This window comes from Pelecanus crispus, chromosome Z, assembly GCF_030463565.1.
Source record: "Pelecanus crispus isolate bPelCri1 chromosome Z, bPelCri1.pri, whole genome shotgun sequence".
Lineage (NCBI taxonomy): Eukaryota > Metazoa > Chordata > Aves > Pelecaniformes > Pelecanidae > Pelecanus > Pelecanus crispus.
In genome coordinates this window covers 24,190,354-24,334,532 of record NC_134676.1, presented here as the reverse complement: position 1 = coordinate 24,334,532, position 144,179 = coordinate 24,190,354, and the positions used below count along the sequence as shown (strand labels likewise).

General features: G+C 39.7%; 1 protein-coding gene across 1 annotated transcript; it reads right to left on the bottom strand.

Annotated features, from left to right (window-relative positions):
- Positions 1 to 37,020: 37,020 nt before the first annotated feature.
- RNF180 (ring finger protein 180) lies at positions 37,021 to 126,614 on the bottom strand. The gene is made up of 7 exons (XM_075727045.1): positions 126,532 to 126,614; positions 121,370 to 121,501; positions 118,994 to 119,089; positions 114,477 to 115,427; positions 62,812 to 63,037; positions 57,169 to 57,294; positions 37,021 to 37,223 (listed from the first exon to the last, which is right to left on the bottom strand). The coding sequence occupies exons 2-7, from the start codon at positions 121,469 to 121,471 to the stop codon at positions 37,021 to 37,023; spliced, it is 1,704 nt and encodes a 567-aa protein (XP_075583160.1). The 5' UTR covers positions 121,472 to 121,501; positions 126,532 to 126,614.
- Positions 126,615 to 144,179: the final 17,565 nt, after the last annotated feature.

The following is a 144,179-nucleotide window of genomic DNA, read 5'->3' as shown; positions in this document are numbered from 1 at the left end:
AGGAAATCTAAGAAAATGACCCATACAACCAGATATTTTTTGCTTTCACCTCTATAATTTTGTTTAAACATAATATCACTACTAAAATAATGGTAATGCCATCATCACTTTTGTTATTATGAGAAAAAAGCAAATGCCCACTTTAAAAAAATAAACATTAGCATAACAAATTTTCATACTGCAGAATTAAGAATTATTTCTGAAAAGAACAAGGCTAACATCAGTTTCTCACTATGAAAGTATCAATGGAATAATTTACCTTTAGCTCTAGTGTAGTCAATAGAATACAGAATGATTGCAATAAATAAATATAAACTTGCCTTAACATTATCTTTTTTGTGACAGAAAATCTGGCATAAAAACAAAGTCATGAAATGAATGGAAGATAAAAAAGGCCACTGATAAGTCTTCCTGTAAATGTCTGCAAAAAGCCAAGACAAATTATCTTTAAGGTCACAAAGCACATAAAACTAAATAATTTAAAAACACTTGTAAGAACTAACAATTACAAGTTAGGTTTTATGATACTTTTTAAATTCTTATGAATAACAAGTCCCATGACAAATTTCATAAATGACTGACTAGTAAAATATTAGAAGAAAGTCTTACACATAAGAAATCTGTACATTATTTATGGAATGGTGAAGATTAAACTCCTAAAGTAAAACATTACTATTATTAAAAGTAGAATAGGGACAACTATGGAAAAGAAAACACCATGGATTTGTGAGGAGCTGTAAGGCAAGGGAGTGAGAGAATACAACTCTAGCCAAATGGATGTTTAAGAAATTAATGTCTATAGACGTATCAGGGCTTTGCTACTCAGAAAATGCAATGTTTGGCCTATAGTGGTTTGGAGACTGCTTTTTGGATGCATAGGAGAAATACGTGGGGTTTCTGTTTTTATATTAAATGTATAAACTCCAGTCCTCTGTCTATTCAGGGAACATACATTTAATTCAAAAAACCAAGTATAATCTTTTGAGAATCTGAGAATAATGCATAAATTCCAAAAACAAATAGTCTTTGTCCCCCTTACTCCTACAGGAGAAATGCCTGGGCTGATGCAGAGGCCCTCCACTACATCTTCAGGAATGTTTTAAAAAGTCATATGCTTTGTAGAAGTGGAATAGATGGCAAAATTTGTAGTCATTATCACGTCCATGGTCGTTCTGTAGACTCATGTGGTTACTATAAATAAAAATCCTATACAAAATCTCTGTTTTAGTCAGTATGAGAAATGGTTTGCCACTGTGTGTATACTGTCTCCTAGTCACATGGTTCAGGTGCTCAGAAATGGAATAGCGAGCAGCATAAACCTAATGAAAATCTGGAAACTAAACCAGACTGGACGCACAGGTTTAGTCAGTTTGACAAAATTCTGTTTGTGTTATAAGATGACGAGAATACAACTCAATATTAGTAAATGCATTGGAGGTGGCAGTACTCTGAAACCTCTTCTGTTTGCCATCTGAATTTGGCCTTTGTGAAAAAGCCTTTACTGGTTACCTTATGTCTCCACTCTTCTGCCTGTCCTGATAACTATTCTCTAGCTTGAAAGAGATATTGTAGCCCTACAAAGTAAACTTTGACTTAAATTTCAGTTATTCTGTTGCACATTTCTGTTAAATGATCAGAAGAGATACAACATTGATTTTTAAAATCATCATTACTTCACTTAGGAATTAATGTTTTGTTGAGATGAACAGAAATAGATCGCATCCTCTTAAGGGCTATCATCTGGACTGTTACTCTGCAGGTTCAATACATTTTCACATTTGAAAGATTATTTTAATAACCGCATTTTCTTTTTTTTTTTTTTTAAATGAAAGCTTAAATTGGATGGAAAATGTTGTGTTTTTCATATAAGTGTCATTACAGCACACCACAAACAATGACTTAATCTACTTTTGGTACATGGCAAGTGCAGCGCAGCACATTTCATTTCTACATGAAAAGGCAGTATGGGTTGAATCAAATGATCAGTGATTTCAGTGGGGAAACCTGAGCTCTTATTCTGCCTTAGAAGCTTTTTAGCCTTGCTGCTCTGAGGAACTGCTCTGAAATCAAGCCATTCTTAATAGAAACATATACTGCCAGGTGCCTTTGTTGTACTTGTCCTTAATCAGTTATCAACCTGCTTTCACCAGGCTCATCAACCTACTAAATTAACTTTTTTTTTTTTTTTTTTTAATTTCATGGGTATAATTTTCAACTCAAAGCAAACAAAAACTGTAATTGTTCTTGATGAATGCTGTGCATTTTTGGGAATCTGGCTGTGCATATGTGACATACAAGGACAGTAATAAGTACCTTCCTATTTTGCTTCCCTGATCTTTAAATATTGCATTAACTTTTAAAAAATCTAGAAAAGGACTAAGAATGATGATGCTGCCTGATGTTATTCCAAGGATATTCACTGAAAGCAGGAAGAGTTTTAAGGAAAACTAGAACTGAATAAACTAGGGAATTTAAGAATACGAAAAATAGAATATGAAAATCAACCAAAAAAACCCAATACAATTATCCAAATGAAAGCAAATGAAAGATTCTTTTTTTTTCTCCCTGGATTTTAGAATGGTGAAATGATGGCTTCTCAGAAGACACTGTCCAGGTTTTCCAGTTTTGTTGTTTTATTATATGCACACTTCTGCAAAATGTAGTGAGTTGGATTGCTTTAATTTTCTCTCTTTACCTGTGCAGAAAGTTTGGTATTCTTTATTGTGGTGTGATTGTGCTGGTTTGCTGCTGTAGGCTTGCAGTGTTATGTTGTTGGTTGGTTATTGAGGCGATGGAGAGATTCATAAATAAGAGAAGTGACCTTCTGCTTGTGGTTGCAGCAGCACTGCTTGGAACCTGAGAAACATCAGGATGAAGGCTCTGGCTTGCAACTTCCATCTCCTCTAACTCTTCCTCCTCCTTTTTGCTTTGCAGATGACAGAAAGAAGAACCCTTTCTAATAATTCTTACGTGGGTTTTGCACAATAGTGAAATAAATAGCTTTGTAAGGGTCAAACAATGATTAAACACGATCATGAATTCCAAAGAGGGAGGGTTTAGGGAGACGCATTCACCAACACCAATGTTTCTGACAATGTATTTCAAAGGCAAAAAAAGTGAAGAAGCTTGAGTTTTAATGAATCTTACTTAGACTGAGAAAAGGACACAGCATGTGGGAGGACCTGCAGAGATTTGGAAAGATATAGCACATCCTTGTCTTGAAATATGTTTTAAAAATCCCGCATGAGTCTGTTCTGCTGCCAGTAAAGAGCTAAAAATTTGAGAATGTATGACTATTCTCCTAAAAAATATAGGACTGAATTATTGTAGAGAGGCAAAGAAATAAGTGCTTTGTTTCAATGTTGTTTCATGGATTTGCATTTTCTTTTTTCTATTCTTTTAAAATTTGTCCTATTGTTTCTGTGCTTTAGATTCTTCATGGTTTATGCTGTATGGTCTTTTAATTGGCCTGTTTTCATCTTCTGTTTGTTCTTCTAGTCTTATATTACCCTTTTAGCTTATATTTTTTCCTTTTTTCCCCTCATTTCATTTCTCACTCATTTCTCTGTTGTCCACATTCCCATCTGTTTTTTCTGTGTGATCAAAGAACAGGTTTTTTTTCTGTTCTTGTAAATGACAAGTGGAACTATAGTTTTGAAGTTTAGTGTGTCAGATCTCCAAATATGAGCAAAATTCAAAACTTAGCATGCATAGGCTAAAACTCATGATGAGAGAGGAAGATTTATTGTACAAATGAGCTTTAAAAATGACATAAAAATTCATATGTAGACACAGACTACACTACATGGTAGACTTACAGGGCCAGATCCCTAGTCCTGCCTTTGTTCACCATGAGTAACCACAGGGGATTGGAGAATACATATGGAACATACGCTACATATATATAGAATATACACACACTATGGATTAATATCTGCTTATATACTATTTCTTCCCCTTCTCCCTGGGGAATGTCAAAGCTAAGGGAGGACAAAATAGTTTGAACAACATCTCAAGGTGTAATCAATGGGTTACTCTTAACATGGGGTTAACATGAATGGGGTTCAGCAGATGCCTGCTCCTGCTGAGAGTCCAGCTCTGTTCAGTGTTTTCCATATCCCCCAGATGACAAGTATTAGGAATATGATCATTAAATTAGATTACACAAATGTGAAAGGGCTGGCTGATGGAACTTAGACAGATGAGAATCTTTGTGATCGTGACAGATTGAAGACACCATCTTTAAAAATGTGGTGAAATCATAGAATCATAGAATTGTTTAGGTTGGAAAAGACCTTTAAGATCATCCAGTCCAACCATTAGCCTACACTACCAAGTCCACACTAAACCAATCAAGGGTAGACTACACTAAACAATGTCCCAAAGTGCCACATCTACCCATTTTTTGAACACTTCCAGGGATGGTGACTCCACCACCTCTCTGGGCAGCCTGTTCCAATGCTTGACTACCCTTTCCATGAAGAAATTTCTCCTAATTTCCAGCCTAAACCTCCCCTGGCGCAGCTTGAGACCATTTCCTCTTGTCCTATCGCTAACCTACTTGAGAGAAGAGACCAACACCCACCTCACTACAACCTCCTTTCAGGTAGTGTCCTGGTTTCGGCTGGGATAGAGTTAATTTTCTTCCTAGCAGCAGGCATAGTGCTGTGTTTTGGATTTAGTAGGAGAAGAATGTTGATAACAGGCTGATGTTTTTAGTTGTTGCTGAGTACTGCTTATGCTAGTCAAGGACTTTTTCAGCTTCCCATGCTCTGCCAGGCGCACAAGAAACTGGGAGGGGGCACAGCCAGAATAGTTGATCCAAACTGACCAAAGGGCTATTCCATACCATATGACGTCATGCTCAGTATATAAACTGGGGGGGGTTGGCCGGGGAGCAGCGATCGCTGCTCGGGAACTGTCTGGGTATCGGTCAGCGGGTGGTGAGCAATTGCATTGTGCATCACTTGTTTCGTGTATCATTATTATTATTATCATTATTATACTGTTACTATTAGCATTACTATTTTACTTTATTTCAATTATTAAACTGTTCTTATCTCAGCCCAGGAGTGTTTCTCACTCTTACTCCTCCAATTCTCTCCCCCATCCCATCGGGGTAGGGGGAGTGAGCGAGCGGCTGCGTGGTGCTGAGTTGCTGGCTGGGGCTAAACCACGACAGTCCTTTTTGGCGCCCAACGTGGGGCTGTGCTTCCACCCCTGGGGCAGTCGGTTCCAGGTGTACTGAACACCCCTCCAGGTAAAAGCAAACTGGGGTCTGCACTCTGCTGCCAAAGGGATGGAGAAAAATGCATTAGCAATATCAATTGTGGCATACCACTTAGCTGCCTTTGACTCCAGTTCATATTGAAGTTCTAGCATGTCCGGCACGGCAGCACTCAGCGGCGGTGTAACTTCGTTCAGGCCGCGATAGTCCACTGTTAGTCTCCACTCCCCATTAGACTTTCGCACTGGCCATATGGGACTGTTAAAGGGTGAGCGAGTCTTGCTGATCACTCCCTGGCTCTCCAGTCGACGAATCAGGTTATGGATGGGAATCAGGGAGTCTCGGTTGGTGCGATATTGCCGCCTGTGCACAGTTGTGGTAGCAATCGGCACCTGTTGTTCCTCAACCTTCAGCAACCCTACAATTGAAGGGTCCTCTGAGAGACCGGGCAAGGTGGACAACTGTTTAATTTCCTCTGTCTCCAAAGCAGCTATACCAAAAGCCCACCGGTACCCTTTTGGGTCCTTGAAATACCCTCTCCTGAGGTAGTCTATGCCAAGGATGCACGGAGCGTCTGGGCCAGTCACAATGGGGTGCTTTTGCCACTCATTCCCAGTTAGGCTCACTTCAGCTTCCAGTACAGTTAGCTGTTGGGATCCCCCTGTCACTCCAGAAATACAAATGGGTTCTGCCCCTCTATAGTTTGATGGCATTAGCGTGCACTGTGCACCAGTGTCCACTAGAGCCTTATACTCCTGTGGGTCTGACGTTCCAGGCCATCGAATCCACACAGTCCAGTAAACCCGGTTGTCCCTTTCCTCCACCTGGCTGGAGGCAGGGCCCCTCTAACACTGGTCACAGTATTCGTTGTTCACTTCCTGTAAATGTGAATCAAAAGTCCCCTGATCAAGGTCGGAAGTAAAATTAGCCCTCTTACTCTGTCTGGGGAACTGCTCACTGGAAACTGGAGCTGCAATTTTCCTGGGAGAACCGCCTTTTCTAATAGTTTTTCCTTGCAATTCACGCACCCGTGCCTCTAAGGTTGAGGTGGGTTTTCCATCCCACTTTCTCATGTCCTCTCCATAATCACGCAGGTAAAACCACAGGGTGCCCCGTGGTGTGTATCCTCTATATCCTCTCTCTTGAGCATAGGGACGTTGACTCCTAATGGCTGAGACACTGGTCCGTGCAGGTGGGGAGTAGGACAGATCCTCTCTGAGTTGTTGGAACTCTTGGCATATTTTTTCAGACAGTTTTTCCACAGCCGAGACACAGGCCCGTAGGGAGGAAGAGAGCTTTTCTTCGTAGTCCCGGAGTTGTCTAGCCACTTCATCCACCGTTGGTGCCTCGTCGTCTTTCCAGGCTAGTATTGCCAACGAGTTGGAATACGATGCTGGTGCGCTCCGTACCACCTTCCGCCACATGGATTGTGTGCACCTGACTTCATCTGGGTCTTTGGTTAACCGCTCATCATTCAGGTCACTGTAAATCACCTCCAGCACGCCTAATTCCCTCAGGTACTGGATACCTTTCTCTACGGTGGTCCATTTGCTTGGGCGGTATAAAACATCCTCCTTGAAGGGATACCTTTCCTTCACGCTTGACAGAAGTCGCCTCCAGAGGCTGAGCGGTTTTGCCCCTTTTCCAATTGCTTTGTCAATGCCCCCTTCCCTGGAAAGGGATCCCAGCTGCTTGGCTTCCCTACCCTCTAAATCCAGGCTACTGGCCCCGTTATCCCAGCATCGGAGCAGCCAGGTGATGATGTGCTCGCCTGGATGACGACCAAAATCTTTTCGCATATCTCGCAGCTCACTCAGGGATAGGGATCGGGTGGTCACCATCTCATTTACGGGTTCTTCCTCCTCTGGTTCTCGTGATGGCCCTGGTTCATCTTCATCCCTTACTAAACGAACTGATTTCCTCGTGTATTTTTTCTTCTGTATAGGGGCAACTGATACCGGCGCAGGTTGGTTCTCTGGTTTAGCCACAGTGTCTGTCACTGGGGTTTGAGTAGCTGCAAGGCCTGTAGTGGGGGTTGGAGTAGCCGCAGGGCCTGTAGTGGGGGTTTGAGTAGCCACAGTGCTTGTTGTTTTGTCATCAGATCCAGAGACCTTCTCTTTCTTTTGAGGGTACTGATTAGCGTTGACCACGGCTCGATAGGCATGGGCCAGTCCCCAGCATGTTGCAATGATTTGTGTCTCTCTGGAGCTACCAGGGTGACAACATACTTCTTCCAAATACTTTACTAATTCTTCAGGATTCTGCACTTGTTCAGGGGTGAAGTTCCAAAACACTGGAGGTCCCCACTGCCCTAGGTACTTGCGCATACGATCCCACACACCCTGCCACTCATAACTATCCAGCCTTGGGGTAGATCTCTGCATGGTATTTTTAAACTGCTTACTGACCTTTATCAAAATGGAAACAACATTCCCAAGAATTATCAATAGAAGTATCTTAACTGCCCAGGGGTGTTCAAGATACAGGAAAGTTGTTGTAATGAAGGAGGAAACATCATAGAAGAAAGCAGCAAAGGTGCCATTCTGTATTTCCTCCACAACAAGCCTCTCAGAGTAAGAAGTATAATTGCTAACTCTCTCTATGAGGTAGTACCCGAAGTACAGTAGTGACTTCTGTATGAAACCCAAATACCAAAGAATGCTCAAGGTCAGGGCTTTGATAAGGAGCCTCCCAAGCAAAAGATCATGAATCACTGCAGAGCATAGCACACTACACAAACTGACAGCAAGCTTTAACGCGTGCTGCAAAAAAAAGAACATGGTGCAGATGAGAAGAACTAATATCGTGACCGGCAACTGTTAACAGACTCCTTAATACACTCTGATTAATCTGTTGTTATCTCATGCCCCACGTTGGGCGCCAAAAAGGACTGTCGTGGTTTAGCCCCAGCCAGCAACTCAGCACCACGCAGCCGCTCGCTCACTCCCCCTACCCCGATGGGATGGGGGAGAGAATTGGAGGAGTAAGAGTGAGAAACACTCCTGGGCTGAGATAAGAACAGTTTAATAATTGAAATAAAGTAAAATAGTAATGCTAATAGTAACAGTATAATAATGATAATAATAATAATGATACACGAAACAAGTGATGCACAATGCAATTGCTCACCACCCGCTGACCGATACCCAGACAGTTCCCGAGCAGCGATCGCTGCTCCCCGGCCAACCCCCCCCAGTTTATATACTGAGCATGACGTCATATGGTATGGAATAGCCCTTTGGTCAGTTTGGATCAACTATTCTGGCTGTGCCCCCTCCCAGTTTCTTGTGCGCCTGGCAGAGCATGGGAAGCTGAAAAAGTCCTTGACTAGCATAAGCAGTACTCAGCAACAACTAAAAACATCAGCCTGTTATCAACATTCTTCTCCTACTAAATCCAAAACACAGCACTATGCCTGCTGCTAGGAAGAAAATTAACTCTATCCCAGCCGAAACCAGGACAGGTAGTTGTAGAGAGCAATAAGGTCTCCCCTCAGCCTCCTCTTCTCCAGACTAAACAACCCCAGTTCCCTCAGCTGCTCCTCCTAAGGGCTGTGCTCCACACCCTTCACCAGCCTTGTTGCCCTTCTCTGAACATGCTCCAGCACCTCAATGTCTTTCTTGTATTGAGGGGCCCAAAACTGGACACAGTATTCGAGGTGCGGCCTCACCAGCTCCGAGTACAGGGGAACAATTGCCTCCCTGCTCCTGCTGGCCACACTATTCCTGATACAAGCCAGGATGATGTTGGCCTTCTTGGCCACCTGGGCACACTGCTGGCTCATGTTCAGCGGGCTGTCAACCAACACCCCCAGGTCGTTTTCCGCCAGGCAGCTTTCCAGCCACTCTTCCCCAAGCCTGTAGCGTTGCATGGGGTTGTTGTGACCCAAGTGCAGGACCCGGCACTTGGCCTCGTTAAACCTCATACAGTTGGCCTCGGCCATCAATCCAGCCTGTCCAGCTCCCTCTGCAGGGCCATCCTACCCTCCAGCAGATTGACACTCCCACCCAACTTGGTGTCATCTGCAAACTTAGTGAGGGTGCACTGAATCCCCTCATCCAGATCTTTGATAAAGATATTAAACAAGGCTGGCCCCAAAACAGAGCCCTGGGGAACACCACTTGTGACTGGCCACCAACTGGACTTAACTTCATTTACCGCTACTCTCTGGACTCGGCCACCCAACCAGTTTTTTACCCAGCAAAAACTATGCCCATCCAAGCCATGAGCTGCCAGCTTCCCAAGGAGAATATTATGGGAGACGGTGTCAAAAGCTTTGGTAAAGTCCAGGTAAATGACATCCACAGCCTTTCCATGTAAGGGAATGTGTAAGAAGCTGCACTTTGGTAGAAGTTATCCATCATACAAATGTATGATTGGGGCAGGTAAATCCCTGCAGAATAGGATTGAGGCATTTTTGTTGTTGACATGAAGATGAAACTATTAGTAAGAAAAACCCCTATCATACCAGTAGGTAGAATTAGTGTTACAGCTAGCAAGATACATGAAATAATAATTCCACTTAATGTTTACTCAATCTTGGCTTTACCACTTGGTAAAGACCTATCCAGTTTGGTGCGTTGCCCTTCAAGCAGGATGTGGGCTACCTGGAGACAAGGGGGAGGGAGAAAAAAATTATAATGTGGGCTAGAAAATATGAACTCTGCAGTGACTGAAAGTACTGGAAGTAGATGGCTGAGGGAAAACAGCAGTTCTCAAGTACACAAACTGATACAGCATAAAGAAAGAAATAATCTCTTTTTCCTGGCATCATAGAAATATGTAAATAATTTCAGCAAGAGTATTCAGGTTAGATTGAAAATTCTTTTTAACGTTAAAGATAGTGAAGGGCTGGATTAGCTTTCCACAGGAGACTTTAACTGAAGGTTTTTAAGAAAAGTACAGACAATCTTCTGCCAGAAATTATGCATGTGTTGTTAATCACCCCTTGGGAGGGAAATTGGATTATAGACTCCTCAAGGTCCTTTTCAACTCTGTTCTTCTGTGACTTTTTGGAATTACAAAAATATCATGTCAGCTTCATAAGAAATATTAACTTACAAATATTCCTATAGGAGGTAAAGATGTCTGCTTTCACAACCTTCCCCAGTCTTATGAAAGGTTTTGTCATTTCATGGAAGTTTATTTGTCAGTTCATGAGATAGATACTTCCTTCCACTGTATTTACCACTACTTCAGCATCTTTTCCACTTTTTTAAATTCAGTACTGCTGGAAGCAACATTTCTTAACATTCAGTTACTGGAAATGCTCTTCCCAATAGAGCACTAGGGAAGTGATTTAATGACAGCAGTATCAATGCTATTAAATATTCCAGAAATTTGTACAGCTTTTAAAGATAAGGGTAATGAAGAAGTGGAGAAGAAACGAAGGATGAGGAAAGGAGAAACATATACTAACATGAAGAAACAGGGTGGAAAAAGCTGAACAGCAACAGTGAATGCTTATGAATGATGAAATAAAGTGAAATGAAAAGCGGTAAGAGAGCAGTTATTTAGGACTGAAGGTCAGAGTGAGAAAATGCAAGTCAGTGGGACACAGAAAAAGAGCAAGTCCACATTTAGCCTGTAGCATTTTTCTATTTTCCCCTCCCTTTCTATTCAGAGAACACCTGGTACTGACATTTGAAAAGGAATGGAGTGTTCTAAGCATTGTACATCTGTTTTATTTGTAAATATTTTCAGTTATTTTGAGGAAATGCCAAACAAAATCTTTACTAATTGAGCAATGAAAAGGAAGCTGTAAGTATGGATGAACAGCAACAACAGTGTGTCAAGTGGGCCTGGGTTTTGGTTTTGTTTTTTACTTGTAGACTTGCAACAGATATAAAAAGTTTGATTCCCTGAATTCACTTACTATTTTTAGTGGAGACTGCTTAAATCCATCAGCTTTATGTGTAGCAAAAAAAAGGAAAGCACATGATTCCTATTTTAAATATGCTGCCCATTTGCAGTCTTTGGTAAATAAATCTAAGGTAAGTTGAATTGCATAATACTTGTAGTTTCTTGGTTTATTCCCAGTTGTGGGTGGTCAACTGCAGCTTTTTCATTACAGGTTGTCTCAGGCAGAATCTTATGTCTTACCTTTAATGCAGCCTGCAGTCTTTGCATTGTCAACACAGCCTAAATTCTTGATCATAGAATCAGAATCGTTTAGGTTGGAAAAGACCTTTAAGATCATCCAGTCCAACCATTAACCTAACACTACCAAGTCCACCACTAAACCAAATAAGGGTTGAGTAATAATGTCATGTTTCCTGGCTTGGTGGCTGGATTATTTTTTAATGAAAGTAAAAACTAGGAATCATTAAGGTTGGAAAGGATCTCTAAGATCATCAGTCCAATCATCAACCCAACACCACCATGCCCACTAAACCATGTCCCAGAGTGCCACGTCTACCCATTTTTTGAACACTTCCAGGGATGGTGACTCCACCACCTCTCTGGGCAGCCTGTTCCAATGCTTGGCTACTCCTTCTGTGAAGAAATTTTTCCTAATATCCAATCTAAACCTCCCCTGGCGCAGCTTGAGACCATTTCCTCTTGTCCTATCGCTAACCTACTTGGGAGAAGAGACCAACACCACCTCACTATAACCTCCTTTCAGGTAGTTGTAGAGAGCAATAAGGTCATTCCTCAGCCTCCTCTTCTCTAGGCTAAACAACCCCAGTTCCCTCAGCCACTCCTCATAAGGCCTGTGCTCCAGACCCTTCACCAGCTTCGTTGCCCTTCTCTGGACACGCTCCAGCACCTCAATGTTTTTCTTGGACACAGTATTTGAGGTGTGGCCTCACCGGTGCTGAGTACAGGTGGACAATAACTCCCCTAGTCCTGCTGGCCACACTATTCCTGATACAATCCAGGATGATGTTGGCCTTCTTGGCCACCTGGGCACACTGCTGGCTCATGTTCAACTGGCTGTCAACCAACACCCCCAGGTCCTTCTCCACCGGGCAGCTTTCCAGCCACTCTTCCCCAAGCCTGTAGTGTTGCATGGGGTTGTTGTGACTGAAGTGCAGGACCTGGCACTTGGCCTTGTTAAACCTCATACAATTGGCCTTGGCCCATCCATCCAGCCTGCCCAGATCCCTCTGCAGGGCTTTCCTGCCCTTGAGCAGATCGACACACCCACCCAGTTTGGTGTCATCTGCAAAATTACTGAGGGTGCACTCAATCCCCTTATCCAGATTGTTGATAAAGAAATTAAACAAGACTGGCCCCCAAACGGAGCCCTGGGGAACACCACTTGTGACTCATTGCCAACTGGACTACCATTTACCACAACTCTCTGGGCTCGGCCACCCAACCAGTTTTTTACCCAGCGAAGAGTATACCCATCCAAGCCATGAGCTGCTAGCTTCCTTAGGAGAATGCTGTGGGAGATGGTGTCAAAGGCTTTACTGAAGTCCACGTAGATGACAACCATAGCCTTTCCTTCATCCACTAGGCAGGTCATAGAAGGAGATCATGTTGGTCAAGCAGGACCTGCCTTTCACAAACCCATGCTGGCTGGGCCTGATCCCCTGGTTGACCTGCACATGCCTGTGGAGAGCAATTAAGATGAACCACTCCACAGTATTCCCCAGCACCGAGGTCAGGCCGACAGGCCTGTAGTTTCCCAGCTCCTCTTTCCCATGCGTCTTGTAGATGGGAGTCACATTGGCAAGCCTCCGGTCATCAGGGACCTCCCCACTTAACCAGGACTGCTGATAGATGATGGAGAGTGGCTTGGTAAGCTCCTCTGCCAGCTCCCTCAGTACTCTCGGGTGGATCCCATCTGGCGCCATAGACTTGTGAGCATCCAGGTGGCGTAGCAGGTCATTAACTGCTTCCTCCTGGATTATGGGGGCTTCATTCTGCTCTCCATCCCTGTCTTCCAGCTCAGGGGGCTGAATACCCTTGGGATAACTGGTCTGGCTGTGACTGGTAGAAAGACATTGTTTTGATCCAGTGGCTGAAGTAGTGCTCTGCAAGCCTCAGCATAGACCTTGTCACAGCAGGACAAGCACACGATTTGTGTAGCGGCAGCATCTTTGCGGCTCTTCCAGTCCCTGTTAGAAGTGTACCAGAGTATGCCTGTGCTCTGCAGAGCCCAGCTTCATAGGATACATAGGGTTATGGCATGTACTTTTGGAGGCTCTTCCCCAAAACTTGTCTCTATAAGTGGAATATCCTCTTCAGAAATGAATGAAGAGTCAGTTTCCCTCCAAGATTGCAGAAATAGAAAGAAAATCTAATCCCAGAAGTATGGGGCCATAAGATAAAATCACCAGTCAACAGCAACTTATTTAAAAAAGAAAACAGCTCATCTCTGATCTAAGTGCTACTTGTTACAACTATGGGACCATTACTTCAATGGAGAATTAAATCCAAGACCATTTAATTCTATGTAAGATTTTTGGTTTGGCCTACAATCGGCTTCAAAATTAACAGGGAAACCATGCAAAGTGTGCTTTTTAAAAAGAAATACTGTTTAACAAACAGGCTAATTGACCCTTAGTTGAAACAGGCTTTGCTTTTGATGTGGGCAGCAAGTGTTCAGCCTCCCAAATGAGATTGTGACAAGTAGTTTCAGAACTAGTAGACAACAAAACTGGCTACTGAAAACAGCAGTGCTGTAACCCAGAAAATTATGAAACACAAGATAGTGAGATTGGCAACTACCCATAGAAGTAACGGAAAGCTCCTTTAGGTTTCCTAAACCAGCACAAGGCTTCTTTATGAGCCAAAAAGGGAAAACAAAACTATGTCAAGTAGCTGATTCTTTCTCTTTATGGACTTTTTTTTTTTTTTGCTTTGCTTTGCTTTCTGTTTCCAAACCTATCTGTCCTTTCAGCCATGGATTTAGTTGGGTGGAAGGATGAGGTCAGCTAGTCTTTTTTCAGTCCTTACTATTTTTGGTTACTCTTTTGCAAAGCTCAGAGGCTAGTTAATTTTTAGGAAGTAAATTTAACTCCTTAGAAACAAATTTGGTTTTTTGCTCTTGCTTTACATATACTCCAAAACAAGAATGTATACAGCATAAAACATGAAAAGATCATATTTTCCAAAGAAAAGTACCATAAGTAGTTGTAACCATAAAAATCTGCCTGTGTACACACTGTCACTTTCACATTAAATAGTCCTTCTGCTCATGCTAGTATTATCTCAAGTTTAGTAAGTATGTGGGATTTTGCCCATAGCAATTAAATCTTCTGCAGAAGCAGCTTAGCATCCAGAACCCTCTAGGAAAATTCATCGAAGAGGGACCTTTTCAGGGACTACACCAGTAGTAGCCCACTTAGTGCTGCCTTTATGTAGGATTCTGTAACGTACACAGATTTGAGAATACTGTGGCCAGTATTTCTTATGCCTACTGTTGCACTGTTTAATGTTTTTTGTAGGCTACTGAGAATGTATTTTTTCCTTCCTCCATATTATTTCATGCTCAAGACAGAAAATAATATCATCTTAAGCTGAGCAAGATTTTTTTTTTTTACCTCCACTATCTGGCTGGGCATTAAATGTAAACTTTTTTTCCTGAGCCTTCATAAAAAACTTGCTCCATAGGGATGATTTATGATTGTTTTAAGTTAGATAACTTGTGAATTGAAAGTATTAGATGCATAAAAGTCTCCTTTACAATTGTGTCTATCTAGAACAGCTGCAAAAATAAATTAAATTGATACAGCTTTTTTTTGCAATAAAGGATAGATGGACTAAGTCCCCCCTATTGAGTTTATTTTAAGGACAAGGTGAAGTGTACTCTTCCTCAATCTTTTGCTCACACTAAATGATATATAGAAGTGGCACTTGGCTAAAATTTAGTTATTTGTATTAACTTTAAAAATTACTTTCTGAACTTATGTTTAGGAAACTATGAATTTGATTTTGGCATTGGATATTCTGGAAGAATATGTACAACTAATGCAGTTTTCCAGGTTTCCTCCGCAATGTATATGACAGATTTACTCTGGAACCATTAGGTCACATCACAGTCAGAAAAAAAAGTTAAATAGAGTGGTATAAAAATTGGGCCAACAGGCTAGATACCTTTGCTACTCTAAACAAATTAACCTAAACTGTACAGGTTATATCAAAGCAGCTAATGAAATATCTGCAAAACTTAAAGCAGAAGGAGCAGAGCTTATCGCAGTTTATGACACAAATGAAGTGTCAGACTTGCACAGAATATCCATGGAGTAGATCTGGTATTAGTTGGCCATGACAATGATTATGAAATAAAAGAGATTAATGGAAATTGCATTATGGAAGAAGTCATATTTTAGAAATTTGTCAAAGAAAAAAAAGAAACTTTGGTTCATCCTTTCAGTGTAATTTTCAAAGAATTGACATTCTGGGAAATCCAGAAAAAGATTTATGTATAAAATCAGTGATCAGTGATCAGTGACTATACTCAGAACCTTCAGGTGGGTGTGATTTTCTTAATGATTTATTTAAAAACTGAACAGCTAATAAGAATTAGGTTCAAATTTATTAAAAAGCAACTGTTTTCAATGGCTATATCAATAATACTGGGCCAGGAAGCACCTCCATATTTCTGTATGTAGAGCTTTACCATGGATGCATCCTGACTCCATATCTGAGTGTGAATTTAGGGGGTGGGAAGCAGTAAGTGCTCTATGTCCTATATTCTGTATTATTCTAGATGCAATTAACTATACTGTGTTTACATTGTGGCCATGGGATTTTTCTGCTTTTATGAATACAGTTTAGATTTATTTTTAACAGGAATTTGTAAGTTAGTTTGCCCTTCTATCTTGAAATGAGATCCATATTTCTTCCTGATACAACTGGATGGACTTCAGTAAACTTAGACCACAGAGGAATGTGGCCTATTTTTTTTTTTTAATTGTTTCAGTTTAATTTTTAATGGAAGGTTACTCTAGTGCATCCATCAGTTGATTACTATTAAAAGACATCACCTTATCAAACTTAGTTTTAAGCTCACCTATGAAAATGGCATTTAGAAATCTTGTAATTTTTCCAGTTTGGTCCCAAAATATTACTGTATCTGCAGAATATAGGAAAGCTCATAGTAAAAATCAGTACCCTTGACATCCCTCTGTGTGTTACTTCGTGAATTCTTGAGACAATTAGTTGGTAATAGTATACGAATTATGTGGCATATGAATTATATGAATGGTATATGGATTAATATGAATTAATTTATCCTTGACATAGCTACTCATTCAACAGGAGCAATGGCAGAGTGAAAGAATGCAGCATTCAGTAACATTCTGTTTTATGGATGCTGGGACTTTCTAATTGAAAGATCACCATCCATAAGAATTTCCTTTTCTGTAGATATTTATTAGTAATACTAATGAAACACTCTGATCCCTAGAGCTTTATACTTAAATCCTTTATGTGGTTGTTGCTGTTGAGTTGCATAGTGCATTCCTACAGCAAATAAAATATTTCTGAGAAAATATAAAATTTAAATAAGCTATTTTCTCTGATATGCAGCCCTGATAGCATTTACAGTCAACCACAGGTAAATTCCTATAAAGCAGTCTTTCCCATGCTGTAGTAGCATGGCATCTGTTATATTCTTTGCTCCTGAGGGGAGTCTGGAGATCACAAGACAATTTTAATTAGATCGTTGGTATTCACAAGAGATGCCAAAAACTAGCACACATTACAGTAAAACTTTGAAACTGTTAAAGTTAGGTTGACTGTGAAGTTGATTGCAATCCCTGATCTTAACTGTCTTTAAACTGCAGAAACATTTCTGTTGCTGACCACAGGCAAATTTGTTCTGAACATTTAACTGGGAGAATAGTTAAGAAAATTGCTTAGGAAATGCACGTGGGTGATGATGGTTCCAAGAATGGATTTAAGCAACAAGCTACAACCTGTTAATTTGCTGTACACGGTTATCAGCTGCTACCATGTAGTCTCAAGTTCTGGCTAAATTATTCCCAGTCTTCTTACAGGATTTAGTAAAATCATTTGAATACTTCTACCTTCCCCTTTGCAAAGGCAACATGAAACAAAAAAAGGGTAATTTTGACTTTTCAAAGCTCACAAGTAAAATCCCAGATATGCTTTGCATTTGAGAACTGATTCCCTGCATGGGAATAAACTCCCCTAATTCATTCACATGCGGAGTAATCTATTGCAGTCCAATCAAGCTTTCTTCCTAAGGCCAATGGTGGGTAGAACTGTATTTATTACTCGTGTGGGAATGTCTCGGGTTTATCAAGTTACAGCAGGTCTTGATCATTTCTGCTGTCCACTATCAGTATCTGCAAATCATTTATATTGGATATAGTAAGAAGAAGAAATGTTAGATTGGAATTTGCCCTACTTAAACTCCAGAGATGTATTTTGTAGCTTTGTTGGTATTATTAAACTTCTTGTAAGCATGGATGTAGAGTGGAAGCTAGGTGGCTTTAGAAGTGGTGGTATTAATTAAGGCCAAACCAAATGACATTATATATCTATTCAGATTTATGGGACTGAAGGGATAATACACATTTTTCATTGTTTTCTTTTTCTACTGAAAATTATAAAACAAATCTGTTTTCTGAAACAGATTTATAGAATTAAGGAATGTTTGTTGCAAATAATTATATTGGGAATCTTATTATTCAGCATCTTTTAGGAGTAGTCCAGCTGATACAGAACTAGATGGTTGTCTAAATACTGTGGGAGAAGCAGAAAGCAGTCTAGGAAATCCTATAGCCAGTGCAATACTAGAAGCTGCTTATGCTGATGTAGCACTAGCTACTTCAGGTCATCATCTAAAATGTTTTTGGTAACCCGAAATGTTTTGAATATGTTAACATTTAACCTTGGAAATGTGTCTTAATTATTTAGTTTGGAGTAGCCCTTCCAAAATACCTGAGTAAGAACAAACCCAGAAGTCAGGGATTTGTAACACAAAACAAAGCATTCAAAGATAGTTATATTAGAGGACAAGAAACTTAAAATTAGCAAAAAAATTGTAAAAGTAAATCTTAAAGTAAATCTTAATGCTTCATATATCAATACACATACTGAAAAAATCAGCACACTAACATGTGAACTAATCACATAAACTAACTGCTTCAGGTTATGACTGAAGTAAAATAACATACATATTGGTGCATATATGAACACATAGTCTTATGAGAAATAATTTAAAAATTGGTATATATAAGTTAAAATGTATTGGTGATTCCCATTACTTGAAAGATCTACTTTTCTGTACACACTCTGTCTCTGTATTTTTGTGGGTTTTTTTTTTTTCTTTTTTTTTCTTTTAAAGTATATGGTATCCAAGGCAGGAATCAAGCATACTGTGTTTGTAGAGCAAATATGGTAAGAGGGAATAATGATGCTTAGTTAAAGTACAGCAGTACTGTAATGAGACAAAACAGCTTGGGTGAAATCCTGGTTGTAGTCTTGGAAGTAACATATTTTTGCAATTATTTCCACTCCTCAATCAAATGAGAAGAAATTTGAGAACCCATTTCTCAAACCTTGATCTTACTAAATTTGCAGAGCAATTGGTTTTGCCAAATATGTTTTAAATCAAAATGCTACTGGACTATTTAAAAACCAAAAGCTTCTACAAGTCTTCATACACAATCAATTTTGGTGGTGTTGCTATCTCCATTTTCCTGTTCTTCTTAGCAAATAATTACTCTCTTTATACTGTTTGTTTTGGGTTTGGGTTTTTTTTGGGGGGCGTGGTGGTGGTGTTCGTTTTTTAAATCACTATTTTATCTGGTGGCCAGGTGGCTTTGGTTTTATGTTGGCTTTATCATTATTTTATGATGAAAGGGATTATGATTGTGATTTGGCTTCTCCATCTACTCATGTATGCAATATTTTAAAAAAACAAACAACACACCTCTAACTATAGAATTCATTAAATTAAAATGTTTGCTTAATTTTCTAAGACTATTTACCGCACATGAAGTATGTATATACATCTTTGCAGTATCAACTCCTATGTCACTGTTATCTGAGCAACTTTTAAACACACATTCTTTCTTATTTAGCATAACCTCAAAGCACAGCTAACCTCAGATCTTTCAACAAGAAAATTTATTATTTAGCTAAATGTTTACAGAAGAAAAATCCTACATGAAATCTCATTATTTTCTGTTATGATTTTGTGTATAGCCTTTGTTTAAACTGAGTATACCCAGCAGAGGATTTTACTATGGATGATCTTTTTGCTATCCTCCCTGTTGTAGATCCACTGCTAGTAGTCAGAATTCCAGGGAGACAACTATTGGAAGCTTTTTAAAAGGAATTTTTGCAGATACACAGCTCTTGATGGAAAGTCTATAGAGTGATCATCCAGTCTCTTCTACCTGTGTATGAAAATACCAGTTGTCCTAGACACTTAAAATGTTTCACACAGTTTCAGTTTCACTTAATGCTGATAATGGTATCACAAACCTTGTGTCATACGTGCACAAAGTATGATGATTACTTCTCTACAAGAAACATTTCTGATATTATTACTATATTATGCAAATATAAAAACTTGGATAAAAACTTAGACACCTTTCATTTGGTAGTGTCTTAACATAGATGATCAGTTCTGGACTGCTGGGAAGAAAAGTAAGAGCTGCTGTCTCAAATACCCTTATAATTGTAGGATATTTGGTGCAAGTATGATCTTATTAATCTTGTTAAGAGCAATGTCTTTTCTGCTCTGAGTCTGGCTCTTACTGCATTGTTCTGAATGGTTCATTAATTTGATTTATTCCTTTTTGCTATCCAGTATTTGTCTTCTTAACTTCCAGATTTCCTCAGGTAGCAGGAATAGAATTTGGACTTCATCCAGTTACAGAATCAGGACACAGAACTGTAGGAGACTCAGTAAAAAAGTCAAGAACTCTATCTGAAGGAAAGCAAAGTCTACCAACTTGCCATTAAGAAATACTTGGCTAATATAAGTTGTGATATGTTTATTGTTATTATTCATGCTTGTGAAGCTTTATTTGCATGAAGTACAGTCTGATTGATTGCTGAATTATGAGAGTATACTGGATTATAATTTGATTCTTTTCCCTTTTTTCTTCATCAGTTTTCAAATTTGTTCATTTCATGATATTCCTATGTGCCTTTAGTTTGATAAATATTCCTGCCATCATGCAGAAGATTAGAAAACACAGATATCAAGCCTGTTTTTTAAACTCTCTTGCTTGTCTTCTAGTAAAGTTCACACATGCAAATACTATTTTTGCATATTCAAATTAAGTATAGCTATTTGTAGCCACAATCTCTCAGTCTTATTTGCATGCAAAATGTGCATGTTCAATCTGGAAGTTATTTAAGAAGGTAGCTCCAAGCAATTTCAACTCAGTTTTCCAATGAATAAAAAATTCACACTAAACCAAAAATTTAATAGTGTTATTACTAATGATTTTGCAACCTTAGAATTCAAATTAATTTTGAAATAAGCATTTAAACGTGTACATTTACAGAACTGTCATATATGAGAATGTGACTATTCTCTCAGAGACTTGTTTTTTATGGCCATCTTTTATTCATCCAGTTTACTGGGAATTTGAATAATGCAAAAAAGGGATATAATACACAAAATACAAAATATTAGGGCATTAATCTATGGGAACTTCACCAGAGTGTAGCTGAGAAAAGGCAGGAAATATCTGTGGCAGCTTCTGAGTACCCAACTCTCTAAGTCCACAGAACTGCTACTTTATAAATATGGTAATACTTCCTCAGATACAAGCTGCTTCATAGATTATTCACAGTTAATCGTTTTGGGGCGATCACTCCTGCAGGCATGTAGAGATGGGTTTCTGAAAGGACATGAAAATGGAGGAGGTAGAAAAGATTCTTAAGGAGGTCAAACCCTGTTTTGAAATTCTAGTCCCCTTGTAGAGAAGTGGATTTAACATACAGAGGCTTTGGATTTAGCATATAAGGCTTTCAAGGGACAAAAGCCTTTCTGATAAAGTCCCCTCTTTACCCTCACAAAGATTCTGTGACAAAATTATTTTTGCAGGATGTAGGTCTACTGATACATCCTGGCACTGTCACCATCTATCTCCTTTTCTTTCTTAGCCTCTCATAAACATCTCATAAACATCCATAAATGTCTAGAGAAAGTGAAGATTGTATCACTCTATCTACTTCAGACACCAGTGGCAGAAGTTTTGTTGTACTGGGTTTTCCATGGTTACAAAACATAGAATTAATTTAAAATAATTTCAACACCACAAAGAAGGCTTCAAAGGCAGCTAAGACCATACTGTTATTGGAAGATGCCCTTCAGCTTTGATATACCTGAGATTTAAGTGGGATATGTAGATTTTAAGTCCTGATTTACTTGGGCAGGTCTGAAACATCCCACCTAAGATATTATTCTTTACAGCCATGAATACAGCCCTTCAGGGTTTTTTTAGGTTCTTCTCAGTGATGCTTGAATAAAGCTGTTTGTTTCAGAATACTATTTACTTATGAGAAGGGATGGGTGCTGATCGAAGGAATTCTTTATATGACTGCAATATTAACTTAAAGGTCTTCTCTGTAAGAGACTTTTGCCACCTATTCATGAACCTTACAGGCTGAAATATATTCTTCTTATTTTCATACCAATAAACTATGCCCCTGTTCCAAGTTTGAAATGCAGAAGAAAAAACTAAAAAAAGGAATTTACAAACAGGCAGTTTAAGACAGTGAGCAAAATCCTTTTAACAGTCCAGAAAGCAGTCTTCCTTTAGTCGAAGACATACAAAACACTCAAGAAGTGAGGCATTATTCCTTGTCATCTATGGTTTTGCACTTAAATGAACAGTTTATAGCATGTTCTAATACTGGCTATCTTGCATCTTGTTCAATTTTTCCTACAACCAAAAGACTGTGAATAAAATGCTGTATTTTATTTGTATTGTATGTCTCACCTTGCAAACTTGCAATGATGTCTCTTATTTAGAGTATTTATTGCTTCATAGACAGGAAGTGCAGAATATGGTGTTTGGTTTTTAAACTGACAGTACATAGGGACAGAGAAGTCACTTAGTAGTAGATGCAATACCTAATATGTTTTAACCTCTTTCAGAATAGGATTGGGAAGTCTACCTGACTTTCTGGGATAAGCACCTGTTACATACATACTTTTGATCCTAAGAATGTTGTGAAAAGTGAAGATAGTTGAAACCATTTTCATAGATGTAAATTACATAAGCCAGACAAAGGGTCACACACTCCTATGAATGGTGCTGAAAAGCACAAAAAAGTCTGTCTCAAAGCATTCACATTAGCTAAAACCTTCTATTTGTAATTTTGCCAAAGTAATTTATAACCCCATGTCTGTAAAAGTTTCAAAAATTCTATTGGGAGAAGATGGCTTTGTTTTGAGAAAGTATGAAGGAAATCAGGTCAAAGCCACAGAACAAAACCTAGAAACACTATTAGAATTTCACAATGGTGAGCTTGAGATAATGCAATGATGATCTAATTTCTGATGAAAGTAGATGTCTCAAAGTTCAGTGAGAAACAGAAGTTCCTCATTTTCCTTCTAAAGCTTTTCTTTCCCTATCCTCCCTTTGGTTCACTGGCTATGCCTCTTTATCTCCATACAGCTGTGTGAATTGCTTTATTCTGATATTTTCTCTCTTTGAAAAACCAGTGAAAAAATGTAATCTTTTTTCTGTTGGACCTACTCCCAGCACAAGCATCATTTGATGGATAACAAAAGTGGGCTAATTGATGTCTTCCTTACCTTTCCTCATTGATTTTGCTGCAGCAGGCATGTTGGGTGCAGGGAAGTGTCATCCTATTCACAGCCTGTCCAAAGTTAATACAGCCCCCACATTACTTTAAATGGCTCATGAGAACAGTGGGCTGGGGATCTCTAATGAGCTCCCTGATACATGCATACAGGTTAAGCCAGGTTATTCTCTCCCTCCGAATCCCATACTGACTCACTCCTTATCACCACAGCATATTTAATCTCTTTTTCCTCACACAGAAAATTAAAAAGAAATTACTCTTTTTCATGATTCTCCCTCTTTCCCCTCGTTGTCATACTATTCAAACTCACTGATGAGTTTCTTCTATTAGAATAATTGATCATCATATTCACTTTGCACAATATGTGTACTGTTCTCAGTCTGTGGATCAGCAGGAGTTTTTAATCTACTACGTGCTCATGTGCACCCTATGAGTTAGACTTGGCACGTATGCAGATGTCCAGTGCACTCACTGCATGGTGTGTTAATGGTATTTCTGAATGAACACATAGGAGATGTAAGACTGCTGTTAAGATCTTCTTTTAAACTGTGGATTTGAGGGCCAAAGTCTTAAAACAGCACTGTGTGTAACTGGCATGTAAGAAATCTCTAGCAAAAAGCAGTAGTAGTAAAGTAGAAGCTTAACTTTTAGCTTCAACTCATCTGCATGAGATTGAAAGTAGAGATCTGGTAATGAATAGTTTATCCTACAAAAACTTGAACAAACAGCAATTCCACAATCATGGTCTTTGTCATCCATTAAGTTTGGATTATTTATCAAAATTATAATAAAAACCTGGGGTTTAAACTGTTTACTGAATATACCAGAGCTACCACACAATGAGATTAACATTTAAGTTGTTTAAATGATCAGTAGTTAATATATTATTTTTATTCTATTTTTATAATCTATATAACTGTATTACTGTATTACAACATTTTTTGAATTTGCCACAAGCCTTTGAAGAAATATAGGTAAAAAACCATCAGCAAATCCAGTGCCTGCTATAGGAGGAAGGATTTGTCACATTTCCCAGAAAATGAACACTCATGACAACTCAGAATGGTGAGAGAGGTTTTGCACATGTTCCCCACAGCTCTCAGCAAGGACTGCAGCAACTCTGCCTGAATGTGATAAACAGCATCAAGGCTAACACAGTACCTACAAACTGCATCTCCTATAGACTGGTAATGTCAAACACCAATTTCTTAATAAATGCTCAGCATAATTATGTTGAGTGTTATTTTGCTTTTTCTTTCCAGTAAAGTTGAAACTTTCATTTTTATAAATATTTATTTGAAATAAATACTGAACATTTTTTGCATTCATCCATTATCTGACAAGAAAAACATATTTTCTTGTTTTTTGAAAAGGTTTTAAAAACTTGAGAAAGAAATGTTCAGATATTTAGTAATTGATTTCTGTGGGTGGCTTTATTAAACCATTTTTTCCTATTCTTGATCAAATATTATTGAAGAAAATTTCAATTAATTTTGAAGTCCACTTTCATTTTTAGTCCAAGGGAAAACATTTATTCCCATAGATCACACATCATACGTTTGGGTTGGAAGGGAACTTAAATGTCATCCAGTTCCATCCCCCCCTGCCATGGGCAGGGATACCTTCCACTAGATCAGGTTGCTCAGAGCCCCATCCAACCTGGCCTTGAACACTTCCAGGGAGGGGGCATCCACAGCCTCTCTGAGCAACCTGTTCCAGTGCTTCACCACCCTCACAGTAAAGAATTTCTTCCTTATATCTAGTCTAAATCTACCCTTTTTCTGTTTAAAACCATTACCCCTTGTCCTATCACTACAGGCCCTACTAAAAAGTCTGTCCTCATCTTTCTTGTAAGTTTAAGGACTTTAAGTACTTTAAGTACTTAAGTACCCTTTAAGTATTGAAAGGCTGCAATAGGGTCTCCCTGCAGCCTTCTCTTCTCCAGGCTGAACAACCCCAACTCCCTCAGCCTGTGCTCACAGGAGAGGTGCTCCAGCCCTCACATCATTTTGGTGGCCCTCCTCTGGACCCACTCCAGCAGGTCCATGTCCTTCTTGTGCTGAGGGCCCCAGAGCTGGACGCAGTACTCCAGGTGGGGTCTCACCAGAGCAGAGTAGAGGGGCAGAATCACCTCCCTCGACCTGCTGGCCACGCTGCTTTTGATGCAGCCCAGGATACGGTTGGCTTTCTGGGCTGTGAGCGCACATTGTTGGCTCATGTCCAGCTTTTCATCCACCAGTACCCCCAAGTCCTCCACAGGGCTGCTCTCAATCCACTCATCACCCCACTATTTTTCTTTATCCCTACTTAAAAGAGAAGTATCTCCAGAGTTTTAATCAGGTATTTACTTTGATATACTGTGGTTTTAATACACTTAGCACTATAATTATACCTTCTCCCTATATATAGCAACATACAAAAAAACCCTAGTAAGCACATTCATATATACTATTGCATTAATTAAATATGATAAGGTTTTAAATAGACAGTGGTTTTAGCTGCATTAACTCTATTTAATTTTTACAGGACCTCACACAATGTACTAAAAATAGCCTCATCAAACTGTTTCTGCTTTTAGAACATTGAAATTTTTTTTTTTTTTAGAAGTACAAAACCCATTTGTTTTCTAGGAGCTGCATTCATGAAGGATCACGATTAAAAAGGGCTCAAGGTGTCAACATACTCAGATCTTCAAGTTAGGCATTTACCAAGGGAACTGAAATTCAAAATAGGACTTACACAGAATTCCCTCTATCTAGAAGAGAGAAAATTAGATGCAGGAGAATGGGATTCACAGTAGTCATACAGTGACTGGGGGAAACAGCGACTAAAATGTGAAAGGCATATCCAAGACTACCATTTGCCTCTTCTCACCTTCTCCCATATACCCCCGACTAAAGCATGTATCTTAAAGATTAAATTTCTGTGAAACAGGACTTTAGACAGCACCTGCTATACTTAATAACGTATTTAAATTCAGATAGAATCACAGAACCATTTAGGTTGGACAAGACCTTTAAGTTCATTGAGTCCAACCGTAGTACAGTATCTTTCTTTCACTTGACAGTGAAGTGTCGCTGCCCCCTCACATCCCTAGTGCTAGGGCTTAGGGCTTTTGCTGTGGACAAGGGAAGTTTTGATTCTAGGAGGATATACTTCAACCCTTTTCCCAGAAGCGCTCTGGCCACTGAATCGTGGAAAAATATTACCATGCTCAGTGATAAGCACAGAACCTTTGGAGAGTATAGGCCTAATTCATTCTATGTTACATTTCATTCCTGGGAATAAAGGAGAAATATTTGGAAAGCTGCAGCCACTCAATTTCTACCTTTTTAACAGTCACCTAGAGGCTGTTCTGGCGGTGGACGGGCAGTTTGCAATGTCATCTGACCATGCCCTCTGCCATCTGTATGATTTCCTAATGCCAAGCAGTGCTGCATACAGCCAGCTATGCTGGCTCTAATCCACGTGAGGATTCCTGCACTACAAGGGGAGTAGAGCACAGCAGTTTCAGGTGCAGTGTGGCTGTGGTAGTGGTACAGAAAAAGGACTAGTAAGAGACCGGATTTGTTCCTAACAGTAGGTTAAAAACAAGGGGCTGGTGGGCAGCTTTCATTGCTGAATCAGGACTTCATCCTTGCCTGTTTGGAAGACTCTCTTTTCTAGGACTTGACATTTTGTCCTTCAAGTCCTTGATTTTAGGTGCACTATGACTTAGTTACTGTGCAGTGGTTGGATTCACTGTCACTGCTTTACCTTTCAGGAAGAAACATAAATGAATCACAGTTTTTGTTGCATTTGAAGATTTTTTAAAAATACAATACCATTCATTGTGTTTGAAATAATTTGTTACCCTGTTTTTGAAATCTACCCATTATTAATGTCTAAAAAATGAGTCATTTCAATACATTTAAAAATATTTTTTGTGTTTGGTATATATCACAATTGCACTGTTTTTCTAATATAATGCTGAATTATGCTTACAGACTTTTCCAAAGAGACAGCTCAACAGTCTCCACAAAGCATCCTTTTGTACAAAAATGTTGTATGACTGCTATGATCACATTGCTGATCACAGATGATGCTGACAATAGAAACGTTTCTTGACTCTTAGGTTTGTGCAACAAATACTGGATTGCTTTACTTGTATTTGTTAAAAAGCTTAGATGTTAAATAAACTTGTCGTTCTTGTGAGTAAAATAAAACAGAAAAATGTTTAATAAATCACATTGTAATTTATATTTTGTTGCCTGAAGCAACTTGCTATCTGCACTATTTAGAGGTTTAGACATTTTCTCCTTTTCCTGCTGAGGGTACTTAGCTAAGCAGTACGTGGAGGCTAGTGGGAATCTTCCAGAAATCTCCTTCTACCAGTGGGTCACAGAGAAATCCTGAAAAACTTTTAATGTTAAACTTCCTGTACAGCAGTACATGCTAAACCAGCAGGTTTTTTTTTAAAGTCAATAAAGAATTTAGTTAGCATCTTCACAATCCATGCATGTATAATTTGGCTGTCCTTTGATTTAAATTATGATAATAATGATAATTTAGTTACTGTTGCCAAAAATATGTGTTAACCTGTTGGATTAATACTGTAATACTTGCATTTAGATATCATCTTGTGCTTGTAGAAGTGCCTTTCGCTTGAGAAGCTCTAAGTGCTTTGCACATTGAACATTGTTGCTACTAGCCTCTGCATGGAAAATGGAAGTTCTGAAGAACTTCTTTTTAGAGATTAAAAATGATGAGAATTTGACCTGTAAGTCACTCTGAAAATAAGGCACTTTACGAATAATAGATAAGGAAAGAGAAGGGTATCTCGATTTATGCTATTGTTATCATTACACCATATTCCTGTGTTAAGAATAATTAAAGAAAAATACCAGTACAGCTTGGTAATTTAATGCCATTATGTAATTTTTGTAGTTTAGAATTTAAGTCACAGTCTAGATGACAAATCAAAATGAGTTTGGGAGCCTTAACTCCTAGATGAATATAATACATAATTATCAAGACAATTTTGTAGGTCATGCAATTCATGTAAAATTGCAATTCATGTAAAATTGCACCACATGCATTGGAAAATCTGTGACCATACAGCTAATTATTAACTTCTATGTTAATTTAATTCACAAATCTTTAAAAGCATAAAAAGTGGGGTCCAGTTCTTTAAGATGGAACCAGATAGGGCTATAAATTGCCTGTAACATTAACTTCTTGCAAACATTTTCTGCTTGATAAGATATAAAAGAAAATTAGCGTATTCTTCCTCCCCTTAAGTCTAATTAAAATTATTTTAGAACTAGTTTAACTTCTGACAGCTGAAATGCATACATTAGCTAGCTAGAGCTATCTGCAAGGCAAAGACATTCTTACCTCATATGTTTCTAATTGGAAGGTGTTGTCTTTCAGGCACCATCAGATGCCATGCTATGACTGGTAATGAATTCCGGAATCATGTACATCCCCAAGGATTTATAATCTGCATGGATTAAGGACAGGCTTTTTTTTCAGTTATTCTCACACTTTGATTGTAAATCTAAACAATATTTCTTGGGTAGCAACCTAATTATATGAAGAGTTAATACCTCCAAACTAGGGATCATTTAAAGGATTACATAGGATTCTTTAAAGTATTATTCTTCACTTTTCATTGAACAGGATGGTCATCTAGATTTTTATGTCAATATCTAACATCCTTTATTTTATAAAGGTAATACAGTGAGACTACAGAGATTTCCCTTCTGCTCAGTCTGAATCTCATTCTCCAGCTGAGAAACAGTGGAGTACATTACATGATTAGCATTTTAATACTCATTTTTTTTTATGACAGAGTAAAAAGGATTTTAAATAATTAATTTTTAATGTTTGTATCAATATCAAATGACTTACCATGATCTTTTTATTGGTGACATTTTTTTCAGCTTCATCGTCTCGTTTGAGGATAAAAGATTACATGTGGAGTATATTTTAGGTGATTGCCTGATTACATTTTAATGCCTTACCAGAAATGTAGAAATATTTCAACTGAATGTTGAAAATGTTTGATGGAAAATGGAATAGATTATTATTAAGTTAAAATCATATCTAGTGAAAAGTCAGTATTAATTACTGCATCCTAAAACCAAACTGCAGTACTAAATAAGCCATCACTAATACAGTATCATAGTGATATGTATCACTTGTATAACATTAATCTAGAAATCATGGGAACAGTTTTATTTCACTTGTAAATTAGTATTGAGATGTCAAGGGCATGAAGCTGAAGGAGTCTTTCCAAATTTTATGAAGTAGAACGGACATTAAAAAATGTGGCTGAGGGAAGACAGCACTGCTGATGGGTGCCAGAGGAGCATCTGGTTAGGCTATGCTGTAGTACTGAGGTCTAGAAGGCTTTTCAAACTCAAAACCTACTTCATTAAGTACATACAGGATACTGACTGCTGCTACTGTAATAAAGGAAGTGCTAACAGATGTATCTGAAATATCAAACAATCCTATGGGGCTTTTTTCAGTAGTAACGTTTTTCACGTATCATAGGCAATCCTGAATAAAGAAGCATGCTTTCCTGCCCAAAGATTAATGTGTAAAGGCCTTACGCCTCTAAGAGCCCTTAGGAAACCAGGTCCAGGCAGGCTGAGCCAGGACCTCGAGGGCTTTCATCTGCACAGATACAACCAGCAAATAGGTCCATAAGCCACTCTTGTGTTCCTGTTCTCATTTCCTATTAGCCTCGAACAAAGCTGAGGGAACAGTCAGCTCTTTTCTAGGCAGCAGTCAGTAAAATAGCTTTGTGCCGTTAACACTGACCTTCCTTTTTCTAGGCCAGGCTGGAAGGCATCCAGTACCTGCCACTGCTGCCCAGTACTGCTATCCAATACCGCTATCCGGTACTGTTAGTATCACAGATTCTAACCTGGGTGTAAATTCAGAGTTTCAGGGGGATACATCATGCCTTAGCACATCAACTGATTGAAATGGAAGAGCAGCCCCAAAGGGCAAAAAGTAATGAAAAATAATAGCACATTATCTTGTCTCCTTTGGGTAGAGTTCAGCAGTCATAGGTCAAGCACAAGACCTTAAGAAAACTGGCAATATTCAGGAATGTTTTAATGAAGAAGAAAAGGAAATAAATGTCTGCCATCAGATGCCCTGGATAACTCCCAAGGACTTGCATGGGACACCTGTGCATTAGAGGACAAAAGCTGACCCTGAAGTGCCAGTGAAGACTGTGTATCTGAATATGTAGAGGGTGCCCTGTGCAGCATTCGAAGGGCAAGTGTCATGGTTTAGCCCCAGCCAGCAACTAAGCACAATGCAGATGCTTGCTCACTCCCCCTGCCCCGGTGCGATGGGGGAGAGAATCGGAGGAGTAAGAGTAAGAAAACTCCTGGGTTGAGATAAGAACAATAATAATTGAAATAAAGTAAAATAGTAATGATAACAACAATAACAATAACAACAACAATAATAATAATATACACAGCAAGTGATGCACAGTGCAACTGCTCACCACTCACCGACCGATACCCAAACAGTTCCTGAGTAGCGATTGCTCCACCCCCAGCCAACTCCCCTCAGCTTATATACCGAGCATGACGTCATATGGTATGGAATAGCCCTTTGGTCAGTTTGGATCAACTATTCTGGCTGTGCCCCCTCCCAGTTTTCTTTTTTACCTGGCAGAGCATGGGAAGCTGAAAAGTCCTTGACTAGCATAAGCACTACTTAGCAACAACTAAAACATCAGTGTGTTATCAACATTGTTCTCATACTAAATCCAAAACACAGCATAATGCCCGCTACTAAATACTAGGAAAATTAACTCTATCCCAGCTGAAACCAGGACACCAAGGAAAGCCATTTGGTCTCCTATGAAACTCTGTCCTGCTGAGAGCCTTTCCTTGACAAGCAAGCCCTGAGCTTTTTGTTCTACAGTGTCAATCTGTTGACCTGTCCAGAAGCATTCCTCAGATCAAATTTGTCAGCTTACTCAGCACATTTTCTCAGTGTGTAAGAGACGAAGTTTGTCCTGTAGCCTATGTCTGTAATTAAACAATTTTAGTGAAATCACACTATGGAATTACACATACCTTCAGTCTTCTTTTAGGAACATAATTTTTTTAAAAAATAAGAAATCACTTTGTAAAAATATCTATCAAGTGACAAGTAAAATGTCCTAAATTAAAGATTACATTTTATGGTTAAACTTCCACAGAGTAACACTGGAAAATACTTTCAAAGAGGATTACATTTCAATGCCTCACTGGAAATGTAGAAGTATTTCAACCAAAGAAAATGTTTGATGGAAAATGAAATAGATTATTATTAGGTTATTTTTAACTTAATTTTTTTTTTTTTTTAAACTAAGTTATTTTACTGAATTCATTCTGACAGGATGTATTTTCCTGGGTTACATCACAGCAACAAAGAAATCCTAACATGTCTAGGACACTGGAGGTTTAGTTTACCTTCAGTCATAGGGTAATCAAATGTAAGTAAATATAAAATTTGAACTTGCTTGTGCCAAAAGAAATTCTGAAAACTAATTTCAGAAATTCCATCAGACAATCTTTTACAGTAATGGAAAAAGTTTGTAAGACAAAAATCCAGTTGCAGATATATATGAGAAACTAGATCTTTACAATGATGGCTCCCATTGATTCTGCTGGGATCTGGATCACTGCCAATGTCCATCATAAATAGGTTTATCAGGCTTTGGCTCCCAATATAAGAAATCCTACAGAACCTATTTTGGAGAAAGGTGATCTTCAGTTCTGCATCAGGTCCCTATAGAAGGAAGGCCTCATGTTGGGAATGCCAAACTGAAGCACCCAAAATTAGGAGGTGCTTTTGGAAATTTGAATTCAAACCTTCACATGTAAAAAATTCACATTTTCGACTTTAAAATTTAAGTAACAATAAAAAGCTTAAATAATAAATTCTGAATATCTATTTCTGACTGTATGATGACTCATACTGGAATAATACAACTAGGTTTCTTGTGATTCTTTCCTTGGTACTCTTCTGAACTTGACCATTAGAGGACTACAACGACAGATTTCAGTAAGTAGGAGGAAAGATAACCCCTTAAAGTTTGAACTGGTACCCAAAGAGAGATTGGTTGTATTGACTCAACACACCAGTGAGAGAAAAGAAAAAATAGAATTAATTGTTCCAGCCAGAGAATTACAGATGTGTACAGAAAAGAACAGAAACAGACATAAACGTGGGCCAAGTTCTTCCATCATTGTACTGCCTTGTGTTATTAAGGGAAACCATGATGTTCTGCTCAGAACTTTCTGGTTTATTTGCCCATTATTGAAGTGTCCACATTTTCTAGTCCTCAATTTGCTAAGTCTTACGTGATGACTTCACAGAATCACTCATATGAGAGATGCTCCAGTCCCTTTGCTGGATTCGGTCTAGCAGCTTTGTACCTACCTCTGTGGTACAGGGGAGTCCAGACATGGATACAGCACTCCAGGTGTGGCCACACCAGTGCTGAGTAGAGGGGAAGGATCACCTCCCTTGACCTGCTGGCCACACTCTGCCTAATGCAGCCCAGGATACCCGCAAAGGTCCATTGCTGCCTCATATTTAACTTGGTGTCCACCAGGACCCCCAGGTTCTTTTCTGTGAGCTTGGTGACCCCCAGCATGTACTGGGGCATGGGGCTGTTCCCAGGTGCGAGACTTTGCACTTCTTGTTTAACTGAATGAGGTGCCTTTCAGTCCATTTCTCCAGCCTGTCGAGGTCCCACTGAATGGCAACACAAACCTCTGGTGTATCAGCCACTCCTCCCAGTTTTGTCCTCTGCAACTTGCAGATGATGATGATGATGAATGAAGATGATGAACCCAGTTTTGACCCCTGGGGTACACCACTAGTTAGTTGCCTCCTGGTAGACTTTGTGCTGGCCCGTTCAGCTGGTTTTAAATCCACCTCGCTGTCCGCTCTTACTGCCTGTCTTAGCACTTTCTGCTAATAAAGGGTATCTCTAAGGAGAGCTTGTTGTCGTGCTCCACACCTAGCCCAGAGCAATCCACAGCATATCTTGCCTCCTTTCTCTCAGCATCTGCCTCGGTGTGGGGCTGAACACGAGCAGAATGCTCTCGATGTCCTACCTTCATCTCTTCTGTCCACTTGTGACTCCCCTTGTACAGACCTGGAATTCCCCAGAGGGGACTGTGCATCCCACAGTTATGAAGTGGCCAGGATTGCCAAGGACAAAAGATCCTGAAAGCACATCCACAAACGCAACACCACACACCATCTAAACAGTTACTTGTCACACGACAGCTACAACAGCTACTCTTCTTCCCAGCAGTTCATGTTATCAGCACTATTTTTCTCTAAAAATAAAAAATAAACTTAACTCTGCTTCTTCATCATCCTTTTCCATCTCAGTATCAGTAACTGTGGTAATGCTGTTGTTGACATATGGTAAATATTTCAGGTGTCTGTGTAGTGTACTGGTAAAGGCTTGACTTAGATGGCAGCTTCTGTGTGCAGGTACACAGCTGTGAAAGAATCTGCTGTGCTTCACAGCGGCTACTCCCTGTGCAGCTTTTGCTTGGGAATTACTTTTTTAATTCAGTGAGGGAAGCATGATGACTGGACCTTCAGCAGGTAGAAGAGCTACAAACATACCCACTGCTAGGCAAGACACTCATACACTTCTGACAGTGCACAAAGTCCCTTTGCCTGTCAAAGCCAAACTTAAGTCTTGTCCTGGATTTCTGCTGCCTTCAACAGTTAATCGGTCTGAACTAACAGCACCAGCACTGAATATTCTTAGTTGTCAGAATGCGTTAAGACCCACACCTTGCCCCAAGATGATTTCTGACAAAAGCTGACTGTTTCCTGCAAATTACTGAAACAAATAAAAGGCTGCTAGTATGAAAAGAGTTAATCACAGTAGTAAAAAACTCAACAAGCCCTAGCTGCACCCCAAGCAGAAACAGAATAGACAGAATAACAATCAACACATTGATTTGAAAAAAATATTAAAATTTAATTCCACCAAGCAAAATCTAGTGAAATGATTGCAAAATATTACAAACAACTCAAATTTTATTGCAAACATTTCAATGCTATTGTACATAAGAAAGACAGGCTTGCAGAGCAGGATCAATTTAAACAGAAAATTGCTTACAAAGGACCTGCTCTTGCTCCCTCAGATATTAACAGAATCTTACAGGCATACATCAAGGAAAACCAAATTTGAGCCTTCGAATTGATACTGTATTTTTACAAAAGTACATATCTCAAAAAAGCAATAAAGGACAAAAAAAGTACCTCAACTCTATGCCTTTTAGGTGTTTTCCTACGGAGGATGTCTCTCAGAGTTGCAACAGTCTTCATTATGTACATTTGTAATCTTTTAAAACTAATAGTCACCTGGAATTAGTAACAACCAATATAAACTAAACCAATATAGCCCAAGAAAAAAATACATTGTTTAGGCCTCACAGAAAGGTAGAGTCACACAGTTAGAAATGCCATACAAAATTGTGACTTACTAAATTCAGGAAATGCAGTCACCCTCAGTGATCAATTCTTGCTGTAAATGTACAAAAGGGGCCAATACTACATTGGATTTTTTTCTCTCCTTTGTTGCCTTTTTCAGAATAAAACCATGGTAACATGCTATAAAAATGATGTAAGTAACTCTTTCTTATATAATTAGTTAGCACCTATATTGTTTTTCTTATGTCTCAATATATTTTGGAATATATAGTTAAGGATATTGCTTTATCAGATATCCTGGTTAAATAGTGTTAAATTACATTATACTGGAATTTCAGACTATGTCAGCTAAGTTAAAGTAGTCTTTCATCCCATCTTTTTATTTTAGTATTTTCTGAGATCAAAAAGTAGAAGCAATTTTGGCTTAATAGGTGAATCAGTCCCTCTCTTTGCTGAGATAGGAGCAGTATATTAATAAGATTAGAGAGACAAACAAAAATTGCAGCTAGAATCCCAGTCCTGGCACAGATGAGAAAAATGTTTAAAATTATTGAGAATATTTGAACATACAGACCTACACATCTGCATGTAGCAAAACATGAGCCTGTGACCTAAACCCCCTAACTTTTAAAACACTTGTTTGTATCGATATAATGAGGGAAATTCACCAAGTGCTTTACTACAACCTTAAAGCTTTTAAAAGGTTATGTCTAATGCCACCAGTAGTAGAGCCAATCACCTTTAGGTAGAGACAATGTAACTAGATATACTGTAATTACAGAAAATGCATTTCTGTCACAATCATGACTACGTAGTGATGGTGAATTTCAATTACTACATCTCCTTAAATTTGCATATATTAAAAAAAGATGGCAAAAGTTATTTAGTCCAATCAGTTTATTTAAGACTTGTAATTTTTAATTCTACACATATATTCTCAAAGAGATTATTTTATGCAGTCTGTAAGAAAACTAAATATTAATAGCTGATTTACTGCTGTTTTTCAGATTAAGTGAAAGTTTCTGGTCCTGATCACTTTATAGCCTGTAAGAGACTGACCATGCTGGCCCTGCTCCAGTAAAGAAGCAGAAGCACATGCTTAATAAAACCCCTGAATTCATTCCATTCCATCACATTTGGCAGATGGCACCTTCCACAACACATTTCTCCTTGTTCTCTGCTAGAACAGGGGAGTACACCACCTACTGAAAAACCACAGGTCTCCCACACAAAGCCCAATACCAGAGGAACTCACATGCTTTTCTAGATGAAACCAGTGTGCTTTGCAGGGTCATGCCCTTAGAAATAAAAACTTCCTTGTACCTTCCTGAAAAGTAAGCCCCTGAACTACCTAGTACCATTCTTCAGCACCTGATTCCTGCAATATTTTCTAATATCCTTTTTATAATTTAATAGGTGCTCTTTCACTTTCATTTGAAAATACTGTGTAAAGCAGCAAGTATGGGATGATTGCTGAACTGGCTGCAGTTTGGTACTGTAACTCAGCAAACTATATATAGAATAACTATAAAGTGCTTTAGAATTGTTCCACGTGAAAGGTGCAAATAAATACTGTGTCCTCTTATGTGATCTCCCTGGAGACACATAGTCCTGGTGAGCCCACAGTTGAGAGTATCCTCAAATTGTTACAGCAATTTAATAATGATACTGATTTCTTATGCTGGAGAATGCTTCTTTCTCCAATATTTACTGGGGTTAGTGTCTCACAGCGTCATAGCTAGCAGGCCTGCTGCTTGCCCTCCATTAGCTGTCTTGCTGGATCCAAACACACTCATCTGGATGGGTAAAAAAAGGTACAGTGCTATTCTGGGAATCTGCACAAAAATGGTCCCTTTAATGTGCAGAACTTGGAGCTGTTAGTTGATTCCTTCTGATTGCCATTTGCTGAAAAGATGAACTGTCAGCACAGTGTGCAGTATCATTTCTTTTTGGTTAATAGGCTCAAAATTTCAGGCATTGCATACAGCACATCTCCACAGTAGAATGCTGACAGCCTATCAATTGTCAAAATTTTCCAGGATTTGGATTATACCATTGAAATAGCTCAGATGTCTATATAATGCATGGTGCAGCACTGCAATGCTTATAATCTCCTATTCCCCAAAGATCTGACTGTAAATGGGAAGCATGTTTATTGCTTTTTATGTATGAAGAATTGAAGCACCAATGAGTGAGCAAAGTGTGTCAACAGAGTCGAACCCCAAAACGACTCTATGGATCATATTCGCTTGTAGTACACAGAACTCCCCTAAGAACAAGCAGTATTCTACATTTCTACAGAGTAATTATTTTATACATTAGGGGTAAATCCTGTTCCCACCAAAATCAAGGCAAAACTCCCACTGAACGGAGTATGATCTGGATTTCACGTTGTATTTGGAACCAAACTCAAGTACTTTGTCACACATAGCAGAAGTATCAAATAGCCTCACAGCATGCTTGATGCAGTCTATTACAGTTCTGAATGACAAAAACACAGTATCAAACAAAAGTTTTGCCTTCTTCAAGTTTTTTCTATTCACATTATTGTGGTTCACATAACTGCTGTCTTCCTTAACTGTGATTACTACAGACTAAAAAGGGAAAAAGAAATAACAAAGAAAACAGAACACGATAAATCCTATTACCCAGTTGACTGAATAAATGTAGATTATCACCATGTCCATATCAAACCGCCATCCACGGCTATCATCCTCAAAGTCCATGTAGTCCATCCTGTGAGCAGCATGTGGGAAATGCCTCCTTGTTATAGTATCTGAGCGTCTTTGAAAACCTGCTGAAAAACAGACTAGGAGATAAAAATCTTTATAAAAGCAACGAGATTGAGTTAAAAAAAAAAGTTAACCCTCCTTCCCCCGGTTATTTACAGGACAAATGGAAGCAGGAAATCTCACATGTCACTGCTAGGTTTCCTCACTTTGTTGGACAAGAAGCTCACTTGACTTTGAAAGATTTAAAAAGTAACTGTCTTCCAAGTCTGGAAAATAATACGTACATTTGTTTGGATTTGGTATTCTCTACTATAGTAAAGTGATGCTATCTGTTTTTGTTATCCAGACCTATGACCTCTTTTGGTGCCGCCTTCCACTGAATTTGATTCAGTGATCTAGAAGTGAAAGGCTCCATATAGAATACTTAATCTCTTGAGTAATTAATCTGTGGATTCCCTAAGTCTACTCATCTGAATTCTTCAGCAATCGAGACACATCCGTAGGTGTACACATATAGTTCAACAGCGCAAATACATTTGAATTCCTATTTCTAGTATTTGAATTTTTTTTTCAAAACACTTCTAAATAAATCCTGCTTGCTTTATTATTATGTCTCTATATGAAACATACCAGGTTAAAATTAAATTTTTAAATTATAGTTTGTATGCTGATAATACCTTAAAAATATATAGGCAGATGCAAACACAGCCTTTCAAGTGGAAGTAAAAATTCTGTGACTCCAAGAATGGCCTGAGTGTGGGGTCCTGCCAAAAGGTCCTTCCTCCCCTGACTTGTCTATGTAGTAAGAGAAGTACTATAGGACCATAATTTTTGTGTATGTCAAGATACGAGGTCAGAGAAGTGTCTGTGCAGCTGTGTTAGACAGCAGCTGGTGCCACAGGAAAGAGAGTGGGAGCTGCGCTGCAAATGCAGGAGGTCTGTCCCATTCTGATGAAGGACAAGGAGGGAATGCAGTCGTGCTGGTCTGGACTTTTGTTCCGTTTTCAGGTAACTCTCAATCTTTATGGTGCATTCTTTGATTTTGGAAAACAGGTCTTTCCTGAGCTGCCCAGACTCTTCTCCTCTGCAGTGACATCATGGCTTTTGGAGTCTCAAGGTGAGTAGGAAGTGTCCCCTTCAGTGTGCACCACTGCATGCCAGTCTGCCTCAGCGTGCGTTTCTCAGTTTTAATCTACTACTGTGCTGCCTTCTAGTAGTCCAGCTTAATTAAGCCTCCTTGATGTTTCTCAGTCTTCTGGTTTTGACTAATATAAATAATTGTGTATTACTGGTGTCCGCATGCCAGTAATTTTCAGTTTAACATTCTCAGATCTTATTCAAGATAACCGAGAAATATATTTTCAAAAAGTCTCCTAATACAGAACTTTGCTGGAATTTCAATATTTTTCCTTTTCAGTGGTGGATATTGACTATTTCTTTGTATTTTTTTTTCTGAATATTTTGCCCACAACTTTTATAGCACAATTGTTTCCATGCCTTCCAAATAAAAGTATTTTGTCTCTTTGGTATTCTTTTTAAGATAGTTCATCAGAGACCTTTTGACTCCAAATTACACAGGTAAACTGGTCCTCTTGTATTCGTTTAATGACTGCTTTATTTAGAAATTTGACTAGACTACTGAGACACAGAAATTCTTCCTCTGGAGAATCACTTAGACATCATGATATCAGTGCATTTCTTTTTATTTTTAATGACAATTTGGATCAGTTTGTCATCTACAGATACTAAGTTTCTAGATCTGTATATATCAGAATCTCTCTAACATTATTTATGATATTTTGGAGACTATCATTCTGGTCAAGAAAGTGACGATGTTTTATGATGGTTTTCAGTGACTCCAAGGGAGTTAAGATATGCCCCACAGCTAAAGATGCTATACTGACTGTACAAAAAACAAAGTAAAAAATTCCAGGGATTTACTTTTAAAGAGTTTTAGATTCTAATACCACAAAATTTTATGCAAGTGCATGAACTAAACACCTGCTTAAAGATGCTGAAGATCTGTTTAAAGTATGATATGGACCTCCTTGCTCTTGATGTTATGCTTTAGATTATGTTAATTTAAAAATTATATTAATTTAAAACAGTATCTTTGATTACTGAAAAATAACATTACTAATTCAGTAACAAAATTCTGAAAAATGTTAGTCGTCTTTAAATATCTTTCTGCCAAGATGTGATTTACTTGAAAAATGCTCATTTAAAAACTTAGCTCAATTTCAAACCTGTATTTTTCTTAATTTCTTTTCTAGCACTTTTTAAACATTATTGTCAAATAGAAACCTAGATTTATGTTGTTATGTTCTGCTTTTAAAATTTAATTTGCAAATGGCATTGAATTTTATCGCTAATGCTGTATCATTCACTTTGCCTTTTACACATGAATTTTAGTGTATATTATCCTCTCTGGAGGGTCTTAGTCAAGACTGCTACCCATGCTTTCTTTTTATTTATTTCTATACTTAAAGTAAATATAACACAAAATGCTAGAGTCTGTTTTTGGATCAACAGGGATAATCAAGGAATTATGCAAACATGTAGCTACATTAGTTTTGACTTGGTAGTCCTTGCCTTCTAGAGGATTTGGACAAATATTATCCTCGATTTGTATGTCTGTGCAACTCATCTGAAGCAAATCTGCACTGACTTTATCACAGATTAGAGTTTGTCATGTAATCATTCTACATTCAAGAACAGCAGTTTCAGTATAGGAAACTAGCTATTCTCTAATTGCTCTTCCTATAGAAAGCCACAGAAAAATTGTCGGTGCTGTATTAAAGGCATGTATACAAAGAGAAGCTGCTTACTATACACCATGGGTAATCCCTGTGGCTTCCCTGAGTGTGAGTAAAGCTATTGAAAGTTGACAGCTTGTTATGTGGAATAGATTTCAATGCCATTGCTGAAATAGTCTCTTTTTTACCATCTGTAAATTGATTAAGCTTCAGCTGAAAATGTCAATAGTACAACTATTATGTAAACTGAATTCTAGGACTTTACAGAGGCTAACAAAGAATGAGAACTGTTTCTTTTCCCTGAAGTACATTACCAAATAAACTTGTGTACAGTACTGAAACCAAGGATCAGATTTAGAAACCCTGTATGATCATGCACAAAGATTCTATGATCATGCACAAAGACTGTATGATCCATACTGTGACTACTGTCTTTAATAAATTCTGACACGAAAAATACCTTCAGATGTCTGTCTCCAGTTAAGAGTGGAAATAAGCCATGTCTCTGCATCTGATTCTAGCCATCTGCAGATAAAAACTGAGAGCTGTATGTACAGTTCCTCAAAAACTGCACAGCAACATGGAGTAGGGGTTTGAATTATGAAACAGAAGAGCTGAGGGAGCTTCAAGTAATTTCTAATGTATTTTCTCCTTTTTTAAAAAGAAACCCTACCTTATTTGATTGATACAATCCCTAAATAATTTCTGCATGGGCATGTATTTGCTAAAATATGTATTTTACTTAACTTTTTTGTGCATGCTTGTGTTGCTATACCCTGAACAAGAACTTCCACTCAAAATACATGAATATGCATGCACAGTGCCAGCGGAGTCTGGCAGACTGTTAGTGGAAACCTGTTACTAGATAACAAAAACAGTGTTGTGTGCAAATCACACTTTTATACCCACCAAAGCATGCAAATCAAAAATGATTTTCACCAGAGCATCAATAGGCACATCTGTTGCATGTGTCCCTGCCAAAGTTTTTGCAACCTGCTACTGAGGTACTAGCAATAGTCAAAATAAGACTACAAACAATTTAAAATATTCTCCCAATTTTATAAATTTGCTGACCTCATTTTGCTATGACTAAAGAATATGAGATGGAAAATTTTACTCTAAAAATGTGCCCAAATGAGTAATATGCAAGCTATAATAACCATTTACATTATAAGTGTTCATGTAAAATCAAATTACCTAAGAACAACTGTTCTTAGGTAATCAGATGTACCAAGGTCATTTTGACACAGTCTCTTCTTTCTGATTATGAGCTTCAGCAGGCAGATAGAGCTACTGAAAGGCCATAAGAAAAAGGCAAGTACAAACTGACACCTTCCCATATGTGCCCTTGCAGCAACCAGCAGCTTAGGACCCCAGTGCTTTGGAAGCTGTGCTCAGAACAATGTGTTAAAACGGCAGTGACAGCATTTTCTTTCCTTACATGTGTCTGTGCATACTTTTGAATTAGATCTCATATCGCCTCCACTTACTGTGCTTTGTGTCCCTGGGTGGAGTAGTCTTAGAGCAAATAAATTGATTTCCTTTCAGGTGAAACTAAACCAGAAGATGAGCTCCGCGAGCTCTGATGTGTTCCAGTAATATGATTCAACCACTAATGGGCATTCAGCCCTTAGGATTGGAACTAAGTTGCCACTGTTCCCTAAAATGCAAATGTGGACATCTGGCCCTCAGCGCCAGTTGTTTTGCCCTATCTATTATGGCTCATATAATTGCTAATGCAAGAATGCCTCTGAAAGACAGCAAACAATCTTTACTAAAACATCTTTATGCCATTTATTATTTTGCAGACCTCTTGTATCTGTATTCTGTAATATCCTTTCCAAACAAAAAAACTTGTAAATTTCCTTTTTATGGAAAAGCTTCCATACTTCAGATCATCCTTTCTGCATTATGCTTCATCCTGCTTTATCCTTCTTTGAGATGATGTAATCTAAAATTACACACAAAATTGGAGATGTGGGATCACCACAAATCTAGACAATGACATAATGTTTTCCATTTTGTTATGATCGTAATAATTCCTGCTTACCTTTTGACTATGGCTGTGCATTGAATGTTTTCAGAAAACTAACCACAGTATTACCCAGATCTTTTTTCTTGAGTGGCAATAGGCAATTTACAGCTCATCATAGTGAATATTATGTATTGTGGAGGTTGCATAGCCTCTGTGGGCAACTGCTCCACCACTTGATTGTCCTCACAGTGAAAGCGTTTTTCTTACTTGCAGTCTGAACCTCTCATATCCATTATCGCTCATCCTCCTGCCATGCACCACTGTGAACAGCTGGTCTGTCCTGTTGGTGGTCTCCTTACAGGTATGGTAAGGCTGCCTGGAGATCCTCCCCAAAGCCTACCCTTCTTCAGACTGAACAAGCCAGTTCCCTCAGCCTCTCCTCATAGGCCAGGTGCTCCAGGCCCCTGAGCAATCTGACGTCCCCCCACTAAACCTGCTCCAACTTACTGCCGACTTTCCTGTTTGGGTGTGGGGGTGGGGGCAGTACAATTGCAGTATTTTAGATGTGGTCTGCTGAGTAGCAGGCGATAAAACTTCCCTCATCTACTGTTGTTCATACATCATGCTCCTGTTCATAAAGCCCAGGATGCTGTTGGCCGCCTTTGCTGCCAGGGCACGCTGCCGGCTCATGCGCAGCTTGCTCTCCATCAGGACACCCAGGTTCTTTCCAGAGACCTGCTTCCCAGGCTGTCAGTGCCCAACCTGTCTCATTGCCAGGGGCTCTTCTTTCCCAGCTGCAGGACTCGGCATTTGTCCTTGTTGAATTTCACAAGGTTCCTCTCAGCCCATTTCTCCAGCCTGTCTAGGTCTCTCTGAATGACAGCCCTGCTGCTGAGTCTACCAACCTGTCCTCCAATTTGTTGTCCTCTGCAGACCAGATAAGAGTACATTCTGTTGCCTCCTCGAGGTTGCTGATCAAGAGAACTGTTAGCTCTCAGTTCATCAGTGCCCTGAATAATTTAGTATCACTGATAAACTTTAACAGCTTTATATGTATCACTTTTCCAAATCACATATGAACGTTCTGAATTACACAGACTGCTGTGAGATTCCATCAACAGTTGAATGTAGTTTGCTAGATGCTCTTTTACATCATATTTTCCATCTTCTACCTTGGTCTGGTTTTCTTTTTACGTGCCCTGCTGAAAGGGACTTTGTCTGCTGAAGCACCTGCTTTACTGTTTCAGTCCATTTCTCCAGCCTGTCTTGGTCTCTCTGAATACAGCCCCACACCCAAGTCTACCAACCGGTCCTCCAATTTGTTGCCACCTGCAGACCTGATGACATTGTGGAGAAATGGGACAGAATTTCCCAGCATTCTGTACTTTTTTCAAGGATACAGTATCTTTATCCTGCTTTCACAAACAAGGTATCATCCCAAACTTCTTGCATAAACAACAGCCTTCTCCCACATGCACATCATGCAGCATCATATTCTGGTTATGCTAATGTAATAGCTAAACTGCAAGATTTGCTTGTTAAAATGAGCTATGAGATCTGTATTTCCAACAAAGAAAAGAGCATATATTGCTAGAGAGGTTTATGAGAGGATAACACTTACCCTTTGTGAATGCCTGCATGTCCCACTGACTCCCAATCTCATGTTCCAAGCTCCAACTCAGTCTCAAGCCCTCCACCAAACTGAAGTCCCCAAAGCATCCAGTTCCTTTCCCAAACCAAGGCCACTCAACCCAGCCACCACCCTTCTCAGATCCAGAGTTTTATCTTTTCTCCTCCTGCACGGAAAGCTTGAGCCTCCCTACCCTCCTGCCTCAGATATTTCAGCTCCACACACCTATTATCTCAGAAGCTAAAATGTGCCCTCAAATTCCAAACTCCTCTTGCCCTAGGATCCACACCAGAACCTCCAGCTTTCCTATGCTAAAACTTCTACCACCACCTTTCAAGGCCTTTCCCAGTGCAAAGTCCAGTCACCTTCCCAAACCTTCCTCGCTATCCTACTCCTACCTTCCTCTCACTTTGTCTCTGCTCTCATTGAATACTTCTCTGCTCTTGCCCTTCTGATTTCACCCATGGGCTCTCACTGGCTGCCAGCACCTTATATCCATGTGTGACTAAACTTACGTGATGGCATAAACATCTCTCTATTCCTTTCACAGAATCATAGAATCATAGAATTGTTTAGGTTGGAAAAGACCTTTAAGTTCATCCAGTCCAACCATTAACCTAACATTACCAAGTCCACCACTAAACCAATCAAGGGTAGACTAGACTAAACCATGTCCCAAAGTGCCACGTCTACCCATTTTTTGAATGCTTCCAGGGATGGTGACTCCACCACCTCTCTGGGCAGCCTGTTCCAATGCTTGACTACCCTTTCCGTGATGAAATTTTTCCTAATATCCAATCTAAACCTCCCCTGGCGCAGCTTAAGCCCATTTCCTCTCGTCCTATCGCTAGCTACTTGGGAGAAGAGACCAACACCCACCTCACTACAACCTCCTTTCAGGTAGTTGTAGAGAGCGATAAGGTCTCCCCTCAGCCTCCTCTTCTCCAGGCTAAACAACCCCAGTTCCCTCAGCCGCTCCTCATAAGGCCTGTGCTCCCCACCCTTCACCAGCTTTGTTGCCCTTCTCTGGACACGCTCCAGCACCTCAATGTCTTTCTTGTATTGAGGGTCCCAAAAGTGGACACAGTATTCCAGGTGTGGCCTCAGGTGTTGCCTGCCCCTTCTTCCAAAGGTGGTAGACTCTCTTTTTTCCCTGAGTCACAGCAAAAGCTCCCTGTTCAGCCAGGCCGGTCGTCTTCCCCGCCGGTTGGTCTTACGGCACATGGGGACAGCCCTCTCCTGCACCCTTAAGACTTCCTTCTTGAAGAAGGCCCAGCCTTCCTGGACCCCTTTGCCCTTCAGGACTGCCTCCCAAGGGACTTTCCCAACCAGCGTCCTGAACAGGCCAAAGTCTGCCCTCCAGATGTCCATGGTAATGGTCTTGCTGCCCCTCCTCTTTACATCGCCAAGAATCGAGAACTTTATCATATCATGGTCGCTAAGCCCAAGATGGCCTCCGACCACGACATCTCCCACAAGCCCTTCTCTGTTTGTAATCAGCAGGTCAAGCGAGACACATCCCCTGGTAGGCTCGCCTACCAGCTGTGTCAGAAAGTTATCCTCCACACACTCTAGGAACTTTCGAGACTGTTGCCTCTCTGCTGTGTTGTATTTCCAGCAGATGTCTGGCGAGTTGAAGTCCCCCACAAGAACAAGGGGGAGTTGTACCTTCTGCTAGCAGTTGGGCCTTAGAAAACCTGGATGTAAAATGTACTTAAACTGGACATAATCCTTATCTGAAACCATTTTTATATTCACTACGATGTCTGTTTAACTAGCTATAGGACTGTTGCGGGGCTTTTGGTTTAAATGTTCAAATCTGCGACAGTCCCAGAGATGTAAATTGTGTGTAAGCAGTTATTTGCACATGCATAAAAAAAATGTGATTTATTGAGCTCACTGTGCATATGGTACCAAGTCCTTCTGTATATGAACAAACTAGCAGCATGCAGGCAATTTAGTGGGGAATACACAGCAACTGCTTTTCAAGATGTCAAAGAACGTTGTCTGCAAAGGGTCTAGAAAAGCAACTGATTACTCTGAAAATCTGAAAAACCCGCATCCTGAAGCCTTTCATATGGGACACAAGATTTGATTGCATAAGGGACACTCCTTTTTATAAGGCAGAGTAGTTAGGAACCACTGTTCTCCACAGTTACAACTAGCTTTCTGTTTTGTGGCTTTCATGAGGCATTTGACATAAGAGAAACAACATCATGCTATAGACAAAACTATCCAGATATCCCAAAATGTGGTAATGCCACTAACTGACATACATTTCATCTGTCAAAGCAAAAAGCTTATAAAAACCTGCAGTCCTACAGAATGAACCACCAGGCAAATAATGCTGCTCGCTGATCAGTATCAGCAGAACTACTGGCACTTATATCTAAGAATCACCTCTACTCTCTTAAAACTTTATAAATCCTACATGTATCTGGGAAGAGAATATACAAAATTAACCAGAAATCACTAAGCAATTAAAAGAAGAAAAAAAAACCCAAAATAATTCATAGAAGTTCTTGTAGCAGTTACATTTCTTACAAATATTTATTTCATGCTGTTCTAACTTTCCATATTATTTTCAAGATTATAAATATGATCATGTATTCCTTTTTTTTGTAGCTATTCTCTGACTTTTTCTACAGAGAGATGTAACCAAAATAAGCCCAGGATTTAAGGTTATATACTACACATCAATACATAAAAGCTGTACTTGAATCCAGCATTTCTTTGGACTGTTTGTTGTTAATCACTGCAGTTAACACCTTTCAGGCCTTCAGGACAGAGAGGAGGCAACTTCTCATTTGAAATTTTTTTCTTCTTTGAAATACTGTAAATTTTATTCAATCAAAGTTACAAATATTTACACTTGACTAAGAGATCTGACAGTTTTACTCTGAATAGGAAATGAAGATGAGATCTTTTTCCATTCAAATACAGCTCATTGGATTTCAGTGAGGGTTATTTATAATTTAAGTTTTTTCCATGTTCCTACCATTAGTTTGAATTCTAAGACATAAATATAGTGCCTCTGCCATAAATTAACAATGACATTCTGAATATTAAGTAATATTCAAGTAATAACATTCAAACCAAGTAAAAAAGTGTGAAGGCAGTTACCTCTTGCTATTTTATAGACTAATAATTCAGCTTTTACCAATTAAAACACAAACCATAAAGCTAGCTAGTATATCTTAGCAAAGAATCAGGTTATTGGAAAAGAAAACAAGAGAAAGCTTTAAAAATGAATGACAAAAATCCATAAAGCCACATTAAATGCATGCATACACATTTTACATTGAGTATTTTGCATAACTAACATTTTCACTTATTTATTAAATATGAAATCCATTTACCAATTTTATGAGAAATATTCAATGACTACTGTGCCCAGTCCCTCTCATAAATTCAAAGCAAATGTAGACCAACTCCTGTTTTCTATCTTGGGCTGTTTATTTCCCTGGAAGTAAATGAATCAAGAAGCAAGAGGACTGTGGGAGAGCAGAATGAGCTTAGAAAACATACTCTGTCCAAACACCTGTGATTATTCTATAATTATCGATACTTACAATTACAAGCTAATTGGCTAGCTTAAGTGTTGGGATGCATACTAAAACAGGAGTAATCTCACATTTCACAATGTAGAAGTCATTTGACTGTGAAAGCCATGAAAGAATTTTGATAGTCAGTTTGCAAGCAGGATTTTTTTAAGTAACCAAGTAAATTATTTGTTTGCTTTTTCTTTCTTCCCCTAAATTATAACACACTAAGTACCAAACATGCAGGACATCATATAACAGCTTTTCAAAATTATTTCTAGCAAAACCTATTCTCCTACTTTAAAACCACGTTATTTCAAACTTCAATTAAGGGTGATGAAATAAAAATAATATACAGAAAAAATAAAAATAATATACAGATAAAATAAAAATAATATACGGTATTTGAAAAGCATGTCCTTGTTTTTCAGGGTACAAACTAGCTCTGTGAATAAATGAAACATTGGCTTCTTTAACTGTCCTCCCCTTCAGCATGCCTGTTCTGACTGCAATCCATATAGTCTTCATGACTTATACCAAGAAATGAAGCTGCATGGTCTCCCTGTGAGATCATGTCATGGGTCTAAATGCACAGTTTGCATACATTCTACACCATAAAATGTCTTCCCTTACTTTTAAAGGTAGGTTTTCTTGGTATATTGATGGCATACATATTATAGTTACAGTAATTTTCATACATTTTCCTTCAAGATGGGGATTTGTAATCACTTTTGTTCATATTTACATGTAGATAAACTGCATCTTAACAGTGAATTTAACTTGTGGACAACTTCTCTCCTTGCCATGACAGTGCAGACAATGAAAACTCAAACAGCAACCCGAAGTATTTAACTTTCTGTGGCATGTGCACCAATAATCTATGCTAAAAATTAATTTGAAAAAGTATTCAGACTATTCTGACTCTATGAATTTTGTTATTAATTTTTGATCTATTTTCCATTTCTCTTCCACTGTCTTTGCACTAAATCTCTTGTCATCATGATGGTCTCAAACTCTATCATCATCAGCACCCTCTTCTGTTGTTTCTACGTTTTATCACTGAACATTTCTAAAAATCATGTTGCAAGTTTATGTTTTCTTTACATTTGTCAGCTCAAATACTGATCAAATACTGTATTTCAGCTGTCAGCAACTCTTGCTAAATTATCATCATAAGAGCCTTCACCCTTTTGTATCGTATTTCTGGAACGGCATCACCTCCCTCTAGTTTCATCCTTCCCTACAACTCCTCCCTAACTACTTACATCCTTTCAGGCTCCATTTGTTCAGACTACTACTGTACAAAATATGTAGAGGCAAAAGTTATTGATATTTATAGGTAGGCTTAATATAATAGGTCAAGATGACTGGATAAGTATAAAATAGCATTAAAAAGGATCTCATACCGATGCTTGTCTCTAATGTGAATGCTACTTGGCATGCTGCTCAGTTCTCTTTAGATGCTTATTTCTTGACTTGCATGGTTGCTATATTTTGTTAAAAAAATAATATTAATTTAATACTAAAGATAATTTAACAAAAACTTTGCAGTTTTGTTATACACTGCTGTCTGCAAGCCTTTCAGTGCTTAAAGCTTTAATGTTTTAAGCCAATTTTAGTGGAACACCGTAAGATAACAGTAATACAAATACTTTCTTAAAAATAAATTCATGAATTGGCTCTTCTTGTCTTAAGACAGGGTCAGAGAGACAGCAAAGGTCAGAGGGAATTCACAAGATCGGCATGCCAGGACCTCACCACACCCCTGTGTAAGACAAGGCTGTGTGTTTCTACACAAAGCATTTAGTTATGTGCAATTCTAGCTGTCTGGCAACATGCTTCCCTTAATTCCTCAAGAGAAACTGGTGCATGACCTATCTTGGAGCCATGCCATTGTCTTCGAACAAACTCATATTCAGCTTTAGTTAATGTCAACTCCAAAAATTCCTTCTTCCCATCTGAGCAGACAAAAGAAATATTAATTCCTCCAGAGAATGAAAAATGCAAAGCACAAGACCGTATCTTGAGAAAGCTGGCAGTTTTTCTGAACTGACAGTTTTCTGATGCTGACAGTACTTAACCAGTTTTTAGGAAGCTGACCAAGGTTTTACAGGATGAGCTGTCTGAAAAGCCTTCATATATGCTCAACAGAAAATTAAAAATAAATTTTCACAAAGAAAAGTTACTTAAAAGGTTATCAAGAAAGAAGCTATTTAAAATTAAAAAAATACATTTGCGAACTTGTCGTGGTTTAACACCAGCCAGCAACTGAGCACGATGCAGCAGCTCACTTACCCTCTCCCCCTGGTTGGGATGGGGGAGAGAATTGGAAGGGCAAAAGTAAGAAAACTCGTGGGTTGAGATAAGAACAGTTTAATAATAGAAATAAAATGAAATAAAATAAAATAAAATAAAATAAAATAAAATAAAATAAAATAAAATAAAATAAAATAAAAAATATGGTGAAAAGGAAAACAACAAAAAGAGGAACAAAACCCAGGAAAAACAAGTGATGCAACCGCTCACCACCCACCAACCAATGCCCAGCCAGTCCCCGAGCAGTGATCACTGCCCCCTGGCCAACTCCCCGCAGCTTATATACTGAGCATGACGTCTTACGGTATGGAAAATCCCTTTGGCCAGTTTGGATCAGCTGTCCTGGCTGTGCCTCCTCCCAGGTTCTTGTGCACCTGGCAGAGCATGGGAACCTGAAATAGTCCTCGACTAGTGTCAGCAGTACTTAGTAACAACTAAAACATCAGTGTGTTATCAGCATTAGTCTCATCCTAAATCCAAAACACAGCTCTATGCCAGGTACTAGGAAGAAAATTAACTCTATCTCAGCCAAAATCAGGACAGAACTGTAAAAAGTCCTTCCTTTAATCCTTCATTAAGTGCGTAATGGTGGTTATCTCTGACTTTTTCTGATGCCACTTCAAACATCCATCTTTACCTACTCATCTAAGATATTCACCAGAAGTCTCCTGACTTTACTCTGCTGTTTGCTCATCTCTTGCTTCTTTGAGAAGGTATGGTTAATCTGGCTCTGATCTAATAAAAATAAGATCACCTTTTCTTGTTTAATTACTCTCAGCTTTAGTGCTTTCATGCTTCCTCTTTTGTCCTTCATCAAATTCAAATTTCAGTTTTAGTTTTCACTTTTAGGGGTCTCCAAAACTCTGCCTTCCCCAAAAAATGTTGCCTCACTTTTTGTAATTATGCTATGGAAGTACCATATTCCTCCAGAAATCTTAGCAGTTTTCTACCCAATAAGTGCTCTACGATCAAACTGAACTTGTGTTCATGTCCAAATTTTGGAATGGCGTGGATCTATCTGTATCACTGGTACAGTCATATGAAACAGAAACCATGGGCATGTTAGCAGAAACAATGTACATGTTCGTCCTACTTCATTCTCTATTAACTCATTGATAGTGATGAAGCCAGCTGATATCTCTACAACCTATTGGCAGCCAAAAATTCTTTGCTATGCTTACAGGAAATGGGATTTGTATAAGGCATTGAATCAAAGGACTGAACACCAGGCAAACTTAACTTTCAAGGTAAGATGTGTTTACACCAGCAGAGTTGAGACTCTTTAGGGGTTACTTCAGTACAAACTGCTCTCCTATGCAGTGCATTTCAGCGCTAAGTGGATCAGGGGAGTGTGCTGGGGAAGCATCTCTTACATAACCTTTACTAAACATAATTAGTTCACAGCTAATTAGGAATATAACCAATTCTACTGGTCATTGCTCAGTGGCCACAACCTATTTTTTTGCCATTCTATTTGGCATAGCTGGCAAGGATCATTCCCCACTTCCACTAAAATACACAGAAAGATACTTGCTAATTCTTGCCAGTGATGATGACAGAATGCATCTTTGCTTTCACTTGTTCACAGAGACCCTTCATAACCTGAACTAGTCTCAGCAGAATCTAGTCTCAGCAGAATCTTACATGAAAAATAAAAAATTAAGACCAAGACATATTTTATGCTTTAAACAGATTCTGTGATGGAAGACTACCACTTAAAGAAGCTAGTAATTCAAACTTGACTTAGAGTTTAACCAGGATTATGTATTGTTCTTAATTGTCTTTAGGGGGCAAATAATAAATATTTATGTAATCTTATTTGATAAATACATAAAATCCTTTTAGAATGCCTAAGTTAAAATTGTAATGGAAGACACCATTGTCATCAAATTGTAGGGTATCTCATAAGAACAGGCATACTAAGAGTAGGCTAAAGGTCTTCCTACCCTATCATTCTTTCTCTGACAAAGCTGAAGAACGAGGAATTGGTGAATGACAAGGAAAGCACAGAAGAACAGGGCAAGCATATTGCAATACTTTCCTGGTATTCTCTTTCTGCTCCCAGGGACTTATCATTCAAGGATCTCCACAGGCAAGTGTGGTATGTTTGAGTTTCATACACTTTACTCCATTCTTCTTTTAATAATCTGCCATTATTTGAACCCATGCTCTGGGTTAATGATAATTTTATGTAATGTCCTCTAGTTCTTTTATTATGAGACAGTGAATAACAGCAGTGCATTCACTTCTGCCATGCCTCTCATAATTTTAATTACCTCTATCATCCTCCCTCTTTAGTCATCCCTCATTTTGGCTGAAGCATTCTAGTCTATTTACATATTCCTCAACAGGAAGTAATTTATAACTGAGATTCTTATTTATCTTCTCTGTACCCTTCCAGTTTACTACCTCCTTTTGTGATGAAAGGAAAACAATGTAAACACTGCTGAAGACCACTCAGTACCATGACAGTCTTCTGCAACTGCCTGCACTTGGCGTTCATTTTTATTACCCCAAATATTTCAGTACTGTAAGCAAATGTTTCACCTCCATTTCTAGTAACAAATATGCTGGATAGTACAAACTGTACCATATACATATCTAGGACCAGACTGCTAATGTCCCTCCAGTAAGAAAAAATGAATCATTTATTTCTATCCTTTGTTTGGTATCATTTAACCAGTTATTAATGGATGAGAGGACTTTCCCTCTTATCCTGAACACAGCTATATTTTTTCAGGCATCTTCAGAAAAGAATCTTAAATTTTTTGGAATTTATAAGGTGCAGGGTGAAAAGCACGATACTTCTAACTCCCCTACAAGTTCATTTGGGTCCTTCTGGTACAGCTGTGGGACCATGGCTGTGTAAGAGGTCCAAAATGTTCTTACTTTGTCTTACCAGCCAGTACGAACACTTGGTTCCCTAAGCAGAACTAAAGACGCTAATCTAACATCCATTCAGGGACATGTCAAGAAATATAAGAGGAAAGGCTACAGTATGCTTTTTTGCCATGGCCATTCTATCACAATCCTTGGTGTTGCATAATTATAGCTATCAATATTCCTAGTAGAGCAGTCTTATAATATCATGGTTAAATAGAAACAAGCAATCCTGATGACATACAGATTAGCTAGAATTTGATTCCCATTGCATTGAAATGCACTGATGAACCAATAGAGATGACTGAGCAGCCACCATTTCTGAGAGGTGCATCACTCTCCTACACAGGCTAGCTCTGGATGCAGTCTTCAGGACTGGGAAAAAGCCACGAAATATCTTTTTGCAATGGAACCGTGGCTCTGAAGAAGTCTCTAAAGAACAGCCTCTGCAAAACAGCTTAAAAGATAAACAAGGCTATTGATACTTACACAATGTTTTGTACTAGCTTTGTCAGCAAAACAGCAGGGACAGAAAGTGGCAGTGCTAAGACAGCTGAAGCTTAAGACATCTCTGTGGCACTGACCTTTGTACCTTAAAGTTCCCCTTCCATTTTATTTCATTTTTCTTTCAGACTCACTTCTGCTTGGTGAGGTGCAGAAGTGAAGGTTTAAAGGCTAGTTGGAGCACAACTGCTCTGTGGGACCCAAGTGGGACCTTGGAATCAAGAAATCAGTTTTGTGTTTCTTACCAGTGACATGTTGGAGCTGAAAGGATTTGTGGGCAGGGGAAATGGGTGCACGTGTTAGGGTCCAAGTGCTGACAGATCAGCAGAATACCAAACTTGCCATCAGTGCAGCTGACCTAAGACACTCAACCAGCAGTCCTTGGATTCTGTGTTTTCTGTCTTGGTGTACCACAGGCATAACAAATGCTCAGAGACACTTCCCAGTAATGTGTCTTCTGCCTTTCTGCCCTGAGGCAGAAAATTCACTGACTGTGAAGACTGTTGACTGTAAATGCATCTTGTGAGAAATGCATGTGTGCAAATTAGCTTTTTTGTGATTCCGCAAGCTATACTGAAATCTGATGGATCCTAGCTAAAAAATTGAAGCCTTCTGGTGAAGAAGCATTGTATGGTCCCACAACTGAAGTCTTGAGTGGTATGACAAAGGAACAAAGAACTTAAAACAAAGAAATGAGGAAGAAAGGAAATTAACTGAAAGAAAGAAGTCCAATAAGGAAGAATGGAATAGTAGGACTTGGGAAAAATAGCTCAATTATGGATTATTCTGACAGACTTCTTATACTGCAGCATTACTCTTTGTTGCTAAAATCAATGCTACACCTTCTATTTTCAGAAACACCTACCTTGTTTCTCAGTAGATCACAGCATCAGAAACTTGAAAATCAGTATCACTTTTTTCTTCTTTTTAAACAGAGAAGTATGAACTCAAAACCTAGTTGATGTAATTTTATAGCTGTAACTTTTCACAGCTGTTAACATCCTTCCTTTATTGCCTATCTCACTGAAATCACAATGAGTCTTGAATCAAGAAAGTAGATTTTAAAGTGTTGTACCCCCATTTTAAAGACAGAGATACAAAAATGTATCAACAGGTATTATTAAAAGCTTTCACAACATTGTTTTTTTTTAAATATGGAGGAAATTGAGCACCCTTTTCTTTAGAGAATGATTACAGAAAAGGACATGGCAGATGTGACCTACTGAGGTGGTAGGAATTTCCACTGGTTATTAGCAGGTGTTGAAAACACTGTATCTTGCAATCCTTGACTGATGCAGAAGTCAATAGCTTTTTATTAAGTGAACTTTCTGTGACTGTACGGTGTTTATAGAATGCAACTCCAATTTAATGGCATGCAAAGGCTACACTTATGATGTTATTAAACTAGAAATATATGATAACTGGATCCAGTCAAGGATATTTGCTATTTAACTATCCTATTCAAACTACACTATTTATTTATTTTCAAATCTATTTCAGGGAACCATTATTTGAGATGTTATTTCTACTGTGCAATTACATTTTTTAAAAGTTACCAATACTCAAAACAATAACTAATGTAATATCTTTTTTTATCTCATATAAAACAGAAGCCATTTTAGAGGAATATTTAAAATTAGCTTGTTAACTTTGACATTTATTAAAAATCTGAATGGTAAAAGAAGATTGGTTTTCATTCTTAAATAGCATTTCTATTTTATCATTAACCTATCCTTGACCAAATAGAACATACCATATACAGAGCAATGCCGTATGCAATGTTTATGAAACAAATGGGAATTCTGTTAATGATTTTAATTGGAAAAAAATACAGTACAGTATAAGGACAAACTACTCTAGAGCAATTTTCATCTTGAAAGCACAGAAGTACTACAGTGCTGAGGTTTCTCACTTCTTGTATAAAAACTCAAAAGCTTCGGATATTTGAGGGGTTTTTTAGTTAAAAGATAATTTTACATTCCTCATGGAAATTCTCATATGAAAGAAGACTCACATATTGATTACAAAATGTTTGGCTCAGTGAATCAGTTCAGGAAAAAAAATAAGGAAAAGACACTTGATTTTATCTAGCATTCCTGAAATGTTCAGAAAGTCTAAATTAGTTCAAACTGATAAATCTTCTATATAATCTAGGCTTCTCAACAGCCATCTTTCTCTCCCTGCATCCCAATCTAATTGTGAAGTCTGATTTTATCAGGTCTAGCATCTCGAATGAGTGCTTTACTGTTCAAAGTTTACCATTTTTGTCTGTAATATTAAAATGATATTGTGGAAGAGGTTTTGTCATATGGAAAACTGGAATCGTGAAGTTTGGAAAGAGCTGCTAGATTCTCAGTGACCACTGAACCTGCTGGATATGAACTAGACAAAAGAGCATATGCATTTCTAACAGGGCCACAGAATTTCTTCTTTGACAATGCAGTACTGTCTTACAAAGAGGCAGTTACTCTCAGATTCAAAACAGCACGTTTTCATCGCTTTCTAAGCACTGTAATCATACCCTTTTTCACTCTAGTCACTCTACTCATGTATCCACTCTGTTCTTCTTCCCATTCTTTATATTTTGCCTTCTGCAATTCTGCAACAGGAGGCTGTTACCCTCCTAATTAAAAAAAAATTAATCTAAGTAGCCTCCTTTCCCCTACCACTCTTAGTAGGGCGGTTAGCATTTGTGAGGGCATCTATTACGGTGTCAGAAGTCTTTTGCTGCCACTATGCTCAGTCTTTTACACCTGTGAAGTCCCTGGGAGCCTCCTGAGTCAGGGAACATAAGCAAATTTAAGAAAACCAAATATGAAAATTTAGATGCTGCCAAGCACAGTTTAGATGTAAGCTCAAAAAAGCAGTCCAGGAAGAAAATATTACACACTTGCATTCTGAACTGACAGAAATCCTGCAGTAGCTTTTATTCAAATAAAAGGTCAGAAAAGAGACATGGCAGCAACACTTGTACTTAAGAAGGCAAAGACAAAGTTTCAGACAGCTACGTGGTCAGGTTTCCTATTAACTAGATCTAATCATGTTCCCATTCAGTGTGTAACTTTTAGGTTATCCTTTGGAGATACATAAATCCAGCATTCTGAATTACCTTTGTGGAACAACATGCCCAATTTTTAGTTAGCAAAATACTGAAGCTGTATGACCTCTCCAGACCTTCCTTTTATTTCTAATTATTTATGTTTCGTACAAAGCTCAGCATGGTAACTGTTCATATTTATGAAAGACATAATTCATGTGACACTATGGAACATATATGAACTATGTAACATACATGAAGTAATGTATTACAATAAACCAATAAGCTCAGCATCAACATCCACACTACATCAACTGCTGTTAAAGTAATATTCATCTTTGGTTTTTCTGCCAACAGCTTCCCCTCTGAGTAATACCAAAGATGATCTAGCAGTCCTCAAACTTTGCAAGTCTGCTCATTTTTGATAGCTAGTAGCACTTCTTGTTATTTTCAGTATCAAATCATGACCATGTGTGACACAGTTTTATAAGTGGAGGACCAGATTTTATCAAATTTGACCTGTAGAAAGGCCTGGGTAGACTCACAAAAGGAATATAAAAAGGATGTCCTGTTCTATTTTTTCCAAAGGCTTTTAGAAGCAAATGATATTGTTCTTACAAACAGGAAAAATATATCTGCTAGCAAGACTCAGCACTACAGAAAGTAACTATGTAAGTAACCATAGATGACGCCTGGTGAAGAAAGTCTGTTAGACTGAAAACAGGGAAACAGGGGTAAACAGTGAATCCCATATTTCAGTGGTCTAACTTAAATGCTTTTCAGTTAACAAACAGTTAATAACCATGAAAATGCTTAAGTGTTAAAGTAGGAACAAAAGGACTAAGCTTTCTTCATATAATAAGCAGAAAACAAAGCTAAACCATCCATACCCTTTACTCAATTTCGTATGTATAAAACAAGCAATACAGAAAAATATATATGATATTATTCCAATGTTTTTATTTGACTTCTTTCATAAAAGACTGATGCAGATTTTTTTTTTTTTGGAGAGATCTTTACTGACCACACTCAAAACTAGTAACTTTTTTCCCAGAGTAATTTTATTTATCCCGCTATGCAGACACAAATTTTTCCAAACAGGAAACTACATACAATTATCCTGTTAATGTGCACAAAATTAAAGATTTATAAATAAATAAAAAGGTACACACACAAATTGTCTTTTTACAATTTGCAGTTTATCTTTAGATTCAGAGCACTGTGTATGAGTCACCCAGGAGAATTTAACTCAGCTCTACTTTAATAATCGTCCATCTCTGATTTCTCATGGCATGTATTAGACAGAGACTTATTTTCAAATATTGTACTCAAGACCTAAGTGAAGTTTAGGGAAAAATTAAAAAACTTACCTTCAAAAACTCTGAAGGCTTTCTTGCAGCTTGGTAGAGGCCATTTTGCAGAATTTGATTTTTGAAAATTTTCTTTTAACTTCAAATATTCCGTAGGGAAAAAGGATTTGGTAGAGTTGTTCAGTTCTACAATAATTAATGGGAAAGAAGGTATACATCAATGCTGTAAAAACAGAAATAATTTGCATATGTTTATACTACAAAATAAAAATGCCTTATCTACTGTGTAATTCTTTTTCTGATTACAACATGTCTTAAATTGTTTTAAAATCATATAAACCCTAGAATTTCCAGATATAGCAAGAACAAGTCTTAAACATGCTGTTTTGATTCTGTTCCTCTAAAAAAAAGCATTCAGGAAAGATGATGTCAAATTCTAGCAAAATGAAGTACATAATAAATCAGGCTATTTAACTTACAAAACTATGAATGAAAATGACATCTATCAAACTGACTGTGGTATTAATTCTCATTTCATACTGGTTTTTGTTTAACAGCATCACTCAGTAACAGTAATGCAAGGTGAGGGGAATAGTATGAAAACTTTTTTTGAGATTTTTTAAATGTTGTGGATTAACAGGAATTAAGAACGCATTTGTAGAATGATTCATGACACATTGCAAGAGTTGACATAACTTATTAATCTCAAGAAATCACATCAGCTTCTCAGGATATAATTTGGGGAAATAGCTACATGGACTGCAACTCAAAACTGTCAGAACTAACCTATCCATAGCAATATAACAATGCAAAAAAAATGAAAAATAACCATATTTTCCTACCACAGAAAAGAAGTGATCTGCTGATAATGGACAGTTGCCAAGATAGTAGTTAACAGGGAAAACCTCAACACCCACCCTATCCCCATTTTGGCCCTTCAAACCACCATGGCTCCAGATAAATTCTAATAATAGCAGCTGCTACCATAATTCCTTCTGTACCTTAAAAGAAAGAGAAGGCCCTTCACAGATCTTTGAAAAGGCTTATGTATTATCACTTTACCTGGTTCACTGCAATTGTACATACTTTTTCAATAATCAATATTTTATGAAAGGATCAAATCTTTTTCTCTGGCAAATTTAAAAAAGCTAAGGTTTTTGCGAGCAGGCTCCAGAAAGAAGAAAAAATTCTAAATGCCCTTGGGATGCAGTATTTTTTTCTGTGTGAGAGGAAGGCATTAGCAGATTTGAAGCAAAATATATGCTGGTCTTATTCTAAAAATTATCCTATATTTCACCATGTCAGAATGCAGGTAGAATGAGGCTGCACAACACACACAAAGAACAGAAATCTCCAAATCCTTCTATCTCATTATGTGAGAACAGCATTACTGCACCCATAAACCTCTGTCAGGGAAGGGAAAGAGGCCATTTTCCCTCCTAAATGTGAAAGGAACAAGCTGTGCATTTTTCACTAGCAGTTTTCAATTTTTATATAACAGCTTTATATGCTACTGAACATATGTGGATTAAGTACTATTCAGATTTAGAGAAATAGCCCCTGATGAGACTGCTTGCTTCTCACAGCATCAACAGAGAATATTCTAGTTTCCTTCGACAGGCCATAAAAATCGACTCTGTTCTTTCGACTTTATTGTCCAAATTTAAACACTGAAACTTCTGGTGAGGCATCAAATTCCTGGTTTTCAGAAAAGGCAGTGGCGACGACTCTGACTGGCTTTTAGAAGGTTGCTTGGTCAGGCTTTTAATGAAAGATCCTTTCAGGCTGGCCAGGCCACCCCTTGTCCTGTATGTCCCTGCCACGTGCCCGGACCTCCCGTGCACAGCCACTGCGCCGAATCCCCGTTTCTCCGAAGTGGTGGATTTATTGTACGTGAGTGCCAGGTCTGGCCCTTCTTGGAAACACTTAACATAAATGAAACTTTATATGAATGGGAGCGTAGAAGCCAGTCCCTGGCTCAGTCTTCCCCTGACAGGAGAGGCATTTAAAAGACAGAGTTACTTGAAGTGGGTGGCTGCAATCAGATCAAAAGCTGTTGTCTTTAGGTGTACCCTGGGCACCTATCATCTGACCAGATGTGAGGTTATCCTGATGGGAGAAGGGCTTTTAAGAAAGCCTTTAAGAAAGATGGGAACGCACGGCAGACACCATCAGAGCAACCTGTCTGGACTGGAACTCACTCTCAGGGGAACCAGTGGAAAAGGCTCACTCGACCAAGGCAACAGGCCAGAGTCAGTATCCTTGTGGGTCACACCCTGCTTCGTAGCTCTGGGTTAAGGACTCTTTTTCTTCATAGCTGCTGGATAATTGACCTGTTAGCCTTGTGGCTGGAAAGCTGCCTGGCTGAAAAAGACCTGGGGGTGTTGGTTGACAGCCCGCTGAACATGAGCCAGCAGTGTGCCCAGGTGGCCAAGAAGGCCAACAGCATCCTGGCTTGTGTCAGGAGTGGTGTGGCCAGCAGGAGCAGGGAGGTGATTGTCCCCTTGTACTCAGCACTGGTGAGGCCGCACCTGGAATACTGTGTCCAGTTTTGGGCCCCTCACTACAAGAAAGACATTGAGGTGCTGGAGCATGTTCAGAGAAGGGCAACGAAGCTGGTGAAGGGTCTGGAGCACAGGTCTTATGAGGAGCGGCTGAGGGAACTGGGGTTGTTTAGCCTAGAGAAGAGGAGGCTGAGGGGAGACCTTATCGCTCTCTACAACTACCTGAAAGGAGGTTGTAGAGAGGTGGGTGTTGGTCTCTTCTCCCATGTAGCTAGCAATAGGACAAGAGGAAATGGGCTTAAGCTGCACCAGGGGAGGTTTAGGCTGGAAATTAGGAGAAATTTCTTTACGGAAAGGGTGGTCAAGCATTGGAACAGGCTGCCCAGAGAGGTGGTGGAGTCACCATCCCTGGAAGTGTTCAAAAAATGGGTAGATGTGGCACTGTGGGACATGGTTTAGTCTAGTCTACCCTTGACTGGTTTAGAGTAGACTTGGTAATGTTAGGTTAATGGTTGGACTGGATGATCTTAAAGGTCTTTTCCAACCTAAACAATTCTATGATTCTATGATTCTATGATTCATCTTTTTTTGACATGTTACATGCATCCTTCTGGTGCAGTTCTGTTCAGTTTGCAAAACTGTACAAGCTAAAAAGTGAAATTCTGAATATATCCTTAAATGTTTCTTTTTGAGATATCCTTGTAAAATAAAAAGCAGTTATACAAAAGAAAAGCTGCAGGAAGTATCCAGAACAAATTAGCGAGGGAAATAAGATATCCCAGCTGTACCATTAGAGAAATATGTAAAGAATGCTAGCAACTTTGCCTTGCTGGCTGCACAAACCCATAGCAGCAGTGACTTTAGCATAACTTTTAAAGTGCTTAATAAATCTCCTGAGTGAAAAAAATATTTACTACCCCTTACACTGGTCTGGCACCATCCATCTTCCTTAATATGTTGATTTTACTAATTTCTCTAAGGATATGGTATTATCATCAATATTTCTTGGTTGATTTAAAAGCTGCTCAATATGTTATGCACTGGGAAATTAAAAAGTATTTTTCTTAATATATGTATAATAAAACAAGGTAAATTTAAGGTATCTATTTTCAAATATATTGCCAAGTCAAGCATGTATTGCTATATACTGACTAGCAATATACAAATAACTGCTGTTAGGCCATATGAAATTGTTTCATCTGAAGCTGTTAATACTAAACGCATTTCATATACTGTTATGGCTCTCTATTTGCAGCAGACTATTTACATATTTATGACACTGTATTTACACTTCAGCCACACAAATCCTTTTCCTCAAAAAACCTACATATCTTTTTAATATTTTCACAGAGTGGGTTAGGTTGGAAGGGATGTCTTGAGATCAACTAGTCCAACCCACCCTGCTCAAGCAGGGTCAGCTACAGCAGGTTGCCCAGGAGCGTGTCCAGTTGGGTTTTGAGTGTCTCCACAGATGGACACTCCACAGCCTCTCTGGGTAACCTGTTTGGCCACCCTCAGAGGAAAAAAGTGTTTTCTTGTGTTCAGATGGAACTTCATGTGTTGCAGTTTGTGCCCACTGCCTCTTGTCCTGTCAGTGGGCACCACTCAGAAGAGTCCGGCTCCCTCTTCTTCACTCCCTCCCATCAGGTATTTTTACACATTCTATATCAAGTACTCAAAGGCTACAAATGATCCTGGTAATATCTCACTTAAATGACAGTACTTTAAATGTGTTGAAAAGTTTTGCAAATACATTTTAGCAAGCATCTATATTCTCTCTTTTGCTCTCCCAGTAGTATTTTACTGCAGTGAATCTGTTAAATAGCTTTTTAAAAATGTAAATAGCCCTAAGTAATTCTCTATTGGTGAAACACACTTCATCTGTACATCAAATCCAAAGTAGCATCAAACATTAAGCAAATGAAATGAGAACAGCTTGAAACCTCTATACACCAGACAGGCAGGGTGCTGAGAGTGCTCAGGCTGCTGCTTTGCATCCATTTTCTCTGCTGCAGTGCTGACATAGTTGGTCCCTATCCCTAGCCACCAGCAACTCCCCAGTGAACCAACCTGGGGCAGTTTGTCTGTTTGAGAAATGTCTTCTTCCCACCCAAATGAGTTCTTATTTAGCCCAGTCAGTTCCTCAAACTGGTCTGCCATCAAATTATACAAAATTCTGCCTGTGCAAAGGAAGAGTGTGTGCACAACCAGAAATAGAAGCTGGGCAGCTCTGCTATCAATGTGAAATCATACTTTAATCTGCATCCCCAACCTGTCATCATCACAGCACTCTCCCAGTTTAAAGAGGATCGCTGCAAGATGTCTGCAGCATGCAATAATAAACAAACACTCCTGCATGGCTGAGTCATTTCCATTACTTTGTGACCTGTCTATGCAGAGTTTTAAGTGCTGTAAAGGGCCTAGTTCCAGATATCATAGTGCAATTTTATCAATGGTGCTTGAATTCACCTTTTTAAGCTCCAGGCATGAAAGACTGACTCAGGCTGTTCCAGTATCCCATCTACAGCACTATTTACCCTCTTCTATCCCTGTACCCGTTCTGACATCAGATACCCCTTACCCAGCATGTTTTCCTACTGCTAAAAGTCAGGAACACTAGAGATGAGGGTGTAAGCGGCCAGGAAGGGAGAGTTTAAAAACAAGATTAGTTAGGAGGATTCTATAGTTCTGCCAGCCTTTATTTTCACTGGTAGCTAAATTAAAGCCACAAAACCAAGAAAGAGCATTTTTTTGTGTGTCATTGTTAGTAATTTTAAAAATACTTTTCTGGTAGGATATTTTGAGAAAATGTTTATTATGTTTGGATTTTGTGATTATTTAGCAAAAGGAAACCAAAGAAATCCAAAATATCAGAACCTCACTTCAAAAATCTAAAGTTTTAAAATATGCATCCAAAATAGTTTCTTGACACTGAAGAAAGCCTGTGTAGAATAGTCCTAGGAAGACTTAAATGCAAAGAAAACCTCACAGTGGATTAACATTACCAAATTTTGCTCTGCATGCATTTTGGATGTGGCCCATCGTGTATTATTATTTACTTTTTTCTTTCTTCTTTTTAGGACTATATTTGGTTAACAGGGTTTTACTATACTTTTAACTACATATTTATTCAGGCCAGAAATACAGGAAGGAAAGCTACCAATATTATTCTGTGTTGTGAAAACTTTCATTTTTATACCTGCTTGGAAAATGACTCTGGCAATTGTAGTGCGACACAGTGGACACGGTGTGCTGGCTGGATTGTCTTTGGCAAGCATCCTTAAGCAAGGTTCACAAAAGATGTGGTGGCATGGATAGCACATGTAAGGATTGAAATACACATCTAGGCACACTGCACAGATATAGCTTTCTTTATCTCCTCTGAGTTCATGCTCATCATCTGTATGCAGGTTATCATCTGCAGCCTGCAAGAAGAAAAATAAAAAGAAAACATCTTTTCACAGCTCAGCTCATAACTATTTTGGATAAACCAATCATCAGGAAGGTGACTTTTAATAATGCTTAAGAAGTTGGTACACACTGGTGATATTCTTAATTTTTAATACAGGCACTTTTGACAAGATGATGAAAGACACTGATAAGACAGGAATGTCACAAGAAGCACTCTGCGGGAAAGGAGAACAAAAATTGTACAAGACAGTAAAGCAAGGAAATAACAAAACCAAAAGGGCTGAGTAAAACTGTACTATGATCAGATTTCTTCTTTTAAAATGAATTTTAACAATTTATTTGTAACTTTATACCAAAATACCTGGTTACTTTGCCAAAAAAGGCAAAACAAAACAAAAATCTCTAAAAATAACCTGTGGATTATTCTGCTTTTGAAAAGTAATTTGTGAAGGGCATGTTTCAGCAAGAATAATGACTCACAGTTTGAAACAAGCCAAAACTTTATTACTACAGTGCAAAATCTAAACCTTAGAGTAGGAAGTCTAGGAATGCTTAACATCTTTGGTAACTGCTCCGAATTTCCTTGCATTGATATATTTGTAGGGGGACATAGTTGGACTTCCCAAATGGTGTACATGCCATGTGAATGTAACAACTTGGGTATATTGCCAGCTTTCTGCTTTGCTCTTCTAAGATGGCTAAACCTTTCCATGTAATCTGAAGATCTTATACTAATGGCATCCAAGGTTTTTGGCTTAAAGAAAAGCGGGTTTTTTCGATCTCTATGGGAGCCACACAAGAGACATTGGCTTTGTTCTAGCTCCTATGTCCATCCTCTCTCTTTCACAGCTAACAGTACCCAACACAGCCTAATATCCAAGAGACCCACCAGGAAAGAACCAAGACAGAAGATGTGTCAGACATTGCTCAGTGTCAAAACTCATGCCCCTTGTTCTAAACTCCTAATCTTTGCCTAATGATCTCAGTTTAAGTGTCTTAATTCTAAGCTGCCTGGTAGTATCAGTGACTTCTTGCAAGCTCCAGCATCCATACTTACCCTCATGCCCCTTGCTCAACCACTGCTATGTACCTACCTCTTTGCTAGTCCTGCAATGCCAGTCCTGCAAGTCCTTCCGGACACCCATTATTGACATTAAGCACACCTGTTGATGCATTTTTACCCAATAAATACTACTCTGTGCTAGAGCAGCTGCTTGATTTGCATCTTATTTGCATACCCACTAGCTGTATATTACACAGGCCACTTCTGACACTCATAGGCCATGGCAGACAACCACTGCCTCATATTGGTATACCAAATGTTGATGACAATTGTTATTTTGTGCCTACTGTAGAGATGGGAGCCTCTAGATCTGTTTCAGAGATGTACAGCTTGTACAGCTTTGCATGTAGAGCTTGCTGGTTTGGATTTCTGTTTTCTCTCATTATAGTCAGTCCTGTTCTACCTGGGACATTGAACACTGCAAATAATGAATAAGCCCTAACAGTATGGGTACTGTGGAATGCATTTAAAAATACAGAGCAGAAGTATTTACCCAGAATTTATCAGTTCTGGATAAACACTTGTCCTGCCAGTCCAGCTCAGCCTTCACATCACACTTTCCAGAATACCAGGTGCCAAGAGGGCTTATAAATTCCGGCCTGCTGTGACACAAATGCATGGAGACAGTTTGGGTTTAGCACTGTCCAAACATAAGCTCTTGTGCAACCCTAAGTGTCAGTAACCCTGTGGCTCTTGTAACACTTACCTCAGCACTTACTACTCCAGCTTGATTTTCTCCATGCCAGACTTGACATGGACCCAGAAAACTTTAGTGTGTACTGAAATTTCCTGCAGAGGCAACTAGGCAGTACTGACAAGCAGCCAGTGTAGGTCTGGCTGAGACTGGCTTCTAGCTTCTCTAGCATCTATAGAAGCTAATCCCAGACAGTAACAACTGGGACTACTGCTTCTAGCTCCATGCTGAAGAAAAGTGTTAGAGCAGCACTGTATTACAACTAATCAATAACACTGTTTAACCCAGACTGGCTCAACAGTTACAGCACAGACAACCCACACCAGAACAGAATGGCAAAAAGTAATTGAGAGTTGATTACAGCTAATTTTAGAATGAAGAAAGCCTCATAATACTGTTTCTTTGACAAAAAGTGGAAAATAATTTGGCACAGAAAGTGAGGAAAGTAGTCTGAGTTTAATATATGACAGAGATGACTTCAGCAGAAAATTAGGAAACACTAATACATTGTGACAATAACAACCCCCTCCAACCCAGCCATGTGGACTTGGCAGTGCTAAGTTAATGGTTGGACTCAATGACCTTAAGGTCTTTTCCAACCTAAATGATTCTATGATTGTATGTAAGGACAAAATTGTAATTAAAAGCTAGCACAAAACCAAAAGAAGGGCGGGGGGTGGGCAAGCAAGCTTTTGCTGGCTGGCTTGACAGGCACTCATCGGAAAGGAAATATACAATGTGTATAGAGGAGCCACCTGTCTCACTGGCTACAAGTTGAACATCTTGCATGAGCCAATTAAGTAAATGAGGGAGCTAGAGGCAAAATGGCTGAAGGACTCAAGGGTAATGGCTGGTTCTGAGATAGGTATGTAATTATGGTAAGATGCATAGACAGAGAATCTCAGACCCAATTGCAATTAGAAAGAAGATCAAAATTATTGTAATGTGCAAACTAGACTATTTAAGAGTAAAGTGCTTAGTGGATCAGAGGAAGAGGTGTCTTTTCTACAGCTTTGCGCCCCTTCTCAAAAGACCTATCTAGGCACAAGGCATCATTTACTACCGCAAAGCTAAAATCAGAGCAACTTCCTTATGCAAGAAGCTAATGCACAATAATTTAAACAGGCATTATTTTTCATTTGCAATTAAGCAGTGCCTATATGTTCCAACTAGAGCCAGAGCTTTTGTGTTTAAGAGCTTTGCAAGCATAAACCAGGATGTTGTTCTTCCAGAATTATAGTACAAACAAAATTGAGAAAGGCCATGTAGACATCAAGGACAGTGATGGGAGAAAAAGATTACCAAATACTAACAGGAAAACCTTGAAAGCAAAACTATTACTTCTAAGAAATGAAAGAATGGTAAGAGCCTTCAAAAGTTTCCATCTTCCCAGGTCACTTGGGAACTGCTAATACTGTCTGTGTCACCTGACGGTAACCCCTGATATTTCACTGGTTGGACAGCAGAAGGATGTTAACAAAAAACAAGAGAGGAACAGAAGATCAACTTCTGCTTGAAAAGCCTATAAAGAATGTTAACTAACAAGGAGTCTAACATAGTTAGACATGTTAACATGTCCCACATTCAGAAAGAATACATGCACCAATGAATGAATAACCTGGTCTTTAAAGTAAGGTTGACCTGTAATCACGTGAAAGACCTAGAACTAGTGGATGTAGACACTAACAAGAAAAGATTCTATACGTATGCCACTAGTAAAAGGAGGTTCAGAGTAAAATCTGGGAGTATGACCAGAACAGTGATAAAATTAAATAAAGTACATATAACATTTGCCTCAAGATGCCAAACTGAGAAAAAAACCTTGCAAAACCCTTCATTTTAAACCGACCAATTTAGAATGCTTTGTAAGCTTAAAAATGTCAACAGTGAAAGGGAATGATGACCAAGAAAAAAATCAGTTCTATACTTCACATGATTATCTCACAAGAATAACTGCCTGAAATAAAACTTGGAAAAAATACATAAACCTGTATTTCACATAAATATTAACCCAGCAAAGATTAATGATCAAAGGTGGAATTTTTTAAAAGGCCTTGAAGTTAAGTAAACATTAGAGAAAGTTTTCCATATATTTCACTTTTTAAACAGAAGAATGAAAGCCTAAAGATACCTGTGTATGCTTTGTCAATGCAAACACAACTCCAAGTTAATTAGTAGTTGACTTACTATTAGTGCATAATAATTGTGCCAATAAATTGCCCTGAAATGACAGCAGAAGAAGAATCTAAATGCCTCACAGGGCTACATTCTTCTACCAACCAAGAGTTAAAATAGAAGAATGCCATGGACTCTCTTTCCCCATCTAAATGAAATTAGTGTGAAAGCAGACTCAGGGATAAGCCATTCAGCACGGACATGCCATTTTCAGGGGAGTGCTTTGCAGCACTGTGGTACTAAGAATGAGACATAATCTGTATAGTCTGGGATGGGATGTGCTAAGCAGCACAGTGCTGTGCAGTATGGAGGACTAGAGAAACACCTAGCAGCATGAGATGCTGGCCTGAGTAGTAATGTACACTGTGAAATGGCTGTGTATAAAAAGCACAAGACAGGGCAGAAAATTATGTAAGAGTGATGCAGAGCCCTGTGGGATGGAGACCTGGGAAACAAGACGTGCATTATTAGTGCGTGGCCCACCAAATACATCCGAAAGTTCTCTTAAAATGAGAAAGGGTATTCATCCTTGCCATAAAACTGGAGATCCCATTCCAGACTGCACTTGTAACATAACAGTGACTACATGCTCCACGGGACAATGATAACCTTTTTCAGTAATTCCTTACTAAAAGATACTGACATATGTGGTGATTGGAATACATATTCCGTTAGATGTTACATTGACTGGTTAGGAGGGGAAAATCTCTTTCTGTCCTTGTATGCTTAATGTAAAGGTGGATAAAACTGTAGTCTCTTTGCAGAGGCAACTCCTCCAGTGTTCTCTTACATGAACAGTATCTCAAACAGTACCTCAGAAGGGGAACAGTGGTGTGGGAGGCTCAAGAAGCCACATTTTCACCCTTACAAACCAGGAGGAAGACCTCATTTGCTGCACATTTGCACACCTCACATTTTGGAAGAGCACAGTATGCATATTCTCCTTTGTTCTCTTGGAAGCTGCCTCTCGGTAATCTGTTCCATGCTACTTGTAAGCTGTGCATAAATAAATCTACAATAATTTGCAGCTCTAAAATAGACCTTAAGCCTTCGGTTATACTATATAATTAGAAACGTACAACCAAGGTCTGAAAAAGTTTGAAAGAATGAATATAGATCCTGTTTTGTACAGAAGTGGATCATAAAGAAATAAATACTTCTTGGTTGCTGCTGGAAAAAAATAATCACTGGGTTTATCCTGATTTCCAAAAGAAATGCAGCTCATGGGAGTGCCATGTCTATCGACTTGCCTGGTCGTCCCACAACAGCGTTTGAACCTGTTAGTCAATTGTAACCAAATCTGACAGAAGGGTTGTGACCTCAGGTATATTGGCTGCCTGAAAATGTCATAAAAATTGACAGCTAGATTGAGTAGAGAGACTGAAATGAGTGCCATTGCTATGGGAGAGTCTACAAGTGCTCTGTTGCTTTGAACAGTTTATGTAGCCTAATTTCTGCAGACTACTTTGATGACTTTTATGGAGTTTCAAAAGCAAACTCAGAAAACAAATTCAAGTCCAATTTTAAAATGTAGGAAAAACCCTACCAAAAATTTTTACTAGCTAAACTAGCAGAAGTTCTTCCAAATCAGGCCATAAGGTCCACTGGGGTTTGTATGCCTTTGAGCACTCTGTTTGGGTTGACTGGTATCATGAATGAGAAAGGGCATCTCTTCAGGTGTCTGGCAAACCTAAGCGTGAAACATATAAATCATAATAGGGCAGAGGTGCCAGTGCCCATGGCTTAAATATCTGTACAAATCAATAATTCAGTCTAAAGTCCCTGCAGTCTAATTTCTCCCCATACATTTCAGAAAAATCCAAAGGCGAGCCAAAAACTTCAAAGCAGAGCAAATCAGCCTAAGCAGCTCTCTGGAGCTACTCTACTGCCATGTCTTCCATTCAGACCCTCTCTGCTGCATTTGGGTTGGATACATTGCTCAAGGGGAAACAAATAAAGGACACTTTCTTCATTCTGCTTCTAGAGAATTTTTATTTAAAGCTAACAGTGTATTTTTCTTTTTTAAAAATTCTGTATCATTTACAAATAGCTTTAGGCAGTGGAGTTGTTCATCTTGTATGCTTTGCAGACAAAGTCTTCTAAGGCAACTACTGATAAGACACATACTTTTTGTATATGGGACTCTAAAGAGACAACAATAAATGAATAGAATAAGCAATGAAAGTAAAAATAAGAATATTCTCAACAAGTATTTGCACTCTAACCTCTAGTTAGCCTCTTTCATATTCCAGAGAAAATAAATTACCTATCTTCCTGCTTCTCACAGAAGATACGCTTCTTAACACTCTAATTCCCTTTCCTCTACTTGAGTTATCAAAGGTTGTTCTGAGGTCATGTTTATTCATGAGGGCTACTGCTTTTCAGATCTGAAAAGACTTTTTGACCCTCCAAACTTTGTTTTTTCCACAGTCTAGCAGTTTACCTAATCAAACAGGCTTTATTTTATTTGTTTAATCAAATATATGTACACATATGTAATGTAATGATGGCTACAATAATATTAGTACAATCTTTTCTTAATCCTGAATGATCTCATAGTGAACAATATAGGCAAGTTAAATTTCTTATCTAGTTAAAGTTTACTGAATTATTATGCATAAGCTATAGTTGAGAATATTACGTATCTGGTATTTAATATTTACTGTACCCAAATATTACACATGCTACAAACAAAGCCAGATCAATAACTCTATGAGTTTATCATACTCCTGCCTAAGATAATTACCCAGTCTATTATTTTAGAATCTGAGCACTTTATGAGTGCAACTCACCACAACTTGTCTGGTTAGCTGAATTTCTTTTCTCTAGTATGCATTAAAATTTCTTGTACTTGCCGACTGTGACTTTGTACTATTGCCAACCTACTCAGCTATGATAAACTTGTGAAGCCCTGCACAGTGCTGTTTGGACTTGACTAGGTGACTGCCTTTGCACAAATCACTAGTGAGTCGTTAGAAGGTCCAAGACTGCTGGCCACAAATTAAAAAGCATGTGGAAAAATTGGATAGCGTACAGAAAAGATACCAGAGATAACAGTGAGCCAATAGCCTGAAGATGAGATGCTCATAGAGAGCAAAGGATGCTTGTTAGTTATGAACCTTAATGTGTAAGCTGGCACTAGTACTGTTTTCTTTTGTTCAGGCGCAGTAAGACATAGTTCAGAGGCAGGATCAAAGGTGCTGACAAGGCTGTGCACAGTCAACAAATCTTGGAGAATTGCTCTGACTTCACTACTCTTCTCGAGAGTTAAAAGACATTATGTTGTGCACCCTCAAATAGAATCACAGAATCATAGAATCATAGAATGCTTTGGGTTGGAAGGGACCTTTAGAGGTCATCTAGCCCAACCCCCCTGCAGGGAGCAGGGACAGCTTTAACTAGACCAGGTTGCTCAGAGCCCCATCCAACCTGACCATGAATGTTTCTAGGGATGAGGCCTCCACTGGCTCTCTGGGCAACCTGTTCCAGTGCTTCACCACCCTCATTGTAAAAAATTTCTTCCTTATATCCAGTCTAAATCCATCCTCCTTTAGTTTAAAACCATTACTCCTTGTCCTGTCACAACAGGCCTTGCTAAAAAGATTGTCCCCATTTTTCCTATAGGCTCCCTTTAAGTACTGAAAATAGAAATACTGAAATAGAAGTAAGTCTTCTCATATGCTGGCCTGGAAAATTTAGCTGGAAGCTATTGTTGGAGCATAAAGAAGGAAATAGGAAATGAGACAATTTTTTTGGTCCCAGATGGGGACCACTTGGGATAATTGGGAACTAGGAGCTGAGCAACCAACATGCACGGACACAGGGCCTTGCTTCAGTGCTTACAAACACTACCTGGAGCTGTACTGGTAACTATTCCTTATGACTAGTAAGCAAAAAGTCAAGTGTCCAGAGCCAAGGAATTGTGCATTTCACTTAACGCACATGATGTTGCCCCTTTGATGAGGCCATTCACATCATCAGCAGAGCAGAGGCCTCACCAATGGAAGATATAGGGAAATGAAAAACCTGCCAATCCTATGGAGCTTTGTATGGCCAAAAAATTCTTCAAGTATTGAATGACAGGACACCTTCATAACCACAGGGTAAATATAAATATAGAAAACCATTGGAAGAACATAGCTTGTGCTTGCCCAAAAGGAATTTCTTCTCTTGATGCCTACATAGACTGCTTTTAAAGGCCCTCTTGAAATTCTGTACATGTTGTTACTGAGATCTCTTCTAGTATAACATACCCAAATTTGAACATCTACAGTTTAAAATTGACACTGAAAACCAGAGAAGACACAAGAAAAACATATAAAAGCCTAAAATACATCCTACAACAGAAGGCAAAGGAATTCAATCAACTTCATTTTTTAAAATCTACCATAAAAAGGAATAATAAGATGCCACATCTTACAGATGCAATTAACACTTCAAACTGAAAATAAGGAACAAATTTGAAGTGAAAACAGTAACAATTTAAATGGATTATCCATGTGGTAAACTCTCCACCACCTACAGGCTACATATGTGGACTGTTTTTTTCCAAAATAGCTAATCTCATGGCCTCTAAGTTACTCGAGTAGATATGACACTGTGTGCAAAGCCTACAGGAGGCTATTTATCAGTGTATAACTATTACAGCCCAGCTGCAGAAAGACGTTAACTAAGAGACAGTACTAACACTGAAATGGCTGGATTAATTCAGTACTCCAGAGAATATAAAGCCCATCCTCATACATGGGCACTGGAGTCTAAGCAGGTTCAGCCTCCATTTTTCTTCTCTGGAGAAGCAGATGTATTAAAAAAATATCAAGGCAGTCTGACAATATCCGACTTTCATAGACCTAAAACTATTACAAATAAACAGTAAAAAACCTGGAATGAATCTGAAGTTTTACAGGGTATGTTTATTTAATCTGATTGTTCAAGGAACCATGTCCTTTTTACACACTTCATTAATTACCAACTTAATTAAAGAACATTATTTATTTTTTAAACTTCTAGTCAGAGATTCATCGAGAGTTACAGAACTGTAATAACCATAGTAGCCTGTTAATGACAAACATTATTTAGTTTTAGTTAAACGCATTGTTAATATGATTTCTTTTAAGTGAGAGGACAATTTGATGACATAACTAGAGTACTGTCCTGGTTTCGGCTGGGATAGAGTTAATTTTCTTCCTAGTAGCAGGCATAGTGCTGTGTTTTGGATTTAGTAGGAGAAGAATGCTCATAACACACTGATGTTTTAGTTGTTGCTAAGTACTGCTTATGCTCGTCAAGGACTTTTTCAGCTTCCCATGCTCTGCCAGATGCACAAGAAGCTGGGAGGGGGCACAGCCAGAATAGTTGATCCAAACTGACCAAAGGGCTATTCCATACCATGTGACGTCATGCTCAGTATATAAACTGGGGGGAGTTGGCTGGGGAGCCGTGATCGCTGCTCAGGAACTGTCTGGGTATCGGTGGGCGGGTGGTGAGCAACTGCATTGTGCATCACCTGCTTTGTATATTAATATTACTATTATTATTATATTGTTATTATTACTACTACTATTTTACTATATTTTATTTCAATTATTAAACTGTTCTTCTCTCAACCCAGGAGTGTTTCTCACTCTTACTCTTCCGATTCTCTCCCCCATCCCACTGGGGCAGGGGCAATGAGTGAGCGGCTGCGTGGTGCTTAGTTGCTAGCTGGGGCTAAACCATGACAAGTACCTTAAGAAAAATAAATTTATAAAATGCCTTGTGTCGTGGTTTAGCCCCAGCCAGCAATTCAGTACCACGCAGCCGCTCGCTCACTCCCCCTACCCCGATGGGATGGGGGAGAGAATCGGAGGAGTAAGAGTGAGAAACACTCCTGGGTTGAGATAAGAACAGTTTAATAATTGAAATAAAGTAAAATAGTAATGCTAATAGTAACAGTATAATAATGATAATAATAATAATGATACACGAAGCAAGTGATGCACAATGCAATTGCTCACCACCCGCCGACCGATACCCAGACAGTTCCCGAGCAGCGATCGCTGCTCCCCGGCCACCCCCCCCAGTTTATATACTGAGCATGACGTCATATGGTATGGAATAGCCCTTTGGTCAGTTTGGATCAACTATTCTGGCTGTGCCCCCTCCCAGTTTCTTGTGCGCCTGGCAGAGCATGGGAAGCTGAAAAAGTCCTTGACTAGCATAAGCAGTACTCAGCAACAACTAAAAACATCAGCATGTTATCAACATTCTTCTCCTACTAAATCCAAAACACAGCACTATGCCTGCTGCTAGGAAGAAAATTAACTCTATCCCAGCCGAAACCAGGACAGTATCCACCCCTTATTCTATACCATCTACGTCATGCACAGGCCCTCCCCTTTCCAATGTGTTCCAATTAATCACCACCGCTTTCCCTATCTTGATATACACACAGATATCATTCCCTTCGTCTATGGCCCATCCCTCTAAAATGTCCATTGAGTTCATTTAGCCCATGACTTTGGGTTCCATCTGTTATCACAGTCTTTCAGAGCAGGAGAGGTGGTGTGCAGTGTTGGACTGTTGCATGCTGAAGTCAGTTCTCATTCCAACATGGTTTCATCAAAGTTCATTTTCATTAAGCTGGGCAATTCTTACTGCAATACCATTGATGCGGCATATAGCAATCATAATATATAGTATTATATACTTAATATTAACCTACTATATTATTATATTAACATGCAGTTAAGAGATAACATATAGTTAAGAGATAACATACAGTATTATAAAGCAATTAATATTATACAATTCAGTTCATTCGCTATTTTCACCCGAAATCAAATTCCCTTGAGGTACACATTGGGCTTCCCCATCCTTTTGCATCACCCACCAAGTGCACCCAGGTCCTTGAGCAAAAGCAATCCCACGAATGGGTTTGCCTTTGCCAGAGGGGGAAGTAACCCAGACTGTCTTCCCCAGCATATTTTTCATGTGCACTACAGGAACTTTATCTCCTTCTACAGTACGTAAAAGTTTTGATTGGGCAGGGCCAGCTCGATTGGCAGATCCCCTGGTGTTGACTAACCAGGTGGCTTTTGCTAAATGCGTATCCCAATGTTTAAACGTCCCACCACCCATTGCTCTCAGGGTAGTCTTTAACAATCCATTGTATCGCTCAATTTTCCCGGAGGCTGGTGCATGGTAAGGGATGTGATACACCCACTCAATGCCGTGCTCTTTGGCCCAGGTGTCTATGAGGTTGTTTCGGAAATGAGTCCCGTTGTCTGACTCAATTCTTTCTGGGGTGCCATGTCGCCACAGGACTTGCTTTTCAAGGCCCAGGATGGTGTTCCGGGCGGTGGCATGGGGCACGGGATATGTTTCCAACCACCCAGTGGTTGCTTCCACCATGGTGAGCACATAGCGCTTGCCTTGGCGGGTCTGTGGGAGCGTGATGTAATCAATCTGCCAGGCCTCCCCATATTTATATTTCAGCCATCGTTCACTATACCCAAGGGGCTTGAACTGCTTGGCTTGCTTGATTGCAGCGCATGTTTCACACTCATGAATAACCTGTGCAATACTGTCCATAGTTAAGTCCACCCCTCGATCACGAGCCCATTTATACGTTGCATCCCTTCCTTGATGGCCTGAGGCGTCATGGGCCCACCGAGCTATAAATAATTCACCCTTATGTTGCCAGTCCAAATCCACCTGAGCCACTTCAATCTTAGCAGCCTGATCTACTTGCTGGTTGTTTTGATGTTCTTCAGTGGCCCGACTCTTAGGTACATGAGCATCTACATGACGAACTTTTACAACCAGGTTCTCTACCCGGGCAGCAATATCTTGCCACAATGCGGCAGCCCAGATTGGTTTGCCTCTGCGCTGCCAGTTGCTCTGCTTCCATTGCTGCAGCCACCCCCACAGGGCATTTGCCACCATCCATGAGTCAGTATAGAGATAAAGGATTGGCCACTTTTCTCTTTCAGCAATATCTAAAGCCAGCTGGATGGCTTTCACCTCTGCAAACTGACTCGACTCCCCTTCTCCTTCAGCAGTTTCTGCGACTTGTCGTATAGGACTCCATACAGCAGCTTTCCACCTCCGATGCTTTCCCACGAGACGACAGGACCCATCAGTGAACAGGGCATATTGCTTTTCATTTTCTGGCAATTTATTATACAGTGGGGCCTCTTCAGCACGTGTCACCTCCTCCTCTGGTGATATTCTAAGGTTTTTTCCTTCTGGCCAGTCCATGATCACTTCCAAGATTCCTGGGTGACTGGGGTTTCCTATTCGAGCCCGTTGTGTGATCAATGCAACCCACTTACTCCATGTAGCATCAGTTGCATGATGTGCAGAGGGGACCCTCCCTTTGAACATCCAGCCCAACACCGGCAGTCGGGGTGCCAGCAGGAGCTGTGCTTCAGTACCAACCACTTCTGAAGCAGCTCGAACCCCTTCATATGCTGCCAGTATCTCCTTCTCAGTTGGAGTACAGCGGGCTTCGGATCCTCTGTATCCCCGACTCCAAAACCCTAGGGGTCGACCTCGAGTCTCCCCTGGTGCTTTCTGCCAGAGGCTCCAGGTAGGGCCATTCTCCCCGGCTGCAGTGTAGAGCACATTTTTAATATCCTGCCCTGCCCGGACTGGCCCAAGGGCTACTGCATGAACTATCTCACGTTTAATTTGTTCAAAGGCTTGTTGTTGCTCAGGGCCCCATTTGAATTCATTCTTCTTCCGGGTCACTTGATAGAGAGGGCTTACGATCTGGCTGTAATTTGGAATATGCATTCTCCAAAAACCCACAACGCCTAAAAAAGCTTGTGTTTCCTTTTTGCTAGTTGGTGGGGACATAGCTGTTATTTTGTTGATCACATCCATTGGGATCTGACGACGTCCATCTTGCCATTTTATTCCTAAAAACTGGATCTCTTGTGCAGGTCCCTTGACCTTACTCTGTTTTATGGCAAAACCAGCCTTCAGAAGGATTTGGACTATTTTCTTTCCCTTCTCAAAAACGTCTTCTGCTGTGTTGCCCCACACAATGATGTCATCAATGTACTGCAGATGTTCTGGAGCTTCACCCTGTTCCAGTGCTGTCTGGATCAGTCCATGGCAAATGGTGGGGCTGTGCTTCCACCCCTGGGGCAGTCGGTTCCAGGTGTACTGAACACCCCTCCAGGTAAAAGCAAACTGGGGTCTGCACTCTGCTGCCAAAGGGATGGAGAAAAATGCATTAGCAATATCAATTGTGGCATACCACTTAGCTGCCTTTGACTCCAGTTCATATTGAAGTTCTAGCATGTCTGGCACGGCAGCACTCAGCGGCGGTGTAACTTCGTTCAGGCCACGATAGTCCACTGTTAAGTCTCCACTCCCCATTAGACTTTTGCACTGGCCATATGGGACTGTTAAAGGGTGAGCGAGTCTTGCTGATCACTCCCTGGCTCTCCAGTCGACGAATCAGGTTATGGATGGGAATCAGGGAGTCTCGGTTGGTGCGATATTGCCGCCTGTGCACAGTTGTGGTAGCGATCGGCACCTGTTGTTCCTCAACCTTCAGCAACCCTACAATTGAAGGGTCCTCTGAGAGACCAGGCAAAGTGGACAACTGTTTAATTTCCTCTGTCTCCAAAGCAGCTATACCAAAAGCCCACCGGTACCCTTTTGGGTCCTTGAAATACCCTCTCCTGAGGTAGTCTATGCCAAGGATGCACGGAGCGTCTGGGCCAGTCACAATGGGGTGCTTTTGCCACTCATTCCCAGTTAGGCTCACTTCAGCTTCCAGTACAGTTAGCTGTTGGGATCCCCCTGTCACTCCAGAAATACAAATAGGTTCTGCCCCTCTATAGTTTGATGGCATTAGCGTGCACTGTGCACCAGTGTCCACTAGAGCCTTATACTCCTGTGGGTCTGACGTTCCAGGCCATCGAATCCACACAGTCCAGTAAACCCGGTTGTCCCTTTCCTCCACCTGGCTGGAGGCAGGGCCCCTCTAACACTGGTCACAGTATTCGCTGTTCACTTCCTGTAAATGTGAATCAAAAGTCCCCTGATCAAGGTCGGAAGTAAAATTAGCCCTCTTACTCTGTCTCGGGAACTGCTCACTGGAAACTGGAGCTGCAATTTTCCTGGGAGAACCGCCTTTTCTAATAGTTTTTCCTTGCAACTCACGCACCCGTGCCTCTAAGGTTGAGGTGGGTTTTCCATCCCACTTTCTCATGTCCTCTCCATAATCACGCAGGTAAAACCACAGGGTGCCCCGTGGTGTGTATCCTCTATATCCTCTCTCTTGAGCATAGGGACGTTGACTCCTAATGGCTGAGACACTGGTCCGTGCAGGTGGGGAGTAGGACAGATCCTCTCTGAGTTGTTGGAACTCTTGGCACAGTTTTTCCACAGCTGAGACACAGGCCTGTAGGGAGGAAGAGAGCTTTTCTTCGTAGTCCCAGAGTTGTCTAGACACTTCATCCACCGTTGGTGCCTCGTCGTCTTTCCAGGCTAGTATTGCCAACGAGTTGGAATACGATGCTGGTGCGCTCCGTACCACCTTCCGCCACATGGATTGTATGCACCTGACTTCATCTGGGTCTTTGGTTAACCGCTCATCATTCAGGTCACTGTAAATCACCTCCAGCACGCCTAATTCCCTCAGGTACTGGACACCTTTCTCTACGGTGGTCCATTTGCTTGGGCGGTATAAAACATCCTCCTTGAAGGGATACCTTTCCTTCACGCTTGACAGAAGTCGCCTCCAGAGGCTGAGCGGTTTTGCCCCTTTTCCAATTGCTTTGTCAATGCCCCCTTCCCTGGAAAGGGATCCCAGCTGCTTGGCTTCCCTACCCTCTAAATCCAGGCTACTGGCCCCGTTATCCCAGCATCGGAGCAGCCAGGTGATGATGTGCTCGCCTGGATGACGACCAAAATCTTTTCGCATATCTCGCAGCTCACTCAGGGATAGGGATCGGGTGGTCACCATCTCATTTATGGGTTCTTCCTCCTCTGGTTCTCGTGATGGCCCTGGTTCATCTTCATCCCTTACTAAACGAACTGATTTCCTCGTGTATTTTTTCTTCTGTATAGGGGCAACTGATACCAGCGCAGGTTGGTTCTCTGGTTTAGCCGCAGTGTCTGTCACTGGGGTTTGAGTAGCCGCAGTGCTCATGGCTGTGGCTGGAGTAGCCACAGTGCCTGGGGCAGGGGTTTGAGTAGCTGCAAGGCCTGTAGTGGGGGTTGGAGTAGCCGCAGGGCCTGTAGTGGGGGTTTGAGTAGCCACAGTGCTTGTTGTTTTGTCATCAGATCCAGAGACCTTCTCTTTCTTTTGAGGGTACTGATTAGCGTTGACCACGGCTCGATAGGCATGGGCCAGTCCCCAGCATGTTGCAATGATTTGTGTCTCTCTGGAGCTACCAGGGTGACAACATACTTCTTCCAAATACTTTACTAATTCTTCAGGATTCTGCACTTGTTCAGGGGTGAAGTTCCAAAACACTGGAGGTCCCCACTGCCCTAGGTACTTGCGCATACGTTCCCACACACCCTGCCACTCATAACTATCCAGCCTTGGGGTAGATCTCTGCATGGTATTTTTAAACTGCTTACTGACCTTTATCAAAACGGAAACAACATTCCCAAGAATTATCAATAGAAGTATCTTAACTGCCCAGGGGTGTTCAAGATACAGGAAAGTTGTTGTAATGAAGGAGGAAACATCATAGAAGAAAGCAGCAAAGGTGCCATTCTGTATTTCCTCCACAACAAGCCTCTCAGAGTAAGAAGTATAATTGCTAACTCTCTCTATGAGGTAGTACCCGAAGTACAGTAGTGACTTCTGTATGAAACCCAAATACCAAAGAATGCTCAAGGTCAGGGTTTTGATAAGGAGCCTCCCAAGCAAAAGATCATGAATCACTGCAGAGCATAGCACACTACACAAACTGACAGCAAGCTTTAACGCGTGCTGCAAAAAAAAGAACATGGTGCAGATCAGAAGAACTAATATCGTGACCGGCAACTGTTAACAGACTCCTTAATACACTCTGGTTAATCTGTTGTTATCTCAAACCCTTCGGGCCCCACGTTGGGCGCCAAAAAGGACTGTCGTGGTTTAGCCCCAGCCAGCAACTCAGTACCACGCAGCCGCTCGCTCACTCCCCCTACCCCGATGGGATGGGGGAGAGAATCGGAGGAGTAAGAGTGAGAAACACTCCTGGGTTGAGATAAGAACAGTTTAATAATTGAAATAAAGTAAAATAGTAATGCTAATAGTAACAGTATAATAATGATAATAATAATAATGATACACGAAGCAAGTGATGCACAATGCAATTGCTCACCACCCGCCGACCGATACCCAGACAGTTCCCGAGCAGCGATCGCTGCTCCCTGGCCACCCCCCCCAGTTTATATACTGAGCATGACGTCATATGGTATGGAATAGCCCTTTGGTCAGTTTGGATCAACTATTCTGGCTGTGCCCCCTCCCAGTTTCTTGTGCGCCTGGCAGAGCATGGGAAGCTGAAAAAGTCCTTGACTAGCATAAGCAGTACTCAGCAACAACTAAAAACATCAGTGTGTTATCAACATTCTTCTCCTACTAAATCCAAAACACAGCACTATGCCTGCTGCTAGGAAGAAAATTAACTCTATCCCAGCCGAAACCAGGACACCTTGATACATGGTGAGTTAACCAATTTGTCTCACTGAAATATTTTTACTTTAGCAGATCTTTACTCTTATTTGTGTCAGGAGATAAAGGCTTACTTTGTGGAAGAAGTGAAAAACAAAACTCAGAAAAACAGATAAATGAGAAGAAAATGAACTAATATATTTTCTTTTTATTTCTCTACACACTTCACAGAACTAGAATAATGACTATTTTATTGTATTACTGATTCATACTGTTTTAATCAGGTTGAAACAGGACACACAGAACTGAATATCCCTTGTGCTAGATGTTGTACATGGGTATTATGCACATATCCCGTTTCTTTCCATGCTTCTTATATCACATGTTTCAGTTTCTTGTTGTGATGGATTTGAAATTATTTAAGCATTTTTTGTTATGCAGTTTGGTTAATCTCTGCAGCTCCTTCTACGGAGTAATTCAGCCTTTAAGCCTTTGGAATATACATCTAAATTGGCAGCTCTAGATATTAACACCTTCTTGGAAATTTCTCTTAGGACAATCATCTGTATTGTTTAAGGAACATCTGTAAACACAGTTCTTATGAACATCTCTTGAAGAGCATGGCGACTGCTTCATAGACTTATCATAGAGTATTATTCCTATTAAAATAATTTAATTATCAAGATGAATTCAGAGACAGGCCACTGGAATAAATATTACTCAAAGTACTTGAACCACAATCATCTTAATGCTTTAATATTTATAGCCACCCCTAAACTAGTATATAAGAAATTTTTATTTTGATTTTGCATTTAATAAAACACACACATTATTTATTCAGGCATTTAAGAGAATGATGTGAGCATTATAGCTAAGTTGGCAAATGAAGCTTCATGCCAAAAGTAAATATGCAGAGAAGAGCATCTGGGCACAGCTATTAGTGTCACTATACCTAACAATAAAGCAAATATTAATAATAATTCATCTTTATCGTAATTAGTATTTCCTTCTCTTTGAGAAGGAAAATTCATTCGCAGAGGCCTGCACAAACTTCTGTGAATCTCCTAGAGCCTAAATAACAGATGAAAGGTTGTGTTGGCCCTTCTGGTGTGAATTCCATGCAGAGAAAACATTTTCTTTTTTTACAACTTCATTTTTTTGATACAGAAGTTGTAGGGAAAAAAAAGCAAAGTAGTTCCTCCCTTTGGTATTACAGATCTCCGTTGCATTTTGGAAACTAAAACAATGTAGAACTGGCAGTAACATGTGTGCTAAACATACTGCTGAGGTTTACAGACATATTTGGACTGGAAGGTTAAATTATCGTCCTGAAGAAGTAAACAAGCTACAAGCACAAAGATTGCCTTCTGTTAGATCAAAGCAGTTGCTATCTACATCTGAAGAGTCCTCCTCTGTAGTACAAAGAGAGTACAACTGCTCTGTAGTACAAACTAGTAGTTGTTCTGGTACATGGTAAAAAGACAAGAGTTCTGTCAATTCACATACATAAAGAGCTAGAGAATCAATAAAATATTTCTGTTGAAATTTTAATGTTATACCCATAAAAATAGCATATATTTACTTTTAACAAAGATTTGCAGCATTGAAATAAGATATACCTTGAATACTGTGTCCACTTTTGGGACCCTCAATACAAGAAAGACATTGAGGTGCTGGAGCATGTCCAGAGAAGGGCAACAAAGCTGGTGAAGGGTCTGGAGCACAGGCCTTGTGAGGAGTGGCTGAGGGAACTGGTGTTGTTTAGCCTAGAGAAGAGGAGGCTGAGGGGAGACGTTTACGCTCTCTACAGCTACCTGAAAGGAGGTTGTAGTGAGGTGGGTGTTGGTCTCTTCTCCCAAGTAGGTTAGCGATAGGACAAGAAGAAATGACCTCAAGCTACACCAGGGGAGGTTTAGATTGGATATTAGGAGAAATTTCTTCACGGAAAGAGTAGTCAAGCATTGGAACAGGCTGCCCAGAGAAGTGGTGGAGTCACCATCCCTGGAGGTGTTCAAAAAATGGGTAGATGTGGCACTTTGGGACACGGGTTAGTAGGCATGGTGGTGTTGGGTTGATGGGTGGACTGATGATCTTAGAGATCCTTTCCAACCTTAATGATTCCTAGTTTTACTTTCATTAAAAAATAATCCAGCCACCAAGCCAGGAAACGTGAAATTAATACTCTACCCTTAATTGGTTTAGTGGTGGACTTGGTAGTGTTAGGTTAATGGTTGGACTGGATGATCTTAAAGGTCTTTTCCAATCTAAATGATTCTATGATTCTATAATTATATACATTTGTTTTTTCATTATACTTCTAGGCTTTGCATGAATGTATATACTATTACTCTGTTAGGGAAAATACTCATAACAAAATGTCTGTAAAAGAATGTCTTGAACAGCACTGTTATATTTTGGCAGCTTTGCGTAAATATAGTCATAGTATATCAAACAATGGATCTGAAATTATTCTTCTCCTTCTGCATAAATCTAAAGCAAATTATGGTGATGGATGACACAATCTGAGTTAGCAGACAAAAGGCCCTTTTGTGCAGAACATCTACTCTTACCATTAAAATAGTTCTCTTCCCCAGCACTATACAGCAGAAAGTGTATAGACACTTTGGGAAGAGTGCAGGCCAGAGATGGAGCTCCACTCCTGTTCCGAACAGCATTTACAAACTGTTTATAACTCAATGTATCTCCACTTCTGGAACACAGCTTTATAAATAACAACATCAATCCACAGATTCTAAGTTTCCTACTAAAGCCTCACTGTTCCTGGGATTTGCCAGCTCCAAGTTACAGTTCCCTCTGCTCGTACAGTCTACAGTAACTGCATAAATTTGTCTGCTAACAGTTATCAAAAGATGAACACAATGAGAGTTACACAGAATTTCTGGCTGCTAGATATGGTTATAGAAGACTTACTACTGTTTTGGACAGAAAGATGGGTTTGCTGAACTTTCATCACAGGCTTTTTCAAAAATGTCTTTAAATAAATTTTACACAAAGTCTGTAGCAGCATTATGTAAGCATGACCTTCCTTTCAGTCATTAATTGTGGTGGCTACATGATGACTTAAATTTTATTAATACAATAATAACATGGATTTCCAGCACGGGCTGGGGCAGAAGTGAGAAAGTTCTTGCCTTCTATTCATCAGGTCGAAGAGAATTTAGGTAAGAACCATCACAAGTATGACTCAAAAGAGGTATTTAACCCAGATAAATTAACTGTGTCTCCATCTGTATTCACCTGGATGCACATTATCGTATGCCCAACCCTGACCTTTCAGCTGGGCACCTGTCAAATGTGGCATCCTTCCATCTGGGCTGGGTGCCCACAGTGTCCTTTTCATTGGGCTGGGACATGCCTACCTCTCACCCCAAAATCAAGATACAAACAGGACACCCTAGATTTACGAATCTGCAAGTACCCTCTTTTTCCACAACTGAGGTATAGTGTGTGACATATTACAGTATAACAAGGATTCACCTAGTGAGATGCATTGCTTTAAAATAAGTCGCCCTAAAATTAGGAACCTAAAACTGTATTTAGACAACTAAATGATTGTCCCAGTTTTCAAAAGTTTCCTTATCTGGATGGAGCAACTGGGTGATCATCTTGCTCAGAACAATCAGGCCACCTATTTAAAGTGTCTTAGCCGAGTTTCTTAAACTCAGTTTAATTATTGATTACATAGATAGACTCCATCTCTACACAGTGTTTAAAGTACAACATTCACTTACTCTAAAGGAAAATAACAACAAGTAAAGAGTTTCAAAGAAGAATACATCTCAGAAATTTAAGGGAAAGGTAATCAGATTTCATCACTGTTGCTTAATTTTTTATACCTAGTAAAATCACTACCGAATAATCCTAACTTCATCAGAATCGAATCTTTGAATTCACTTCTTACACAGCTCTGCTATGACTTGAAAAAATCATATACAGTTTTTCCTTAAAAAGCAAACAAATGAATCACTTACATACATACATATATTTTTACTTAAAAAAAATCAGGAAAATGATGGTAGATTTTCCATTACTACAAATTTGCAGGAAGTCCAAATCTGTTTGATTTCCTACCAAACTTGTATTGCCTTTCTGGAGATTTTCTCTAAAGTTGTAAATGACACTTTGGAAAAAAAAAATTATTTAAGGTTAAGACTCTAGCAGACGTCAAGAAGAAGAAGCGGCAGGATCCTTTTCTCCATTTTGATTACATAGTTACTCTGACTCAGTAAAACTTGCAGTTTGTAATCCATCTGTAGTAGACATTGTAACACTGTCCTGGTTTCTGCTGGGATAGAGTTAACTTTCTTCCTAGTAGCAGGCATAGTGCTGTGTTTTGGATTTAGTAGGAGAAGAATGCTCATAACACACTGATGTTTTAGTTGTTGCTAAGTACTGCTTATGCTAGTCAAGGACTTTTTCAGCTTCCCATGCTCTGCCAGGTGCACAAGAAGCTGGGAGGGGGCACAGCCAGAATAGTTGATCCAAACTGACCAAAGGGCTATTCCATACCATGTGACGTCATGCTCAGTATAGAAACTGGGGGGAGTTGGCTGGGGAGCAGCGATCGCTGCTCGGGAACTGTCTGGGCATTGTTTGGCGGGTGGTGAGCAAGTGCATTGTGCATCACTTGCTTTGTGTATTATGATTATTATTATTATTATTATTATTATTATTAATCATCATCATCATCATTATACTGTTGTTATGATCATTACTATTTTATTTTATTTCAATTATTAAACTGTTCTTATCTCAACCAGGAGTTTTTCTCACTCTTACTCCTCCAATTCTCTCCCCCATCCCATCAGGTTGTGCTTAGTTGCTGGCCGGGGCTAAACCACGACAAATGCAAAATTAAAGCAATAAAGCACCAAAATACAAAATTGTTTTAGATGTCTTCATGTATCAACAGAAACAAAAGTCCCTTTTGTTCCTTCTTTTCATGCAACCTTTGGAGAGTGACATTGGAATTTGATCCTGAGCTGTTTAAAAAAAAAACCAGGTGGATCTGCAGTAACAAAATGCAATCGAACTGTTCCATATATTGCTTTTCTGACAAATAATATCTAGGTGCTCAATTTGATTAACGAATCTCTCCTGAACTCTTATTCTTTATCATATTTTATCAGAAAATTTATCAGAAATTTTATCATAAATTATGGTTCTGTGATGGCAGGTGTCAGCAATAGGCACTACATTCTTTCCTTGGTAGTTTATTCAGTCATATCCAAAGTAATCCAAACTGTGCAAAAGCTTGTTTTCCTCAAATTTATCCATTAGATGCCTCAGTCTGAAAGCACTGAATATGGATGGCTTCAAAGGGGTCAGCTGTCAGTATGCTGATACCTAAATAAATCCTCTTTCCAGATACTTGATTTAAGCTGCTGTTATCCAAATCTCTTCTGTCTGATAAACAGAGCAGAAATTATTGCTTATTTTTTATTTCTCAGTATAAGTGAAAAATCTTGTGTGCACGCATGCATGTTTCTGTAATAATTAGTAATTTCATATACACTTCCATAAATATTTCCTTTCATACAGAGCAAACTACATTCCCTGAACAGGTATTACAACATTCAGACTTTATTTTATGCAAGACAAGAATCTTCTGTGTTGTGTAAGTGGCATATTGCATCCTACTTCATTTTCCCCAGAAGTTATTTATGAGGACGGTAAGGCCATTTTAAATTTTAGGGTGGCAACATTTCTATTGAGCCATCCTACAAAAGCCTTGAGGGGTCTAAATAATGACCTCTGATGATTTCAATCTTTTCTCTCTGCTATAGTTTAATACTGCAGATTTTCCTTCTATTGAAGTCTCTCACAAACCTTCTCAGAATCCAAATATGAAAATCCACCCCCCCAAAAAAATCAGAGAGTTTAAAGCTTTTCTTTGGAATGACAAGATGCTGAAATAGAAAAATCAAGCTGAACATCTGCCATTTCACATCTCTCTGCCTGGATTAAAAAAGTAGGACGCAACTATTAATCTTGGTGCAACACACTCACCAACAGAAAGATTTAAGAATTACTGTGCTAAAGTCTGTAACTGCCTATAAATAGGATTAGCAGCAAAAAGCAAGCAACCTCAAAGTAATCGGTAACTATGTAAGAGAGAGCATAAGGACAAAAAAAATCCCAGACCATTTAGCCTTATCACTTCTCAAACATCATTTCCTTTGCAATAAGTTGTATAAAACACAAACCTTACAAAGGATCTACACAGTCCACAAATTGAAGCTTCCTGAATTTTAAGCAGCAGACTGATGATAAGATCTTTTGACAAGCCTTGCCAGCTGTCCCCTTCTCTTGTACAGAAACCTCTTCCACCTGTTAGCACTGGGCGAGGCATGATAATGCAGCACCTCTTTAACTGGCATAAAGTTGTTATACACAGTTTTATTTATGATACACATACTACTCTGCTAATTATTATGCCGTAAGTTTCTGTTTAAAAAACACGTTGCTATGAGACTAGACTTTGGGATTAAAAAAATCAAAAGAACAGCGATGCTAGATTTTCTTTTCAACTTGCATTGCTGATGAAACTTTATTAGAAAAGGAAACAAGCACTTGACTACATTTGCACAGGAATTTAATTCAAAATTTCTCTTGTCTTTGTGTAAAGGGAATATAGCCCTGTAGATGACATAAAAGAGGCAGAAAAAGTTTTGCAAAGAATGAGCAAAACCTGTGTTCTGCTCAGCATTTCAGGGTACTCTGATACAGGCGATATTTAGGAGGTAGAATTAGACTTCTCCTTCTTTAGAACATCTTGGACAACGATTTTCCACAGCAAGCCTCACTGCCAGTTACTACACTGTGATCCATTGCTTGTAATACTACAGTTTCACTCTTGACAAGACCCACTGCTATATGTTGTCTGAACATAATTCATCTTCCGTGACTCAGGGGGTATGGGACAAGGGACCTGCCTCAAGACAAGCTCCTAGGTCCCTCTCTTCACAGAGGAAGTGAGATGCAAAGACAAGTCAGGGGAAGGGCCACCATGGAGCATTGCTGTTGCAATGCTCAATAAAAAAAGATTACTTCTTTTGGTGGGAGGGTAGCACGGAATTAGTCTTCTTGCTGTAACAAAATTAATCGACATTCTGATTTGCTGTGTAGGACAGCGGAAACAACATTTCTTTATTTTTGAGAAAATGTGCTGTGCTGGTTATGGCTGGGATAGAGTTAATTTTCTTCATAGTAGCTAGTATGGGGCTATGTTTTGGATCTGCGCTAGGAACAGTGTTGATAATACAGGGATGTGAGCAGTACTTACACAGAGTCAAGGCCTTTTCCACTTTTCACACCACCCTGCCAGCAAGTAGGCTGGGGGTGCACAAGAAGTCGGGAGGGGACACAGCTGGGACAGCTGACCCCAACTGATCAAAGCGATATTCCATACCAGATGATGTCATGCTCAGTATAAAAAGCTGGGGGAAGGAGAACCAAGGGGGGGACATTTGTAGTGATGGCATTTGCCTTCCCAAGTAACCGTTACACATGATAGAGCCCTACTTTCCTGGAGATGGCTGAACACCTGCCTGCCAATGGGAAGTAGTGAATGAATTCCTTGTTTTATTTTGCTTGTGTGCACAGCTTTTGCTTTACCTATTGAACTGTATCTCATCCCATGAGTTTTCTCATTTTAACTCTTCCAATTCTCTCCCCCATCCCACCGGTGGGGGAGTGAGTGGCTGTGTGGTGCTTAGTTGCTGGCTGGGGTTAAACCATGACAGTCTTTTTGGTGCCCAACGTGGGGCTCGAAGGGTTTGAGATAACAACAGGTTTGATTGGAATGTGCTAGATCGAATTTATCGCTGTTATTGTTGTTTAGCTATTAATTGACAGGCTCCTGTGCTTGCCATGGGGCTTGTTTGCCTTACGGTATATTAGAGTCCAGTGCTCGTTAGTGGCTGCTTTTTGCTTTTGCTGCTTGCTGTACTGCTTATTATCTTACTCTGCTGTGCCTGGAAACATTCTGATAACAGCAATGGCCATGTGCCTGGGCTGGCAGATGGCCAGGGCATCCCTGTGTTTCTGTGCTGCTGTACTGGACAGGCTGGAACTCCAGTGTGAACTCTGAGTCGAAGGAACTGTGACCTGTGGCTGAGTCCACACAGGAGCTGGACACCTCGAAGCGTCTGTGGCCATGGATAAGCCCATGCCAGAGCAGGTACATCTTGAAGCATCTGTGACCATACTTATGTCTGTGCCACAGCAGGTGTACCTCTGAAGGGACTGTGGCCCAAGGATAAGTCCATGCTGGAGCAGGTACACCTCAAAGCATCTGTTGCTGTGGATAAGTCCATGCTGCAGCAGGTACACCTTGAAGCATCTGTGGCTGTGCATGAGGTCATGCTGGAGCACCTCAAAGTGCGTGGCCATGGATATGGCCACAACGGAGCAGGTACTCCCCTGGAGAGACTGCAGCCATGGGTAAGGCCATGCTGGACCAGGTCTATCTCTGAAGTTATTGTGGCCCATGGAGAAGGCTATGCTGGAACGGGTGCACCTCAAAGCAACTGTGGCTGTGGATGTCTATGCTGCACCAGGCATACCCCTGAACAGACTGTGGCTGACATATCAAGCTTCGCTTGCAGCAGGTACACCCTTAAGGGACTGCAGTCTGTGGATAAGTTTAAGCTGGAGTAGGAGCAAGGGGAGGAGTTCATTGCAATGTTAAACCTGATGGTCTGGCCCAAAGGAACCAGGGGTGCAGACTGTAATGGAAATACCTTTAAATTGTTGTAACCCATGATTTTAGTTGCATGTTATAGGAATTACTATAGCAGTAACCACCTGAACCAATAGAGGACGAGCCTTACAAGGAGCAGTGCAAGTGCAGTGACCTGACCTGAGCTGGCTTTCGTGCCCAGTAACTCCATGCAACACACCACTTCTCCTGTCCTGAGTGACCACCATTAAGAGAGGGAGGCCAAAGTCACGGACTAAATGAACTCAATCGACATTCTGTGGACACCTGCGGACATTCTAAAGACATTTCACAGGGGCGGTCCATAGGCTAAGGGAATGATATCTGTGTATTCTATCAAAGGATGGGAAGGGGGGTGGTGGTTAATGAGGATGTATTGGATAGTGTGAGACCTGAGCATGACGTAAATGCTATGGAATAACGGGTGGAGAATGTGCTGTATTTGGCTGGGGTAGAGTTAATTTTCTTCATAGTAGCTAGTATGGGGCTATGTTTTGGATTTGGGCTGAAAACAGTGTTGATGATACAGAGATGTTTTCATTATTGCTCAGCAGTCCTTACACAGAGTCAAGACCTTTTCTGCTTCTCACACCACCATGCCAGCGAGTAGGCTGGGTGTGCACAAGGAGTCAGAAGGGCACACAGCTGGAACAGCTGACCCCAACTGATCAAAGCAATATTCCATACCTATGACATCATGCTCAGCAATATAAAAGCTGGGGGAAGAAGAAGGAAGGCAGGGTGTCTGGAGTGATGGCATTTATATTCCCAAGTAACCATTACACATGATGGAGCCCTGCTTTCCTGGAGATGGCTGAACACCTGCCTGCCCATGGGAGGTAGTGAATTAATTCCTTTTTTGTTTTGCTTGTGTGCGTGGCTTTTGCTTTACTTATTGAACTGTCTTTATCTCAACCCCTGAGTTTTCTCACTCTTACTCTTCTGATTCTCTCCCCCATCCCACCATGGGGGCGTGAGTGAGCAGCTCTGTGGTACTTAGTTGCTGGCTGGGGTTAACATGTGCCTAGCGGTAAGTTATGATTTGCTACCATGAGTGTTCTTTCATTCAGGTGTATCTTATCTTTCTTGTAACTTTTACATTCATACTACACACTAACCTGGAATTTATCTTTCCATTATTAGCAAAATATAAAACAGCAATATATTTCATTAATGAAGGGTTCTGTACAAAAATGCTCTTTGTGTTCTCATTTTCACCTACAAATTATTCTTTTGATAAAATAATGTCCTTGTAAGAAGAAAATGTGCTTCTAACCTAGTGAAGTGATTACACTATTTATTACAGTATTTTAATCACATCATCTCCAGAAACTGAAGCTACTCCAACACATTCTGTTATAATTGAAGAATTCCAACTTCTAGGTAATTTTCTGTGGTGAATACATTTAATCTATGTTCATCTCCAAATTGAGCTCCAACTAACTTTCTTCCTTCCCATTTTGCTTACATGTACAACTAATTAAAATGATAAAGCTTCCTTACAAAAATAACAAAATACTTTGGTAAATGACAGTGAATAAGAAAAGATTTCCTATTAAAGGGTTAGAAAAACCTCAATGGACAAATTCAGTCCTAAAATAGTGACAATCTCTATAGCTAATTAAATCGCCATAGAAATCTTCATCAGCTTTTGCTGAAGCTATCATTCAGATTGGTTAGATCAGTCTTCTCGAAGGTTCTTTACAAGGGTGTTCAGGGGATCCCATTTCGCTTAGTGACCTCCCTAAGAGTTACAGAAAATTACGGTCAACTAGAACATACAGGGAACACAATTTTCTAATTAAGAATAAAGAAAGCAACAAATTGTCAAGCACAGCTGTAGTGTCTGGATATCTGAAACTGCTAAAAAAAGAATAAGAAGGAAATGCTCAAACATAATTTTAGCACTCCAAGAAAATACAGATGGTACAAAATAATAATAAATAGAATTTGAAAACAATGCTTATCCTTCTGGCTGCAACATTAAGCACATGGAGACAGAGAATTAAAACCAATAATTCTGATATTCAATTAACCAATTAGCCAGTATCTGGAGAATTCACTAGTCAAACAGAACCATCAGCCAAATAAAGACTAAGTTAAAAAAGAAGTGTACTTGGAACAATGGAATAAGCTTCACGCTGTGGGGGTTTTTTTTGTTATTGAATTCACTGGGACTATACTACTTCAGTCAAACAGTTCTTTCTAGGGTCAATCAAAAAATCATATTCAGATGCTTGGACTATGTCTTATAGGAAGAATCCACTTCAAAGCCATGTTACATACAAACATTTTCATAGTTAAGAAGTAGAGACAATATCCATTGGGATTCTTCACTAATTCCAAAAGCTTGCTGAGCGCCATCTTTCAAGACCCAAGAGGATATGAAGGAAATAAGTTAACAGGACAGAATTAATGTCTTTTATTGAAAAACTGAAATACAACATAGGATGACACTACAGGAAACAAAGTGATTTAACTCCACCAAACAGCAAGCATAAATTTATAAAATGCAGAAAATCTTCTGTAATTATAACAATGCATTTTAAAGCCACAGTACTTTTGGCACTTTGGTAAACAGTAGGGTGAAACCAATGTCACATTAAAGTCACCTGGACAGGTCTAGGATTTTGTTCTGTGGCATTAGATAAGAAGACTAAGCAGGCTAGTAGAAGTTTATTACAGCAGTATAGCATGCATTCATTTAGAACTACTACACAAAAAAATTATATTTATAAATTTACAGGTTGCACCTACTAATTTTATGACATAAATGGAGGCACAGAGTAAGTCTTAGCAGTTATTTATCTTTCAACTAAAGCAACATTATCATAAAATATTATTTGTGATCCTTAGATGCAGGCAAGATTCTTAAATGTTTAAGGGTTAAAATTTTTCAAAAAGTAGTCCAGAAAAAAAACACCTTAAACATGATCATCTTCTCATATCTAAAATGGATCTCAAAGTTTTGATTTATCTTAGCACTGGTACACCTTATCTAAAAAGCTTAACTGCTCATGCAGCAAAACCACCATATACTTTCATTAAAAGTCTCAAGATACCTGGATTTACAGAAGTGAATACACTGCCCTATACTTCACGCATTTGACCCAACTTAGACGTATGACAAAATGAATACTCAGATCTGACTATGGTAGTGAACATACAAAACAATTAATCAGCAGCAGACAAGGCATCTCAAAAATTTCACTGCTGACAGCCTGAAAGTCCTTGCAAGCCTGACACTAAGAAGGTACAAAAGAGTTTGGAAATTATTAGAAATATAAACAAAACTGGAACACACAGCTAACAATGTTTTCATGTGAAGAACAGTTCAAAATATACACAAGGAAAAAAGGAACATCAGAAAGCGTTATTTCAGACTCATTGCTCTAAATGATGCAATGTGAACTGCAAATTATTTTCGTGGCAAAGCACTGTATTCTAGTTTGATATCAGAATACATATCTCCTTTTTGAAAAATTCAATAGATTTCTAATACTGCCCACTACTATTAACATGTTACTTAAAGATGGTTTTATTTTTAATTATCTCTCCTGACACTAAGAAAGGACACTACTTCCTACTTTGCATCTAGTAAAATAGTAGGGGAAAAAAAGGAGAAACTATCAAAATACTCTTACTAGACTTCAGCAGAGGAAAGATCTCGCACAAGAGCATCCCGCATAATTCAGGACTCTCAAGTGAGGTCTTGGAAACTTTCCGATGTTATCTACTAACTTTGACTTCCCTAATGTGGGCAGCATCCTATGTCCTAGTTTAGCAGAATGGAAAAAGTCTTTTCTAATGAGGAAACATAACAGGCAAAGACAAAAAACCCAATACAGTGAAGCATACAAAGTCAACCAATGCCATTTAGTTTGATTGTGCTGGGTTGGTTCCCTCCTTAATATAAGTTTGTAGCTGATAAACTGTGATCATTTTTAGATGTATTATTTTTAGATGTTGGTTCTTCAGGCAAAAGCAGGGCATGTTTGGAGCAACAAACATCACTTTTATATTCTTCAAAGACCTGCCTATCTTAAAAAGAATAAAACTTGTTAGGCTACATACTTTTCATTTTATGGCTTTCACAGTGCATTCAATGGGAGGCTAGGACTTTATTTTGGGTCTGAAAGGATACAAGCTAAAGCCCTCAAGCAGAAGATCTGACATAAAGCCTTTGTGAAGGGTACGATCAGCACAAATACTTAGAGTGCACATAACAAATTCAAATCCTCTAGCACCCAACATTTTGTTACTAAAAAGAAATTCTTAGCCCTCATTTTGCAGATAAACCTTCAAAAGTAATAAATTTTAACTGGTGGAGACAACCTGAAAGAAAAACTCAGTGATGCAAACTCTGCCCTTCTTAAGCTTGAGTGCGGTCTTAGCTCTGAAGTCCATCACTGTCAACTTTAGTCAACCACAGATCACTTAAGATCACTTAGTGGATACACAGGGTAAGAAATGGCAATGAATCAGACTCAGCTGGGAACTGGAGATGCTGCCAGGAAGAAAATGCAGAGGAAAGCACGAATGTGTGTCAAAAAACAACTACCAATGAGAAAAACAAGAAAATTTCTTCATAGCAGTCTGTATGCGGTTGTGATTTGTATTTGTGGCTGAAACAGTGCTGATAACACACCACTGTTTTGGCTGTTGCTGAACAGTGCTTGCAGAGTGTCAATGCTTCCTTTCTCACTGCCACTGCAAGTAGACTGGGGGTGAGCTTCAGGTTGGGAGTGGATATAGCCAAGACAGCTGACCCATACCACAGGATGTCACACTCAGCAATAAATCCTCAGGGAGATGAGGAGGAAGGTGGGACATTTGCAGTTATGACATTTCTCTGTGCAAGCAACCATTACACATGCTGAGGCTCTCCTTCCCGGGAAGCAGCTGGACATTTGCCTCCTGAAAGCAAGGCGTGAATAAATTCCTCTTTTTGCTTTGCTTGTGCACACAGCTTTTACTTTCTCTTTTAAATAGTGATAAGGAAAAATATTGGGGTGATAAGTGGATTGAGAGCAGCCCTGCAGAGAAGGACTTGGGGGTACTGGTGGACGAAAAGCTGGACATGAGCCTGCAATGTGTGCTCACAGCCCAGAAAGCCAACCGTGTCATGGGCTGCATCGAAAGAAGCGTGGCCAGCAGGTTGAGCGGGGTGATTCTGCCCCTCTACTCCACTCTCTTGAGACCCCACCTGAAGCACTGCGTCCAGCTCTGCGGCCCCCAGCGTAAGAAAGACATGGACCTGCTCAAGAGGGTCCAGAGGAGGGCCACGAAGATGATCGGGGGCTGGGGCACCTCTCCTATGAGGACAGCCTGAAAGAGTTGGGGTTGTTCAGCCTGGAGAAGAGAAGGCTCTGGGGAGACTTTATTGCAGCCTTCCAGTACTTAAAGGGGGCTTGCCGGAAAGATGGGGCAGGACTCTATCAGGGAGTGTAGTGATAGGATGAGGGGTAACGGTGTTAAATGGAAAGCAGGTAGATTTACATTAGGTATTAGGAGAAATTTTTTACTGTGAAGGTGAGGAGACACTGGAACAGGTTGCCCAGAGAAGCTGTGGATGCCCCCTCCCTGGAAGTGTTCAAGGCCAGGCTAGATGAGGCTTTGAGCAACCTGATCTAGTGGAAGGTGTCCCTGCCCATGGCAGGGGTGTTGGAACTAGATGATCTTTAAGGTACCTTCCAACCCAAACCATTCTATGATTCTATGAAATGATATCGTATCTTACACATGAGAAGTGCTTAGAAACACTGCATTCTGAATACATGTATTAATTATGCCAGAATTAGCTTACAGGTAGGGGAATAGATAGTAATCAAGAATAGTTAACAAAAAAAAAAAAAAAAATTTTTGCAGGAGGAACTGTGGTATATGGGAAAGGGGATAATGACACATTTTCCTTGACACAGCTTCAGGTTTTGCATCCCAAGTACCATCTCATATGCTCAGGCCATATTCTTAGACATGCAATACCTACTCACAGTTTCATGCTGTAAAAACCACCATGCTGGTACGCTGTAGCATATATAGCCACTTTGACCCGACAAAGGAGACATCCAAGACCTGATTACATCTTCAGACTGCAGGGCACCATCTCAGGCTCTGAACCAGAGTGAAGTGATTTGCAGGATGGACACAACTAGTATGCTCTGGGGGGAGTGAGCTCTAAGCAGAGTGACACGACCAGGGCCACCAGGCTTCAGACCAGAGGATGACTCCTTGGCCCTCTTCCAGCAATCACAAATGTACTCAGTATGTCTAAGTGCCTGACCTAGATCTATTCAAACTAGTGCAGGGTGGAAATATGATCTGCAGTGTCTGAAAGGTCTTAGAATTATACCAAATAGGACCGAAACACCCTCTGGATCACTGAGCCCAGTATTCTAAAATTATGAGTAAAAAGACGGGAGATCCACAGACTGCCTTCTCCACAGCCACAGATCCTAAACCGCATTTCAACATCATGGAACAAGTTTTAGATTTGTACTGAAAGGCAAAAACAAAAATGACATCCTAGCAAACTAAGATGAATGAAAACAGTGACAGATAACATTGGGAACGGAACTATGAATTTGTCCAAAGGTCTGTACTATATACCTGATTTCACCAGTTCAACCTGTGTGAAAAATTTCTTCCTGGCACCAAATCTAGTCATTAGGTTACTCCTGAGAGTGCAAAGATGACCCATCAGCCCAGAATCTGAGAAATTAATGCCAAAACATTCTGTCTACCTCATCTCTAGGTGTGGTAGACTTCCAGTGCTTGGGCACTTTCTAAGTGCCTAAGCACAGTACAAAGAAAAATTCAAATCCAATGTATAAAAAATAAGGCTTTCCTACCTCTGCCATGGTAGGAATGATACTTTGAAAAGAAAGGACCTAAGACACTGCTTTTGATAAAAGGTTTCTTCAGAATATGATTTTGCTCTTATTTTTCACAAAAAGAGTATTTGATTTTCTGTGTTTACAAGAAAAGCACATAATCCGACAGTCTGAATGATACACTTTTCTAGGTCTGTATTTCAAAAGGACAATCTTCCAGAAGTTTAAAAGGTACACACACTAACTTGAAACTGATGCTGTTGTCTCATTTTTCTCCTTATACTCATTTACAGAACAGTTATCACCATTTAGCTCTGGTATCAAATGAGATTATAGGTCAAGATCCTCAATTTTGTTATGGAAAAAAACCCTCAACTATTGATTTCACAAAATGTGTAGCTGTACACATAGTAATTGCCATATGGCAATCTAATACAGTTCCTTGTAATAGAGCTGGAAATTTTTTCAGAATCCAAAGGCTAACATGCTTCTTAAAACAACTATAATCTAACTTATTTCAGTTAAAAATTGGAACAATTTTTACAAGGCATCAAGATATTCCAGTCAAAAATCCAGGAAAAGTCTTCAGAGAACACAATAATTACCTCTACTCTCCCAGATTTGAGCATACCTGTTTTAACCTCAATTTTCAGTACAGCAAGACAAATGTATGTTACTAAGAGAAACTGCATTTCTAGACAGCTACTGGAAAGTGTGAATCTGTTTTACCCACTTTGACAAAGGTTATTTGCCAATTAGCTAAAGCTTCAAACAAAACTACTTATTCCAAAGCAATTTGCAACACTTAGCGAGCAAACAACTCATGTCTTAAAACTTGAAGTTTATTACCTGAACTACAGACTCTTAAGTACTTCTGATTCTTATAAAAGACTGTTTTCACAGAACTGTCCTTTTGTCAAGTATGTATTTTTAGTTTCGGATTATGCTTTGTTTTCGAGCATACTAATTTATGCATACTCAACATGAAATATTCATTAATATCTTTAAAATGCAGATAACAGCTCTGTGAAAGCATATATAATCTTTTATAACATAATCAATTAAAAACTATTTTACCTGCCAAATGAAACTAAATTAATAATTCAGACTGCTCCATAATACCACAATCAACGCAGCAGCTTTTAACCCAGCTGAGAAAAATGCTTCATAAGATTATGATCTTTCATATCAGAGATGATTTGTGGTTTGCACCAGGCATATACTTACAGATATACATACATATTTATACATAAAAGAAAATTCTTGCAATTGGGTAAGATGGTCATGTAAGAAATCAAGAATACCCCAAATGCCCTGCAAAGAAAACATATGGCTTCTTGAAATTTAACCTTTTGTAACACTGTAACACTGGAAATATCTTGTGAAAAATCACTAGCCACTGTCTGCTGCCATTCTGATACAGACTAATCTTGCATTCTGCATGGGCAACTATCTGTTTCTGGGACGTCTGTTCGGGTTGTGATTAACTGTCATCAATGCAAAGACAACTGGCTCTTTGCACAGTCATTTATACCTATCAGGTCCCACAGGACAGATCCAGAATCACACGAAAGCTGATCTTAAGGTTTCAGCGCTAGTTAGATAAATGAGCAGTCTAGCCACTTTCATACGGTGTTAAGAAATAAATTTAGCACATCAGGGACACTTCTGTGCAATGTTAGCTCAAATACTTCTGCATGATGAACCCAGAAGCAGGAATGTATGGTGAAGAGACCTGAGTGACCCTGCCCGGATTCAGGTTGATTCATACAGAAGCCCTCAGATGGTACTGCATCATGCTCTTTCTTGGAGGTGCACACCATGGAATCAACTTGTATGTAGCCCTGGGTGCATTCACGCCCATCATCCCATGATGCCAGCAAAGGAACACCTGCAGAACTCAGCTTGCTCCCTGAGACAGACTGATGGGACACAACTTCAGCACTAGCCGGGCCAGATCCAGAATGATTATATGTGCAGTCCAAGTGCCTTTTCAGCAGGACTGGAAGATCCATTTTACTTAGTTTTTTCATCATTTCTATCCCTTGAAATACGCCAGGATTCCTAGTGCTCCAGATGAAGTACCTATGCTCTGCTCAGTAGGTTTTTTTTCTCAGAGAAAAACCTCTGCCTGGAAAATGTGACATGCTTAGTTTTGCATCAGATCAAATTCAAATTTGGATTAGCATACCTAATCTATCTTATCTTACAGCCCCTGGTCTGTCAGTGTTTCTAGCCTCACCATAGCATGCCTTTTTTCTCCCACAAGTCTCTAAAAACTTCTTCTCCCATTGTAACCTCCCCGAACTGTCTAACCATTAGTCTCCATAGTACCTATTTCAGCCACAGTGAGTAAAGAATACACTATCTATTTCTAATTTTGTTAACCATATTCAGTTGGTCATGTGCTTCTTCATACAAAAGGTGTTGGCCATTTAATTTTATTTCTCCAATTTTTATTCTTTACTTCAGCTGATCTTCACCCATCTAGCTGGCTGTTCTCTTCCACTGAATCATTACTGAAAGTAAACTGCATGCCCTTGAGGCAGGGATTATTGAGTTTATATGCGCTGAAAAGCATCTAACACTTCTGACATTCTCTGAAACAAATGAAGATGCTAGGATACTCTACCTGCTAAAGCTTTCACTGAAAATGCTACAAATCACTTCTACAGAAAAGCTACTTACTAACCAAAATGTTGCTTACAAAACAAACAGTTTAGTAGGAATTTAGCAATATTTAAAACAAATGGTATAGCAGTTTTTATGGGCAGCTCTTACAGTTCTTATGCTCTTACACACCATCACTGTGGATTCAGTGTGACTGCACACTGTACACTTCTACATTTAACTTCATTTCTGTCCTTCTAGAATGAGATGTCCTTTCTTCCAATTTGTGTCTAGCATAAGCAAGCTTATGTACCTCAAGAAGTAACATAATTTGTGGGCTACAAGTCATCTGTGATGATGGCTATTGTTTAGACATAAAGCAGTGTTTTCTGAAACAACACTACTGGAAAAAAGAATATGAAATAATTTTTATAGGCTTTGGAAGGAATGTCTAATGCCATATGATGAAGCTAAGCTAAACCAAGTCCTCCTTACGGAGAGGATGAATCAAGCACAAGAATTCGCCTTAATATACTGACAAACCTTTTACTTTCAGTTATGTAACTGTTGGTATCTGCATATTTGGCACCATTATAATTTGGCATTATTGCTAGAGCAATATTCTATGGCAGCTCTGCAGCACTGAAGTAAATTTGCTGCATACCTTTTGCTGATTTATCAATGCACTTACTGCAGTGGACCATGTTTTAGAAATCTTTTATTACTAAGAAAACAACACCAGAAGGAAAAACACTGACATTGCATGATATACAGGTGTACAGCATGCTACTATACAATATAGTTGTTATTAATGAGGCAGTGCAATAGCTAAAGCTATGATAGTATTCCCAGAGCACATTCTCTTTTTCAGAGAATATTTTTCATTTTCAGAAATTCTGACATGGCATTAAAAATTTTCTACACAGATAAAATTAAAATGCCACTGACTGAAGTTCTCTAAAACATGGCTGGACATTTTTTTCTGCTATCAAATGATAAAAATATAGTAACTTCTGTAATTTCAGATTAGTTTTAAAAATACTTGTAGAGAGTAGTTAATTGTAACTATGTTTATGATATACTGCCATGTCCACTTAGGCTACATTTAGCACAAAAGTAAGGAGCCAAAGACAAGAGTGAAAATCTGCCTTTCCTTGAACTAACTGAGGACTACATCCAACCTCAGGGTACACCTTCAAACTTTGGTTATCCAATGTTATCAGCATGCAGGTCACCCAGTCACAATTACTAGGTAGGATGCTTCTGTATGTTGTTCTTGCATTACTGGGTGGAAATTAAAATGTACTCCACAGATTTAGATACATTAGTTTCTTAGGAAACACTGGAATCACCAGATCCATAGTTTGCAGTGTACTTTTGCTGTTTGTTACCATGCCCATTTTTTAACCCAAGAATATGCTCCGTGCCTTGTGGAAAGAGGGTGGTACATAACTAGGTGGGCAGGCTGTTCTTAGTGCCTAAGAAATGCTCTGTAAAATGATCGCTGTCAATTACTTTTCATTACAGAAGTGGAACAGACAGCTGGTCTCAGATTTGCCCATTCAGAATTAAACAAATAAATATTTCTATTAATATCTCTTACAAATTTGCCCACATAAATGGTATGCATAGCTACTGAAGCTGATCTTAATTAAATAAGAATCAATACATGCTTCTTTCCACAGTACTGGTCCTCCCCATCCCAGCCCCTCCAAATATTTTAAGATTTCTTATATCACACAGGAGAACATTTACTTTCAGAGCTCTTAATTTTTTGAATAATGTTTCAGATTCTGCTGCTGAAAAAGTAGTCCTTCTCAAAAAAACCCCCTAAACCCAGCAATTTCTACAGCAGTACAAAAATGCTATAAAGCCAAAACACAAACTCCCTGACTACTGCAAAGCAATGTATCAGTGGACATGCTAGGTTAGAGTAATTTATGATTTAAGTATGGATTATTAAATACATTAAATATGTAAGGCTACAAAAGCTCCAAAGCAGATACAAAACTCCATCTTAAAAATTTATGAAGATAAAAGATGGATCAGTTTTTATATTCACCTTATAGAGTCAGGGTATCAATACACTGTGATTATGCACCATTTGCAGCAAATCAGTTCTGGATAACGTCTCATACATTTCCACTGAGAGTAATTACATTGTTATCGGCATCATAGGAAACATGCATCAAGTGAAGATGATTTGCTGATAGGAAACAGTATGACTGCAAATGACCAAAACTCTAACATCGACACATTTTCTAGCAGGACTGTTAGAATATGAAACAATGAATAGTTACCAAAAATAATAAGTATAAAGCCATCCTTTCATGTTATAGCTCAGGTGATCTATCAGCTAACATTTCTTTACCTCCAACCACACAGTTCCAACTATACTCTTATGCTGGCTGCAGCAACCTACTGAACCCAGCATAAGCTGATGCGGCAGAAAAACCAATAAAGAATTATTTAGTTTTTGCCTTTTTTCCCTTCTCTGAACCGGGGCACTGTGGAGTCAGATGAGAAAAGAAGTAGACAGTTGTGGCCAGAATTGTATGGGGATTCCTTTTCACCCACTGTAACATGAAACCACTGCCTATGTTGCCTACTCACACTATCATTTAAATTAAAAAGATAATTAGATACTGGCGTATTTTGGCACTGCCATGTGGTTCTGACCGTGTTGGTATTTTGAACAAAGAACTGTGCAAATTGCCCAGAAAGTCATTCATAAAACTATGGTTGCAATAACATATCACTGACATGGTGAGTCATATACCTTCCTTGCTCCTCATGCCTGGCAAAAGCAAAACACAATTCCTGAAAAAATCTGCTTCAGTCACAAATCCACTGTGCCGATCCACAATTCTGACAGGCCGGTGTTCTGCAGACAGCCTAAAGTCCCTAGCAGGAACCCTGCAGAAGGGAACAAGATTCAGGATAGTACAAGAATCATACCTTTTGCTCTGTCTTGTGCCAAAAATCTAGCTTGCTTAGTAAGCTTGCCAAAAGGACCATCCTGTAAAGCAGCAAGCACCTTGAAGTCCTAGTGAGCTTCCAGAAGAATGTCCCATAGATAATACATCTTGTACCAACAGACTCTAAATCAGGAAAGGTGAGCTGTTGGCATTGATAAGAAGTTTGCACTTCAGCATAAATTTTTGTTAAAACAAGTCTTTGACAAAGCACTGGGTTTTTCTGAATAAATTTGACACTAAACACAACAATTTCATAAACACAAAGAAGTTCAACATTATTGCTCTACACTAAACTAAGGGGGTTTCCTTAGAAAAATTCCTAAGATCATAGGAAAATAGAGAGGATGTTCTTGGATAAACCACGGAAATGGCCACAATTTGCTTTTTACTAATATGTCTTAACTTACCTCTTTCTTAACAGTAGAAACATAGAGCCAAATGAATGAAAGACACTCTCCATTCTATGTGTTCCACATCCTCCCACAAGTTCCTGGCCTCCTTCTTCAACATCCAAATATAAGTGCAAGCTGACAGACAACACTCTTTGTCTCTGTTTTCTACTTAGACTTCACTTCGTGTGTATGTAAGAAGTCATAGCCTCCAGAGAGCCGGCTCCACTTCACCCCACTCTCCTTTCTTCTTCACAGTCCAGCTTCAAAACAAAGCACAGTAGAAGCAGGGAAGGTATACGCATTTGCACTCCAGCTCCACTACCTTTTGTTCTTCTTCCACCTCTAGCTGCAGTCCTATCCAAGACAGAAGGAGCATGCATGACAAGAGACAGCTGAAGAAAAAAACCTGTATTTCCTCTATTTTCTTAGGCTAAGCAGTCTCCGCCTTGGACTCAAGATACACAGTTTGTCAGCAAATTTCCAGCTAGCTCTGTCTGTGCCAGATCTCTTCCCTCTCCACACACAAAGAACCCCTTACAAACTAGTATCTGGAGCACAAAGGAGTGCAGAAGGTGACATGTGAGCTACATTTGGGTCACAGTTTACTAGTTGAGGGGTCTTGCTGCAGACTTTTCAATACCTATGGCACTAAAATGTACCATTTTAGTGCACATTTGTACATCATCTATATGGCTAGGAAAATACTGACAAGCATTTTTTACAGTATCCATTTTGAGGTGTAAGAACTGTTTTCTTCCACTATGCCCCAAATCCCACTTTCTGACTGCTTTTCATGAAGAATTACTTGAACAATTGAACTCTACTTGCAATAAATGACGATAAAAAGCATACTGCATGCAAAAATAGAATCATAGAATCATAGAATTGTTTAGGCTGGAAAAGACCTTTAAGATCATCCAGTCCAACCATTAACCTAACATTACCAAGTCCACCACTAAACCAATCAAGGGTAGACTAGACTAAACCGTGTCCCAAAGTGCCACGTCTACCCGTTTTTTGAACGCTTCCAGGGATGGTGACTCCACCACCTCTCTGGGCAGCCTGTTCCAATGCTTGACTACCCTTTCCATGAAGAAAGTTTTCCTAATTTCCAGTCTAAACCTCCCCTGGTGCAGCTTAAGCCCAGTTCCTCTCGTCCTATCACTAACTACGTGGGAGAAGAGACCAACACTCACCTCACCACAACCTCTTTTCAGGTAGTTGTAGAGAGCAATAAGGTCTCCCCTCAGCCTCCTCTTCTCCAGACTAAACAGTCCCAGTTCCCTCAGCTGCTCCTCATAAGGCCTGTGCTCCAGACCCTTCACCAGCTTTGTTGCCCTTCTCTGAACACGCTCCAGCACCTCAATGTCTTTCTTATAGTGAGGGGCCCAAAACTGGACATAGTATTCCAGGTGCGGCCTCACCAGCGCCGAGTACAGGGGGACAATCACCTCCCTGCTCCTGCTGGCCACGCCATTCCTGATACAAGCCAGGATGCTGTTGGCCTTCTTGGCCACCTGGGCACACTGCTGGCTCACGTTCAGCCGGCTGTCTACCAAATACAGCAAGTCTGTTCCCATAAAACATGCACACCCGTATTTGAAAAATGACAGAAGACTGATGGAAGACAAGTAGGAAAAAAATTTGTCTTAAAGTACAAATAAGAAATTGAAGATAAGATGATGAGAAAATGCACATGAGACTTCAAAAAAGCAACTGCAGTGGTCCAAAGCCTTTTGATATGATACCCTGTGTAGTGCATGGAAGGGCAAAAAGAGACAAATAGCTGCCAAGGGCACAGGGAGAAGATTAGGTAGAGAAACTTAGGACAGATAAAGAGGTATTCTGAATCTCACCTAATCAGATCACTGGATTTGTTGAGGTTCAAAATGCTGAACAAAATCTGTGTTAGAAGCAAGACAAAAATGTATCTTTGTAGCTGAAGGCGATGAAACAGTGGCATAGATGAAGTGAAACAGAGAATCCATATAACACGCTGATAGAGGTAAAATTCAATAAGATCTTCCACTGCTATTGCCCAGGACAGTTTTTACAGAAGTTCAATCTAAAGAATGTGCAGGTAACAACTGGCAGACCCTCTCAGCAGTCTGGCTGAGCAACCACCTCCTACCATGGCTCTCCATTAAAAAGTGAGATTATATTTTATTAACAGTGGATCAAGTTAATCCCAGGAGATCCTCATCACATTCTGTCCCCAGTGTGGTGGTCCAGATATTGTACTATTCAGCATATGTCTCTCAAATTCAGTGCTGCTCACACATTTGTTTAAAAAAGTTTCAGTGTGCTATTATACATTTATACTTAAGCTAAAGCCAACTGGGATACTTTTAGAACAAAGAAATAAAAAAGACAGACATCCACACAGTGGTTAATACCATTCTAAACATGGATATATTCCATAGATTAACAGATTTCAATCTAGAAAGATTCACCTAGCAGTAATTCTAATGCATTATTTATATCCTCCTAGAACAGCTTACTTTTAGAAACCAGATTGGTCTGTTGTGCTGTACTGCAGAGTGAAACAACAACATATTGCCACAGCAACTCTAAAAATGGTGTTCTGCTTTTCAGTTTAGTAGTTCCCTGTAGAAGAGATTTGATCATCCAGAAGAAACATCTTTCTGTTCAGCATTTCTTCTAATGCATAAAACCAAAATTCAGCTTGCTAGTATACCAAAATCACTATTCTTCTTTACTGTAACACAATTAACATTCTCATTTCAGCCTGGATTTTGGACCCACCTCAAGGGGAGTACTACTTAACAGTACAAGCTGTGTCATTATGCAGCCAAGAAGAACTACCAGGTCTGCTAACCTTCAAACAATCTCTTTACATATCTTTTCATATAATCTTGCCTGTTTTGTAGCAAGTGAGATTGAGCACCAAACCCACTTAACACCTGGAAAAAATGCAAATAATAAAAACCATATACAATTGTCCATATGCAACGCTACATTTTTCTCTTTGCTATTCTAGAATCCTACTTTTCCAATATTGTCAATAAAACAAACAAGTAGTTCTCTAAACCACAGAAAATCTGCCAACTCTGCTGCTAATATGGAAGAATATGCCTAACAGTATCTGCTTCTGCAAGATGCAAGATTAAGTTTCTGTGATCTTACAGGTATGGTAAGTTAAGTATATTTGGTATGCATCAGACCTGAGGAAGAAACAAATTAATCTGACTGAAGAACAACAGGTCCTACCTAGGACATGTTGCTTCTGGATGTGCCAGCACGGGCAGGTCTGCTACCATGGGGCTTGGTTTCTACAGATTTTTTTTTATGACTGGTATTTTTTCCTTTTGCAAAGTTCATGTATAGCATTTCCCATATTAGAGCACTTAAGAGTCACCTGTGTTTGCCTACCTTCCTAAAATTTCCTGAATATGAGCAGTTATCTGAAGATAAAACTTACCATACCATAAATTGTGGCTGAAATGAACAGAGAGGGTAAAAAACATTGAGGAAACACACAAAAAGGAAGAATGTTAAGTTTGTTTCCATATGAATGACTGGCACCCAGTTTTTACCTTTTTGCAGAATCTCAGGTGTAATGTTTCATTCTAATCACAGATGCCTTTTTTTTTTTTTAACAACAAACTTTCTGCTATATTCACTTGGAAAACAGTCAGAATACTCCAAAATCATCTACTTTTTCCAATTCAGGAAGCCCACTGAATGTAACACTCCACACTGCACCATTTCTTTCACTGTTTAATGTCTTTTCTTCCTTCACCATGTCTGCAGTCAAGCCCTTTTTCATGTTCTAATGAATGTTCGTTGCTCTGTTTCTTAAGAATTGAACAGCTTTCTATGACTTATTTTCTTAACCCGTGGATTGCTTTGCATGAAAACTAATATGACAAGAATAATAGTGGAGTAAGCACACAGTTGGAGTTTTGTTTTTGCAGTAAAATGCATTTCAGAGTTGCACTGTAATTTTAGCTCTCCTCTTCCTGAGACATACTAATTTTAATCTGCAAATGGAAGCTGAGATATTCTAAATTAGACCTGTTTGGATCTTCTAACTTTGCTTTTTAAAAAAGTCCATGGAATTGTTTTTTCTTACCCCAATTTTTTTGTTAGACATTTCTTCATTTTCTATACAGCTTCTACCAAACAATGAATTAAAATTTTTGCATTTATGGAAGAATTAGACAATCATCTTTCTTCACCAGTTGCTTCCTCTCAGTGTCCCTGAGCTAAGATCGCATTTCCGTTCTCAAGCTGCTAGTTAATTATTTGCAATTTGCTTCAGAATCTGTATTAGCAAAAAGTCTAAATCACAATCAAAACTCAAAATGGCTTTTAAAAGCTATTGAACACAATATAAATGAAATAGATAATGCCATTAAAAGCTGGGAGAAGCATCAAGTGATTTATTTCTTTGCATAAGTGTTCATAACGTCAAATATTTAGTTGATTCTACAAAACTGATTAATAGAAGTAGGGTAAGCTCTCCTCACTGTATATAGAAGAAAATGAGATACACAAAATATGAAAATAAGATCACTTAAATTTTTTCAACTTTTTGAGCTACAAAAGATTAGGATTTGATTAACCTTTTGTCAAACTGTTGGATTTCTTTTATAAAGATGATGGGGAGGAAGCCTTACTTAATGAAGATTAATATATTTCTTTCTGACTGATGGCATTTTAAAAAATGTGAGATCATTACTGAATCAGAATGTTTCTTCACGTTCACTATGTCCAAATGTTTTCTTTTCATACTCCAATCTCCAGTCTTTAGAAACAACACATCAAATCTCCTAATGCTCACATGAAAAGGTGAAATAATTTTAATTAGAAACTTGACTTATTATTAATAATGGGAACTGACAGATTTCTAGCATCTTCACAAAAAGCAGAAAATATCTTGAAAGAAAATTAAAAAAGAAAAACATCTATTCTGTCCCCCATAATTCTAAATTGTGTTAAACAGGCATGGTTTTAGCTAAGTCATCTATAAAGGAAACCGTTCCCTTCTGATGTGTAACCATCTTAATTTAGGTGTTGATATAAAGCATTAGGGAAGCACATGATATCAGAAAAAGCACTGTACCAAATAAAATCTTGGCAATAGCTATCTTTAAAAAATATATGTTATCACAGCTTTACAGCCATAAGGGTGTCAGATCATAACACAGGAAACTTTTGTTTTATTTAACTTATTGGTATAAGCTTGTACTTTGGATGTGAAAAAGATGTTCGTATGCCCAAAAGACTGCCAACTTCTTCAGCTGTAACAGTAGATGCCATCTTTTCTTACATTTAATTCTGAAATGCAGCTACCATACATCTCTTCAGTATTTTGCAGTACTATATATAATTCATTTCACTAATTTGCTACTTTAATTTTTCCATTTCCTACTAGAATCACTGATTGCTTACCAACTTCAGAAACAGTAAGTTTGTATGAAATGTATTCTGTTCTGTTCTGCTTGTGCAACATCTTTTTCATGTGTACAGTAACTTCTGACTTCTCAGTGACTGCCTGTAGTTTTACCTAAAATAGTTGAAGAAATTTAAAGGAAAAAAAATTCTTTTCAGATTGCATTATTTTCTCCCAAATGCAGACATGAGGGAAAAAAATGCTTAGAAGTTGGATACTATAACATTTAACAGGGGGTCATGTAGAAATTTCTTTTTCCCTGAAAAAAAAATATTTTTGAATTTGAAGAACCAAGCCCTGCACTCTACTTAAATCTCCATGCAAGCAGCATTTAATTTATCTCAGTTTATCTGTATTCAGAGAGTTTAGTACCATGAAAACCAATGCGAAATAAGAAACTTACACATGTTCTTAGTCACTGAGTCAGTAACAATTTGTGGAAGTGAAGGACTACAGGGCTGGGGCACAAAATTCTGTAAACTTCATAACAATACATTATTTTCTTAAGTAAAGTCTCATCTTAAACTCTCTCCTTACTGTGTATTTGATGTGGTCCTTCTGGTAATACACAGTAAATCTCATAATTATGAAAGTACTCTTGTGTTCTTGTTCATACCATTGTTGAACTTTGATTTTTATCTGCCACAAGTCACCTTAAATAACTGCAGTTTAGTCTGCTCTTCACTCTATCTGTATAATAAGAATCCACACTGAAATTATGGGATGCACCTAACTGCACACCATTGCAACCTACCTCCATGAACGGGTCATTGTCTTTCTTAGCTGAGGGACAGCAAGTCTTATAAATTGTTATGCTCTAGAGTGTTCTGTGGGCTTCTAGAAAAACTAAAATAATAGTTTCTAATACTTAGAGTTTAACAAGGAAAAAGCATACATTATTTCTATAGTTCTAGGCTGTTGATCAGTATTTTCTTGGAATAGCAATCAATACAACCTTGTAACAGCAGCAATAATCCATATGTTATTTATTTAAAAAAACCCACTTTTTTTGGCAGTCAGTCAACAATAAAATACATAACTCACTTCAGTGGGCTTAGTTTCTTTCCTGTGTTGCTTCTGTTCGGCAAAATACAATGTCTGCGAGGATTGATCAGGAACTTATACGTGGCATGGCACATTACCCCAGCTGTTGATCCTTAGGGTTGTAGCACTACCAGTACACCATTACTAGTTCAGGTAGAGGTGGCTAAATTTAGACACTTTGTGTGTCTCTTCAGAAAAACTACACATTACCAAGGATGCTGGAAAAGCACAAAAAGGTCAGTGAAAACCATTGCCTTTTCTTAGCATACTAACCACCAAAGGTGGCCTGATACATGAAGTAGCAGATGATCCCCTCTTTTGCAAGATGGGCACTTAATGCACAACAGCTCATGGACTTCTGCTATGCTGAGATTATTCTATAGTATCTGTACATTCTGAAAGTATCTCATAGACAAATGGCTTATTCATATATATTTCACTCAAATGAAAGAATATATTAACAGCACAGCCAGCTATTTTGGCCTATATTATGACCTTGTAGCTACACTACATTCTAGTCTATACATTCTAGCTTCCAGATGATCATAAAAAATTTTAGAGTATGTACAGATACACTGAGACAATCCTGATATGTTGTATTTATCCAGTAGCTCCCTGAGTTATTTTCCATCCTTTCTAACATACGAGTGAAGTGTTAAGTAGTTTACAATATCATCCACGACAGAAAGCAAGCAGAGATTCTTCCTGACAAATCCCTGGCAAATTTGCAAGGCTGTTTATCCCACTGGTTATTATTAACACCAAATTGTGTAAAAGAGATATCAAACAGTAGTAGAGGTCAGGTCAGACAACGCCCTCAAAAGCTGTAATCACAAATAACAGCATGAAAATACTGCAGCTAAAAGCAATTAAACTCTAAAGGCTTGCAACAGGAGCTCCAGATGCACCTCAGAAACAAGTACCTTTCGTGTGCTATTTCCCTCAGACACAACTTCCACAGAAACCGCAGCTGCAATTTAACACAGGTAAGTCATATATTTGGGCATGAATCCATCATTCTTAATACCTTCTTATTAATCTAGTTTATAATCAGTGACAGAATTAATCTCTCAATTACAAAAGTCACCGTGTAGTAACAATAGCTACAACCAAAGCAAAAGCAAAGATAGACAAGCTTTGTCTCAGAAGCTCCTCATGCCAGAAATTTCTTCCCTCCTTGTATCAGCTAGTTACAAAAGACACTGCTTCTCACTTGTAACCACATAGCCCTGTAAGGCAGTACTGCCACTGCCAGAACAGCCACAAGCTTTGTACTGAACTTGCAAGGCCTCAGGGCTGAGCCTGACCACGCTTGCTCTGGCCGTGCTTGCTCTGAACTTCCCTTGCCCTGCCTGCTGCTTGGTTTTACTTGGTTTAGCTGTGATGGCAATTTCTCTAACTGACCAGATGCCTGTGGTTAATTTGTTTTACTTTTGTCATCTTTGTATGGTACAACCACTGACAGCAGTTACTCCATGTAGAATGAGATATTTACAACTCTAATGTAATGATGTAGTGTAAAGAAATACAGGCCTGCTAAAGATAGCAGAGGCCTTGAGAAATGGAGACCCAGGATGCAACATGGAGTACAGGCATGGGATCACATGAGATGGGGCACTGGGTTGGCACTGGAGACCACAACAGCTATGAGGAACTTCCAGGGGTCTGTTAAAGAAATGCAGACTTGGGCCGGGACAGAATTGGTTTTAAGGGTAACAAAGAAAGAAAAAAGAAACTGTATCTTGCATACATAAAAGGCACCACATCAGGTAATTTGGATGTAGCGTGAAGCTGCAGAGCAGTGAACAAAGAGCAAAGGTATAAAAGTGTGTTACCAAACACACACAAATGACCTCAAGTGGATTCTGGGGTAAAAAAAAAAAGAAACCATCAACATGAACATCATATGGCTCCCAGCACAGGACTCCAGATGCTGGCAAGCCACAGTAACATGCCCACCACCAGACCCCAACATCTGCTGCCAGCCTGCAGACCCCAAGGTGCAGAACTGCAGGAACCAGGGAGGAACAAGTAAGTGCATATGACAGTCTCAATGGCAATATTACTCTTTCTTTTTTCTTTAACAATTAAATCTGGACTAACAATCATCACATTCTTAAGATTTCAGTTATATGAAGAATAAATTCTTGGCTGTATATACACAACGAGTTTCTTCTTTGCCTATAAACAAGATGTGAGTGTAACACCCTGTAGCCTTGCTGCTCAATGGCTCTTAAACCATTAATGATAGAGCACCATCAGTGCAATACTACTATTTCAGAAAAAGTAAATCATAAATGTATCAGGCCAGGGACTGTAAACTCCATAACCGCATGTTAACACCGAAGCATCTCAGTCTTCTTTATCCCCAAGTTTATTGTGCTTTAAAAGTAAGTTCAACTGGTTAAGTATAGAACTTAAAAATTGTCATGTTATTTTGAGAACTTATCCAGAGCAGAAGTGGTTTTGAACACTGAAATCAGAGTTTCCACCTCTCCCAAGCTGGAAAGGTTTATTTTAATATTTGATCATCATTTCTCTTACAGTCACTTGAGGAAGTGAATGAGAAAGCTGGTGCGGATGCAGTATGTGCTGCACAGAGTCAAAATGCTCTCCCACTATTGCATCCCTCAATCTTAATTCTGGGGACTCACAGCTAGTCAGTCACTGCAACTGAGTATTAGTTCATATTAAAACCACCATCTTTCGGTACGGATCTCAGGGTATGGGATTAGGACTGCCCCTTTCCCTGTGTTTCCTCTTCCCTTACTTTAAGCAACTTCTCCAGGGCCTTGTATTTCCTAACAAAGTCACAACTGAGACCTTGTAGCTGCTGCTTGCCTCCTCCAGCTGTGATTTCACTTCACTTCCTTCTCTTCCTGCTTTACTTTGGTACCAACAATAAATAATGCTTTTAGCCCTCCAACAGCCAGTTGAGGAGTCCATAAGCAATCTGAGGATAATTCTTGTTACGAGTATCATCACCGAAAGTGTGACTGAAATCCAAGTACATAAATGCATGACAAGACACCTGAAGGATTTACAGTTTAAATACAAACATGCCAGTGCAAGAAGAATAATTATAAACCGATGTACACATGAAAAAGAGACAAGCATAGATTAAGTAAACTAAGGTCAGAAGTTAAACCTTGGAAGCCTAGTGCCTTCACTACAAGACTGTCAGTTGCTAGAGAATGTCAGCATGTACTTGAAAACTCAAGGCTGCAGGGCAAGATAACAGCACCTGACAGTGTGGATAAACAATGCAGTATCTCACCCACCTGTTTACCCTGAGTTCAGATTAACACTGGGAGCATGAAAGCAAACTCACTTAATGGAAACTGACCATTAGTCACCTTTGTAAAACAAAACTTCCATGTTTTAAAAAAGATACAAAAGAACTGGTTATGTGTGAAGTTACAAAATGAAGCAAAAAGGCCAATAATATTTTTTCTGATGGATCAGGATCATTTCCAAGAGGATACTGCAGTTTTGAAGCTGGCTACATAGTCCTCCTCCATGTAAAATGATTGTGAAGAGAAATGAAATAAAACTGGAGGAGCCACAAGTAGTATTTCTATCTGAGATCTTTCAGAAAATTATTACAAGCTTCAGACATTAGCAAACAATGCAAACATGTAACAAGATATACACAAAAGGGCATTTGTAACAGAAATACTTCTTCATCTTAGCTATAGCAACAATAACAAGAACCATTATTAATATTGGCAATTCCTAGACTTAAGTAGTTATTATCATACCCTATCAATATACCAGAAACCCACAAATCCCCCATGAACACGAACGTGGGCGTGCGTGCACACACCCCCCCAGATGCAAGTATCCCGCTCACAGGCATTAAGATCCTTCCCCTGCAGAGCAGACAGAGGAAGCTTGGGTCCCTCTGCTGTTGGCAGGCTAGCTCAGTCCCGCACCGGCACCACAGGGCCTGCATCAGTGCCGGCCTCCGGGGCAAGCGCGGGCCAAGAGCTCACAGAATCCCTCCTGTTTACAATCCAAGGTGTGTACACTTTAGCTTAATAATAGAGTGTATTCTGCCACAACGCAATGTTTATGGGCACATTCTGGCTTACTGCAAGGCAGAAAAAACGTTTGACAGATAAAGTTATCACATTACAAAATAAACTTAGAAAAGCAGCCTATGGATTTACAAAGAAATTCCAAGGTCTGAACCGTCTGTTCTCTCGGACTGCTCTCCAGAAAAGCTTTAAGTAAAGATAAAAGTGGATGCACAGTACCTTTACCAGTAAAAGCTTAGAAGAGATTCACCTCACATCAGGGTTCAGCTGCACTAAGTACTTCTTAAAAGAGCACTTAAATGAAATACTTCCCATTGTCATTTATTGAAACTCTTTCGCTCCATCCACTCAGAGGCTTATGCTTTTTTCTCTTTGTAAAGTTTCACTATGTGATTGCTTAAGCACACATAGTAAGTATGCTGGGAATCACCGTTACAAAGTACCACAGATCATCCTCCTATTGTAAGTACCACAGTCACAAAATGCGTATTTTTACAAGGAGGGATGTCAGAACACTGAAGCAAAAGGACGTCAAATGGAATTTGCAAGAAAAGGGAGGATACCCAGACTGGCACACGACAGAGGAGCAGCCATGAAAAGGAGCGCAGGGCAGAGGAGCATCCCCTTTTGCAACATGTCAGACTGTACAGAGAATGTGATTTTCTAGATCCACATTTTCCTGGGAAGAAACCACAGTGATGGGAAACACAGCTGCACGCACCACATGTGCTGCTTGACACAGAGTCTGAGAAGCAGGCTTGTTTAAATATTCCATGCCACAACCACAGACTTTCACCAAGGTTAAAGAAATCAATGCAAAACCAAAAAACCTTCTCCTCAAAACTACTATTCAAAGCCAGATGATTTATTTTAAATACAGATTTTTTAATTTTTTGTACTTTGTAAACTGTGTGCTTACTGATTCGACATACCAGATCTAACAACTGTGTATCATTTGCTATATGAAACTTAAAAATAATGTAGGAATTGGTTAAGCATGGTTTAACAAGAAAAACATCTGAAAGTGTATTTTTCTTTCTTAGCTGTAACAAATTTGGAAAATTTGTACAACATTTTATTCTTGAACATAACATCTAACAAAGATTGCAGTGGCTGTAGAGACTGCAGATGACGCGACTGTGCAAATGCTCATACATACTGTGCTTTTGCGCCATCAGTTCATTTAACGGAGGCAATAAGGCCTGGAATTTTTAAAGCCATTTTAGGGACCTGGACACCTAAGAATCTTCAGATTTATTAGAAAACAAGTATTCAATGTTAAGACATCCAGATCTTGGAAAGGTTCTTTACTCTCAGTTTCAGAGAAGCATTTTACAAAGTAAGAAAAAGTTCAAAATATCACAATGGCAATTCAAGTCTTCCTTCAAACAAAAAAAACCCCTTCCCAAACACAAAAGAATATATGCACGTCATACTGACAAGTCTCATACTACGTCCCAGACCCATCACATTTTCAAGCTGGTTCTTACATTTACTTGAGAGAGACAGCCTCTATGTATCTCTCTCTTGATACTGAATTCATGACTCTGCTTCAGTTCTGTACTATATTCTAAAGGCTCTGTTGACTGTATGTAGGAAAGAGCTTGAAGCCACTTGGTGCCTGAGGGGAGTGGAACTGTGTAAGGACAGCAGACTATTAAGGGTGAAAATCATTTAGGTACAAAGGACCAACAGAAGATCCATACATGAACTATTGGTTCTGTATATGCTATGGCATTAAATGCAAACCAATGAAAACAATTTAATACCTAATCTAAGCATAGTCTATTTAAATAAGCTTAGTATTTCTCATTAAGACATAAATACTAAATTAGACTTGACTACTATATGATGTAAAGCAATCATATAAAAAAAAAAGATCTGTGAAATAAGGTTTACATGAGCTTGACATGTCACTACACTTCATCTATGGAATATTCTAAGATTATCACAATGACATACCTACCCAAAGCAGGAATGATTTCTTGGGTAGCTATTACTTCTCTGATGAGAGTTATTATGTTTGCTCTTGCTCGCCACAGTATTTTGTAGCAGGAATTTTATGATCAGGAATTTTCTTTTAAAGGCATATATATCATTAGTCATTCTACTGAATTTCAGAGCAAACAAAACCTGTGTTATTCGTTTTAAGATATATGCCTGGTCTTTCTCCCACCCCCCCAAGAAAAAAACTGCATGACCATCTATGGTCTTTAATTCTGGTCTGCCTCACATGGTTTGAAAAAGGAAACCATGGTTGTATAACTGATAAGAATATGTAATATTTCTGTTAGATTTGTAGACAAAATATTTACCTACTGAAGACTAATATTTTAAATAGCAACAAAAAATTCTTTACTCAAAGAAAAAATATTTGCATTACAATAAATAATAAATGCAAACATCTTTTAAAACATGATCTTTTCTTAACTGTAAAGTTAACTCAAAATGCCATTACTTAAAAACCAGGAAATCCTGAAATATTAGGGTTTCTCATTTAGAAGAGCTGAATGTTTAGTTTTCCTTTAATCACACTGATTAAATTTTACTGTATTTTTTCCCACTTCAAATTAATTATTACATCACAAAACAGTAAGAAGGCCAATGGAAACTAGTTATATATACCCACCAAGGTGTGATTTTACACAGAAAAAAACTGATTGGGTTGAATTAGAAAAACTACATGTAGGAAGAGGTCATAAATCCTTTATTGCAGGATACCTGACTCTAGACAGTACCACCTTAAACCAGTATTAAGAGACAGCATAAAAAAAAAAGTCAGAATGATTTATAAAAGCAAGCCAAACTTTACAAAAAAAGTAGTATAATTAATTTTAAACACCTACTTGCTTCTGTAGCCACCTTTCTCTCCTTCTTTGTTTTCTCCTCAAGCTTTTCAACTTGTTTCTTTCTCTCTTATTCAGTTTTTGGTTGAAGGAAATACTCGTAGGCTGCACAACACCAACAGGTGTGGTGTACTGTTCCTCTTCTACAGCACTTGTAGGTGAAGAAAGGTTCATCACAAAAGGTGACCCATCAGCAATGGCACTCCCAGAAGACTGTCCAGTAGCTGCAAAATCACACTCACTTCCTGTTTCTCTATGTAGTAATGTGGTAAAGGAAGTAACTCGAAATCTTCTTTGTAGTTTGTCAGCACCGGAACGATATAGGTCCTGAAAAGAATTACCATCTCTCCTATGTGACTCTAATTGCAAGCCACTTTGTGTGTAAACAGGTGGATTTTCACTTTGGCCATGGTAAATCGTTCCCATACTGCAAGTTTCATATAACACAGGTGACAAAACAAGCGTGTCTCTGATATTTAAATCCAAACTACGTGCTCTTCTGTGAAAAGGTTTTACAGTGCATGCATCACTCATAGGATAGGAAGCAGAAAGATTTCTTTTTTGATTTAATGCCTTTAAGGGAAGTTTTTTACTTTTCATCTCAAATCTGGGAGCTCTTACTTCTAGACAAAGTGCTTCTGTTAATCTTCCAGTATCATTATTATTTCTGGCCATGTATGAAAGCCCTTGATTTTTGATTTCCAAAGTTGAAGTTACCACTGCATGGCAGGTATCCTTGCTAAAACCAGACTGAATTTTGAGGAGAGGTAAGTGTTTTCCTGATGATTTTGCCAATTTAACAGAGAAAGCTGGCTGATAGTCAGTCCGACTTTTGCAGAAATGTATGTTTACTAACTGTCCACAGGAACATTTTGTGTTGCAAACAAAGTTAAAGCCCCCTAAGCAGGCCTCACAGAACGGACAGTGCAGTTTTCCAATTGTCCACTGTGCCTATTGACGAGAAGAGAAAAAAACCACACAACACATTCATTGTAAATAAGTTGTTTAACAAATCATTCTTAGAGTTACTTTTCTCCTTTATTAAAAGATTTACTTTCTGTTTTTCAAACACAATATGAGACTTCACCGCAGAAAGAAAATCCACCATAAATGATGTTCTGGTCAAAACTCTGCTTGCTGCAGGGATAACTAATTCTAAGAAATCTAGAACACATATTTCAGAAGGCAGGGGCTTTAAAATATGTTTAAAATTTGTCCATAGATAGAACAGTGTTCCAATACTAATGAAAACATTAGATCCTTTAAAGCAGTAAAATCGATTTACCATGTTAATCTGGAATTGGCAAGCACAGTTTCTCAGCTGAGTCTTCTGAGTGCTGATACATTTCTTGCATACTAAGTACTGTGGAAGGAGCTTTCTTACAAAGAGAATATAGCTTTTTACTTTGCTTACCACACAGAAGCTTGAAATGGTACTTGTATTTTGGAGTATGTAGTATTACAACACAATCTGTGTGCAGATACCATGACAAATCTTTAATACTCTATCTATAAGGAGACAGTTATTTTCATTACTTGTAATGAAATTTCTATGAATTTCCTTTCAATTCTAAAGGCACTTTTTCAAAAGAAAATACATATCAAAGATCTATAAACTCCCACATATTTGCACAACTATTAGTCTTTTCGGTAAATATATTCATCTGTCAGCAGAAACATTTTTGAGGACTAAAGTTACGCAAGTGTTTGTAGGATCACAGCCCAGATGAGAAACAACATTATCAACTCCAGTCACACATTACTCACTAGTGTGTCTAAAGTGGGGTTGAGCCATGAATACAGAAGCTGCCCAACATTTCTAGTTAAAGCACTGCTTTCAGTTGCAAATGTATTTGAAGATAGTTTGGGAAGATGATTCCATGACTGATGCTTGTCTGATTGAAAGCTTCAGAAAGTTTCAGTAAAACCAATTTTGCAGTTTCAGAAAAAAAAATTTGTGTGGAAAAAAGGTTAACTTTTCACATGCAATGCTAGAAAAAATTCTGGAAGTACATCTTTGAGAAACTTACTCCTGCCTTGTGGGTTAAAATCTCAAACTTTCACAAAGTATCAAAGATGTGCCTTTCATTATAGCTATGAAAATCTGTTTAAATCTGGACATGTTTTTGAAAAGGCTTTCAAATCCCTGAAAATTCCTTGAACATGCACAGTCTCTCTCAGTTTATTAGGCTGACCAACGTGTGCATATGCCATTCCCAAAGAAGAATTACGCTGGTTCAGCAATTTAATACGTCTCCCACACTCCCAGATGCCATGGGCCAGGCACTAAAATTTAGGAAAACTCACTTTCTAGTGCCTTTAGTGAGTCTTTCTGGCACGCAGGCACTATGGAATAGTAACCTGGCTCTCCAAATGGAGAGGAGGAGAGATTCATGAAGGTTAGGGAAGAAGGCTTAGGAGCCTGGCAAAAATGGGAATGCAAGAGACTGTAGGGAAGAGAAAGGACATCTCTATGTCCTGTGTGCACAGAGACTGCGAGATGAGGTGCAGTACAAGGGAGTCCGGGACTGATTTAGCATGAGTTTGGCAATGGACTGTGGAAGCATTGACTCAGTAAAAGAAGCAACAGCCTACTAGTGGAGGAGGTGGTAGGGGGAAAATCAGCAAGATCTGAAAAGGAGCTGAGGGTACACAGATTTAATGATGGACTGCATAAAGAGGAAAAACTGGGAAGGGTTAGCCAAAGAAGCTAAAAGTGATGAGTGATGGGGAAAAGAAAATGCAGGTCAATAAAGGTCACTAGCAGCACTAGCTAGATATTTATAAGTACTGAAGATTATCTATACACTAATGTGTGCATGAAACCCAATGAGATTGGTTAAGAACAGGGACAGATGGCAAAAAAGAACTGGCTGGGAAGCAGTGGGTTTTTACAGCCTGCAAATAGACTTTGTGCTTATATAAAATGATTTAGCCTTTGATTCAGGAGTCATACAGGAGAAAATAACACATGATCACAGAATTATTCAGAGCCCAGGAGAATCTGAGGATAAGTCAGAATTGTTTAAAAAACCCACACATTTATCCATAAAACCCCAGGATCTTTCCAGAGAAGTCAGAAGTGAATGAGGCAAGAATTCCCAGGATATTAAAGGACAAAATGAATGCTAATATATTGAAGGTGTTCAGAGAGAACTGCATTCTCTGCCTCTGCCACCAGAGCAGCATTGCTCCTCTGCAATCTTGAGCAAATACATTAAGCCTTTTCTGAGCAGTCTATGGGTTTTTTATTTCCCAGGTCTCCTACCTGACCCTCTAGGCTTTCAAATGCAGAAGGCTGGCCATTTACAGCTAAAGGTGAAAAGAATAATATTAGTATCAATACTGAACCCAATTTTACTGAAATAATATAACATGCAAAGTACTGTAAAAAACTGCATCCTTACAATCAGGCATTCAAGATTAGGCAATTCTGTAAAGTGAGGAAATACCTCATCACCCCTAATTTTCACACACCCCCCTGCCAAGGTTAATGTTTCTGAAACAGACACACTGTTCTGTCATGCACTATTGAAGTATAAGAGATCATTAATTTTAAAAAGAGTTTAATTAATGTTTAAGAAAATAAAACATAGAGCAAAACAATGAAGGAAGATGAAACAAATTTTCTTAATTTTTGAATGCTTAGTTTTACAGTCATAACAATTTTTTTCTTTGTGTATCATTTTCAGGGTGGATTTCCTTAGATCAGAAGTTACTTGCGATATAGTAAAACTTAGACACTGAAGTCTAAGCAGAAAGGAATGCAGACACCATTTGCCTCTCAAAATCAAAGACTCATCGGAGAAAAACTGTAGGGCACAAGAAAAGCACTGTTTCTGCGTATTACATCTATGCAACAACATTAACTTCTAGACCTAAAATAACTTAAATACTCAACTGAAGCAATCAGTACAACAGGAAAGTTATGAGATGGTTTGTAATTTCAAATGGGCAGTAAAAAGCAGTGACACCGGCTTGTCATCAGACCTTTGAATTTGCAGGAAGGTAACTACTTTCTAGTCATATGACATAACAGCACATTAAATATAAAAGACATCACATCATATTCCAACAACTGATCTCTTAACAACCCCCAGTCCAGTTTTATGGAAAAACATGCTTCTTACTGTCACTGTCAACATACATTAGTACTGCAAGATACGATGATCAAGACAAACCAAAGCCCAAAGCCTAGATAATTAATATTATTTTAAGCATTGACAAAATATGCAGAGGTGCCCATGACAGTTATTTGGACAAACATAAATACATTCATCCATAAATGGGCAGGAAAGAATTTATCACTTGTAGGTTTTGTGCAAACATAAAAAACCCATTTAAGTGGGAAAAAAAACATTTAAGTGGGAAAAAACCTCTGCAAATGGTAATAATAAAAGTCACTGAGAAAAATTCCCTCAGTTAAGTGGACCTTGGCAGAAATGTGCCCTTGAAATTTGTTCCCCTTATTTATTTCACATTTTGAATGATAAAGATGCGAGCAAAAGAAGATCTACCTTTTCAATGACACATTTCACCCACTCTGGAATGGCTTCTAAGTTCACATGCCATACGTTGCAAGACTCCTGAGCAGCAGCTGAAGGTTGTGGTGTCTGTTAAAAAAAGAATTATTCTATTGATATTCAACATTCATGTAAGACTTTTTGTTGGAATATAGCCAGAAGTCAGCTTCCCAAACTCAGTAAATATTTTATTAACAAATGATAGAACTCAAAGATGTTGGTCCATTCTTTAACCTAAAAATCATGTAGATACTGTCAATAATTCTCTATTTCTGAATCTAAGGACATTGGACAGACTCCATGGTGGAGATGGTGGCGTTTGGAGGTGGTTTTGTTTTGTTTACAAGAACAGAAAGTATGCAACTGCTGATCTTCCAAGTATATTCGCAAATTCATTTCAGAAGCACCATCAGCTGGCACAATTTTCCAGTAAAGACAGGAAAATTTAAGTTCTAGTTTATATGAAGACTGTGGTTGGTACTGCACAACTATGGCACAAATAGTTTTAAATTCATTTTCTAATGCTTGTTAGAATAACTAGCAGAGAAACCAGGGACTCCTAGCAACTTCTGCATTTTTACTGCAATGATGTGACCAACTGAAGAGAAAACAAAATCTAAAAAAATGTAGCATTTCACTGATACTAAAATAAAAACAATTACCTAACTACCTTTTAGCACAGAAGTGATACAAGTGTAATTAAATCTTTTAATATGGTTTAGAATGCCAGTAAAGTTATAAAGATGTCTAAAAATATAAGGAAACTCTGGTCTATGTTAAAGTCTTAAAATCAGTTGTTAAAATTTATGAATATGGAAAATCACTGACTCTTCTGTTATGAAACTCAGGGGAATAAAAGTTTCATTATGCTGAAAATTCAAAGTGGGGCTATACACAGAAGACAGAAGCTTTTAGAAATTCTCCAAGTAACCACAGCAGACAGATAGATCTGTTTCCCATGTCTATGCTATGGTCTTCCTCCTATCTGTGGAGAGTACCTGTACTTCAACTTGGATATAATTCTGATTTGAGGTGTTTATATTGCACTCGTAACTTCAAAACCTGGTTTTAAGATTTGTTCTAAGATTTTTCTCTTTTACTCATATTTCATCTATGTCTTTGACTGAAGGTCTAAAATTCATCGGGGAAAGCTGACATACTGAAAACATTACTCATCATAGTACAAGCTCTGCCTCCCAATGTCTTGGGAAGCAGCGTTAAATTACATTTTTTTATCTGCCATCTACACAATTAGAAAAGGAGCTACTTCAGTCTTGTGCACAACGTGGTAGAATTCCACTAGCAATTAAAAGGTCCACCATGGGGCACAGACAAAGATAACCCCTTCTTTTCACTACATTTTTTCCATGAAAGGAGTTGCAATTTCCCCCCACACCCAAAAAGTACTTCAAACTATGCACAAAATAAAACTCCTCAAGTATAAAGCATGAAAAATATTCCAGAACCTCAAGCTCTGCAAGCGAGGTGATTAATTGGGGTTTATTAATAATACTAATTATATCAGGATCTTAAAAAATAACAAGTTTGTTTCTACCTCTATTGGTTAAATCCTTCTCCAGTGCCAAGAAGAACGTTGTTGCATTTCTAGTGCATTAATAAAAAAGATCAACACCTTCCCTTCTATTTGCTTTTTTGCTTTGATTCAAGATCATAGGATGTAAGCACAGTCTTCCTGGCATATTTGGAAAGACTCTAACTCTTTATGAATACTAACTGCTATTATAAACCAGCAGGAAATACTCTGTCATTGTTTTATTCCATATGATTATTCTTCTGTTTATTTTAATAAAGATGATGTAAATTACTAAGTAGTACTTTAGCCTGGCAGGGCATCACCCCCCACCTCTGCTCAGGGCAGACTAATCTTCTAAACCATTTTTGTGCACAGACTATCCCCTGCTTTTTCAAAATGAAGAGCAAAAATTTCTGATACAGGAATATCTGACGCACAGTTAACTACTGTCATGGAAATTAGTATGAGTATTTAAAAAAAACCTTAGAAACAGAGTTCTCTGTTAGGAGATATTAAAACAGAAAATGACTGCATTAACTTTCGAAAACAGAACCCATTTTTATATGAAAAATGGTAACACTATATACTCTACACAAGCTAGTAGTCAAACGTATCATGAATACCAGACTTCATGTCACAGAACATAAAAGTGATCACTGCCTACTCGGCTTCACTAGTGTTACTGCTTACATTACTCTCTATGGAATTGTCCATATTTTAGTACTTACCTCCATGGGAGATTAATTACTAAGTGAGGGCAACTCTAATACTTCTCCTTTATTTAAAAACAATGGCAGAGGAAAAAGTTACAAACTCCCTCCAGATGCTGTACTTACTTCGGATGGTTCTTTTCCATGACATTTTGCAAGGCAAACAGAATTTGCTATATATTTTCTACACCTCCAGCAACGTAGAACATCAGCTTCTTGGTTACTCATTTCAATTTGTGATTCTTCAGCTCTGTATATCTATCTGTAAAGACCACAAAAGATACAATCCACTCATTGAAACCACACATGCTTTCCTCTTGTGACCCAGAAGTCTATCAGCAGTCTCTTCACTATAGAGGAGGCTAATACTTTATTTACAAACATTCTCTGATCTTGTATAGCATGCCACCTAGACATTTCAAATAGCACAGTGAAACAGCTGGTTTTATTTCCAGGTTGCATACGGAACTAGAAAGCAACAACAACAACAACAACAACAAAACAAATAAAAAGAATAAACCAACTTCCTCAATGTTTAGACAAAAGACAAGAGAACTCCGGTTTTCCCAGAATATGTCCATAGAAATAAGTCATTGCTATCCTACACATTAAATACATGCACAAACATATATGCAATGCCACTTAACAAAAGCGAATGGCAACATAAAACCACGGAAGACAAAGACTGTTTTCTCAACGTGCCCCTGGAGGCTTGCTCTCTTAAATTATTTTGTGTGGGAGGATCAGTAGCACTGGTGCAACAGAGCTTTTCACAGACCTGAATCGACCTCCTTGTAAAACAGAGACCTAAATTAAGATAACCAGAAGGACAAGACAAGCATTTTTCTCCATGTTTTGTTGTGGTCTGATGTCTCTCTAGTCTTCTCTAATCTGTTTCCAAAGCCTTCCATTTTCGCCATGCTTTCTCCAAAGGTCCTCCAACTTTTCTTTTTACCTGCTTCTGTTTTTACCCCTTTGTGCTAGCTACATAAAAAAAAAGACCAAACTTTTACATCTACACAGTCAACTCAAGCATTATGCTAGGGTTATGCCTACGCAGAGCACTTACTGACAGGGAAGCTGGGGCATAAAACTTAAAACCAGTATTAAAAGAATCTCTGTTCTTCTGCAGTCCAAACATCTGATTTTGCAATTATTTTTCACTAACTAAAGAAACTCTGAGGTCCTTAGTGTAGGCTGAAGAGCAGTTTGGCTTATTGAGCCATGCAGACATTTTTGCCATTTTCCCCATTTCTACCTTTCCCTTTTCTGCCTTGTTTTCTGAATTAATCAAAGACTATGAAATACACACACAGAGGTTATTAATTATTTTCATTTATATCTGAGGTTTTCTTTCAGCAGATTTCCTACTTTTTCTACATACAGTTTGACAAGGAAGAATAGAAACAACGTCTGCGTACATTAGACTCCTAGCTCAAATGTACATGCAGCTTTTAATAACCTTGTTAAGCTCAGAAAGTGAAATTAAGGCAAACATTAAATCTTTTCTTGCAATGTCACAATAAATTAAAATTAATTTTTGTTAAGATTCCATTAACGTATTTTAACATAAGTTAAGATGGCCAAACAAAAGATCATGACAAAGAGACACTTACAGAAAAGGCAGAATTTACACTGGAAACCTGTCTTGTTGATGACAAAAATGTGATTCAAACGCCTTGACTTAAGCAGGATCTCTCTCAAGTTTTTATTAACCTTGCTATGTCAGTGCTCCTACTTTCTGTACCAGACACATTTTGAAAGTGGAATGTATAAAAATGCTGGACCTCTCTACGAATGAATTTTTTGGTTTTTTTAAAAAAAAAAAGTAAATTATCTGAAAGATTTTTACAAGCATTGTGTACCACACACATGTGAACTACGTGGAAAAAAACACCTCAAAGTGCAAATCATTTTCAAGACTATATTACAGTAGGCTGAAGTGTTCTTCTGACCTAGCAGAATTTAAAAAGGAAAATTCCTGTAGGTCTATTAAAATTCTACATATACGTGCTTTTTGCAGTTCCTACAGAGGACAGAAGAAACACTACAAATGCACATTGACATATTGCAGCGGTTTCTACATGTATCATGCTAGCAAACAGCAAATAAGGTGTTTCTGATTTGTCACATAAGCATTCATTTTTATTTTGATTTGCACATAAATTCAACTGGAACTGAAATAAAAGCATATAAACGCAGGATTTTTAAATGGTTTTGTAGTTAAATGCAGTTTAATCAGAGTGTTCTGGATATATTTTTAGTAAGTTTTTATTTGCCCTGTTTTGCATCTAAAACTATTGAAGGGCCTCTTGTTCTCACCTTGCTTTGCCTTTCAGCAAAAAAATGCCAACATAAAGATAAAAGATTCCAGTTTGGCACTCAGAAACTAGATAATGTCACTCGCAATGGGCCTTTTCAGCTTGGCACTGGGCCATGTTTGTTGTGGCTGTACTGCTTTCAGATCAGTTGCTTTGTGTGAGCTCATGTTTGCCTCTGAAATAGCATGTAGACATATCTGAGTGTTAAAAAGCCTATGCTCCTGCGTGGGTCTTATGTCCTTCAAACATTTTTCTGTGATTCAGTCCCAGAAAAGCCAGGAGCAGAGGGTCCTAAGACTTCCTTCCCAAGTCAGTCTCAGTTCCCTTTCCTGTAAACCATTTGTCTAACCTTCTCTTACAGACCTCTGATGGAGATTTCACAGCCTTCCCAAACTACTTAATTACCTTCTTATCTTCTATTATTTTAACTTTTCCCCTAACATCTAACCTGAATTTTCTTGCAATTGCCCTTATTCGCTGTGAATACAGAGAACAAAAGAGTTTCTTTTCTTCCCTGCAAGAACATTTTACAACTTTAAACACTTTTATTTATTAGCTCCCCTTCAAACTTGTCTTTGGGCTAAATAAATCCAGTTCTTTCCCTCCTCCCTCACAGATCATGCTTTTGTGATCTCCAATTGTCACTCCTACTTTGTGAACTCTTTCAAATGGGTCAGCTATCCTTGCACAGAAGTGTTCAAGTCTGGAGGCAGAACTTGAAGTTTTACCAGCACTGAGTAGACTATACAGATTACATATATATTATATGGAGAATGCCTTACTAGGGTGGAAACTACCAAAAAATTCACTAGATCCATTTGAAAATGTTGTTTCTTATATTTATAAAGGCAGGAAACACTGGAAGATTAAATAACAACTCCCCAGCAGCAATCAAGAGATCCTCAAGATTTTGAGATTCATACATGCCCATCAGTACGTTAAGAGAAGAGGAAACAGGAATTGTATTTTTCCCCTCCTCCCACTCTGTCTAGAAAAACTATGAGCAACACCACAGAAAGCTAGTGGAACTATTCACAAAGAAAACAACAACAAATAGGTGAAGGATCAAGCAGCAGACATAGCAGCCAGAGAAATGGTACACAGCTGATCAGCTTCCTGTTTATTCATCACTCCTTGAATGGCACACTTTCTCTTCTGGCATCCTCTCACTAGTAGGAAGTTCCCTTTGACATTTACATCTAAGTTTCTTATACAATCCGAATTGTATAATGTATGAAGCTTTGGGCATTTCTTCTTCAAAGAGATTGCTAGAAAACATGAAGTAAAACCCCAAGAAAAAATTCTCAAGTGTTCAAAGTGAAGAACTAAACACAAAACCCTAAATTTCTGTTGAAAACCTGGTCTAGAATTTCTTTTCAACTAGTTTGCCCCTCATCCCCAAACGCATAAAAATAAGAAAATGAGTAGAGCAGGACAAGTGGATCTCAATGCCTTTTTGTTCAAAAGTCACCTGTGATCCCTTTGGAACACTGCAGCCATGAAGATTACAATAATAACTAGGTTGCAGTGAGCAATTAGGGCACAGAAACTTCAGCATTAGTTACTGAGAGTCTTGAAAAAATATTAGATGAGTGGCAGCTTTGAAGGAGGATAACAGAGAGAAGCTAGATGAGCTGTCCTAGCCAACAAGTGTCCATACCAGAAGTTCCTGCTGCCAGAAAGGGAGGAACTGACGCTGTGCTGGACAGAGAAACTATCATGGAAGGCGTCCAGATACACATAAAAACTTGCTGCTAGCTTCTGATCCCTAGAGTATTTCTGCTTAAAGAGACACTTCTAAAAGCATACTTAACAAGGTTTCTCAGTAAGTAGCACTTAGATGGGAAGACAGCAAAGAAACTTTCAAGAACTGCCTCCAGGCTGCCAGCGAAGCAAAGCAGCAAGATGCATGAAGAGCTGTACCATCTGCTCCTGTGCCACCTCCTGCTCGACTACGAACTGTTTACCAGTTCAGCTATTGTTGTGTGATCAGCTTGCATATCATGGACCACTGGTTGATGAGAGATGGTGGCCAGTGTGTGATACTCTTTTCTCTTGTAGCAGGAATAGCCCATGCAATTAAAAGGCAGTTAACATAAAAAAGGAATGTTACTTGCCACGTATTACCTAACTTGCTAAAAAATCCTACTGCATGCTGCTGAAGTCAACAGGTTTACCAGATATAGCAAGAGAATGTGGTGTGTTTAAATCGCTTGGACAGGGAACAGACCTAACAGCTCAATGGAAAACCATCCATCGGCACGCAACCTCTTTCTTGCGTGAGATCCCGCAGACCAGTACCGCCTGTTTCACGCTCTCGCATGCACAAACATTAGTTGTTGCACAAAATAAAGGACTAAACGAGCAGGAATACGGTGCCCACGTCCCAGCGTAACACGAGCGCCTGACCGCAACTCACCAGGCAGCAGAGCCGGAGCGGCTGCCCCCGGCCGCCCCCGCCGCTGCCCGGACACCTCCTGCGCCCGCCCAGGCCCCGCCGCAGGGCAGCGGCCCCCCTGCGAGCCCGCTCCTCGGCCGGGCACCGACCGCCTCCCGGCCGCGCCTCCGGCTGGGCGGGAGCGGGCCCGGCGGCCGCCCCCAGAGCGGCGCGGGGAGGGCTGGGCTGGCAGCCCCGCGCTGCCCCGCACGCCGTGGAGGGGGGTCCCGGGGCGTTCCGGGTGCTGACAGCCGGCGCTGGCGGCGGCTCCGCTAAGTCAACTCTGAGGAGAAGTCGGGGCCGCCGCCGCCGCGCTCCGGCGCCGCCCCAGGCGGGCGCTGGGCTCGCCCCGGGACGGGCGGCCCCGCCGCCCCCCAGCTGCAGGCAGGTGTCCGCACCCCAGCGCCCACCCCGCGCCCCCAGCGCCCCGCTGCACGGCGGCACCCCCGGCCCAGGGCCCGGCTCGGCCCAACGGGCGGCGGCGGCGGCGGCGGCGCCTCCCTCCGACCCCCCGGCCCCGCTGCGCTTACCGGGCCGCGCCGTGCCAGGCTGAGAGGAGGAGGCGACGCCGCTGGGACGAGCGAGCGACTGGGGAACGGGTTGCGCAGCAGCAGCTGCTCCGGCGAACGGGAAGAGACGGGAGACAAACGGCGGCGGAAAGCGCTGCGCTAGCGGGGCGCCTGCCCGGCCCGGCCGGCCCTGGGAGCCCCCCTGGGGCAGGCCAGGCCTCTCGGGCGGCGGCTGCGTCCCTCGTCCCCGCGGGAGGCCGGGCCCATCGCCGGCTGCGGGGCCAGCCCTGCTGTCGCCGGGGAAGAGGGCAGCGGCCGCGGCAGCCTGCGCCGAGGCGAGGCCGGAGGGTGGCACGTCCTCTCGCCTCCTGACTGGCAGAGATGGAGCCGGGGTGGGGTCAGCCCCGGCGGCTAGCCGTGACAAGGGTGAGGAGGCGCGGTGGGGAATTACGGGCAACTGAATGAAAACTTTCCAATAAAAATTGGGACAAAAAAACCCAACCAACCAACCAAACAAACAAAAAAACCCCAACAACCCAAAACAAAACCCTTCCTCCAGGCCCAGAGAGCTTACAGTCAAAGAGCGGGGCCAGGGACATCAGAGGGACCAAGTGCCAGCAATCACATTGCAGGGCAGGGTGTCATCAGTAGTCGCTGACTGTTTTAATAGGCAGCAAGAGCGAAGAGGGAGCTTTAAATGAAATAAGGGGGGAAAAAATGAAGTAAGCTTGTGAACCTTTGTAGGGAATTGCTGCAAATCATGCACTGCTGCATGGGAGAAAAGGCAGGCACACCGCTCTGGAGACTGTGGGCAGCAGAGAGCAGCGTCATGGGCCCATCACTGGTGAGCATCTATACTGCAGGAGTGGATAAAACCTGGTAAACTAGATTGGTAAAGGCGTATAGAAAAAAGCAAATATGGAGATGAATGGAGGAAATAAAATACAGGTTAAAATGACTAGCTCCTAATTTAAGGCTTTGTCTTCTGACATAAAAGAATATTGAAACTATTAGGGGAGAGAGCTTCTACTCTTTTAAAATTTTGTCATCTCATTTGCTTCCGCTTAAGTAAGATGTAGGGTTGGACTATTTGAATTTAATGGCATCGCATGCTTAAGGAGAAATAGCAGTGAAGATGGCACTGCGGGAAAGAAATGAAAGGTGCTGTATGGCTCATGTCACAGCAACAGCAAACAGAATGAGGAAAAATAAAACCTTACTACTAGCTATAAGATTATATTTTGAGAATTTTGTTCAGCATTTGTTCAGATTTTATTAAGCAAGGGAAATGTGCCATTCAACTGTGTGGTTAGCTGCATTTATTGTCTTACAGAGAGTGTCTGTCACAGGATGAGGACAGGGCAGCAGGCCTGTGCAAGGTTAAGCGTGGGTAAAGTGATCACTAAGAAGGTTAATGGACATTGCTTGTGCTGTGGCTTTGGGATACATGGCAGCCTGCTGCAGAAGTTAATTCCAAGGCAGAATATATATGAAGTGCTTTTTACTGGGATAGTCCCTTGAGTCTGTGGTGAGCAGTCCAAGCATCAGTGCCAAACTGACACCCAGTACATCAGAAACCAGAGAATATTTTTGACTTGCTGTTCTGAGACAAGGATGGTATAGCAGGAAGACTATATTAAAGGCTGTATGCAGTCCATCAGTGAACAGTGAAGCACACCATAGTGGTGTAGTGATTTGTGCATAGACAGTGGCACATACTGTTTTCATGCCCGTGGCACATGGATAATAAATATATCCAGTTCACAGGTGCTCTATGAACACTTCTAAGAATTGGTGATGTATTCCAATAGCCACAGCAGGGACACATCATTTTCCTTGCCAGTAGTGTTGATGAAGCTGGAAAAAAATAATCCTTAGCTGCCTAGGAAAATGGATGACGTGATTTTCATTCCTGTAGAGTTCCTTTCTTTACCAAAATACATCTTCTCCAATAGAAAAAAATTATGTTTTCTCCAGATATTCAATAGTGCACTAATGACTACCCTAGGCATTAACCCAGTTCTGTAATCCCTGGTCCTTTGACCCATTAGGCTATCCCCATCAGCTGGGTCATCTCCAAGACCTGCATATCTATTATTTGATCATCTGCACTGGAGGAAAGTATCTCAGAAAATGGCCAGAGAGGAAGCATTAGCAGAAATGAATGAAGACATGGAAGCTGCTGGGTAGAACTTTCAGGACTTGATACTGAGCACAGGAGGAAATTTATTGTTGCCATTACCTGTTTTTTTTCTGAGCAGTTTGCATACTTGAACAACATTGTATTAGCAGAAGCACAATGAGCAACACTGGCCTGTTTCACCCACTGGCCTGTTTCACCCTTCACTATAGGATTCATTTTTGGAAAAACTGTGGTAACACTCAGCATTACAATAACCATAAAGCATAACATTTCACTGTATGGAGATTATAATCTTTTTTGCATTTTATTATACTTTCAAAAGTACACCATAATTTTCAATTTAACTTATCATTGAACAGCTTTTCCTATTTGTTGTGGTTTAACCCGGCAGGCAGCTAAACACCACACAGCCATCCACTCACTAGTGGGATGGGGGAGAGAATCGGAAAAAAGGTAAAACTCATGGGTTGAGATAAAGACTATTTAATAGGGCAGAAAAGGAAAGGAAAATAATAATAATGATAATAGAATATACAAAACAAGTGATGCACAATGCAATTTGCTCACCACCTGCCAAGTGATGCCCAGCCAGTTCCTGAGCAGTGGCCGCGCCCCCCCCAGCCAACTCCCCCCATTTTTTTGTTCAGCATGATGTCATATGGTATGAAATATCCCTTTTGCCAGTTTGGGTCAGCTGTCCTGGCTGTTTTCCCTCCCAGCTTCTTGTGCACCTCCAGACTCCTCACAGGTGGGGCAGTATGAGAAGGTGAAAAGGCCTTGACTTCACGTAAACACTGCTCAGCAACAACTAAAACATGTCCATGTGTTATCGACATTATTCTCATGCTAAATCCAAAACACAGCACTATATCAGCTACTAGGAAGAAAATTTACTCTATCCCAGCTGAAACCAGGACACTATTACAAAGTCAGTTGTAAGAAAATGACATTTCTTCCCCCTTTCCTTGAAGATAATGGTTTATATTTGCAGTTAAGGTTCCAAATCTGATTTGTAAAGCTCGTCACACTCCTATAAGAAATCTAAAGCCTATACAGAATATTGATCAGTTAATGAATCATTTGCTTGCCTTTTGCTTCTTTTTGAAAAACAATCAGATCAGTCTAAAATTGCTGTGTATGGTCATAAGCTGTATTTGAGCTAGGGAAAACATTTTTAAGTCACTTAGGACTAGATCTAATAAAGTAATTCTTAATACTGTTTTCTTAGCTTGTGGTGGCTTGTTCCCTGGAATGGAATCCAGAACTGTGTTAAATGCAGGGATCCTCTCTATGCTTCAGAATTCTGCTGATCAAGGAATCCTGCTAACTTGAGGTATGATAAAAGAAAATGCCATCAAGAAGACACATTCTGCAAATGAGTAAGATCAGTGACGTCTATGAGATGTGTTCTTGTTTATCACCTGTTGGGAACTAGTTCCTAGAAGTGAAAGTACTCATACAGAAAAGACACCTCAGGTCACTTCTCTCTACAACGTGCCTTTTCATTCCACGTTTCCCATAACTTGGGAGAACATACTAGTTACCCAGCTAAAGATAAAAACATGTTCTGTTTTTCTTCACAGTGGCACAGCTTCAAAGAATTTATGTTCTGTGGGACTACAAGGGATGGAAGAGAACATGCATGTGCATGAAGAGTTATAGAACTCACATGGGAAAGGGAATTTCAGGGATCTTCAAGGACCAACTTAAGTGTTTTACACTAAGCAGACATGCAAAAATGCATTAATGACCCTTTGAAGAGAATTTTGTACTTTTTAATATTTAGTTTGGGTAAATAATAAGGATATTACAGTTAAGCCCGTCATTAGAAATTTTGATCAGGACTTTTGATTAAATTGATTCAGTTTAGATTAAATGGAAAGACAACCAGAAGTATGTCTTCAAGTAAAGTGTTTGCCTTGAAGAGTGAGCTTAGATAAGCTAAAGAAACTGCAGTGCTAACTCAGCCAGTCTGAACTGCTCAGGAATTTGAATGGAGAGGATATCTGAAATGGAAGTCAAATTTATTTAAAATCCCAAGAATTTATATCTGGGCAAGGGAAAGACTTTCAGAAATAATGCCAGACCTAAATGGATAGTTACTTAAAGGAGGATTTTAGAAATACATGAACACCTACAAGGAACAGAAAAGAACAGAAAGGAATTAAAAAACACTGGTCAGCAAATAAAGTTATTTCTTAGAATGTAGAGCAGGAATGAAAACTGTTTAAATCAAAGCTGAATTAGAACTTGCAAAGAATATTAAGAAAGAACTTTACAACCTTGGCTATTACAGAATTGGAAAACAAATGTGATTCAGGTGAATAATGTACAAGCTCATGCACGTGGAGACTGCTGACAAGAATTTCTGCTATCAGCTGAGTCATCATCAAATGAAAGCAATAAAGAGGAAAAGTATTGGTGTGTAGTAATTGGTCACAGGATGTCTGCATTGGCCATGTGATATAGTTCTGAAAAGGCAAATTATGACCTGGTCTGTGAGTGTATTTCCAGTACATACAGGGGAATATCAATGCTGTGGTAATTCTTTATTTGAAAGAATACAGATAGTTGTGATAATCCATTTTTCAAGAAAGAAATCGGGGCTAGAGTAGGCACAAAGAAGTAATACTAAGATCATCAAAATGGATAGAGCCTGCCTTATGGGAAGACAGAAAGAGCTTTTCTTACATAGTCAGTGAAACAAATGCTGAGAAAAGTTTTTCTTGATAGGTCATCAGTGTGGAAATAAAAGATTATGACAACCTTATATAGCCTAGAAGATATATGTAAAAAAAGTAGGTATGAATTGGCCATTAAGAGATTTAGGGTGGAAATTGAAAAGTTGTAGTTGTTCCACCAGGGAGATTACTGGAAGAGTTTCCTAAGAAAAATATTGGAGAAAAAAACGAACTAACTGGAAGATGAAGTACAGCTGCATGATGTGAAGTTGATGGTGGGACTTGCAGATCTGGAAGGTTCTTTCCAGTCCTCTCTTACTACACTCCCAGCTGTAGGGGTTTTTTTTTTCAGTCTTACACTTTCTGGGAAAAGGAGATTATCCTTGGTAATTTGCTACCTTGTGACTGAGTGTGTGCTTAGTCCTGATATTCCTGTCCCATGAGAGGCACTGCCTCGTCAGTGCTTAGTATGTATCTAAAAATAAAATTTCCTAGGAAGTGTAAAAATATCTTTTATATCCTTCAGAATGGGTATAAAGGAGATTGGGTTTTTTCAGTGCTGCTGTCATTCAAACACTCTGAACAGCTCTGCACAATATTTTCTATTTGGTGAAGTTTTAGCTTTCATAAGACTCCAGCATCATCTGCTGTTTTACCATTGTCTAAATTAAATCTTTGCAAATATTTTTTTATTCCAGTGTTACATAGTTTTTGAGAGCAGCCTGAAATTAATTCCCTTTCTAAAATTATCAATTTCACTTTTTCACTAGGAATTGGTAGAAAGCAGTGAAAGTTTCTTTCACTCATTAGTGCTAATGCCTACATGTAACAGGCTTGTTCTCAGGCTGAGATACAAATAAATTAATTATCCTGTTAAACTGAAAATTGGTTTTAGTGGATAGGGTCATTAAATTAGTTTAGCTTTTAAGCAGCGTTTTTCTTTTATATAAGTGTATGCCTGATATATTTAATCTTATATCTTACAGATATTAAATAGAGAGGAAGTAGAGAGAATAAACAGCTTGTCTGACTGCTGAAGAAAACAATGTAATCTGTTTTTCATTTTAGAAGACACCCTATGTTAAGGTATTTCATTCTCCTTGAGAACAGATCAAAATATTAATTTTATAAGACCTGTTTAAGTGGACATATACTGTGAACAGTGTATTTTTGCATAAATAATGATTTACATGGATTTTGCAGTTGTATTAAATTATTTTTTATTTTCTATTAATGACGTTCTGGACGCTTTTTAGCTTGTTAAATTGCTGGAATTTATCAGCTAAAAAACTTGGGATATACTAAATCAATGGGCAAAAAATTAATCTCTAAATTGCTTCCAAGTTAGCTTGTTTATGTGCATGCTCCAGTTTAAGTTGCATAATTAAAATGTTCAGTTATGGAAAACTTACTTGTCTTACACTGAAAGAATGATATCCTCATTCAGATATCAATTTCAGTTGAGGTCATAAATGATTTTGAGGTAATTTCTAGCTTTACTTTTTGGAAAATTATGTTAATTATTTATATTTCACAGTTTCTGTGTTGAGAGTTGTGGTCTCACAAATACTATGTTATGCTTGGTATTTGCAATTTGATAACATAACAAAAACAAAACAGAGGACTTTGAAGCTTTATTTTTCTAACATGATACTATGTTCAAATACTCTTTTGTTGTAGTCAAGAGAACCTCCTACACTCATGCCTGATTGTGCATAATATTTTTACTATTACTGAAATGTGATGCCTATGAATTCTCCTGCCAGATCTCACAGAGATCCAAAATTCTCTTCTTGTCGTATAGTCATCTAAAATGTGTAATATAATAAGATGCTACATTAAACAATCGTTTCACTCCAGTTTTTTGTTACCGGAGTCTATATAAATTGTTACCTCACTGCTTTTGCCATGGAAGCCCTTCTGTAATCCTTAAAGGTAAACTTTGCTTTATCCGAACAAAGGAACCTGTTAAAGTGACCCTTTTGGTTTCCAGAACTAAGTACTGATGGGCTGAAAGGAAACTCCCTGTTCTAGTGAGGTGAATTAGGGCAGTTATGTGCCTCACAGAAACAGTGAAGAGTGAGATTTCTTGAAGGCTGATTCTCTGTTCCAGCACTGAGCAGGATGCTGCCAGAGCTAATGAGGAAGAACATACACCCATGTAATCATGACACTGGACTCTCTTTAGGTAGAAGCACTGGTGCTATATAGCACTGGTGCTATATATACAGAGCAGTCCCTTTTATAGCCTTTGGCATGGTTTAGTCACATCCCCACTTCAGGCTTAAGCTGCAGCAGAATTAAGGAAAAAGCTGTGTGCCCACAGTTTCTGAGCAAGACACTAGGCTTAAACATTTAGAAAATTTTGTCATTCATAATTTTGACATTATAAGCTGCAGGCACTTTAAGAGCTGCTTGGCCATGGAAAGCTTGTATTCTGAGTCTTTTTTATGATTTTGATACAAGGCTTCATTGAGATACCCACATATACGTCTTCAGTGCTACTTAAAATGCTCATGTATTTATGATACTGGCAGATATGATGTGGCCCTCTGGAACAGCAGCTGGAGGCCAGGTTCAGTACCTGAGGGCATCTCAAATGGCTCTAGGAGCTTATTTACTGGCAGCTGAACAGAGTCCTAATATTCCATTGAAGTGTATCTGAGATGACCCAAAAGTAACTGTTATTTGCCCAAGTATTTCAGTTTTTAAGGATGATGAATAGGAAAAGAAAGTCAGAGAAAACCTTTTTGGGCATCAGTTTCCTCTAGTGAATGACCCTCTGCAAATCTCTGAAAGTGAGATTTGTGCTTCTGCTGTATCCAGGGCATTTTCTGTGCAAACTGTGCCTTTGCTTTTGAGCTTCCTAACATGGCTTCTTAGGCAATAAAGATTACCGATGGGTTCTTCTCATCTGTCATGCTTCAGCTATGTCATCTCTGGCCAACTGCCTGCAATCAAACATGTTCAAGCCATAGAAAAGAGGCTAGTTTCTAAGTTCAAGGAATATGGCAATGACTACATTTTTTCATCAGCCTCCATGTACCTTATAGTGTTTGTTGTCTAGCCTTGTGCACGAATTGAAAAATACGGTAACATCACATTGTACTTGGCACTCTCTGACAGCCACTTCTCAGTAGTTCTGTACAGTCTCACTAGGTAGGTAGTGCAGGAGCCAGACATAAACCTAGCATTTTAGATTTTTCTTAATACAAAGAGTATTCCTTCAAGAAAGCCCACTTTATGCTTCACTTTTTGAAAACTGAAAAAATGGTGAAATATTTATTTTGAGATTTCCTATACTAGTTGCTGGGACTTGTCCTATCCTTACACATTGCAAGGAAGTACCTCACTGTAATTAAGCTACCTTAGAGTTCTTCACCTCTCTGTAATTCTTGTAAAAAAAGGTTGTGATGGTCTTGCCCATCATGGTGAGAAGGTCCCATATTCCTGCAGAGTATAGCTCCAGGCAGGGCCTGAAGGCATAAGAACAACCAGAAATCAAAGCATCTTCATTACTACACATGCTTCATCAGATTTTCTGTGAGGGGTTGGCTTGAGATGTCATGAAGTTTTGTGCCTTTGAAAACTTTATCTGCTTAGGACAGTATAACTTGGAACATCCTTGTTGATTAAAATGCACAGCCAGCTGTAGGTACGGTTCTGAATAGGGAGTGGGGTGCAAGGTGCACTGCTCAAAAGGAATGCTTTTGAAGGTGATTCTCTCACATTGGCATTTCTCCTGGTGTCTTCACCAGTGCCCTGCTGAATAAGTGGTTGGTGGTGCTATTAGTGCCTTTTCATTGATCATGCCAAAGCTTTCCTTCTGCCAAGTCTCCATTAGCTCACCAAATGTGAACAGAAAGCATCAACTAGAAACAAACCTTTAAAATTCTTTCATTTTCATAAGACCTGACATGTTTTGGGGGCAATGAATAAAAAACAAGCTGTCTTTTATATGTTGTGGATATACCACTTTCTGGAAATAGTTACTGTGGGGCTGTTCAGGTTAGCGAGACCTTTTAGAGTTAAATAACCTTCTGACTCAGCTGTGCCAGAGATGAGTACCATGGCCAGAGCGACCTGGTAGGACTCTAGGAGGACACAGCTGAGGCCTTGGTGACTGACGTGAAACACTGATGGCAAGCAGAAGGCACAAGGTGAGGGGAGGTAGTGGAAAGTGGCATTGCAGTAGCCCCGGATGTGTGTGCAGAGGCACGAGTGCCAGTGCCAGCCAGAGCACTACCCCTGCAAGCACCGTAGGAGCAGATGGCCTACTGTGACATCCCCATTCGGTGGATGATGACATGACTGAGCAATGGACTGTGAGCACACAGCCCTCACTGCTTGTATTTGGGTTCCGGCAGAGCCTGACCCAGCCTGGCTTGTGCCTGGACTCCTGTTGAGCGTGTCTTTGAGGTCTGGACGGTCAAGCGAGACTTCTCCTGGTGCTGGGTTGTATTTTGGGGGCTGCCATTAGCAGCTCTTGGTGTCTGTCTGCAGAGCCATCACCTGCCTTGTCCCCTGGCCCTGCCTGGTTCAGGCAGCCGGGCACCATGGGGCACACTTGCAGCAGCAGAGGTGAGCTGTGTGGGGAAACATCCCCCCGGAATGGCTGTGGAGTGGGCAATGGGGCTTGGGGAGGTCCTGGCCCCACAGGCAGAACCTGGCCCTGGCTGGGTGGGGAGCACTAGGGAAATGCCTGAGCCACGGGGTGCTGGGAGGTTGTCCTTCCTGAGGGGACCCAGGCATTTCTTCCTCCCCTCACCGGGACAACGAATGACTGTGGCCTCTCTCCATTTTGCAGCCTGTGACACCTGCCACTGTGGTGCCAGCGAGGGGGAGCAGCTCTTTGTCCTCAGCTCTCGCCAGCCTGCTGCAACAAGCAAACATGGCCACGGAGACAGAGTGGAGCTGCCCCATCTACTGTGATGCTCAAGATGATGTCACTTACGTGCCCCCCTGTCTCCACTAGTTCTGCCTGGGATGCATTGTATGGTGAGCAAAGAGGAAACTGGAGTGGCCCCTCTGCAGGAAACCTGTCAACACCATCGTTTGCTCTGTGTGGTCAGAGGACAATTTTTTTGAGATGGTTGTTCAGCACCCCTCAGATCCATTGGTGGCTGGCCACCAGGATGAGCAGGGGGCTGTGGAGCCAGTGTCCAGGACTTACATGGCTGGCTTCCAGCCTGAGGTCTGGGCAGGCCTTTTCCGGGACTGCTCGGAGATCCTCAAGCCCCTGCTGCCCTGGCTGAACCATGTGCTGTATGGGCCCCACTGGTGGGAGGTGGCTGTGGCACAGGGCACCATCACAGTAAATCTGTGCTGCTGTGGGCTGGATGAAGAGGCCTTGGTCCAGAAGCTGCAGCGCTTCATGCAAAACCAGGTGGTGACATTTGTGTGCCAGCTCATCAGCGTTGCTGGAGACCGGTGCAGTGAGATCCTCCAGCAGCTGGACCTCCTGGACTCCTATGCTGCTGAGAATGGCTCTGTGCCCACCCCTGGCCCTGCTGCCTCCCTGGGAGCAGGAGGAGCTGCACGAGGAGCTGGGGCAGGCAGTGACAGATCCCTCTGCTGCTGGCCAGAGCAGGGATGGCTCACCTGGGTGGCCCTGGCACCCCCCAAAGAGGAGGGCCAGTGGCTCCCAGACCTCTTCAGCCCACAAGAGTCCATGCCTCTGGCAACACTAGTGTGCCCCAGAAGCCAGCGAAACCAGGGCTGGGCCAGCAGCTGGGGCATGTGCTAGCCCCCAAAAGGCACTTGGAGGCACTTGTTAGTAATCTCATTATATAAGAAGAAAGTAAAACTATGAAAACTGCAGAAAAAGTCTTAGTCTCTCATTACTAACAGTGCAGCTGGTATTGCTATGCCTATTCTAATGCTTCCTCGTCCTTCTCCTGGTGCTGTGCACAGCTTCCCCCTCATGTGTCTGCTGCAGCCTGAGGTCGACAGGGCCTGTCTGGTGGGAGGTTTACAGCCGCGCAGCTATTTACCAGGGTGGGGAGGTCTCCAGGGACAGCCTGTGCCCCGTTGCTCATTCGCCCAGACCTGGCCTCCTCCACGAGTCACTCTCTGCCCTGATATCTTGAGGATCTGCTCTCCTGCCAGCCTTCACTGCTCTCTACAACCTCAGTATAGTTGCACGCGATACCTCCTTCTGCACAGAAACACATCTTCGTGCTGGTCTCTGTGTAAAACCATGGTTGTACCCTACTGAGGTGTCCTGGTTTCAGCTGGGATAGAGTTAATTTTCTTCCTAGTAGCTGGTGTAGTGCTGTGTTTTGGATTTAGTATGTATAGGAATAATTTGATAACACACTGATGTTTTCATTGTGGCTAAGTAGTGTTTATACTAGTTAAGGACCTTTCAGCTTCCCATGCTCTGCCAGGTGCACAAGAAACTGGGAGGGGGCACAGCCAGAATAGTTGACCCAAACTGACCAAAGGGCTATTCTATACCGTATGACATCATGCTCAGTATATAAACTAGGAGGGGTTGGCTGGGGGACAGCAATCACTGCTCAGGAACTGTCTGGGCATCAGTCAGCAGGTGGTGAGCAATTGCATTGTGCATCACTTGTTTTGTATATTCTTTTATCATTATTATTACTATAATTTTCTCTTCCTCTGCTGTCCTATTAAGCTGCCTTTATCCCAACCCATGGGTTTTACTTTTTTTTCCCCTATTCTCTCCTTCATCCCACTGGGGGCAGGGTGGTGGGGGTGAGCAAGCAGCTGTGTGGTACTTAGTTGCTGACTGGGGTTAAACCATGACATGAGTTGAGAAAGAGTGCAATGAAGGCACTGTGGCTGCCTGGTCAGAAGAGAAACTGCTGTGGCAGCTCAGCCTGGTGAAAGCCCAGCTCCAGGCTGGCCAGGCCACATCCTGACAGAACATGCCTGAGCAGCCTCAACTGGGAGGCCTTGTGCACTCTATGCAGAGCCTGTGCCCTGCTGCTGGCAATGGCCATGTGCTGCTCCTGGGCTACGGGGCTTAAGGGTTGGGGTGCGGGAGCATCCCCCTGGGCATGTGGACAGGAGGCAGGGTAGGGCTCAGGTCCTGGGAAGATCAGAGGCACAATCCCCTCTGCTTTGATCTCCCTGGCAGAAGGTGGGAATGCCTTGAAACAAACTCTTCCTCGGGGATACCCTGGCTTTGGTGAAGGTGTTCTTCACTGGAAACATCTTCCTGGTGTGATGTGAGTGTGTTGCAAGCAGTTTGGGGAGGTCTGTGTGGAGCCCTGGTGTAGATGCTCTTTGTGGTGCATGAAGAGAGAGCATTGCTATCCAGGGACTTGGCAAGAGCTTGTGAACACATGGGAACCCACAACAACTGCAATCAGTCTGCGCTGTCTTCTCATCTCCCCAGTCTTTGCAAGTGTGTGTGTTTTGAAACCTAAGTCGTTAAGTGGCCAAGTATGTCAGGACGTAACTGGGAGCAACGTGAACTCTTTCCTGGGATTCTTATACACAGAGGCAACTTTCAGCAGTTGCAAAGGTGATGCAGAAATTGTAATGCAGTTTGATATCATACATAACTTCCCTTTTTTGTGTATATAATAAAAAATATGCCCATGAATTGAATCATGAAACTTAAATTATGCTGAGGCTACGAACATTGCTTAGTGTCAAAATTTCTAATGAGTAAAAAGACACTGAAAAAATAACTGCTGTTAGTAGCGGGGAAAAAATCTGCAGATAAAAATCATTCCACAGAAGATAATGAGAATGTGATCATGAAGCACACTGTTCTTCTGTAAGGTAACAGTTGTCTGCAGTTAAGTTTTATTTCCATCTGCCTTCACTCCCGTGACTGCTGGTTGCTTTGCCAAACCCAGACTTAAAATGTACTCAGCATCCTGATGTTAAACAGCTTTCATTAGCCCTGTAGAGTTGACTGTTCATATACATCATTTATGTTCCACACTGTGATAAATGTGCTTTCCTGTAGGTCTCTCAGGACACAGGTATTGTTGAATGAGCCCAAAATAAATAGTAGTCAGTCATAATGGTTTAAACACAAGACTTTACAAATATGAAAAAGATATCAGGATTTATAGCGAGCTGATCAAATAATGAATATTTGACACTGTTCATCAGAATCTTTAAAAGATATGAGGTAGAAAAGCTATAGCAGACTGAATGTCAAGAAACCTTTCCTGTCTTTCCCCATTCTGTATAAAACTTGACCTAATTATCATGATAACCATAAAATAAATTAATTTTAAAAAATGGGAAGGAGGAAGAAAAAGAAAAGAAGGAAAAGGAGAGGGCAAAGGAAAGGGAGAAGGAGGAGGGGAAGGAAAAAGGAAAAAAGAAAACAATTCCTGCAATCTCTATATGTGGTAGCAAGGCACATCCTGGCATATAAAATGTTTTTGTATGTGTTTTGTATGGGGTCAAAGAACAATTTTTTGAACTTTGAAATATGGAACTGCTACAGAGAGATGAACTTTGGTATAAAAAAAAACACTCAGGCACTCTAGATTACCTAACAATTTACTGTATTTCTCAAACCTTAATAACAGAGAGATGCTCATTATTTTAAAAAATAGTCTTGGCATTTACATTTGGATTTTCTACTGGAAAAAAGAAGATTTAAATTCAGAGCCTTGTTTATGACAAATCTGTATTTCTAAAGAAGATTTTGCTTTTCACAATAATCAGACAAAGACCTTCCTGAATTCTACCATGGGAAAACAAATCCATCAGGGAAACATGTTTTAGCACATCTGGTAACAACGGATAAGGAGAAAGTTGAGGTACTCAACAACTTCGTTGCCTCAGTCTCCACTGGCAGCCTCTCTTCCCACACCTCTTGAGTGGATGGACTGCAAGACAGGGACTGGGGGAGCAAAGTCCCTCCCACTGTAAGAGAAGATCAGGTTTGTGACCACCTGAGGAGCCTGAACATACATAAGTCTATGGGACCTGATGAGATGCATCCCAGAGTCCTGAGGGAATTAGCTGATGTAGTTGCCAAGACACTCTCCATGACATTTGAAAAGTCCTGGCAGTCAGGTGAAGTCCCTTTGACACGGTCCCCCACACCATCTTTCTCTCTAAATTGGAGAGATATGGATTTGGTGGGTGGACTGTTTGGTGGATGAGGAATTGGTTGTATGGTCGCATCCAGAGGGTAGTGGTCAACAGCTCAATGTCCAGATGGATGTCAGTGACAAGTGGTGTCCCTCAGGGACCAGTACTGTTTAATATCTTCATCAATGACAGAGACAGGGGGATGAGTGCACCCTCAGCAAGTTTGCAGACAACACCAAGCTGAGTGGTGCAGTTGACTCACCTGAGGGACAGGATGCCATCCAGACCTGGACAAGTTGGAGAAGTGGGCCCATGTGAACCTCAGGACGTTCAACAAGGCCAAGTTCAAGGTCCTGCACCTGGGACAGGGCAACCCCCAATATCGATACAGGCTGGGGGATGAAGGGATTGAGATTAAACCTGTGGAGAAGGTCTTGCACGTTCTGGTGGATGAAAAGCTGGACATGAGCCAACAACATGCACTCACAGACCAGAAAGCCAACCGAATCCTGGGCTGCATCAAAAGAAATGTAGCCAGCAGGTCAAGGGAGGTGATCCTGCCCCTCTGCTCCACTCTGGTGAGACCCTACCTGGAGCACTGCATCCAGCTCTGGAGCCCTCAGCACAGGGAAGACATGGACCTGTTGGAGCGGGTCCAGAGGAGGGCCACAAAAATGATGAGAGGGCTGAAACACCTCTCCTATGAGGACAGGCTGAGAGAGTTGGGGTTGTTCAGTCTGGAGAAGAGAAGGCTCCGGGGGGACTTTACTGCAGCCTTCCAGTACTTCAAGGGGGCTTAAAAGAAAGATGGGGACAGACTTTTTGTAGGGCCTATTGCAACAGGACAAGAGGGTAATGATTTTAAACTTAAAGAGGGTAGATTCAGAGTAGATGTGCAGAAGAAATTTTTTACTGTGAGGGTGGTGGAACACTGGAACAGGTTGCCCAGAGAGGTAGTGGAGGCCCCATCCCTGGAAACATTCCAGGTCAGGTTGGATGGGGCTTTGAGCAACCTGATCTATGAAGATATCCCTGGTTATTGCAGGGGAGGTTGGACTAGATTGCCTGTAATGGTCCCTTCCAACCCAAACCCTTCTATAGTTAAGATTCTATGATCTTAGACAGGTTAAAGGCCTCCAGAAATATATGAGTTCATAAATACCAGGTACAAATAAAAGTTGGGAAACTGAGTTTCTGTTCTCAGTAAGAATTTGCATTTGTTACAGTTATCAAGCTTAAAAGAACTGTTCATTCACACACAAAGCATCAGAGGTTAGCCAGTTAATTAAAAGGATATTTTCTTCCTTTCAATTGTTCCCATATTTTCCCTCTTAATAAATTTGCTGTTGAGTTGTCTTATTTTAACCAAACTCAAAATGATAGATGAATTTCTTTTGTCACAGTCCAGTCAGTCAAGACAGCAAAATAACATGAAACAAAAAATCTTCACAACATAATCTTTACAATCAACATGATCTGTACACTCTTTATAACACAATAATACGTGCAACTCCCACTTTCAATATCCACTCAGATGGTCCACTCACATTACTCAAACTGAAAATCCTCAGGGCAGATGCAGTGATTTTTTTTTTTTTTTTTGGTGTGTCTTCAGGGATGACCGTGACAGAGACTGGATCTTTGGAACTCTTAAATGATGCTACTGATGTATAACAGTGGCAATGCAATATACAGTTGGCGTGTTGTTCTGGTTTCAGCTGGGATAGAGTTAATTTTCTTCCTAGTAGCTGGCATAGTGCTGTGTTTTGGATTTAGTATGAGAATAATGTTGATAACACACTGATGTTTTAGTTGTTGCTAAGCAGTGTTTATACTAAGTCAAGGACTTTTTAGCTTCCCATACTCTGCCAATGAGGATGTGCACAAGAAGCTGAGCGGGAGTATAGCCAGGACAGCTCACCCAAACCAGCCAAAGGGATATTCCATATGATGTGACGTCATGTTGAACACTTGCCTTTCAGTTTTCTGTTCCTGATTAGTCACTGTGTGTAGGCAGCACACCTGCCACTGCTCTGGATGCTTCTGAATGATCCGTGGACACAGACACCTCCTGAAGCAACCCACCTGTTGTGTAGCATTAAAGTGTCACATCACTGGCCAAAAGAGCTAAAGATATTATTTCTGTGTCTGAGGGAAGAAACAACTGGGTGTGATTAGCGGACTCGTGCCCACAACCATGTTTGCATGTCTTCTAACCTGAGAAATTGGATGTGTGCGTTGGCATCTTTTTAATGTAACATTTTTTAAATAAAGTAGAAATGTCAGGAAAATTGTATTTTCAGCTATCCATCATCTTCCAAGAGGTTGAATTGTGAATAATGAGGAGCAGTACTGCCCTGATCTAAACGGATGGTCCTGTACAGTTATGATCTTAGACTACACAGGATACATACATTTCTCACATTGCCTTGTAGAAAATGGATGCTTGGGATAGACACAGAACCCATCTCTAGGTATTTGCCTTTGTTTTTTTGTACTTTCCATGTTTCTTCTAACTGCATTTTTTATGCACTTTTTGATACCTTCTTAGCCTGTGTATTTTTTCCTGTGGTAATAGTTTTAATACATTTTCTTTGTCCCCTCTGCAATGTTTTGTATCTCTTATCTTGTCAAGGTACTACTAGTCTTGTGTTCTGGTTTTTATCTACACTTTTCTTATTTGCATTCAGTATTTTTTTTTTATCTGGCACTGCTTTTCTTCTTTTATTTGTTTACCAAGTATCTCCTCTTTCCATTAAATATCTCTCTCTTAATTTTCTGAGCCCAACAGAAACATGCGGGCAGTATCTCTTGCTCACTATAAAAATACGTATGAGATTGCTTTATATAAAGCAAAAGTACTGGCTGTACTGTACAGACAGTGGGCCACCAAACAGATAGGAAAAGATAAAACCGTACATTAGATCCATCTGGTAAATGCTGGGTTGAGATGGTAAACTGCAAAAGCAAGAGGCTGGAATGACCAGCAGAGGGAGCGATTTCCACAGTCAATACCCCTCTATTAGGGATGCCCTGCCTCCAGCCTCAGAGCGAGCATCAGAGTGCCAGCAGAGGCACAGGCATAAAGCGTGTGAGGAGACCTGTAACAAAAAAAGACGGCTAAAGCAAAATATGTGAACTACCTAAACAGAAAGCACTATCTTGAAACGACTGCAGTTCTTATTTAACTAGTAGAAAGTTTGAGGAATATAGGAGGAAAGAATACAGAAATAATAGCTGACTAGAAGTGTGAGACATTACTGAGGAAATAATTTTAATTAATGGTGGTGATATTTATCTTCATGATTGCTGCAAATCAAGTATTGATGAAGTGCGATTAAGTCTTTAATAGAGAAATTTATTTCATTACTGGAACATGTAATTTTTCATATCAGTTCTTTAGAGTGCAAACTGAAATGATTCATCCTGCCAAAATGCTTAGTAGTTAACAAAAATTTCACCACTAACTGTGGGAATGATGTAAACAAATGATAAAAGCAAACAACTCATAAAAGCTGACCTATGTAATGAGTAATTAATTCACTGGTAGTACCTGGAACATTATGAATCTCATTTTGATCAGTATGTTCTGAGCAAGTAACGAGGTAAAACACTCTAGGTATTTTTGCTGAATGTTCTTAATGATTTGAAAGACTTTCCTGAAGTATATTCCTGGGAATGAATGGGAAAGGCAGGTTGACTTATCCATGAGTTGTCAGCACGTTGCAAGCGGTCATTGATCTCTAGGTGTAATGAGCTTTAAGAAATACCTGGACTGTGCTGAAGTATTTAGCTATCGGTTTCTC

Coding starts and splice junctions, on each gene's coding strand:
- RNF180 (XM_075727045.1), bottom strand. CDS start 121,471: ATGAGTAACCAAGAAGCTGATGTTCTACGTTGCTGGAGGTGTAGAAAA. Junction 119,090..121,369: donor ATGGAAAAGAACCATCCGAA/GTAAGTACAGCA, acceptor TTTTTTTAACAG/ACACCACAACCTTCAGCTGC. Junction 63,038..114,476: donor AAAGGTGGCTACAGAAGCAA/GTAGGTGTTTAA, acceptor TTCTTCTTGCAG/GCTGCAGATGATAACCTGCA.